The sequence below is a fragment of the Schistocerca gregaria genome, chromosome 2 (genome assembly GCF_023897955.1).
Source record: "Schistocerca gregaria isolate iqSchGreg1 chromosome 2, iqSchGreg1.2, whole genome shotgun sequence".
NCBI lineage: Eukaryota > Metazoa > Arthropoda > Insecta > Orthoptera > Acrididae > Schistocerca > Schistocerca gregaria.
In genome coordinates, this window is record NC_064921.1 from 182,183,719 (window position 1) to 182,305,614 (window position 121,896).

A 121,896-nucleotide genomic window follows, 5' to 3' on the forward strand; every position below is an offset into this window, starting at 1 on the left:
TCCTTTGACTGAACAACTTGCACCACTTACAGATTGCCACACGAGGTTCTAAGTATAAAGTGTCTTGTGAGACATGTAGAATAAATACTGTCATTATTATTCTTTGGAGGTATACCATTACATTTATCTCACCAGTAAGAAAATGTTGTATAATGATACCCACACATAACATACTACATTAGCTGAATGAATACCATCAGCTCCAAAAAGCTGAAGAAACATTACTAGCAACGATAATGCTTTGATAATTGTAATGTAACAAGCGATTCGCATTGTTATGTAACGTTACATATTTCAACAATAAGCTAAGAAGGAGCTACGTAATAATGAAAAGTCCATTATGCACATGTCTCAAGGCATAGAAATCGAGTTTTGCTATCAATAACTCTACATTTTTGAGGTTTTGAACACCTGGGTCATACAAACTCAAGGACCACAGCTGTAGAAACTTAGACAACAACAAGGGTGATACCCTATTTTCTATCTGTGCAGGTATTTTTGTAAAATGTACAGAAAAACCGTCACTAAGTTTTGAGCACTAGCATTTAAGTATAAAAATCATATAGGAAGACACATTCGTTTCTGGGTCATATTGATCCAAAGAATGCAGCAGGAATAAATAAATATCGCATACATTTTCTACATGGACATTAATCAGGGAATAAGTTAAACAAATGACTGTTAAGTTTTGGTACTGTAATAATATTTGGTTCTTCTACTGGTCTTTTAATGCAGCTTCATATAACAAAAAGCACTACTACAATTCAAAATAAACCGACACTGAACACATTCAAATATTATTTTACTATGAATGTGTTCAACAATAAAAATCCTTATTAATAAAAATAATACAAACAATCGTCCAAGCTTATATGGAACTGTTGCATAAAGACATGGAAAACATAATTGTGAATGAATGCGAACAAGTACTACAAAAGAAGTCACTGCTGTAAAATTACATAAGACTTCTAAAAGATCACTATTAATGAAACATAATATAATTAATAATGATGTTTTAGATAAACAGTGTAATAGAATCCTCAAATGTACAATAAGGGTAAAATGTACTTTCATTTTTTCAGTATCACCATTTAATTCTAAAGGATTATTTAACCTTGTCTGATGTATGGAAAACAAATTATTTGCAGTTTATAACTGTAGTTATAAATAATAATACATCATTTATGGGGAAAAAATCTGTTTGATGTATTGGCATCTACTCTCTCAAACTCAGTGAATGAAATGTGTTCCTAGAGAAGTTACTTGCTGATAACAGATTTGTAAGTACTGACAATTGCTCCAGTTATTTTGTTATGTATAGACACAAGACACTGAGAACCAAAACTGTCCTTTTCCATAACAGTTAACTTTTGGGTACTATATAAAATGTGCCACATTATAAGATGTAGGACGATATGATTTTGGTTCTACCACATGATTCAGTTAGGCTTGTTGTTAGTTTTCTTGCTGAAGACCATGCAAATGAGAGTTTTGTTAGTAAACAAAGAATCGTTCTTAATCTTTAAGTAACATATCTCTGCAATAATCATCCATAACAGCAGTTAACTCTAAATCACAATTATGTCGTTTAGATTCTTGTATAGATTTATAGCCGATATTTTTTGGAGATATCAACGATGCTTCTGTTATATTTTATCTCACCAATGTTTCTTCATTCCACCACACAATTTTTTTATCCATAGATTGTCTATATCAGTTAGCTTCTATGCTTGAGAAGCATCCTCTTTATCAACTCTGCCAGTTTAGTTGGAGAGTACATTTTTTGTTGCATCAGAACAGATTTAAGTACATCAGTGTCAGTGTTACAGTGAATTTTACCTTGAGGTAGGACTTCCATATTCTTGTTCTTGGTAAAAAATCAAATCTCTTGGCTTGAGAGAATTCGAAGTGCCAAAAAGATGGAGGCCTCACACTTTTTTACACAAAATATTTCCAATCAAAACAAGTCTTTCTTTCACATTGTCAAACTACTTGTAATGTTTGCTGTACCTATCAGTGGTAATGATAGGTAATGACCTACAACAGGATACATCAGCACAACTTTGCTAATGGTAAGAGGAGTAAATTAATTGCACCATTCTCTGACCACACTCATGAAAAATGTGTTTTTGTTTTGTGTTCTGAGCATCCACTTAAGCATAACAAGTTACCGTTTACTCCACCTAAACTGAAGGTGTTTAAGTATTCTTAGGGAGAAAATCAGATTTCGTTCCACCATTTCAAAAGCTCGTTTTCTAATGCTCATAAATAGTCTTATTTTCAGGAGTCTGATTCACTGTGGAATGTCTAATAGGAAATTCAAGTTGTATTGATTTCACTGTCAGCTCTAGTAGGCAGGCTGGTAATTTAATTAGACAACACCAAGTTTTGTTGACAGACAATAAATACTATTGTACCTTTATTCTATGTTTTTAATATGTCGTAAAATGTTTTGCACTCTACAATATTGTATAAGCAAAACTCTCTTTCGAACTGAGCCACTTTATGCTAATTTCATTTGAGATTTCAACTGAATACATGTGGAACGTGTATCAGCTGCAAGGGACTTAAAACTCACGTAACTTTAAAAATTTATTTTAGGGTTGAATACATACCGCATGACGTGACAATTGCTACTGCACATTTCCCACATTTACTTCATGTTCATGTGACAGTTTAGTGAAAGCCTTCCATTTTTTCTCACGAGTGTAGTGCGATTCAACCAGCTTTAGCTTCTTTATTAACTCAGTGACAGGTTTCCGTTTGTTTTCCTACAGTTCTGACCGTCTGTAATCTCATGTGCCTTCTTTAGAAGACATGTTTTCTGTGAAATTTGTGCACTCTCTATTGTAAGAAACTCAGTAGAGAAAACAAGATTTTTGCACGTACCTGAATCTGATGATGCGAGTTTTTCATAATAAATTAAGGGACCCGTCGTACATCTTGCATGGGGAGAGAAGAATTAGTGAAAGTCTGTGTGCTGGGATGACACATCGGGATTTCGCCTTGTACTTGAATCATACACAGCCAATTTTGTAAGGTAACAACATCTAATTCTTGTCTTAGCCTAACAACATGCAAAATACCTTGATGATTCTCGTAGACGTAAATGTAGGTGACATTCTTCTGTAAGCTGTACATAATGAATGGAAGATGCTTTCATTAAGGAAATAATAGTAAATTGTAGCATTAGTGAGGCAGGTTCTACTGTAATAGCCTACCATTTGAATTATTTCGGATATTTCGCAATAAGGGATAAAATAAATTAGCATTACTTGTTTCAGATTTTTCCTTTTTCCTTTCCGCTTCACTATCTTTTGCTTCCAGTTACAAACATCTCTCTTTCCCTTTCTGTGTCTTCGATTTTACACATCAACATTCTGCTGTGATTTCCCGAAATTATTTCCATAAAGCTACTTATTAAAAGGACAATACTCAAGGACCCTGAGAGCAGGCGTCTCTCAATTCCATGAAAGTATGGAGGTGATCTATCACATTTCTAGACCCTAACTTACCTTCCGGCGATATTTAAATGATCAACAATGCAGAGCTGTCAGATGATGTTACTGTAAGCTGTTTAATAGTCAAGGAAAGCTGCCAACATTTTATGTACCGTTGAAATTAAAATATAAACCGAAAAATGCAGAAATTTGTTAGGGACTGAAAGCGACAGTTCTGTGTCAAATTCTTAAATGTAAACATGCAATCAGCCTTGGAAAAGAATTATTTTGGGGAAATTCATCTGTATATAAAAAGGGGAGTTTTTTGCGTTAGTTACTTTTGAGAACTTGAATTTTGAATCAGACCTCCGTTTTTGAGCTTAGTTTTACAATGGAATTAAGAATTTCAGGATAAAAATACACTTTTCCCAACCGAACAATAACATGTGCCTAACGCCATTTATTTAAAATGTGGGAAAGAAGAGTTTCATTTGTAACCTCCTGATGTATAAGAGTCCTACATACAAATACGTGTTTTTACGCGCAGACAAACTACAAACTCGTTCACATGGAGAAGGACTCAATCAACACAGAGAATGAAGTCCACCAGCTGATAACAGGGCCATATTAAATTCCTAACATTAATGAATGTGTCGTGAACGATCTTATATAAAAAGCAGTTGCTTCCATGGGGATCCACAGGATCCAATTGCTTAATAAAGGAATACATTGTCTGTTGTAGGCTGTATTGTGCTTTATTAAAATCGCGCTATTAGCTAATTTTGGTCGAGAGCCATTATCAAGCACATCTGCCATCTCATGTACTGTTTATTGTGCTCATCACATTCTTTTATGGAGCATACAAAAAAACCAGAATTTGTATTCCATCGTATTGCAGCACTTAGAGTATTTTATGGTGGAGTAACTTCTGTCCACTACAAATCGGTTCCACATTAACACATTAGAATAGCTACTGAGTTTTACACACTGGACCTCAGTGAGTCACTGCACTTAAATTATTACTTGTGTAATATGTCACTGAGTCTTCTTTAGTGTGGGTTATTGTCTGAGTGCATCCATTCTTCACTTTTCTCCTTACAGGTAACTAAGTTCATATTCAATTGATACCCAGCAAAGTGGTGCAGTTGTAAGACCCTATAGTAGCATTCAGCAGGATCCCAGTTCAAACTTTCATCCAAATATGCTGATTTAAATTTTCTATGGTTTGACTAAATAACTTAAGGTGAAAACCAGGAGGTATTTTTTTTAATGGGACATGACCGATTTCCTTTGTTAAGTTCATTTATTGGTTCATCTCTAATGACCTCGTTGTCAACAGTCGACGATCACTAATCTTTCTGTAGTACCTTGGCTGGAGCAGAATTAATGGAAACCATTACTTTCCACAGCTGACGGAGAGGAGGAGCTGTCCCAACAATTGCGCCAGCTGTCACAGCAGGTGCGTCACTGCCCCATCTCATTCAGCACCTGCTACGTCCTCACTGTGGACAGCGGGCTGTTCACAGGTTATCTGACAGCAGTAGTGACATACGCTGTCATACTGTTTCAGTTTCGTGGCTAGCCTTCTTCTGATGGTGCCTTCTGAGAGACAGCTGCCCTGTATTCTTAAACACAGTTAATTAACTACATCATTAGTTAAAATTCGTTCTGTCAATATTGTAAATATCGCAAAGCAGTTTTTAGTCACCTGCCACTTTGTAGTTATGACATAAACAAACACAATAATTACCAACGCTGCACTTACTTAAACAGATCTGCTTTTATTACTCTGTTAGCATTTTCCCTGAAGGTATCAACATTTACAAAACAGTAATCATTAATTGTCAGTAGGTGTAAAATCTGTGTTCTAGTTCAAGTGTTTTTAGGTTTGCAGGACGAAATTTAGAGATTTTTGGTCAAAATTTTGGAATTATTTGAGAATAGATCTTTAACTGATCTTTTTGAAACGATCATTCTTTCCTCAACAAATTCTGATATACAGTTCGAATTAAATGTTTTATCCTTTTAGTGACCATGATAAAATGTTTTTTCATTATTAATGAATCAGATGGTGTAAACAGATAATACAAAATGAAGTTGAAGTCATACAAAATTTTGATTAGCTGTGAAACAATACTATGTATAGAATTTAATGGATTCACATATTATATGTTATTTTGTTTGTAGCCAAAGTATTAACTAATTCTCTCTAAACTTATATACAGTATCCTTGAGACAATCATTTTTAAAATTATTGTTTCAACAATATGATGGCAGTAAGCTCTTTAAATTGTTAGTATGTAACCTATAACGAAAATATGAAACAGAAATTCTGCAAGTTAATGACACATTATCTTTGTTTGATATCAGATTTTATTTTCATGATTACATAACACATTTCGAAAACAGCACTGCACCACTGTATTGTTTAGTGATTCCCTGATTCAGTCTTGTATTATTTACATTAATGTCAGTATATTATGACAATGAATAACATAATTTATAATACCATTAAATTTGTTGTTGTAAAATAGTTCTGTCTTACATGATATTAAAATAGTAGACACTATAATGTCCCAGTGGAGCACTGGGCCCAAGTAGGTGTTGAACACCATATGTGGGTAATATATCCATACAATGTAAATCAAACCAAATTAGAAAAAATTACTTCTAATCTTCCTACAATTAATTACAAACACTTTAAGAACCACAGCAACAAGTTTCAAACACGATCATACTCCATAAATGTGCATATTCCCCTAGTGTTTATTTTTCATTGAACTATATCTGTAATGCACTGTCACACTTACCCACATCGTAGTGTGAAAAACATTTGAAATCCAAAATGTTGCATATGGTAATTAAAATATATGTTTTCAAAGACAACAAGTGAGCTTTGTACTTGGGTATCACAATAATGGAAGAATATCATTTCATCATTCCACATCACAGAGGCAAAGAAACTTGTTGCAGTTCCTTGAGAATTAATCACTTATCACAAAGTTTCAACTCCTGTAATGAGGTACCATATTACAGCACAACAATAATTTTAGTAAAGAGTATGTGACAGAAGAATGATGAAAAAATTGTTTACAATATCTATGGTTCAAAGAAGAATTTGTGTCGCAAATACTTTAGCAAATCACCTCACTGATTTTCCAACTGCATGTTTAGTAATTTACAATTGCTTGGTATCAGTGAATGTTTTGGAACACTACTGACCAGAGCAGTGAGACTTACTAAGACAATGATCTTAATATTTACATTAATTTCCGCAGAAGACACACACACACATTTCAAAAGAAAGAAAACAGAAGAATGTCATTAAAAACCCAAGAGAGGTACAATGTCCTTTGCGTCCCATGAGTACTGTTGATCAAGAGGCAGCACAACTTGCCCTGCGACCTCAAAATCAGATACAGACATCTCCTATATAATAGATATAAACCTGTGCACGGTACAAGTAACTGCTAGGATTACGTGGTGAGGAAAAGACCTTTAAGTTCAACCAATAATAAAACCATGTATGATCTTTATCCCCTCAGTCATGGAACTGAACATAATACGTCTGTGAGTGCAATTACACATTGATATGCCAATAATGGGGCAGAAACTAAGGCCTCCAGTATTAATACACAGCAAAAAGGCAATTTGGGCATAATTATTATTATTATTGAACACACAGAAAAACCTCAACAATCAGATAAGAGGAATTACCTCCCAGCCACAGTTCAGTTTCAAAATAATGTCCAATGCTGTAATAATAGCAAGAGCCACCAAGTGGGTTGGGAAGCCAACAATACTGAAATGGATGCATACAGGTGGCAGACGAATTTCGATTACATTAGCAGACACTACCTTAAATACCCAAAAACTGCTACCAACTCTTTTCTCCCAAAATTAAGAAGTTAAAAAGTAAGCATTAGAGCCACTCACAGAAGTAAATGATGTAAGTTAAACTGAAGTCCACAAAGCTGTTGGATACGAGAAGGTAAAACCACAGTATGTCTTAATTACAAAAATAATCACAGATTTATGCTGGTATGACAAGCACTTGGTAAAAATACAAGCAGGTCTCTTGAACTCGCAAAACAGCGTACCCACGACCAGAGTGTAAGAAAGCAGGATGGCTGAGCAGGTGTATCTGTAGTGCTAACAGCCATGACAGCCAGTGAGGAGCATAAGCAGGCAGAGATGCTTCAGGAAAGTCAATAGAAAAGAAAACTTTGCGAACGTTAAGCTGTCCCCGAATTCACTCTGTAGAAGCAAAATACCTCACTTAACTATGGCATCGCAACCCTGCACGTCCATGGTAAGAATAACTATGGCCGCCTCGAGTCCTCCAGAGGTGCCAGGATGAAAACCTATATTGAGATGAACTATTGAAAGCGGAGTGGCAAATTCCAGTCAGACAGAGAAATTGCACATCTCAAATCACAACACGCCATGCCTGAAGAACCCTTCCTGCTGCGCTGTCTTTCACCATCCAGCTCAATCATCACACTATCAGTTACGTCAAAATGGCAAGCCCTCTGTTGGAGTGAAAGGTGACATGTACAGCGATCTATCGACCAGGTAAGGCTCAATCTTCCCCGCTCCCCGCCCCCGCCGAAACTGTAACCACGAGCGAAGGTCTACGAATTTCGACTATTACTGACCTCGTTTGACTTAGATGGACCAAGAGTTCGGTTCCACTCTTTTCCTGTTTGACCTTGAATGTGAGTGAGTGGGAACTTCCAACACCCTATATGTTCCCAGAAAATGGGGAGATAACTTACTCGGAACACTACTGCATGAAACGCTACCTCAACATTTTTGACAAAAGACTTTATCCCCGACTCGAATGTTTCCCAGACGATGCCCTTTATTGTACCCTGTAGCTTTCCTGCTGTGGGAACACTGAATATTAGCTTTGACTTTCACCATGCATCTGTGATATAGTCGACAGTGGGCTTGTTGGGCATCAGATCTTACATGCAGCAGATGTTGGCCAACGGAGTGTTAAGCGATAAGATAAAGTAAGCGAGGGGGAAGTAGTCTGAAGGGTTTCTTGCCTAGCTGTATTAAAGGCAATGTATGGTGCCAGCTAGTTTGAGTCTCAGAGTGGAAGGCATTATGTGAGAATTTCTAATTACGATTGACCCATTCAACGACTGATAGCTGGGGATAATAGGGCCCAATGGTAACATGATTAATATCGAAGTGGAAACAAATTAACGGAAAGAAGTAAGGATTTACGAAAAGAAGTAATAAGAGGAGCATTATCATTAACCAGAACACTTGAGTGGCGAAACCAAGCATAAATTCTACTCATACCTCTAATACTCTGAGCAGACATATGATTCCTATTACGCAACAACTAGATAAACCTAGTAAATCCATCAACGACGACTGAAATATATGCCCACCCTGGGTACAAGGCAGGGAATGAAAATAATTGATAAAGAAGCCTTCCATCGGACTCTCGGCACGACTATATATAAGTAACCCCCTTAGAACGCAAATAGGGAAACTTACAAATGTGGCGATACCTAACGTACCACCGCTGCCTCATCAAGAACACACTAGTACCTCAATGTAAACAGGCTTACAAGGTCTCATTTTTAATCTTACACACAAAAAAGGAAAAGGATTCGTAGTTTCAGCTTTCAGTGCTTTGCAGTGAGTAGATATGATAGAGAAAGTTCACCGTCATCTGCTCCTCTGGCGTCTACTGCTCAGAACATGTTTAACATCAGCCTGGCACTGTCCGGCAAGGTAACCAGGCTGGCCGCAATGTTAGCAATTTTCTTTAATAGTGGCTTTTTACTGAAAGAGGCACCCTCCAGATTGGTGTCCATGTGCATCGAAACCACTGCCCTGACCCCTCCTCTCATGTGATCTTCTTGCATAACTCCTTTCACAAGCATGGCTAGATCATCTAAGTCACAACAGCACAATACACATCACAGAGGCAAATAAATTTGTTGAACTTCCTTGAGAATTAATCACCTATTACTGTTTCAGTTCCTATAACTAGATACCCTATTAGGACAAAATAAATTATTACTACAAGCTTATGCTACAGAAGGATGATGAAAAAATTTAATACAGAACCTACGTCTCAAAGACGAATTTGTATCACAAATACTTTAGCGGTTCAGCTCATCGGTGTTTACTATTTTACAAGTTCAAATGGTTCAAATGGCTCTGAGAACTATGGGACTTAGCATCTGAGGCCATCAGTCCCCTAGAACTTAGAACTACTTAAACCTAACTAACCTAAGGATATCACACACATCCACGCCTGAGGCAGGATTCGAACCTGCGACCGTAACGGTCGCGTGGTTCCAGACTGAAGCACCTAAAACCGCTCGGCCACACCAAGTTTACAAGTGGTTGGTATCAACGAATGTTCCACAACACTCCTGTCCAAAGAAGCGAAACTTAGTAAGAGAATGATCTTAATATTTATATTTAGTTCCCCAAAAATTCCCACACACACATATTTGATAAAACACATTATTTTTTAAAAACCAAGACAGGTACGATGTTGGATCAAGACATGTTTTTTAGACAACATGAGTACTGTTGATCTAGAAGCAGCACCACCTATGACCTCAAAATCCAGTCGATTGCACCTATGTAGTTACTCAGCCAAATCAGATACAGACATCTCCTGGATAATCGAGACAATTCTGCACATGGCTCAAGTAACTGCTAGTATTACCTAGCAGGATAGAAGACCTTTAAGTTGAACAAACAACCAAATCTTTAATAATGACCAAATCTTTAATGATCTTTAACAGCTCAGTCATGGAACTGTACAGAACATGTCTATTAGTGTAATTACTCACCAACTTACAAATAAAGGGGCAGGAACCAAGCCCATCAAGTACGAATAGCACAAAAGGAGTTGTGACATTATTACTGAACACATACCACAGTCTCAACAAGAAGAGAAGAGTATTCGTCCGCCAGCATGAATTCAGTGTAAAAATCCATGTCCTATGGTATAACAGTAGTGAGGGTGCACACAGTTGGCAAACCAACTTCTATTACATAAGCAGACAAGCATCAATGCCACTCACAGGAATAAAGGAGGTTAAATTAAACGAAAGTCCACAAAGCTATCTATATAAGAAGGCAAAGCAACAGTGTGTCTCATCACAAATTTATACTGGTTTAATAAGCATTTGGAACAACCACATGCGGGCCTCTTGAACCCAGAATCAGCGAAACAACATCCAGGGTGTATACGCGGTAAGATTGTACTGATACTTCTATAGTACTAATAGCGATTAAGGTGAAAAAGGCGCTTAGGCAGACGGTGATGCCTTCGAAAAAACAATAGAAATGAACCTTTTGCGAACCTTACACTGTCCCCAAATTCACATAACAGAAGTAAGCTACCTCACGACAGTTGTAAGATGGCTCGTTTCCATGTTAACCATGGAACTGTAACCATAGACTGCCAGTTAAAAATAGATATGTCTGCCTTGTGTCCTCCAGGGCCCTCGGAGTGAAAACTTATTCTCAGACACATGACGTCAAGTGAAATACCGAAGTACAGTCGTATGACAGAAAAATCGTCTGACTCAAATCACAACACGTCATGCTTGAAGAGCCCTTCCTGCTCCACTGCCTGCCACTGTCCAGCGGATTCCTTACTCTGCTACTTCCTCTCATAAAAATGGCACGCCCCCCACTAGACTCAGACATGGAAAGCGAAAGATGTACCATAACCTATCGACGCAGTACTGCTCAGACACTTTGTCATCACGTGTAATCACGAACGGCTGCCAAAATGTATAACTTAGAAGTTCATATCCTCGTAGCAGTGAAACAACTTAAATCACCTAATAAAAGAAACTCTTCTGGCCCAGAGTGGACATCAGTTGCGTTCCTTTCACAGTATGCGGATGCAATAGCTGCATACTTGACAATCATATACAACGGCTCGCTCGACTAACGATGCGTATCCAAAGACTGGAAAGTAGCACAGGTCACGCCGATATTCAAGAAATGTAGTAGGAGTAATCCAGTAAATTGCAGGCCCACATAATTAACAGTGATATGCATCAGGATTTTGGAACACATTTCGAGTTCGAACACTATGAATTGGGTCGGAGGGAATGGTCTCTTGACACAAAGTGAACACAGATTTAGAAAACTTCATACTTCGAAACACAGCTAGCTCGTTAGACACAGGAAGTGTGTAAACTGATTTCGTATTTCTAGATTTCCGAAAGACTTTTGACACTGGACCGCCCTGCAAGTGGCCTCGATGTCTAAGACGCCATGTCACGGATTGCACGGCCCCTCCTGCTGGAGAATCGAGTCCTCTCTGCGGCGTCGACGTGTGTGTTGTTCTCATCATAAGTTAGTTTAAGTGTTGTGTAAGTCTATGGACCGATGATCTCGGTTGACGGTCCGTTAGGAATTTACACACACTCTGAGTACTGTACCACACAAGCGGCTTGTACAGTGATAACTTCGCACCAAGAAACGACAATAGATTTCAACAAAGAACCGGTTATGGATTTAGAATAGAATATGGGAATAACTATAAGCCACCCAGGAACGGTAACAATTATTACAGAGGGAATAACGACAACTGAAACGGGTACTGGAGAACCATTAGACCGACAAATTATCAACAAGGAAACCACTATCAACAAGCTGAATAAGAAAAGCGAATACAGATAGAAGAGGTGGAGGTAAGACCACCAAACCCCGATAAACGTTCGAATTGACAGCTAAGTGCTCATGCCAAAGGTAATGACGCACCGACCCAGGACAATTGCAGCACCTTGAACAGAGAAGTAAAAATCTTATCACGAGAAGAGAAGAAGGAAGAAACAAATCCGCAGGGACCAGATGAAAACGAAGACAAGAAAATAACAATATCATGTTGGGACCAAATTAATTGGAAGAATACTGACGAGGAAGATGAATTACGAGAGGCATGCACAATGAATGTAGGAGGAAAGGACGAAGTAATGAGTACTGAAGAGCTATTTGAGATGGAAACCAGGGAAAGCAAGTTCAATGAGGATAATACTCAGTCGACAGAAGTTGAAAATAAGTTACTGGTGGGCACACAACCCAACGTATATAATGAAGGAAGTTACGAAGCAATAGTTAGAGCAGTTAGATGCAATTATGTGGAGGTAGCGACGAAGACGGAGATGATAGACGAGGATGACGAAAAAGTAGAGGATTTAGAAGAAAGCATAAATGAAGGAAGAAATAGAGAAGAGGAAATAAAAGAGAGAGAAGTAGCAGTCGAAGCTTATCCTACAGAAAGTTCGAATTCACAAGGGAAATTCCTAAAAAGATTCATGTATGATTCAGTGGAGAATTCGTTGATGCAAGAAGAAGAAGAACAAAATCAACCCTTTCAAATTCAACCAATTGTGAAGGCTATGGTAAAGCATATCCCAGATTGATAGCGGAAGTGAACTGACTGCGATCTCAGAAAATTTATTCAAGCAGTGTAATGCCAATGAGGAATTACCAGTTCTGAAAACAGTTAAGATTAAAGTAAGAGGTCCTATTAGAAACAATGCTGTGGAAGTTACGAGACAAACAAGGTTAACTCTTTCGTGCCAAGGTCAAAAGATCGAAGCCAACTTCGTGATTATGCCTAAACTAACTGTAGATTTGATTATAGGTGCAGATTTTTTCTAAATGAGAGACAAGCGATAATATATGTGGGGAAAGGTAGCGTAACATTCGGGAATGTCACACTTCTCTTTGAGCAAAACCTAAAATTAGAAGAAATACCAGTTATGAACAAACAATTAAGAATTATGCAAGATAAACAGGATGAAGAATTAGAATGGTATGCAGAAAAGGGGGAATCGCCTCAAAAGAAGTCCATAAAGAAATCAATGAAAAATTGCAAGAAGTTCAAGGTATTTTGGAACACAGTAAAAAAGAATTGGAGGGTATTTTACGAGATAAAGCAGAGGTATTTTTACCTAAGGCTGGCATTGTGAAACACTTTCAGTACAAGTTTGAAGATTAATTTTATTACTGGTAAATAATCAGAATAATAATCCAAGATTATGTTACAGATAAGATCGTCAGGAGAAAGAAGAATGAAGAGAGCGGAAGGTGGGAAAAGGAAAGTAGTTTCAATAACAACACCAATAGTACCATAGATTAAGGTGAAGAGATAACTCGTAGATAGTCTAACAGCACGAAATACTTAAATGCTATACACCAGAACACTACACAAAAATAAAAAACGAATTTGACGATTCTTGAGTAGACGTTAAGACCCCAAATATCTTAGAAATGTAACATGGAAAGGGCTCCGAAATTTGTAAAGCTTTTTAAGAAGGCATAAGACAAGTAGGTACTAGACATATGTTAGATGATTATAAGTAAAACTTTCTGTAAGAGCCATTGTAAAAACTCCACCAAAGATCAGATGCAATGACCCGCAAGTTGCAACATGAGAAGTATGAAGAAAGAAAAGGACATAATTAGCAAGACACGATTCCTACAAGGCAGAAGCGTCGAGAGAAGGGAAAGGACAGTGAGACCAACAAAGAGCGCTTGTAAATCTACTACTGAAGGGACCAGTGCACGGACACACAAGCAAACACCCGACTTTCGCCACTCGTAAACCCCGGGCGCCCCCACTCAGCGGAGCGAGCAAAAAACGGCCCGACAAGAAGACCCCTTGGGCAAGCCACTACTGGCAAAAAATATGTGTAAATGTCACACTGCTGCTATTAAACAGCACACTGATGCACGAAACTGAAGAAAACTTCCACAAAGTAAAAATGACATGCCCAAACAATTTATCAAACTGTTACTAGGAGGAGAACTTCAAAGCAACTAGTTATCAATAAATATTTCCATATCCTGCCCAGAGAAGAACCAAGAAGCAAATAAGAAGCAGAGAAAATGTAGGAAGAACAGAAGTTCAAGATTCGCAAGATTGAGACCAAGAAAGAAGATGGGTGAAGAATAGACGACATACCTTCCCAAACCCCTATCCTATTGTAAACTAGTCGTCTGCAAAGTAATACAACGAAAAACGACCGCATTCAGCGACACACAACGATGACTTTCATGCATACAAAGCCAGTAAACCGCGAGATTCTGCACTCACAGCTCCATTCCATTATGGAACCTCCACAACAGCAACACATACTTGGAAAGCCAACAAGGAACAACGAACGAAGCTGTACGTCAAACACTTGCCCACATCCATCTCGCTCAAGTCCATCACCTTCGTGCACAAACATTCACCAACCTCATGCTTAAACGTTTATAGTATTGTGTGAATGTGTGAAATCAAATTATGTCATGTAGGAATTGTGCAAAAGAAACGTGTGAAAAACTAAATAAGTTAGGCACATGAGAAAGCTAATAAACTACAAAATAACAGTCACTGACTATGGACTTAAGTAAAAAATAGACTACCGATAAAAATAAGTCATTAGTTCTGAAATGGACAGTATATAAAGAACAAAAGTAAGGCATAATAGACACTAAAACAATATGCCACTTATTTACTCCTCATAAAAATAAAAGAATAACTATATTTTACTTATTTTCTCCTTATAAAACAAAGAATAAAAAAATTATCTTGTTGGATGTTTTCCCGTTTTTTTAACATTTCTACCATTTATTAGGATAATATCTCAATACTTGTGTATGTATATTTCTTTGTCAAAGTAGTTCTTGGAAATAATACTTATTTGTTAGTGTAACTATATTGAATAGAGTGTCTAGAAACAAAAACATTTTACTTGTACATCATATTTAAAAAAATTGTTAGGAATAGATTTTACTTAATTACTACATTTATAAAACAATATTTCTAAGAAAATCGATGTGAAAGACTCCTCACTTTCGATAATAAACTTCTTAAAAAACAAACTACATATTTAAATAAAGAAAGAAAATAATTAAAAATTAATAATAGCATAAAAATATTTCTCTCTTGTCATTTTTAATTATAATGTGAAAGAATATAAAAATAAATATTAGTAATACAAACTAGCATAGAACAGAATAATGTGACTGAATGGTACGCAACAAAATTTAGATAAATTAGAAAATTTTTGACTGCCTTAGGCAACGACTCAGTCATTGCCTAAATTCAGTGCAAAAATTAAGTTCGAAAGGTGGTGATATGTAAGGTGTCAGGCAAATCCAACACCTTCCATGAAAACCCTGACATGATCAGCAAATCCAGTAGTATGTCACATAGGTGTGAATAAATCGTGACATTAAATTAACCAAAGTAATATGAGTGACGAGTGAACAAATGGAATACCACAGACTAACACAAGAATGCCTAATTGCATGTTGTACCTTACCACTGTGACACAGACGCAGTTCTGAGGGGAGAAACGAGAACAGAAGACGATAGCAGAACCGTGTTAAGCTAGAAGGCCCTATGATAAGGGACAGACTAGACACCCACATCGCCAGCTAACCACTAGGTCAACGCCAGCTGCAAGTTTTAGCATGAGACTTTTTCGCGTCTCTGTTACATCAAGGACCACCCCCAGCCCATCTTAAAAGCTAGAGCCCTCCAGAAAAACAATATAGATCTAACGATAACACAAAAAGGGCCACACCACCCGCAAGTTTTAGCGTGAGACTTTTTCACGTCTCTGTTACGCTAGGACCACCCCCCAAGCCCATGTTAAAAGATGGAGCCCTCCAGAAGAACAGTATAGATCTTATGATAACGCTAAAACGACCACACCACCCATAAGTTTTAGCGTGAGACTTTTTCGCGTCTGTGTTATGTTGCTAACTTTAAAAACATTGCCCCATCACGAAAAGTATAACGCTTCTCATTGGATAGATAGAATTTTTGTAGGCGGAGCTTAAGGTTAACATTGAGAGCCTGATTGGTCAGATGAAAACACAGCTAGATAGTTTTTTTTAAACCAACTTCGGTAAAGGGTAGTAAGTAGAAGTTAGGCGAGGTTAGTTAGCTCCGAGACGGCGAACTGGATGGCTGCTGCGCCGGCCGCTGCCCCCTGAAGCTGCCTAACCAACGACAAGGTAATGAACGCATGCAATGCCCCATAACAGCGCATAAAGCTTCACTCATAACTGCAGAAGTCTCATCTGTTACACCCCATTTTTTGCGTAATACTAGTGTCGATCGTAAATTGAAGCTCAAGGTGTTCACATTTGCCACTTGAAGTAAAAATCTGAAACGCGATGATTCCTCTGTTATATAATTATTGAGAAGCCGGATCAGCCACTGTAATTAAAGATAATTGAGGGTCACTGTAGACCATTTTGATAGTTTTCTCTCTTGTGAAAATTTAAACCTAGATTATAGATGTGATATGGCATAGGTAATCCTTCGATCCTTTGTGGAACTTGGAAACCCAATCAGGGAATATTCATTCACATTTTTGTTGAACTCAGTTGGTTTTTACCATCCTGTATTGAAACATTTCCTATTATCAATAGTGCAATTTATAAACAATGTTTTGTGAGTAGAATAAAATTTCCAATGGTAAACGTAACAGCTTTTTCGACGTTATTTTACCAGCTAACTAAAAAATAGGAAAGCCTTGAACCCCTTCAGTAAATTTAGTTAGTACTAAGATTCTTTTATAGGGAGTGCATTGGAGCTGACGCTGAAATAATTAAGTATTTGGTTATATCTTCGCTAGTCTCACTGAACTCTTCTTAATTCTACATGTCATGTGTGGGTTGGCGTCTCCTTACCAGCAACAGGCCCCAGTTTCTAACTAGTCAATTCTCTGAAAAACACGCTCAGAGCATCGTAGCGCGAAAGAGGTAGAGAGACACGTTATAGAACAAACAGACACCACGCAGAATGTTAGACAACCACTCCCACCTCCCCTGCCATTCTCTCCCGAACTGGCTTCCATCCAGTCTCCCCATTCACGAGCGCTGTGATTGGCTAGAGCGGTCGCGCCATGTCTTCAATCCAACGTACACTCACAAACATATTTAAACACATATGAAATACTGGAGTTACATTTAAATAACTGAAGTTAAGTAAATATTCCAAAGGCTGGACCATAAACATGCTCTAACACACATTTTTATACATAAACAATTAAATAAACATATATCAAAAGGAAAGAAGCAAAATTTAGGCCAGTATCCTAATGTCTCTGTGCTTTCTAAAACACAGTAAATAATTGACCAATTTCTTCATGAATAGCATATATCGGATATTAATAAAGTCAAAGACGAATCAGTATTTATAAGCACGCTGCTACCTTTTTATCATGTAGCTGTGGAGTATTCATGGTCTGATGCGATCGACAGTAATCGGCCACTTTGACCTCCAATAACTCATGTACTATTTACGTTACATGCCTGTAATTCATTCCAATTTAGGTTTACACCAATGGCTTTCTAACGACACGGTGATCGACAAAATCGGATGAAGCGTTTATATTTTGGAAGCGCGTTGCTTGGTGTTACGTGTATAATTTACCAACAGATAGTAAACTTTAAACTAATAAAGATATTGAAAATCTGATTAATCCATCAGAATCTTGGTGCAAATAATGGTAATCTACATGTTTCTTTTTGAGGTATCATGATTTATCTGGCTACTATTAATTTCTGTACGAACTGTGAAATGTCTGGCATTAAGGTTTCACAAAGTCCGCCACTTTTGGCATTCCTGGCATAGACATCTCCTTCACCGGCACAAAGCACCGTCCTCGTCACAGCGGAATTCCCAGCCACGCGGCTGGACCATGTGCTGGGGCTACCCCTCTTGTCTGGGTAACGTTCGCCACCACATGTTTGCTGCCGGGCGCCAGCTTTGACGAGCGTCCTGTGCGGCCGTCTCAATTCTGAACATATAATATTTCGAGGGCTCCACAACTCGCCCCTTACCTCACACACAGATTCAATCGTGCTTGAAGTTGGTGGTAGACTTCGTTTTATTGGTACAATATTGGGGAAATGCATTGACTCTACAGCGGAGATTGCCTACAAGTCACTCATATGAGCCATTTTACGACATTGCTCAAGTGTGAGGGAGCCATAGCAAACAGTACTAATAGGGGATATTGAACGTATACACAGAATTGCAACACGACTGGTCACTGGTTTGTTTGACCAGTGGTACAGTGTTACAGAGAGCCAAAGAAACTGAACCTGCAGGCTCTTGAAGATAGACGTAAACTATTCCGAGCAAGCATACTTATAAAGTTTTAAGAGCGAATATTAAATGGTGACTCTATGAGTGTACTATAGCAGTCTAGGTAACGATCAAATAGGGATCGTGAGGAAAAGATTACATTAATTACAGTACCCACATAAGCATTTAAACAAGCACTCCTCCAGTGTTCCTAGGTGAATGGAATGGGAATCATATCTAGTATAATGAGTTGTGTGCCCTGCCATGCACTTCACAGTGATTTTAATGAGCTGTGTCCGCTGCCACGCACTTCATAGTGATTTTCATAGTATGGATGTAGATGTCGATTCGATGCCCAGATGGGTTAGAGCTATTTATTGTTGATGCCAGGTATACCAAGTCTCTGTATCAAATATCGTTCCCTATGTGACACCAAACAACTTACAGATGTAATCAAGAATTGTTCTTAAAATACTAAGTACCCATAATAAATTCGTTATTTGCTATCCTTACCACAGTTACATGAAACATGGACCTTGGCACTGACCGGGTGGCTTGTGTGCCTCAGTGATGCAGTAGCTGTACTACACGTGCAACCACAGCTGAGTGGTACCTGCTGAGAAGCCAGAAAAAAATGTGGTTCCTGAAAAGGGGCAGCAGCTTTGTCAATAGTTACAATGGCAATAGGCTGGATGAGTGACTGATCTGTACTTGTAACAACAAAGAAAACTACCTTTTGTGGTCATTCTATGAATGGCTCAAAGAAAAGGGAACTACAGCCGTAATATTTATCGACGGCATCCAGATCTGCTAAATACATGGAGAGCTGCATCAAACCAGTCTTTGGACTGAAGATGACCGCGACAACTGGACCTTAAATATAAATTTCAAGCCGTGTAGAATAGCAGATGGCAAGGACGTACCACACTGTTTGTCTCCTGTCTCCGTGATGGAATAATTTCATATTAATTTACTTATTTACCCCCAAATTGCATTCGTCATCTTAGTTACGAAGTAGATAAATCTAGAAGGATAAAATTTTGCTGTCGCTTAAATGAAGGGATTGTTATTGTGTCCATTAAAGATATTACAGCAGCGGAAAAACATCGTTGGAGCGTAGAATGAATTTTTTTATCAGCAGCGTGAACACTGAAGAGTATTCATTAATGAGACGACCTTCGAGGAGTATTTTGATTATCATCCAATATAGAAAGTGTGAAAGCATCGATCGAAATAAGGAGGATGTCACACCTGTACCATTAAGGATTTTTTTAAGATCTACTTGACATCTGTCCCACTACCGGATGACTTTGATGTTCATCACGCATGGCTAATATTGCTGCTATCAGCCAATAGGACAGGAACTACGTGACCTTCAGTTGTTTGTATAACAGAGCAGCTACAGAATCTTCGCCCTACTTCTGTCTGTCGACAGGCACAGAAATGGCCGCACCTGGACTGCGTACAGACCTGGTCAAGAGTATGCAACCACTGCTGCTGATGCTTTCCTTGGCGTTCAGAGTCCGTCCGCAACCCACTGAGGTTGTGTTTGCCGCATCTGCTACTTCGGTTACAACCTGCCTGTGTTGTTTGTATCTCTGTATCTCAGTTACAGCGTAGTGTGGGACATACAGCTGTTTATTGCTGACGGTTGGTTTTCCTGTTGGTGCATGTCAGGAATCTTCTGTATAGATACCACTGCTATGAACGCTACTTTCATTCTGCTGGGCAGTCGCGGGAAGAGACTCTCGGGGATAGTTGTGGATGTTCGACGTCTAGACACAACGTTGAAATGCTGTTCTCAGTAGTCTACTAATAACTTCAGGCATCTCTTGGTTATTAATCTTTCCGTTTTGTTGATTTTTGTCGTTACCTGCTCTTATTACTACACGTAAATTACATTCCTTGCTACATAGCGTCATTAGCCAGTAATTTCGAGTCACTTTTGGTCTTGCTCCATTTTATAACACTTTGCTCCAGTCTCGTCTAAAGATTCAGATTGAACAACAATACTTCCCAGTTGGAATTCAGCTACAGATCTCAAAAACTTGCAAAGCAAGATGTAGTAAAAGTTCTTGAGGGACCAGCCCTTCCTGTTAATGGCCCAGAGGGCCAGTCACACTTGATACAGAATGTCTTACGAACGTCTTGCAACCGAGTGATGGCACTGCGAATCTGGTTGCACTCTTGAGTGAAATGTGCTATGTGGACATAGCTATGGCTCTAGTGATGATTCTTTTGCCCACTACACAAGTTCTATTCTCCGGAAATATACGACGACATATAAGAACAGTGACGTGCCTATTTTATCATATTCCATTCCTCATCGCTAAGAATCTCCTGTCAGTCTACATTTGATCAAGCAAATCACATGAAAACAGTCGCTGAGGAACTTATACTGTGCACTAATACTAGAGAGTAGCCTCAGTAACTTTGTGACCTAACTGCTAATCCTTTTGGACTTTATGTAAAACCAGACATTCATATCAATTACTTTCATACCAGTAGAAGAGTGAGTAGCTTTTGGCACACACATGACTCATTATCTTCTTGACAGATGTACTGACCTGTTGAGCGGCTACCCATTCTCAGCAGAAATGCGAAGTAATGCGTTTCTCAGTCAGCCACTCTGCAATACACTAAAACCTCCAGCCTAAAAGTTTAGGCCAGAGTCCAGACACATCACAAAACGTAAAAACCCTAGACACACACGTCTCATCATTAGCTAAAACAGAAGGCAGAATCCCATCAAGTTGTGCTTCTGCCCGTGCATCACGGTATAAAATGCAGTCTGTTAAAATGTGCCGGGCAGAGATGTGCACACCACAAGGATCACGTATTCCTCCACTTTTATCCTTGCGGTCAGCCAGCCACTTCCATCTGCTACATTGTTTTAGCTCCCTCTTTCATTTCCTTCCTGTGTTGTCCATGTTTTACTGCTGACGCTCTGCTTCATCCCACACATTGGTGTGGGGGAGCACATGTTTTTCAACCATTGTAACCCATGTTTTCTGTTACGTTTTATATTCCTGTTCTGGGATTTTTCTTGACACCCGTCTCACTATGTTACTGAACGGGCACTGAAGACCTTGCTGTAGTGCTCCCAAAACCCCTCTACTACTACTACTACTACTTAGCACAAAAGAGCAGTACATCCTACTCTGTCCAGAAAGATTTCAGAATGCTTCTTCAGTAAAGAGCCAGAAGTACTATTTCCTAGCTTTTGCCGTTACTTGTAGTTTCCAATTAGATAGCCCGCCCTGGAAACCTATTTCATATTAATCTCAGTTAATAATAACGAAGCGAATACCCTTTGGAATTAATAACAAATGAAAGGATTAGCTGTACAAATATATAAACAGGACATCAAAATCACTCTATTTGTAAAAAAAGTATTTCTCATTTGTACCACACTAAATTGACTGCAGTTGCTAAGCACAAAAATTATCCTGACACAAATCATTTATAAATACAGACTATAGAAATCAATAGTTGCCCATTGAGTTAGTGATTATCTCACGTTCGCTTAACTAGATTGTGCTTATTTCACTGAGACAAACAGAAAATCGGCAGCAATTTTACTAGAGTTCTTTTTCTTTCTTTAACGCGCTCCTGTGTCCCGCAATGTGCACAGGATCGGCGTGGTTACAGCGGATTTGGCAAGGTTAATGTAAAGGGGTGGCTGGATGCCCTTCCTGCCGCCACCCCATACCTCCCAGGACGAAATCAGTGCACCCCAGCTGTCTGGATCTAGTGTAAACCATGAAGCAGTGCGGAAATGTTACAAATGCCTGCGTGTCGTGTAACTGAGGCGGGATGTGGGGACCAGTCCGGTATTCACCTAGCGGGATGTGGAAAACCGCCTAAAATCCACATCCAGGCTGGCCGACACATCAGCCCACGTCGTTAATCCACCGGGTGGATTCGATCTGGGGCCAGCGTGCCTACCCAAGTCGAGGAAGCAGAGCATTAGCGCTCTCGGCTAACCTGGCGGGTCACTAGAGTTCTTCACTGTTTGCCGTTAACAGCCTGCAATAAGTCTGCTGCTAGCATGACCATTATGTGGCGTCATGTTGCTTTCTTCGTAGAGAGACAACGATGGCCGATATTATGTGTAGTGTAGGGCCATGATCAGGCTAGGTAGGGCATCTACAGCTGTTAAGTTCTCATATGTTTTCTGCTCTTATACAGAATTCACCTTTACTGTAGAGGGACGAAGATGAATGGGCGCACTACATGAACAGTGTATGAGATCCCTAACGCAGTGTTCAATTTTATCCGTGTTTGACTTGCTAGTCAGTAAGTTGTGCAGCACTGGGACATTCTTACTGAAGGAATAGCAGCGAGCAGCTGAGTCTTTCGGAGAAAGAGATCTGTCATCTGTGTAACTGGGAGAAGCTATCTGGAATGCTTTATTATGGAGCTGGATTTATAATAATTTATTGTTTTTTTTATACTGCTGGAAACGATTTTAAGGGTACGTTTTTAGTTCCTTTGTAATGATATAATTTTGTAAATGTTAGAGTCTTCTTCTGCTGTAAAATCTTTTTCTTAATAATCAGGGTTTGATTTCTCAAAAATTATTTTCTTTAAAGTAAAACCCAACTTCATGATTCATAGTAAAATTTTAAATATTGTGTCGTCTGTGAATTGCACCTTACGTCACACAAAGCAACAGACTGTTTCTGACAAACAAAACATTTCAGAGTAGATTATCTTTCTTTAGCCGCTGCATCTGCTGCTTTGTATTTGCTGTCCAGACCGTCAGTACTCCAGCCACAAAAACACCACGCTGAGCAAGAGATAAGTCACTTTCATTTCGGAGCAGATCTCTCCTCACAGTCTTGAGGAAACAATGTGTAGTTGGGACTATCAGGAGTCGTGCTAGCAAGCAAATTAATCTTCAGTGAACAGTGTTGGTACTGCCAACAGCTATATTCTTCCGTGTACAGCAGTAATTAGCTTTCGTGAATGTTCCAAGTCCAACATTGACCTTGATATCACGCTACGTTCGTAATGTGCTTCGGTACTTAATTATAGTTTACTAGTTTTCGTTGAGCACACATTTAGTTTCTTTTGACATTTAATTAGTTTCATTTCGTTATTCCAAATTCTGCATTTCCTAAAGTTTAAGGTTCCATTCACGACACTGTCCTCAAGAACAACATAGGGTCAACCAACAGTCATCACTTTTGTTCAGCAATTGATCGTGATATCTAAAGAACATGTTACATGAGGTGAAGTTTGTGTAATCAATATATTTAGTTTTAAAATATAGAGACAATCCTTTGGTAGAAAACCTACAGCGAGAATGACTAATTTACTGTCATCGTTTCGAGGACAACAAGTCAAATCGCACTTTTCTCACGTGGCATTAATGCCAAGGCATTAATGAAGGTAATCAAATAGCCATAGTATTTCTCCACTTCAGAAAAACATTTGACTCAGTACCGCGAGTAAGTTTAGAGCCGAAAGTACAATCGTACAGGGTGTCAAACTAAATTTATCACTGGGTTGAGAATTTTGTGGTAGGGACGACGCAGTATGTGTCTTAGATGGAGAGACGTCGACAGATGTAGAGGTTAATTTAGGTGCGACCCAAGAAAGTTTGTGGGGATCCTCGCTGCCCGTCTTGTTTATCAACAGCCGTGCATACAATATTAGCAGCAACCTCAGACTTTTAAAAGATGGTGCAGTTGCCTATAATGAAGTACAATCTGAAGAATTCTGCATAGATTTTCAGTCAGCTCTTACTTGATATAAACCGCTCGAGGCAAATGCCGGGATGGTTCCTTTCAAAGGGCACGGCCGACTTCCTTCCCCGTCCTTCCCAAAGCCGATGAGACCGATGACCTCGCTGTCTGGTCTCCTTCCCGAAAACAACCAACCAATCTTACATGATATAATTTCATATCTGTGCAAACTTTGGCAACTTGTTTTAAATGTTCATATATCCAAAACTGCAGATCATGGTCTTGCGGTAGCGTTCTCGCTTCTCGCTTATGGGGTCCCTGGTTCGATTCCCGGCGGGGTCAGGGATTTTTCCTGCCTCGAGATGACTGGGTGTTGTTGTGTCGTCTTCATCATCATCATCATCATTCATCTCCATTAAGGTCGGAGGAAGGCAATGGCAAACCACCTCCGCTAGGACCTTGCCTAGTACAGTGGTGCCGGTCTGCCGCATCGTCCCCTACGCTCCTCGTAGTATGGGACCTCATCATCATCAAAATACGAAATAACGTAGCAGTCTCAGGATACAATATTAGAGAATCGCGACTGCAGACGACCAACTCAGTCGACTACTTGAGCATAACAATTTCTAGGAACATGTAATGCTACAATCACAAAGGTTCGCTCACTGGTATATTAGATGGCACACTTCGGTTCGGTGGTAGAACACGAGGGAGATGCAGTCATTTTACGAAGGAGACTGCTTACGAAACATTGTTGCGAACTGTCACGATCATTTTGCAAGTGGGTCATACACCAAATAGAAATAATAGGGTATATTAACAATATGCAAATGAGTACCGATTCAATTCCGTATCGCTCCTCTCGGGATCTCGAGAATAAGACTGATTAAATACGCCGCTCAAAGGCATTTCAACGGACACTCTTCTCGGATTCCATACGCACCTGGAAAGGGAGGAAACCGTGATACTGGTCCAAACGGAAGTACCAAGAGATGACAGGTGGCAGCACTAGCAGTGGGCGGTATTTAAAGTGTGGTGGGGAAATGCGCTACAAAGTGCAACCGCTGTAATGCGGAAATGGAGCGATTCTTTTCTCCGGTTTAGCAACAGTCCATGTTTCACTACGATGCAGTGCTGTTCTCCAAATGTACATTCTCACAAATTTCTTCCTCAGTTTAAGGCTTATGTTTGATACTAGTCGACTTCTCTTGGCCAGCAATGATCTTTTTACCAAGTGAGAGTCTGAATGTTATTTGCTCCTTCCTCCGTCCGTCATGGGTTATTTTCCTGCCTAGGTAGTAGAATTCCTTAACTTCATTTACTTCATGAACACCAGTCATGATGTTGAGTTTCTCGCTATCCTCATTGCTGCTACCTCTCATTACTTTCATCTTTCTACGGTTCACTCCCCGTCAAAATTCTGCACTCAGTAGACTGTCCGTTCCATTCAGTAGATCATGTAATTATTCTTCACTTTCACTGAGGACAGCAATGTCAGCATCGAATCGTATCAGTGATGTCCTTTCACCTTGAATTTTAATTCCATTTCTCAACCCTTCGTTTTTCTATCGTTGCTTCTTCTATGTGCAGATTGAACAGTAGGGGCGAAAGACAACATCTTTTTAATCCGAGCTCTTCGTTCTTGGCAGTCTACTCTTATTACCCCCTATTGGCACTTGCACATATTGTGTATTACCCATCTCTGCCTACAACGTACCCCAATTTTTTCAGAATTTCGAACACCTTGCACCATTTCACATTGTCGAATGTTTTTCCCCAGGTCGACAAATTCTATAAAATTACGAATGAAATGAACACACCTGGCTGCATACAGGCATTGATATAAGTCAACGGGGGCAGTTGAAAATGTGTGTCCCGACGAGGACTCGAACCCGGGATCTCCTGCCTACAGGGAAGGCGCTCTTTTCATCTGAGCCACCGTGGACAGAGGATAGTGCGGCTGCACGGATTCATCTCTGGCACACATCCCTTGATACCTACATTCGCAACTTATTGTCCCTCACTATATTCATAGTGCCTCTGCCCGTTATAATCATTACTCCCGGCTTTACTGCCGATTAGCCGGCCAGAATGGCCGAGCGGTTCTAGGCGCCTCAGTCTGGAACCGCGCGACCGCTGCGGTCGCAGGTTCGAATCCTGCCTCGGGCATGGATGTGTGTGGTATCCTTAGGTTAGTTAGGTTTAAGTAGTTCTAAGTTCTAGAGGACTGATGACCTCAAATGTTAAGTCCCATAGTGCTCAGAGCCATTTGAACCATTTGAACTGCCGATTCCCGTAAGAGTTCGGGCACTGTTTGTGCATCTACACAGAAGAAGAAGGTCAAATGGCCGGTGAAACTTTTCGGACATGTCCGAAAGAACAGATACCATCTTCATATATAAATCCTATGATCTTGTCTCGATTTTTCTCTAGTCTTTCTTCCATTATCAACTACAGCGTCAGAATTGCCTCTGTGGTACCTTTATCTTTCTTGATGCCAAAATGATGGTCATCTAACTCATCCTCAATTTTCTTTTCCATTCTTCCGTATATTGTTAGCAACTTGGATGCATTGGGCTGTTTATCTGATTGTGAGATAATTCTCGCACTTATCAGCTCTTGCAGTCTTCGAATTCTGTGGAGGAATCCAGACGGTTTATCGCCACACGTATACATTCTACACAAAAACTGGAATAGTTGTTTTGTTGTCTCTTCCCCAATGATTTTAAAAATTGTGATGGTATGCTATCTATCACTTCCTCCCTGTTTGATCTTAAGTCTTCCACAGCCCTTTTAAATTCTGATTCTAGTACTGGATTCCCTATAGGTTTTACATCTACTCATGTCTCTTGTCATACCACAATAGACAACTCTTTCCCCTCACAGAGGCCTTCAATATACTGCTTGCACCTCTCCGCACTCTCCTCTGCAGTCAACGGTGAATTTACAATTGCACTTTTAATGTTAGCATCCAAATCTTTTAATTTCACCGAGGGTTGCTTTGACTTATCTATATGCTGAGTAAGTCCATCCGATAGTCATTACTTTTTCGGATTCTTAGATTTTTTACCCAGCGATTTTGTCTTAGCTTCCTTGCACTTATTATTTATTTTATTCCTCGGCGAATTGTATTTCTATATTCCTGGATTTCTGTGAACATTTTTGTACTTCCGTCTTTCATCGATCAACTGAAGTATTTGTGCTGATACCCATGGTTTCTTCGTAGTTAACTTCTTTGTACCTATGTTTTTCTTTCCAGCTTCTGTGATTGCCTTTTCAGAGACGTCCATTCCTCTTCAACTCTACTGCCTACTGAGCTATTGCTTCAAGCAGTAACTATACCCTTAAAGACTTCAAGTGTATCTAGTTATTCTTTTGTATTTCCGTATCCACTTCTTTAAGTTTTGATTCTTCCTGAGTAATCTCTTAAACTGCATCCTACACTTAATCACTAGTCCGTTGTGATCCGAGTCTGTATCTGCTCCTGGGTACGCCTTACTATCCAGTACCTGATTTCGGAATCTCTGTTTGACCATGATGTAATGTAACTGAAATTTTCATTTATCATTTATCTTCTGCTCTTATGATTCTTGAGCGGTGTATTCGCTATTACTTCCTGAAATTTGTTAGTGAGCTCAATTAGTATTTCTCCTATTTCTCCTCTCTCATTCCTAGTACCAATCCCACATTATTTTGAAACGCTTTGGTCTACTCCTTCTCCTACAACCGTATTCCAGTCCACCATGACTACAATATTCTCATCTCGCTTTGTGTACAGCATTATACGTTCAGTATCCTCATATACTTTCTCCGTCTCTTCGTGTCCAGCTTGCGACGTCGGGACATATACCTAAATTATTGTTGTTGGTGCCGGTTTGCTCTCAGTTGTGATGAGAACAACCCTAGCACCGAACTCTTCACGGTAATCTTTTCTCTGACCTACTTTCCTATTCATAAGGAGTCCTACTCCCGGTATACCATTTTTTGGTGCTGTTGATATTATCTCGACCAGAAATGTATACATTAGTATACATTTTAATAAATGTGGCAGAATATTTCAGCAAATATAGAACTTCTGGATAATTAGATTCTCTCAATAAAATGGGTATCAATTACGTGATTCGTGGGCTGCGTTGTATTGAGATACACGAGGTAATTATTTATGTAGCTGGTTACGAACGTATGTCATGCATATCACATTCAAGTTAATATTCACCCATTTAGATTAATTTCACTGAAAAGAGTGACACACTTTTACGACCACAGCCCACCACGACGTTGGATGCCGCCTGGTGATGTTGCGAGCAAGTGACACGGTAACAAAAGTATGTAAGCGTAGTAGACACGGATGGGGGATCACCTTTCGAAGATATGGGCACGGGATGAGGAAATCCAGTGAGATAAGCGACTTTGACGTAGGGCAGATTATTCCTACGCACGACGTTTGAACAAGTATCTCGAAAACGGAGAAGGTGGCCGAATGTTCACATGCTGCTGTCGTGAGCATCAATGGAAAGAGTTAAGATAGTGAAACTACCATTAGGTGCTAAATGGTTAGACGCCCACGACTTTTTGCAGAACAAGAGGCTTTAAGACTTGTCTGCTCTTTAAAGTAGGATGAGTGGGTTATCTGCGGTATCTCTGTAGAAAGAGCACAATGATAGAAGTGTTTTGGAGCACACTCTTCATCGTACATTGTTGAGATATTCTACCCGTGCGTAGAAATCTTGTGCCACATACCTCCGGAAATCTACCAAGAATATAAGTATGTGTTTTTTAATACCATTTGGCAGGAGAGTAACAATATTCATACCTGTCACCACTCATCCTCACGCTCCCTTCTATGCGGAGGGAATCACATGATCAATAATGAAAATACTATGCGGGCAATGACACTTCGTCATGAAACTTCCTGGCATATTAAAACTTTGCCTTCCGCGGGCGAGTGCTCTACCAACTGAGCTACCCAAGCACGACTCACGCCCCTTCCTCACAGCATTACTTTCACCAGTACCTCGTCTCCTACCTTCCAAACTTCACAGAAGCTCTCCTGCGAACCTTGCAGAACTAGCACTCCTGAAAGAAAGGATATTGCGGAGACATGGCTTAGCCACAGCCTAGGGGTTGTTTCCAGAATGAGATTTTCACTCTACAGCAGAGTGTGCTCATTCTGGACACTTCGTTATATTGAATTAACATTACAGTCAGGCACCAAAATGATCTTCACTTTTCGGCCTTTCCTGTGCTTACGTCGAGTATTAGATCGCACTTAAGCTGGCTGTCGACTGCGGGCGGATGCCATATGCAAGGCAATGACTGCGGAAGCGACTTTTCTATCGGCCAGCAGTACTCGGCAGATCAACATGCAGTGACACTTTGCGTATCACAAGGTGAGAAGGCGTGTTTGTGCACATTTGGAAATGTAGCAAGTGTTTGTGCTCTACTTACAGCAAAAAAATTGGTTCAAATGGCTCTGAGCACTATGGGACTTAACATCTGTGGTCATCAGTCCCCTAGAACTTAGAACTACTTAAACCTAACTAACCTAAGGACATCACACACATCAATGCCCGAGGCAGGATTCGAACATGCGACCTTATCAGTCGCGCGGTTCCGGACTGCGCGCCTAGAACCGCTAGACCACCGCGGCCGGCCTACTTACAGCCCTGAAGCAGAAAAAGCAGCTGGCAAAATATTCAGTACATAGACTAAAATATGTAAGATATTTGGAAGGTCAATTTAGCAGGTCAAGGTTACACCTTTCGAAATTTTGGAGCTACACCAGAATGGCGTCCAAAATCTTTGTTACGTTAATTATGTTTACTAAATGTCATATTACATATCACAATGTCGTTCGAGTTAGCGTTTGAAGTACAGAAACGGTTTTAGTAACCGTAAGTTAAGTAGATACTCGAAAGAATTAGTTACTTTTTCAAGTCGGACGGTGTGGCCGAGCGGTTCTAGGCGCTTCAGTCTGGAACCTCGCGGCCGCTGCGGTTTCAGGTTCGAATCCTGCCTTAGGCAGGGTAGTTAGGTTTAACTAGTTCTAAGTTCTAGGCTACTGAAGACCTCAGATGTTAAGTCCCATAGTGATCAGAGCCATTTGAACCATTTACTTCTTCAAAGGAGAAATTTAATTTTGATGTGGTGGCGGTTGAATTGTTTGTTAAACTCCCAACAGCTCAACCGTCTCAATGATGCTACAGACGCTGTCCGTAGTGTCCTACAGAGATTGGAAGGTTACCGTAAGATCATGAAAATTTAAAAGAAACAATGTCGCAAACGGATAATGGCTTATTAAACGAAAATTACTGGGGGTGTCCGAATGAAGAAATAAAGTGTGGGATACACATTTCACACATACATATTAATGAAGGGTTCTATCAAACTAGGAAAGGAAACTAATGGTCACTATAATTGCCTGGTTTCTTGCCAAGAGTCATCAAAGACGTTTTACCCACTCGATAGAGAATACAAACATTTAACAAGTGGACAAGGGATTTCAAATACGAATTTTAGCCTTGGTGCAGGTGGGTGGATACATAAAAGAATGATGTAAAACTGTGTCCCGAATACAGGCAATATTTGCGAAAAACGATATTGGTTTAAAGAAACGTTCCCGAAAACCGTAAACGAATAGCAATACTCTCGCCCAAGTGCATTACGCGTGCCACTAGCTGGCTGCAAAAACTAGATCCATAAAATTAAACCCTGATGCAAGTGAACTTCCTTCACACTCGTCTCTTCTTGGTGGTTCTAGCAGCGGGGCATGCTTACCATTCTTAGGCTGTGGAAGGATGCAAGACGGCTGCAGTACTTGCTGAAAATTCTAAGTTCAGCAGCCTCTGCTCTGAGCTGGAGACATATCTCCCTGCAACGATCTGAATGGAATATCTTCTGCGGCTGCCTAAGGAGAAGCATGTTCTAGGTGGCGCCCCTGATTATTCTAACTTTATTCTGCTAACTTAGCTGGTTTTGCCAGCATCGAAATTTCGCCGTCAAACTGCAGCAGACCCTGTAACTTATGACCAATAATAATTTAATAAACAAGTTTAAAAGTGTCCTACTCTTGCAAATCTTGTCATGGTTACCTAATAATGTATGTTTCTCTCACGGCATACAGAAAAGAACAGAAAATCTTTCTCAGTAGATGACTGGTTATGGCCAACGTAAAGACGTGCACAACGCACATATTGGACCACGTCCCCACTACCAAGACAGTATGAGCCTGGTTATTAAAACCTAAACAAACATTCTAGCAATCCGCGTTTGGACTTAACGGGTGCTTTCACACATCATGACTCGGGTTTTCTCCTGCCTTTCAGAATCTTAGCTTAGCCAGAAAGGATTCCTTGCACATCTTGTACACTGCAGTTGTATGGCATGCTGCCCAGCTTTCTCGACACTCTTTCTGGGCTGGGATGGCAGACTGTTTTTCTCGATTCTCTACCTGAGCGGGAAACAGTTTCCAGCCGAAAATAACGACTATATAGTTCTCTCAGTAAACTTCCATTTTGCGAGCGAATTAACAAGACTCCCTCACCATACGGCAAGGTAAGGTGATATAGATAAAATTACAAGTATAATCATTCGCAATAACGAATACTACATGCAGGTCTCTTGCAGCTTTAGCGATTTGACTTGACTACCAATTGAAATCTGCATTTTACATAGTGAAACACTTTACTGGGCAGGTTGGGAATTAATTGCCACGTAAATGTCTGAATCTTTCAATTCCTGCCATGATACTCATCACCACAGGTTCAACAAAATACAATTCTATTGATGTGTGAACTGAAACTGATGACTTATATTCACCTTCAGGTTTCAGAATTAATTTCATTTCATAGTGGTTCTACTGTGTTTCTTCCTCAATGTAAGTTAAATTTTTTTATATGCTATTTTCTGGAATTATTTGGGGAGAGAGCTGTTCAAAGGAACAGGATGTCTTTTCTGAGTACCTCTTGGCTTCTTTTTCTCTTTAAAATTATGATTATAAAGTAACTTTTAGTATGTGGACCAGGAGCTTGCAATGGCAGGATGACGTGTGTCAAAAGTAGTTTGTATGCACACATAAATTAAACTAAACTGACAAACAACACATTGTAAATACTAGGCTATGTGATATACAGTACGTAAGAAAAGACTACGCTGGTTGGAGGCGAAGATGCAAAACGCTACTTCTGCGTCGTTGAATATTTTGTAGTTCCAGCCTCAGCGCTTAAAAGGCGTTATGGATGTCTTCTCTTCTCACCGTTATCACTTAACACTGTTCACACCTTCCACTTCTTTACTAGTGGAGCCAACGAATACCCGAGGTCATGTTTCCGTGGAGTTGTGTATATTTCTATCTCGTATTTGATCCGAGATATGTCAGCTATGATGGCTGCCTACTGCCCGATGCTTCATAATCAGCTGGCGCGATCTCCATTCGTCTTTCACATTTTCCATTGGCGCGTTCTTGCCTCGTTAGCACAAAGGTACTTCCCCTCCACCTTCCACCTTCTCATATCCTATCGTTACAAATCTGTCGACCGTATGCATGGACTGGTAACGACAGTATTTTCCCAGATTACCTGATATGAAAAAAAAAACAGCTCATTTACAGTGGTCAAAATGAATGATGCATATTGCTGAAACTGTAAAATTTAAAGCTGTGATGCAATAACACGTTATGATATCAGTGCACAGCTTTGTTTGTAATATACACTCCTGGAAATGGAAAAAGGAACACATTGACACCGATGTGTCAGACCCACCATACTTGCTCCGGACACTGCGAGAGGGCTGTACAAGCAATGATCACACGCACGGCACAGCGGACACACCAGGAACCGCGGTGTTGGCCGTCGAATGGCGCTAGCTGCGCAGCATTTGTGCACCGCCGCTGTCAGTGTCAGCCAGTTTGCCATGGCATATGGAGCTCCATCGCAGTCTTTAACACTGGTAGCACGCCGCGACAGCGTGGACGTGAATCGTATGTGCAGTTGACGGACTTTGAGCGAGGGCGCATAGTGGGCATGCGGGAAGCCGGGTGGACGTACCGCCGAATTGCTCAACACGTGGGGCGTGAGGTCTCCACAGTACATCGATGTTGTCGCCAGTGGTCGGCGGAAGGTGCACGTGCCCGTCGACCTGGGACCGGACCGCAGCGACGCACGGATGCACGCCAAGACCGTAGAATCCTACGCAGTGCCGTAGGGGTCCGCACCGCCACTTCCCAGCAAATTAGGGACACTGTTGCTCCTGGGGTATCGGCGAGGACCATTCGCAACCGTCTCCATGAAGCTGGGCTACGGTCCCGCACATCGTTAGGCCGTCTTCCGCTCACGCCCCAACATCGTGCAGCCCGCCTCCAGTGGTGTCCCGACAGGCGTGAATGGAGGGACGAATGGAGACGTGTCGTCTTCAGCGATGAGAGTCGCTTCTGCCTTGGTGCCAATGATGGTCGTATGCGTGTTTGGCGCCGTGCAGGTGAGCGCCACAATCAGGATTGCATACGACCCAGGCACACAGGGCCAACACCCCGCATCATGGTGTGGGGAGCGATCTCCTACACTGGCCGTACACCTCTGGTGATCGTCGAGGGGACACTGAATAGTGCATGGTACATCCAAACCGTCATCGAACCCGTCGTTCTACCATTCCTAGACCGGTAAGGGAACTTGCTGTTCCAACAGGACAATGCACGTCCGCATGTATCCCGTGCCACCCAACGTGCTCTAGAAGGTGTAAGTCAACTACCCTGGCCAGCAAGATCTCCGGATCTGTCCCCCATTGAGCATGTTTGGGACTGGATGAAGCGTCGTCTCACGCGGTCTGCACGTCCAGCACGAACGCTGGTCCAACTGAGGCGCCAGGTGGAAATGGCATGGCAAGCCGTTCCACAGGACTACATCGAGCATCTCTACGATTGTCTCCATGGGAGAATAGCAGCCTGCATTGCTGCGAAAGGTGGATATACACTGTACTAGTGCCGACATTGTGCATGCTCTGTTGGCTGTGTCTATGTGCCTGTGGTTCTATCAGTGTGATCATGTGATGTATCTGACCCCAGGAATGTGTCAATAAAGTTTCCCCTTCCTGGGACAATGAATTCACGGTGTTCTTATTTCAATTTCCAGGAGTGTAATTCTTGCGGAAACAGTCCATGTCTCCACCAAGAGGGGGCTGTACGTGCACTTAATGGCAACCGTGTCACCTGTAAACATTGCAGTATTTGTGTTGTATATCACCACGAGAGTTGTGTCGCTTTATAATGGTTTAGACCATATAAAGTTCCAAACGGCTACAGGAGTGCAGATGTTTAGATAAATGACACGTAATAGACTCAACGTGCAGGGTTTACGTGCCAGAGGAACTCTCAAGGCTCCTGCTGTAGGGTCCGAAGAGTGGCTCGTGTCGCCTGGGCACGAATCCACTTTTGGTGGACTGGGCAGCAGTGGGACACGACCATGTTTTCTGATGAGACCCGTATCAGTATCTACCTGACGATACTGATATTCGCGTGTGGAGGCAACGAGGACGACGTTTACACGCAGCGATTACGCCCCAGCTGTATCATAGACTAACACCAGTTGCGTCATGTTTTGGGGTGGAATCACGTGTGCCCGCAGGACATCCCTTGTGTCAGTACACGGGAGGACGACTAGTGTGAAGTATCGGGACGACATCCTTGGACGCATTGTGCCCCATTGGGTGAATATACTAGAGCGGGATTCGCGCTGATGGACGACAGTGTACGCCCACGTAGTGTAAGTAGGCTGTATAGGTTTTTATGTTGGTAACGCCACGTAGCGCTCTGTATGAAAGTCACTTACTGCGCTGTGTGCAGTGTGTGGCTGATTGGACTCATTGTTGCATTATTCGCTAGTTTAGTGTTGGGCAGTTGGATCTGAACAGCGTGTAGCGTTGGACACTTGGAGGGGAGCCGCCAGCAGTGGTGGATGTGGGGAGAGAGATGCCAGAGTTTTGAGAGGTTACTATGAGCGGACGATCTGGACGTTTCTAGGCGCTACAGGCTGGAACCACGCGACCGCCACGGTCGCAAGTTCGAATCCTGACTCGGGCATAGATGTGTGTGATGTCCTTAGGTTAGTTAGGTTTAATTAGTTCTAAGTTCTTGGGGACTGATGACCTTAGAAGCCATTTGAACCATTTGACGTCTCTCCGTCAGAGAAAGGAAATTTGTAAGACTGGATGTCATGAACTGATGACTTTTGAACACTATTAAGGTAAATACATTGTTTGTTCTCTATCAAAATCTTTCTATCTATGCCTATCAGTAGTTAGTGCCTTCAGTAGTTAGAATCTTTGATTTACAGGGGAGAATTGGCGCTCGCTGTATTGCAGTAGTTGGAGTAACGAAGATTTTTGTGAGGTAAGTCATTCATGAAAGGTATAGATTATTGTTAGTAATTGCCATTCCTTTGCAGAGACTATTGAAAGTGAGATTGCGTTGCGCTAAAAATATTGTGTGTTATTTTAGTGTTGATCAGAATAAGTAAAGAGAGAACTGTCTGAGTACGCTCAATTTTGCTCAGCTGTTTGAAAATCAAATAACGTAAGAGTTTCTCCCTCACAATCTTGTGAACACCTTCCGTGTGGATCACGAATGGAATAATCCCCGCGTTTTCTAGATCTCATCAGCATTGAAAATGGTAAATGCTGAAACGAACACCTTGCCGTCGTCCTGTCCCACCAGATACTACGAAGAGGCCTCTTTGGAGGAATGGAGCAACATCTTGACAATTTGGCAAGGAGAACTCCTAACCACATTCAGAAGTGTCTCGAGCTACAAGGAGGACCAACTGGTTACTTAAGAATGTGTTAATCAAGACGACAGTGAGAAGTAACTGTGTTGCTAGCAGTGGAATCTTTTCGAAGGTTTACTTGTATTTATCAAGTGGAAATATGAAACGTCCCCTTAGAAAAATTATACAAGACTGTGATTAAACTGACACACAATATTTTTAGCGCAACGCAATCTGACTTTCCAAAACCTCTACAAAAAAAATGGCCCTGACTAACATTAACCTATACGTTTCACAAATCGCTTACCCCACAAAAATCTTGGTTACTCGAACTACTGCAATACAGCGAGCGCCACTACTGCCAGCTAAATAAAAGATTCAAACTACTGAAGGCACTAACTACTGACAGGCATAGTTAGCAAATGAAAGATTTTGATAGAAAACAAACAATGTATTTACCTTAATAGTCATAATATATATATATATATATATCAGTTCATGACATCCAGTCTTACAAAATTACAAAACTCCACCATCTCTCCCCACGTCCACCACTGCCGGCAGCTTACCTCCAACTGCTCAACGCTACGCGCTGTTAGCATCTACCTGCCGCTGCCCAACTCTACAATGGCAGACAACAATGCAAACCAGCCACAGACTGCACACGGCATAGCCAATAAAAAAAACCTAAACAGCCTACTTACATAGCCCCCATGCTCCCCACAAAAAATTTACAAATTGTTTTGGGCAGTGGCCAATACAGATTTGAAAACTTTTTTCATAATTACAATAGCAAAGAAATGAAATGCACACACTTATCGATACAATGTTGGTCAAAAGCTAAAATTTTCTCACAGTCCATAAAGACAGTCCTGATCATTCATCAAAGTAAAATTGCAGTGTTTTTCTCAAAGTCTGAGTTGTAAAATAAAATGCACACGAAAGTAGTGGAGTTCCATGCAGTCTTGAAGAAGTAGTGTTGTCCTTCCAACGGAAAGACAGTGCTGACTCTTGACATGCAGACAGGTAATGGGCCACAACAGAGAAAATCCACAGCAGAGTCAGTCGAAGTTTTGAAGAATATTGGTACGTAGGTCATCACAGAGTAGACCCACTGCAGTCCTGGTAGAGATTGCGGTATTGGTAGGCCGCCAGAGGTGCAGACCCAGTGTAGTCCTTGTAGAAATAGTGATATTGGTGGATCATCAAAGATGCAGACCCACTGTAGTCCTTGTAGAGACGGCCAGCAGCCATCTGTTGCGACTGTGCAGGTGCACAATCACCATCGAAGAGTCTTGTGGACAATATTTTTTTTTTGGTCATCAGTCTACTGACTGGTTTGATGCGGCCCGCCACGAATTCCTTTCCTGTGATAACCTCTTCATCTCAGAGTAGCACTTGCCACCTACGTCCTCAATTATTTGCTTGACGTATACCCCCCCCCCCCCCCCCCCCATGAACCATGGACCTTGCCGTTGGTGGGGAGGCTTGCGTGCCTCAGCGATACAGATGGCCGTACCGTAGGTGCAACCACAACGGAGGGGTATCTGTTGAGAGGCCAGACAAACGTGTGGTTCCTGAAGAGGGGCAGCAGCCTTTTCAGTAGTTGCAGGGGCAACAGTCTGGATGATTGACTGATCTGGCCTTGCAACATTAACCAAAACGGCCTTGCTGTGCTGGTACTGCGAACGGCTGAAAGCAAGGGGAAACTACAGCCGTAATTTTTCCCGAGGACATGCAGCTTTACTGTATGATTAAATGATGATGGCATCCTCTTGGGTAAAATATTCCGGAGGTAAAATAGTCCCCCATTCGGATCTCCGGGCGGGGACTACTCAGGAGGATGTCGTTATCAGGAGAAAGAAAACTGGCGTTCTACGGATCGGAGCGTGGAATGTCAGATCCCTTAATCGGGCAGGTAGGTTAGAGAATTTAAAAAGGGAAATGGATAGGTTAAAGTTAGATATAGTGGGAATTAGTGAAGTTCGGTGGCAGGAGGAACAAGACTTCTGGTCAGGTGACTACAGGGTTATAAACACAAAATCAAATAGGGGTAATGCAGGAGTAGGTTTAATAATGAATAGGAAAATAGGAATGCGGGTAAGCTACTACAAACAGCATAGTGAACGCATTATTGTGGCCAAGATAGATACGAAGCCCACACCTACTACAGTAGTACAAGTTTATATGCCAACTAGCTCTGCAGATGATGAAGAAATTGAAGAAATGTACGATGAAATAAAAGAAATTATTCAGATAGTGAAGGGAGACGAAAATTTAATAGTAATGGGTGACTGGAATTCGAGTGTAGGAAAAGGGAGAGAAGGAAACATAGTAGGTGAATATGGATTGGGTCTAAGAAATGAAAGAGGAAGCCGCCTAGTAGAATTTTGCACAGAGCACAACTTAATCATAGCTAACACTTGGTTTAAGAATCATGAAAGAAGGTTGTATACGTGGAAGAACCCTGGAGATACTAAAAGGTATCAGATATATTATATAATGGTAAGACAGAGATTTAAGAAACCAGGTTTTAAGTTGTAAGACATTTCCAGGGGCAGATGTGGACTCTGACCACAATCTATTGGTTATGACCTGTAGATTAAAACTGAAGAAACTGCAGAAATGTGGGAAATTAAGGAGATGGGACCTGGATAAACTGAAAGAACCAGAGGTTGTACAGAGTTTCAGAGAGAGCATAAGGGAACAATTGACAGGAATAGGGGAAAGAAATACAGTAGAAGAAGAATGGGTAGCTCTGAGGGATGTAGTAGTGAAGGCAGCAGAAGATAAAGTAGGTACAAAGACGAGGGCTGCTAGAAATCCTTGGGTAACAGAAGAAATATTGAATTTAATTGATGAAAGGAGAAAATATAAAAATGCAGTAAAAGAAGCAGGCAAAAAGGAATACAAACGTCTCAAAAATGAGATCGAAAGGAAGTGCAAAATGGCTAAACAGGGATGGCTAGAGGACAAATGTAAGGATGTAGAAGCTTATCTCACTAGGGGTAAGATAGATACTGCCTACAGGAAAATTAAAGAGACCTTTGGAGAGAAGAGAACCACGTGTATGAATATCAAGAGCTCAGATGGCAGCCCAGTTCTAAGCAAAGAAGGGAAGGCAGAAAGGTGGAAGGAGTATATAGAAGGTTTATACAAGGGCGATGTACTTGAGGACAATATTATGGAAATAGAAGAGGATGTAGATGAAGACGAAATGGGAGATACGATACTGCGTGAAGAGTTTGACAGAGCACTGAAAGACCTGAGTCGAAACAAGGCCCCCGGAGTAGACAACATTCCATTAGAACTACTGACGGCCTTGGGAGAGCCAGTCATGACAAAACTCTACCAGCTGGTGAGCAAGATGTATGAGACAGGCGAAATACCCTCAGACTTCAAGAAGAATATAATAATTCCAATCCCAAAGAAAGCAGGTGCTGACAGATGTGAAAATTACCGAACTATCAGTTTAATAAGCCACGGCTGCAAAATACTAACGCGAATTCTTTACAGACGAATGGAAAAACTGGTAGATGCAGACCTCGGGGAGGATCAGTTTGGATTCCGTCGAAATGTTGGAACACGTGAGGCAATACTGACCTTACGACTTATCTTAGAAGAAAGATTAAGAAAAGGCAAACCTACGTTTCTAGCATTTGTAGACTTAGAGAAAGCTTTTGACAATGTTGACTGGAATACTCTTTTTCAAATTCTAAAGGTGGCAGGGGTAAAATACAGGGAGCGAAAGGCTATTTACAATTTGTACAGAAACCAGATGGCAGTAATAAGAGTCGAGGGGCATGAAAGGGAAGCAGTGGTTGGGAAAGGAGTGAGACAGGGTTGTAGCCTCTCCCCGATGTTATTCAATCTGTATATTGAGCAAGCAGTAAAGGAAACAAAAGAAAAATTTGGAGTAGGTATTAAAATTCATGGAGACGAAGTAAAAACTTTGAGGTTCGCCGATGACATTGTAATTCTGTCAGAGACGGCAAAGGACTTGGAAGAGCAGTTGAACGGAATGGACAGTGTCTTGAAAGGAGGATATAAGATGAACATTAACAAAAGCAAAACGAGGATAATGGAATGTAGTCAAATTAAATCGGGTGATGCTGAGGGAATTAGATTAGGAAATGAGACACTTAAAGTAGTAAAGGAGTTTTGCTATTTAGGAAGTAAAATAACTGATGATGGTCGAAGTAGAGAGGATATAAAATGTAGACTGGCAATGGCAAGGAAAGCATTTCTGAAGAAGAGAAATTTGTTAACATCGAATATAGATTTATGTATCAGGAAGTCGTTTCTGAAAGTATTTGTATGGAGTGTAGCCATGTATGGAAGTGAAACATGGACGATAACTAGTTTGGACAAGAAGAGAATAGAAGCTTTCGAAATGTGGTGCTACAGAAGAACACTGAAGATAAGGTGGATAGACCACGTAACTAATGAGGAGGTATTGAATAGGATTGGGGAGAAGAGAAGTTTGTGGCACAACTTGACTAGAAGAAGGGATCGGTTGGTAGGACATGTTTTGAGGCATCAAGGGATCACAAATTTAGCATTGGAGGGCAGCGTGGAGGGTAAAAATCGTAGAGGGAGACCGAGAGATGAGTACACTAAGCAGATTCAGAAGGATGTAGGTTGCAATAGGTACTGGGAGATGAAGCAGCTTGCACAGGATAGAGTAGCATGGAGAGCTGCATCAAACCAGTCTCAGGACTGAAGACAACAACAACAACATTCCAATCTCTGTCTTCCTCTACAGTTTTTGCCCTCTACAGCTCCCTCTAGTACCATGGAAGTCATTCCCTCATTTCTTAGCTGATGTCCTATCATCCTGTCCCTTCTCCTTATCAGTGTTTTCCACATATTCCTTTCCTCTCCGATTCTGCGTAGAACCTCCTCATTCCTTAACTTATCAGTCCACATAATTTTTAACATTCGTCCATAGCACCACATCTCAAATGCTTCGATTCTCTTCTGTTCCGGTTTTTCCACAGTCCATGTTTCACTACCATACAATGCTGTACTCCAGACTTACATCTTCAGAAATTTCTTCCTCAAATTAAGGCCGGTATTTGATATTAGTAGACTTCTCTTGACCAGAAATGCCTTTTTTGCCATAGCGAGTCTGCTTTCGATGTCCTCCTTGCTCCGACCGTCATTGGTTATTTTACTGCGTAGGTAGCAGAATTCCTTAACTTCATCGACTTCGTGACTATCAATCCTGATGTTAAGTTTCTCGCTGTTCTCATTTCTACTACTTCTCATTACCTTCGTCTTTCTCCGATTTACTCTCAAACCATACTGTGTACTCATTAGACTGTTCATTCCGTTCAGCAGATCATTTAATTCTTCTTCACTTTCACTCAGGATACCAATGTCATCAGCGAATCGTATCATTGATATCCTTTCACCTTGTATTTTAATTCCACTCCTGAACCTTTCTTTTATTTCCATAATTGCTTCCTCGATGTACAGATTGAAGAGTAGGGGCGAAAGGCTACAGCCTTGTCTTACTCCCTTCTTAAAACGAGCACTTCGTTCTTGATCGTCCACTCTTATTATTCCCTCTTGGTTGTTGTACATATTGTATATGACGCGTCTCTCCCTATAGCTTACCCCTATTTTTTTCAGAATCTTGAACAGCTTGCACCATTTTATATTGTCGAACGCTTTTTCCAGATCGACAAATCCTATGAACGTGTCTTGATTTTTCTTCAGCCTTGCTTCCATTATTAGCCGTAACGTCAGAATTGCCTCTCTCCGCTGCTCTGCGAGAGAAGGAAAATGTTGAGAGGAAAATGGGAAAGAAAAAAAAATGCCTTCTGCATTAGTGAGCATCTGAATAGTATCTTAAAATTCCGGAAAGAACTAAAGTCCCAGGAAGCAAATAGGATTCATACATACAGGCAACTGCCAACCTCTACTATCCAAATATTGTATTTGAAGCATTTAACCGTTAATTATGATTTTCAGCATATTTCCAAATATCCTCCTGTAGTCACAATGTTGGATTATTTTAAAGTGTTCAATTTCTATGTGAGAATAATAGTCTAGGAAAGTAGGATGCCTATTCTGCATAATAAACGATGCTGTGTGGCCCATGATCCACCTGTTAGCGTTGTTTTTTGCTCGTGGATACCTCAGATTTTGTGGCTGAATGATCTCTGAAAGGTCTACACCACTGGGCGTCATACGGTCTATCACTGACAATCGTTGACGAAGAAATGTAATTTCTTCTGCATGTCCGCACGTGAACCTATGAAGGAGCGTATCGACTCTTCCGCATGCGTCACAGTTGGGCGTTGGATGAAGGCCTATTTTATGTAGCTTTTCATTCGTTGCTACTTTATCGTTGACTGTGAGATACCAGTCGGCTATGACGCGTGATGGTAATATGTCGTTGTGCACATTCCGCCATATTATACTCCAATGTGTATGTGGATGTTTTTCTTCGAGACGATTCCTGTGGTTTGTTGTCATGAGAAGGTCATAAAGCTTCCTGTTCGTCAGGCTTCCGGTATCGACGATGTTGTGTCGAATGTAGCTCATTTCCATGTAGTACAGTCGCACATGTCGGTAAGAAAGTGGAATGCCGGCGATATTAACGGGTGGATCCAAGCTATGAGGCTTCCACCGCTGAATGAGGTTTCTGATGAGACTGGTCCTACGGGTACGAAACTCCAAGTCACGGTCGGAGTGAAGCATCAAAGCAGCACGTAATTTATTAAGCATGTGTGACCAGCTCTTCGTCAGGAATTTGTCTGGTTTGGCCTCAAAAGTAACACCGAGGGTTGTGTGAGAATCCTTTACCTTGCACCAGGTAACATGGGATATGTCTCCGATACCGCCACCGATCTGCAAAACTGTGGTTTTAGTGCTATTGAGTATTGCTCCTGAAAGAAACGTGACTGTTTGTAGAATAGTTGTTGCTGACAGAAGTTGTTGCGATGATGACACAGTTACGCATATATCGTCAGCATACGCAATGCATGGGATAGTGACAGACTCGACGCTAAGCCCGATCCCGCTATGCGCTAAGTTGTTCAGTAGCGGCTCTACTGCAATGGCATACAAAATCATTGACAGAGGACGTCCTTGGCGGATGGATTGCTCAATGGAAACTTCTTTTGTAAAATGGCCATTAATGAGAATCCATGAAGAGGCGTTTGTAGTAACTTTGCGAATTAATTCTGTGAGATGAGGTCCAAATCCTAGTTTCTTCATGCTTTGAAAGAGGAAATCATGACGTACACGGTCATAAGCCTTCTCAAAATCTAGAAAGATCAGAGCGCCCTGTCTTTTAGTTTCAGCATATGAACAGATGATGTCCCTCAAATCGCAGGCAGCTGAGATTGCACTTCGACCTTGCACTGCACTGTACTGGTAACTGCCTAAAACCTTGTACATAACGGTTTGCATCCTTAGCTTAATCGATCTGGTGACGATTTTGAAGTCGGCATTCAGGAGTGTGATGGGTCGCATGTTTTCGACCTTCCTGCTGTTCCCTTTTTTCGGTAAGGGCAGGATGATACCTTCCGTAAATGCCTTGGGTATGACTTCCAGGTGCCAGAGTTCATTCGCTATCTCGAGGAGTGTCGGGCCGAGGAGGTTCCAGCATCGCTGGTAAAACTCAGCGCTGAGACCATCAGGTCCTGGTGATTTCCCTTTCTTTGCACTGTGGACCGCCAGTCGGATTTCGTCCTCTGTGAAAACAGATTCCAGCTTTGCATTATCCTGTTGTGATAAGCGACAGCTCAAGGTGCTAAGAAAATCCTCGCACGAGTGTTCATTAACGAGTTGCTTCTTGTAAAGTTGACTATAATAGTCGTAGACGTGCGAGTTGATGTCACGTTGCTTCGTGATGGCATTCTCAGCGTCATCAACGACGGCTTCAATGAACATGGCTTTACGCCGTTTCGTCGTTCTCAGGATGTGGTACAGAGAGGCCCGTTCTTCGGCGGCAATGTCCTTGGGGTGGGCTCGCACGATGATGCCATGCATTCGTTGGCGTTGTATCGCCGTGATTTTCGCTTTATATCGTTTGATCTTTACGTCGATGTCGCGAGAAGGATTGTTAGTGCGACTGTACAGTTCTCTCAAACAGCGATAATAAAATTCAATAGTCTGTTTCTGCCAAAAGCTTTTTTGTCTGGCGTAGTTCATGAGGGTGAGGCGTAATTTAGGCTTAGCACACTGAATCCACCACTGTAGGCGCTAGCGTAACAACGCCGGTGCCGCTGGAGCTGTTGCCACGTTATGTTCACCTCCTCTTTAAGTTGGGCATCCTGCAGAAGGCTGACATTCAATTTCCAGTAGCCCTTCCCGCGGTAAATTGGCTGGCGTTGTAGGTTGAGGTAACACTGATATGCACAATGGTCGGAGATGTTGACAGGAGCTATGTCACAGTTCACAGTGTGTCGCTGGAGGGCATCGGACACATAGATCCTATCCAGCCGACTGGCAAAATGACTGGTTACGAAGGTGTACGCTACCCGTTCACCGTGTAGTTGTACCCATGTATCGTGAAGACGCATGCCATGAATTAAATGTTCAAGTTCGATACATCTGTTCGTGTTAGGAGTTTGGTCTCTGTCGTTGAGCACACAATTGAAGTCACCACCAAGGATGAGATGTTCCCGGTAAGCGCTAAGAAGAATGGGAACCTCGGTTTTATAAAATTTTGAACGATCTCTCTTATGAGTGCTACCTGAGGGGGCGTACACGTTAACAATCTGCACACCGTTCACTTGAAGAGAAATGCCACGACCACTGGGCAGCCGTTGCACATCCGTAAAGGATATACCGTCGCGCAGAAGGATGGCAGTGCCTACAGCATTGATAACATCAATAAGGACGTAACCGGGCACTTCTAAGGCTGTGACTACCTCCTGTAGGAGGGCAATGTCAACGCTGGTACCATACAAGAAATCAGTTAGCGAACGGAGTTTCACCGCACTTTGAATTCTATTGACGTTAAGTGTGGTAATGTTGTAGGTTTGGCTGTCACCCATGATGGTTCAGAGGACAATGAGCTTTGAGTTTCGGATCGTCCTACTCTCTGGCTTTGAACCAAACACGTTGGTAACGTTTGGAGTACGAAACGAAATGTCAAAACCAATAACGGGTCAGTGAAGGGAAGGTCGCAGCGCGATGGTCATGCGCGAGAGCAGCTACTGCTGCATCTCCTCGTTCTGCTGCCACCACGGCTCATTGCTGTCGGGGTGGTACGCGGTGAGTCTGTCAACGTGGTCGCATCCGCCTGGCCACCACGCGGGGCTGCGACTGACGTCAGCGAGTTCCTGCGGGAGCGCTGCTGCAGCTGCTCGCTGCTCTGCTCCCTCTTCCTCTTAGCCGTTACGGTGCTCTGATCCCCCTCAGCGCTCAGTAGTGCCTTCAGGTGTTTGGTTTGTTCACGAATGCGTTCTTGCCTCGCGGTGTCCTCGCAGCGCAAGGAGCAAGAAGATTGAGGTTCAGTCTCGCTGCCACTTTCTGACATGTGTACGGGTCTCAAATCATTCGACTTTTCCTCTTTGCTACTATTCCCTTTGCTTCTCCTTCGGCGGCCTTTCTTCGTGTCTGCTACAGTCTCTACCGATAGGGGTGGTTCAGGCAAACTGATTTGCACCTGCTCCTGTATCTCACACGGCTGAGTTTCAGAGGTGACTGGCGTATCGTTGGTATCCAGCGGTAACTGCCCGGTGAGAATGACGGTGCCGAATCGACGTCCGTCCTACCGCGAATGTCTTTGGCACTGCATTCCACCTGAACTGGCATCTACACCTCGCTAACATGTTCCGGCTGCCGGGGTGGTGGTACAGTCCCCGCGACCACCTCACTCAATAGTGGAACAAGCTTTTCACTACCGTCTGCAGGACGTCCCGTGGAAGTTGAAATGGACGTCGACGTGTACAGTTCATCCGCAGATGTTCAGTTGAATGGCAAATCGAACAGGCAGGGGGTTGGCCAATGTAAGTTACCTGTGCACGACAGCCGCCAAAGGCAACATACGAAGGTATATGTTTTTTCAAGTCTACTCGTACACTTTGCACCCCGCTGTTAACTTGGTAGCGATAGGCACTCGACCATTTTTCATTTGTAACTGACAAAACCGCCCCGTACAGTGACAGAGAACTTGCAAATAGGTCATTAGGGCACTCAGGTGGCACATTAAATACCCTGACGGTTCTTACTCCGTATCCCGAAGGCACGATTTGGACATTACTAATACTGCTATCATTATGACGGAATGGTCTCACACCAACATGCTCCTCAACGAATTTCTCATAAGTGTCACTCGAAATAAATTTGATAAATAACGAGTACTACACAAAGTCCAACTGGAACGTGTCGACTATATCTTCAGGCAATTTCAAATCCTCAAAGATCCACTCATGAATTTCAAACGCCGTCGGTCGCAAGGCAGCACGATCGAAAACACACTGAACGCTGTTCGCTCTGTTAATTGTCGACATCTTACTTACAACAGTTATACAGAAACAAACGTTAACAGCGCTCGCACACGCTGCTCAGCTCCCCACCTCAGCACTGCTCGCGACGTATACACTGGCCCGCGCTACCGCCCGTCACCGCGCGATGTGCAATGGCCGAGTGCCGGAACACGACTGTGACCTTAGGTGGACAATATAGAAAGTCCATAAACCACGACTTGTGCACTCACAATTTTGTTTTGGAAATGTCCTTAGAATGAGCAATGCTGTTAACCAGTCCCTTGCTGAGTTATTAACACACGTGCAACCACTATCAGTCCCTACTTCTCACATATTGTCCATATACTATGACAAACAGAAACGTGTGCAGTGAAATGTAACTTACAAGTTACTTAATTTGATGAACTGGTGTCAATTACAATTTTATAACATAAGAATACAATAACAAAGTTACAAAATATATCACTAAAGAACATAATAGTACAGATAACTTTTGTAGTGAAACAAGCTTTACAAAAGAATAGAAATAAACATGCACATCAGTGTTACAAAAATTATGACATAAGTACATACATAAAGATCAGAATAACTTTTGAAACATAAACTTCACACATGAGCATTAAAACAGAACAGAATTAATAATGTCTAACATCTTTACAAAGTAAATAACATATTATTAATGCAAATTATATTTGAGGATAACAGTATTCCTCATCATAGTTCACATAGCTGAGTATTAGAAAAATTCTACAACATACGTCTTATCAGATAAACATATAAAGACAGGAAGGAAATAAATACACAAGGGTACACAAACACATAGTGGGATAACACAAGGAAAGGACAAGGTTTGCTTTACTGCAGTATTTTGCAAACAAAACTTTCTTTACTTCTCGGAGATCTCCCTTCGTTCTTCATCTTCTCAGATGCATAAACTAAGGAACGAGGCAATGCAGCAGCACAAAACAATTAACACACACAGCAATGAGAAAAGAAATAGAAATTGGCAAAGCAAGCTACAGTAAATCTAAATTACCAAGCAATGCAACATTACAACTAATATGAGCCAATGTGCAGCAACAAGAAAAATAAATCAGTAGTAGAACTAGCTTAACAGAGTATTACAAAGTGAAATTTAATAGAACTATGCCTGGCAAACAGCAGCAGCAAATGCAATAACTTATATCTAAACATGACAAAGCTGAAGCAGAAAAAATATTACATTAAAAATGTTTAACACCTATGTAACATCTTAACACTAGAGTGATGCATCACGAAAACATGCGCTAGTAGATAAGTTACCAAATCGTAAAAAAATTATTTTTGCAATTTCTGTGAAGGGAAATGTCTATCTGTGCTCTCTTTTCTAAGAAAGTACATCATAAAATGATTCTTTACTGGGTCTGTAGACAGAAAATAGTGATATTAGTACATCTATTAAATTTTATTTTAACTAATGCTGCAGTGCAGATAGAAACTGTCTATTAAACAAAATGAGCAATCTCTCAGCTAGAAAGACAATAGATATAAAATGTTTCTCGTCATTTCATTTCAGTAAATATCATAAATTAAGAGCTTCACAATGTAATCAAATGTTTTCAAGTTTGGGCGTGTCGTATTTGCGATGCTTTCTACAAAGGAATGTCAATAGCGAGATTAACGCCCTCCTTTTTTCTCCACCTGTGTCTCTGAAAAGCACACACTAATGACTTTTTCTCAAGGCGGCTGGCACACCTGGACGCTCACAATGCATTATTTCACGGTCACTTACCTTTCTTACCGAAATATTTACGACAGCAGTTTCCGCTACAGTGACAATCTTATGTAAAAATATTTTCACAGGTTGACAATTTGCGTTACAAAGGTGTAGAAAATAAAATCCTATAAATATAACAGTGTCCAAAAACTTTTTGACAGCATTGCAATACAATCACGCATGTACACACATTTCATAATTCTTAAAGTACGATTCTTGGTTTCCAACATCCTTTTCCACAAATCAGAGTCCCTAACCACTACTCATTATTCCTTACCTTATTAGTCATATGCATATTCGTCGACACTTCTTCAATATTTCATCATAACAGATATGTAGCATAACTAAATAACTCATATAGCATCAGCTTATTGATCATTAACATACCACAACAGCGTAATACACATAGTCATCGTAATAATAACATCATAACACCTCAGTCAAATCTCAAAATCGTCGTAGCTTCCTCCAATAATTTCAAAACTTAAAAAAAATTCTCTGCTCATTTCAATCGTGTCATCTACATCAAACGTACTTTAAAAATCATGATCCCGTACCAAATACATCATTCAACGCTCTCGTAGTATCACAATGGTTACAAAAAAAAAAAAAAAAAAAAAAAAAAAAAAAAAAAAAAAAAAAACATGAACAGTTCACAAATTACAGACAAAATACAGTTTCATAAGTCTGAAGGTATCCAACTGTGTAATTGCGTAACCATGTGTCACTGACGCAGTAAAATAAATGTTTGTTTCTCTGTTAAATAATCAGATAGCTGTGTAGAGGAATATGGTACCGATGTGTAAAGTTGTATGAGCAAATACCGCATTAGCTAGGGCTCCTTGTGCTTGCCAAACACATGGTACACAAAGTAAGCGTGTACCCCCCTGAGGATTAATGTAATTATATCCTCAGGTGTTACAGATTACAGCAATGGAATGAAATGTATCGTGGAAAACCTTTGTATCATTGTACTTCAAATATCTTTAAAAATAAATGTTTTAAGTACAAAATTAATAACTCAAATACGTGTACTGTAGCGCTAAACTGTGCGTCTTGTTGTAAGATAATCTCTGTGGAAGTGTCGTAGTTATCGTCCTCCGAAAGCTAAGTTCTGCAGAAGTCCATGTACTTACCTCATGATAAACAAAAGTGAAATGCTTTGCGTATAGATATCGTAGTTACTACGCTTATTGCCGTGATGAAGTAAGTACTGTACTGTAACATATTGTTGTAAAATTGTGTCACACATTAGTAGCGTCGTGATATAATCGTGTAGCTATCAAAGAAACAGACTGCACACGGCACAGCCAGTGATTCTCATACAGAGCGTTACGTGGCAGCGGCGTTACCAATAAGAAAACCTAAACAGCCTACTTACACAGTGTCTCGGTACAAGTCGCCGAGTCATTAACTCCTGGGGCTAGTCTTTTCCGAACTGTCACCTTCTTTCCTAGTTTACTCTAGAGAGGTTCTGCGGGCACCACGACCTTTGCAACGTCCGGCTTTTCGTCGTACTGTAGATGTTTCCGCCAAAGCATACTGGTTCATGTTGGATGGTTAAAAATAAGAAGGATTTAGGAGAATTTTAACGTCATTTAGTTCTGTACTTAAATACCAATAAAATTCGAGGCAAACTGTCCAGTGCAGGAGTCACTAACCCACTGTACCAGTCTGTCGGTTTAAATGGTTTTTCTACACACGGGAAAAGATGTGCACTGAATTAAAATTAAAGATATAGAGAAATTAGCTCACTCCAGCACATAGCACGTTAATATGGGACAATAAGTTGGCATCAGACGAAGTAAAGTAACTAAAACAAAGAAAATAGTTCAAATATCAAAAGCATTCAGGGGAACACCACAAAGCAAGGGAGCGGCTCTTATTAACTAGCCATGAGAATTCGAGATTCGTTGGAAGGGACAACATACATCGTATATCTTACCAGTTTATCGAATGCATACAAATAAATGGAAAATCTATGCCTAAACCGGTGTACGAAATCCGTTGGCATTCAGAACAGCTCTTCTCGTCGAGGAGTGTATAATACAGGACGTGTATAATTTGAAAATGGACTTTGTGGCATTTTCCCTAAAACAGAGGTTCAAAAATGGCTCTGAGCACTATAGAACTTAACATCTATTGTCGTCAGTCCCCTATAACTTAGAACTACTTAAAGCTAACTCACCTAAGTACATCACACAACACCCAGCCATCACGAGGCAGAGAAAATCCCTGACCCCGCCGGAAATCGAACCCGGGATCCCGGGTGTGGGAAGCGAGAACGCTACCGCACGCCCACGAGATGCGGACTCCTTAAGGTAGTGGCAAGTTCAGGTAACAACGATCGAAGTGAATAGTGATCATACAACATTTTCTCCAAAATTACACGGAAAAGGCTCAACAATATTGGGATGTGGTGTCTGCGGTGCCAAGTGGAGATGAAGCAGTTCATGTTCGTGCTAATAAAACCAATCGCCCTTGGGACGTAAACCTGGCCAAAATTTAGAACTAATATGAAACAATCCTCATCTGACCAAATTACTGTCCTCGATTGCTTCGTAGCCTAAGTATTATTGCTGTTACGGTCATTGGCGTCACTGGTTCTGGAATTCTAACTCGCCCTCCAATACCCTGATTACGGAGCTCCCTTCACGTTGTTTACATTCTGACACATGTTTGAGAGTACAACAATGAGTCTTGCAGTCAGTTTGTAGTTTTCGACCTGTTATTTGTTCCTCAGAATATTCTTCAGTGACTGCCCGTAATGATAATTCAAAATACAATTTCCTCCGCGTTGTCACTAACAGATGACGTTACTGTACCGCTTGAATCCTCAAAGGTTTCGGCTACAGCGGTCACAGAAGAACCAACAATTTGCAAACTTTCGAATTGAGCTGATGTTTGTAAACATTCATGGTGGTGTCTGATTGTTCTATATCGTGTCTCCCTACCACTTTCGCGCAACGACGCTCTGAGCGTGTTTTCTATGGAATTAACTAGTTTGAACCTGGGACCTGTTGCTGGTAAGGAAACGCCAGACCACACATGACATGTAGAATTCAGAAGAGTTCAGTGAGACTAGCGATGATATAACCAAATACTTAATGATCTCAGCGTCAGCTCCACTGCACTCCCTGTAAAAGAATCTTAATACCAACTAAATATAGTGGAAAGGGTTCAAGGCTTTCCTATTTTTAGTTAGCTGGTAAAATAACGTCGAAAAAGCAGTTAAGTTTACCATTGGAAATTTTATTCTACTCACAAAACATCAATTATAAATTGCACTATTGATAAAAGGAAATGTTTTAATACAGGATCGTAAAAACCAACTGCGTTCAACAAAAATGTGAACGAATATTCCCTGAATGGGTTTCCAAGTTCTACAATAGATCGAAGGATGACCTATGCCATATCACATCTATAATCTGGGTTTAATTTAAGTTTCACAAAAGAGAAAACTATCAAAATGGTCTACAGTGACCCTCAATTATCTTTAATTACTTATGTAACTTGTCGTAAATTACAGTGGTTGATGTGGCTTCTCAATAACTATAAATCAGAAAAATCATCGCATTTCAGATCTTTACTTCAAGTGGCAAATGTCAACACCATGAGTTTTAATTAACGATCTTCGCTAGTATTAGGCAAAAAGGGGGTGTAACAGATGAGTCTTCTGCAGTTCTGAGTGAAGCCTTATGCGCTCAAAAATGCTGCATCGCGTGCGTTCATTACCTTGTCGGTGTTTAGTCAGCGTCAGGGCTACAGCGGCCGGCGCACCAGCCATCCAGCTCGCCGTCTCGGAACTAACTCTTTTCTAACTTCTCCTTACTACAATTTACCGAAGTTAGTTGAAAAAAACTATCTGGCTATGTTTTCATCTGACCTATCAGGGTCTCAATGTTAATCTTAAGCTCCACCTACAAAAATTCTGTCTATCCAATGAAAAACGTCATACTTTTCGTGGTGGGGCAATGTTTTTTAAAGTTTGCAACGTAACAGAGACGCTAAAAAGTCTCACGCTAAAACCTGGAGCTGGTGTGGTCCTTTTAGCGTTATCGTGAGATCTATACTGTTCTTCTGGAGGGCTCTCTCTTTTAACATGGGCTGGAGTATTGTCCTAATGTAATAGACACGCGAAAAAGTCTCACGCTAAAACTTGCGGGTGGCAGTGGCCCTTTTTGTGATATCGTAAGATCTATACTGCTTTTCTGGAGGGATCTAGCTTTGAACATGGGCTGGGGGTGGTCCTTGACGTACCTGAGACGCGAAAAAGTCTCACGCCAAAACGTGCGGGTGGTAGTGGCCCTTTTTGTGTCATCGTAAGATCTATACTGTTTTTCTGGAGGGCTCTAGCTTTTAGGCTTTTAACATGGGCTGGGGGTGGTCCTTGACGTAACAGGGACGCGAAAAAGCCTCACGCTAAAACGTACGGGTGGTGAGCCCTAGTGGTTAGCTGGAGACGTGGGTGTCCGTCCCTTATCGTAGGGCCTTCTAGCTTAAAACGGTTCTGCTCTCGGCTTCTGTCCTCGTTTCTCCCCTCGGAACTGCGTGTGCCTCATGGTGGGAAGGTACGACATGCATTTAGGCATTCTTGTGTTAGTCTGTAGTATTCCATTTGCTCACTCGTTACTCGTATTACTTTGGTTAATTTAATGTCACGATTTATTCGGAGCTATGTGACATACTAGTAGATTTGCTTATTATGTCAGGGTTTTCATGGAAGGTGTTGGATTTACCTGACATCTTACATGTTTACTCAGGTGATAAGCAAGCTAGGACCCACGTACACTACAATACATGCTAAGTGATGTTAGCATTGAGATACAGTTTACTACAATGTGAATAGTGTCCGTTCCCACCGACTATTATTCAAATACAAATTGATATTATTTTTTTTAACAAGGAAATCTCATGAATGTTTTATTCAAGATAGTTCATCACTATACCTTCACTTGAATACACACATTATGTGTGTCGGTGTTAAGACGTTATGTAGCATAACGACTGATATGCAATAACGTATACCGGAGTGTTGTGACTAAAAATGTATAGAACTGTGTTGGGAACTATTTTATTAATAACTATGTTAATGAAAGTGCTGAATCGTTTTAGGCAAACACATCTACAGAAAGAGACGCATGAATCATACTTCAACTGAAGCATACCACAACGAAATAAGTCTTATCTTCGAAAAATAATAGGTACGTGTCCTGAAAAATTATGTGCCATGTTATGCTGCTTGTGAAGTGAAGAAATTTGCTACATAATCTTTAAACGACTTAGTGGAAAATATTAGATGCAAACGCTCCCCTTGTTTGGATCAAACTTGTTTAAAAATATTCTAAGGATATGAAATAACCTGAGAGTTCACAAAAGCAGTTGTGATCTATACAGATTCTGACATTTTCTCTAGAGTCTATGGACAGCCCAGCAACCGATTACACTGAAGTTATAACACGTGAAATTCATATGAATTACTAAAAGAATATTCTTGTTAATGGTATTAGATGGGTTTGTTTCTTCGATCCACTTTGTATAGGACCTGCAGTGTTAAAACCTCTCGAGCAAACACACCTGTTGTGCGCAAGGATTTCAGCTTGCATACTATAACGCAAATCGATTTCTTTGAAATACATATCGAAGAGTTAATTAATACAGAATATCTTGAAAGTTATCTGGACCAAATGTATATAGTGTTGAGGGATTAATCGGTACAAGTAACTGCTACGAATCTCCAACGACTAGACGACGAATATAAGTAAAACAAATGCAGTTGGCATACACTAGGTACACTACCTTGAGTAAATGCCGCGGAATATATTTCACTCCGACGTAATGCCCTCCCAACTACACAGAACACTGCGCTGACCATGACTGACACTTGTGTAGCGTACTGTGGACGTTGCAGAGGTGACCTTAGTGATCAAACAGAACGGCGCAACCTGCAGCCGTGGCTGGAATCTGAATTTATGCACAAGCATTCATTTTCCGAAGTGTTTCCTGCACAACAACAAGCACTCGCTCTTATATCCCTTCCGCATTGAGATAAGACTGAAAGGCTTGCAGTTAAGGCCAACTAAAATTACAGTTAAAGATAAAATTCTGCATTTTTACTGGAGTGTTTCAATATAAAAAAGGAAACCAGAAGGAAGGTTGTGCTTCACATCCTGTCGACATCAAGGTTATTAGAGACGGATCACATGCCCGAATTCTGTTAAACTTTCAAAGGAACCATGCCGACATTAGCCTGGTGGGATTTAGGGAAATCACTGGAACCTAAATCTGGATGGCCGGATATGGGTTTGAACCGCCGGCGTCCTCCCGAGTATTAGTCCAGTGTGCTAACCTCTGCGCCACCTCACTCGGTAAAAAAAGGCGCAAATGTTGTATGAAGAAAAATTTTTGTACTTCTCACTCCTTTAAGTTCTAATTTCTTTGAACTATACAATCTGTAAGCTAGTTATTGTATAAGTTATCTTTCACCACAATTTATGTTTATACGAGGGCTATCCACAAAGTACATTACGTTTTGGAATTAAAAATTAATAAAGTATTGGAATTTTTTTTATTATATACAGATGAAAGCCACACTTGAATACAACTTTTCTACATAGTTGCCATTTAAATTAAGGTACTTATCGTAGCGATGGATGAGCTTGGAAATTCCTTCGTCGTAAAATTCGGCCGCTGCGCCTTCAACCACGTGGTTACCTCTTCTTTTGGGACAGAAAAGGTGTGATTTTTGTGGATTTCCTGGAAAGAGGCACTACAATAAACTCTCAAAGGTATTGCCAACCTCTGCACAATCTCAGAAGAGCAATACAAAACAAGCGCAGGGGAAAGTTGCGCTCAAAAATCTTGCCGATTCACGACAACGCCCGGACCCACACGGGAAATGCCACTCTTGAAGTTCTCGAATCTTTTAAGTGGGAGTTGCTTCCTCATCCGTCGTACAGTCCCGACCTGGCACCGAGCGACTTCCACTTATTTCCAGCAGTGAAGACGTGGTTGGCTATGCAGCGTTTTGATGACGACGCACAGCATCAACAAGAGGTAACCACGTGGTTGAAGGCGCAGGCAGCCGAATTTTACGACGAAGGAATTTCCAAGCTCGTCCATCGCTACGATACGTGCCTTAATTTAAATGGCAACTATGTAGAAAAGTAGTATTTAGTGTGGTTTTCATCAGTATATAATGAAAATATTTTACAATACTTTATTTATTTTTAATTCCAAAACGTAATGTACTTTGTGGATAGACCTCGTACTTATTGCAAATGTTCTTTCAATTTATTATTTTATGCTAAAACGTAACCCTCAATTCCACAGTTTTCATAGACTTTATATTCGTGACTACGGGCAACGGCCTTGCCGCAGTGGATTCACCGGTTCCCGTGAGATCACCGAAGTTAAGCGCTGTTGGGCGTGGTCGCCATGCGCTGTTGCCATTTTTCGGTTTGCACTCAGCCTCGTGATGCCAATTGAGGAGCTACTCGACCGAATAGTAGCGGCTTCGGTCAAGAATACAATCATAACGACCGGGAGAGCGATGTGCTGACCCACGCCCTTCCTACCCACATCCTCCACTGAGGATGACACGGCGGTCCGATGGTCCCGGTAGGCCAGTCGTGGCCTGAAGACGAAGTGTTTTTTTTTTTATATTCGTGACTATAGGCGATCCACTCCCATTTACGTCGCCACCTGCCAAAAGTCTGAACATCCACTTTTTGTAGCGGGGACATACATGCGGAGAGTCAATGAAGCTCTGCAAGGTACTGACAAGGTTGTGGAATCACGCTGACTGCGGTGCTGCGGCTAGCTGCGCTATGTTCCTCGATTAAGAATCCAATGCGTGAACAGTCCGTTCGAGATGGTCCCACGGACTGTGATTGGGTTTAAATACGGTGAGTTTAGTGAGTAGGGGGAGGGGGGGTTGGAGTACGGTAAACTCATCCTGGTGCTCTTCGAACCTTACGCGTACACTGCGAACTGTGCGGCACATTCCGTTTTCCCCCTGTAGACGCAATCGCTCCGATGAAAAAGGAAACTGCAAACAGAAGTGGGCTTAGCCCCAAGGGTAGATGCGTACCTATGTTGGTCCATTATGCATTAGAAACTAGTGTCACCCAGGGAATGTCACAAAAATATTCCCAGACCCTAATGCTGGCTCCTCCAAGCTCAACACTTTCGACTCTACCAACGACCATCTGTACGATGAAGCACAAAACGTGATTCATCTGAAAAGGCTACCTGCCGGCACTGAGTGGACGCTCAGTTGAGGTTTCAAATGGTTCAAATGACTCTGAGCACTATGGGACTTAACATCTGTGGTCATCAGTCAAGTAGAACTTAGAACTAATTTAATCCTAACTAACCTAAGGACATCACACACATCGAGGCCCGAGGCAGGATTCTAACCTTCGACCGTAGCAGTCGCGCGGTTCCGGACTGAGCGCCTAGAACCGCGAGACCACCGCGGCCGGCACTACTGAGGTCATCAGTACCCTAGAACTAGAACTACTTAAACCTAACTAATCTAAGGACATCACACAAATCCATGCCCGAGGCAGGATTCCAACCTGCGACCGTAGCGACCGTAGCGCCTAGAACCGCTTTGACACCCCGGCCGGAGTTGCGGTTTCGCCGTCGTGCAAATTCCAGCCCCCGTCCTCGATGAACAGCACTCAGCATGGCTGCATGAACCAGGCGCCTGCTGCGGAGGCCCATACGCAGCAGCAAAAGACACGTTGGTAAGTTTCTTGCAAATGTGAACATTAAAAACGGTGTGCACGTCATTTGAAAGTTGAAAATATAAAACGTAAGAACGAGTACCGGTAAGATAACAAGTATTGTTTTCGCTGTTCTAACTTCATCAGCGATCGTCGCCAATACGATCAAAGACGATATGAATGCATTACGAAAGCAGTCTTCTCATGTCATGGGCTTCTCTTCTTTGCTGTCACAAATGTAGAAACAAAGAGAAAATTATAGCTACGACGGAAAATAAAGTATGCATTTAAGCCCAGAAAAACGTTTGAAAATAGCTCCCTGACACGATGTTCGCAGCATAGGTATTATAGTATTTATTATTTAAAACAACTCGCACAAGTACGAGACAGAAATTACGAACAGAAAACAACGTTGCCTAAACCTACATTATAATGCCTACGTATGCAAAAACGGAAACGACAAGAAAGAAGAAGAAGATGATGATGAAGAAGAAGAAGACTACACAGAAATTAATTTTTAAAGCATCTGCTTGTAGTGTCCCGCGAGGAATTGTTAAGATTCATGGATATTGGGCATTACCTTTGTTTATGAGGTTAGATGAGGTGCACAAACGAAAAGTGAATACGTGAGATGAAGTGCTTGGTCGCACCATGGACGCTGTTGTTCTTATCAGGGAACGTGCAGAGGACACGGACAACCATCACAACATGTCGTCCAGAGAGTGCTCATATGCAATGTAGCTGACGGTGGGATATAAAAAAATTTACTGTCAACTACACAACGCCTTAATGTGAATCTATTAAAAATACGTATTTTTCAATTGATAGTCAGTAAAACTCGTGTTGTAATGTTTACTAACTGTTGTATATGTGTGTAGACCCGACAATGCATTGAATAATACAGAAGCTGAATAACACTTTACATGAATTTTTTTATCTCGGAATAGCGCTTACGTCCATGTGAATTTTTTGGACTCAAATGATAGTTGCTGCCGTATCCATGAAAAGTGACCATTCCTCCTGGGGTATCCTGTATATAAAGGGACTGCAGTTTAATTTGTTTCATGTTTATACATTTGGTACTTGGTAGTGTGGACCAATGCCTAAACCTGTTTCATGGCCGCCCGTGGTGGCCGAGCGGTTCTAGGCGCATCAGTCCGGAACCGCGCGACTGTTACGGGCGCAGGTTCGAACCCTGCCTGGGGCATGGAAGTGTGTGATGTCCTTAGGTTAGTTAGGTTTACGTAGTTCTAAGTTCTAGGTGACTGATGATCTCAGATGTTAATCCCCATAGTGCTCAGAGCCATTTGAACCATTTTTTTTGAACCTGTTTCAAATGAAACCATAATACGAGAGTGTCCAATATGTAAATGCAACATATTTTTTTCGGAAAGCAGGTTGTATTTATGCAGGATTCCAGTACATCATAACATTCCCCTCTCTTTTGGCTACCAAACTCTATTTTTTTATCATAATCTCCGTAAAATGCTAGGGCCTTACGGCGGGTTACTGAAAGAGCCTATACGCTGACATCGTACCGCATACTGGTCGACGTCGGAGCCAATATCTTTCTGCATCAGTAATCTTCCTCCTCACTCCCCCACCCCCGCCTCCCCCATCATCCACGTACAGCGAGTGCGAGATCCGAACTGGAACTGTAGTATAGAGGAGGAAGAGCAGCCCCATGAAGTTTCGTGAGTTTCTCTTGGGTGTGCAGACTTGTGTAAGGCCTTGCTTTCTCCTGGAGAACGAGAATTTAGTTTCCATTTCTTTGGTGAGGAACACGCTAAAGTCGTTCCTTCAGTTTCCGAGTGCGGGCGATCGGCACGCCGGGGATCAGGACGGTATCCTCCTTCTTGTTGTGACGATGACACACGCCTCGCCCAACAACTCACAGTCCATTTTTTCACTGCCAGGTCTCCGTAGATATTCTGCAAGCGTCTATGAATATCTGCGATGCTCTGGTTTTCCGCCAAAGGAAACTCAGTGCCTACTCTCTGCTTTGAAGACACTTCCGTTGCAGCTGACGTTTGAAGGATAAGTTTAACGCAGCCACATATCGGAACTTCATGAAACTTTATGAGCTGAAGCGGGAATATTCCAAGTAGTAATAAATTTCTCATTTCTTCAATCAATACTGAACGTGGGAAAAAATGTGTCGCGTTACTTCTTGAACGTCCTGAGTACAGCGATGTCTTTGTAAGTAGGCTGTTCAGGTTTCTGTGTTGGCTACGCCACTTAGCGCTCTGTACGAAAATCACTGACTGTGCTCTGTGCAGTTTGTGGCTGGTTTTCATTGTTGTTTGCTGTTGTAGTGTTGGAAAGTTGGCTGTTAACGGCACGTAGCGTTTCGCAGTTGGAGGTAAGCCGCCAGCAGTGGTAGATGTGGGGAGAGAGATGGCGGAGTTTTTAGAGCGGATGATCTGGACGTGTGTCCATCAGAGACAGTAAATTTGTAAGACTGGATGTCATGAAATGATATATATTACGACTCTTGAACACTATTCAGGTAAATACATTGTTTGTTCTCTATCAAAATCTTTCATTTGCTGACTATGCCTATGAGTAGTTACTGCCTTCAGTAGTTAGACTCTTTTATTTAGCTGGCAGTAGTGGCGCTCGCTGTATTGCAGTAGTTCGAGTAATGAAGATTTTTGTGAGGTAAGTGATTCATGAAGTGTATAGGTTATTGTTAGTGAGAGCCATTCTTTTGTAGGGATTATTGAAAGTCAGATTGCATTACGCTAAAAATATTGTGTGTCAGTTTAAGCATAGTCATTTATAATTTTTCCAATGGGACGTTTCACCTTGACTTCGGATGGAGTTTACTCCGTCAACGTTATGTGGCTTTACTACAGTAGTTAGTACAAAAAGCTTCTCAAATTCTTTGTAATAAATGATGACACGTATTTATTTATTTACATACAGTTGCAGTCAAGTGTAAGGTCCTTATGAATAAAGCAAAAACTTCTCCTCTACTTGGTCCAGGTTCTAGTAGCTCCTCGTCAAAGATGATACCTACAGAACACTAATGTGTCTCTACGCAGCGTTTCACTGAAGACGCCCATCGGATAATGGGTCCGATTTATGCGCCGACAGAGAGGAGTGTGGGCTGCGGCTGGGTGATAACGAGCTGCCCAGGCGGCCCTAGGCGGTCAGCCTGCCCTCTGCAGGCAAACATCCGTCGCGTCAGTGGCTGCGCCGCGCCACTTGCTGTCGGGATGGAGCGGTACGCAGGTCGCGTCGCCCTGGTGACGGGGGCCAGCTCCGGGATCGGAGCCGCCATCACACAGGCGCTGCTGAGGCGCGGGCTCAAGGTCGTCGGCCTTGCCAGGAGGGTCGACATGGTCAAGGTAATTAATTAACCAGCAGCCTCGGCACATCGTCTGGGACACAGTCACAATGACTGTGGCGTTGCTTCTGTTTGTAGTGTTGTTTATCTGACTGTAACAGAAGTAACACGGTTTTCAGTGCCATAGAGAAATGTATATACTATATTAAGAGTAAGCTATTATTCTTTCATTTTTGAATCAATCAGTTTTTATGATACAATGATAACCGGTTTCGGCCTTCAAAGGCCATATTCTAATGCTAAACCAGAAAACAGAGAAGCTTTAAATTATGACCTGTGCAGTTACTTTTAGATCTACCTGTGAATTTAGTAAATTGCTATTAGTCGCTCGGGATTAGCCGAACCGTCTTAGGCGCTGCAAAAAATGGCTCTGAACAGTATGGGGCTTAACTTCTGAGGTAATGTCCCCTAGAACTTAGAACTACTTAAACCTAACTAACCTAAGGACATCACACACATCCATGCCCGAGGCAGGATTCGAACCTGCTATCGTAGCAGTCGCGCGGTTCCAGACTGAAGCGCCTAGAACCGCTCGGCCACACCGGCTGGCTTAAGCCGCTGCAGTGATGGACTGTGTGTGTCTGGTCTCAGCAGAGGTTCGAGTCCTCCCTCGGGCATGGGTGTATTCGTTTGTCCTTCGGATAATTTAGGTTAAGTAGTGTGTAAGCTTAGGGACTGATGACTTTAGCAGTTAAGTCCCATATTTCACACACAGTTGAACATTTTTTGAACCGTTAGTATACGTCCGACCGGCGTGTCGCCACTATCAGTGATCGCAGACCGAGCGCCGCCACACGGCAGGTCTAGCCTAGAGACACTCCCTAGCACTCGCCACAATTATACAGCCGACTTTGCTAGCGATGGTTCGCTATCTACATACGCTCTCATTTGCAGAGATGACAGTTAAGCATAGCCTTTCGCTACGTCATTTGGTACGACCTAGCAAGGCGCCATATTCGGTTACTATACTTACTTCAAGAACGTATTCTGAACAGATAATATTGTGAATCATGTACCGTCAAGAGTGACGTTCATCATTAATGGATTAAAGTTAAGTATCAAACTAATTATTTCCGCTTTCTGAATTCTCATTCCTTGTCATGTTCCAGACCTCATGTCAGTATAATCCTTTCCTCTCCATGCCAGCCTGCGTGAGCTAAAACGCGTGCATTTCGGCCTCTACTAGTAACTCGGTGTTGGCTCTTCTGCCAACACAAAACAAATTGCTATTACAATTCGTGTGGCGCATATGTATGGGCGGCATTGGGTAAAGAAGTGTTCATCAAAATCTCTGCAAATGAAATGTCGTTTTTTCTTCCAAAATATTTTAACACTTCTTGCTGCCAACAACTGAGTCCAGCTGTAAGACTAAACACTAGAAAAAGTATTGTCTGAACTTATGCACATACGCGCAGAGATTCAAAACACGCGATCTCACGTCGACAAGCAAAGAAACGAGCAGATTCCTTAATGTTGCATGTGGCTTACACAGCTACTCTTTGAAGCACTGCCATAGTATTCGAGAAGAAACATTAGGATGTGTGAACAGGCTGTATTACTGACTGTAGTGTAGCTCGAGGTTTAGTTTTGATTGGTATGAGGTAGCTGGGTTCTGAGTTTGCGAAATCGCCAATCCGCCTCGGACCAAAGCTCTTTTCTAATGTGAAGTTCTATAACTGGACACATATTCCTCACGTCACCATACGGTGCACTGCAGATGGCATCTTACACTATCACCAATCGTCTCCTTTCATATTCCACTCGCAGATGGAACGAGTCAAGAACGATCGGCTATACACCTCCAAATGAGCCGTAATACCTCTTACCTTATCTTAGTGGCCCCTAGGTTCGCAGTAATGGAATCGTTCTCAGCTGTCTTGAACGAAAGGAACAACGTGTTCCCGCCAGGTATTCCCATTGACATTGAAGAATTATCTCTGCTTCACTTGCCTGTTGTTCGAATCTATAGTTAGAAACTGGGCAGCATGTCTCTCAATTGCTTTCTTTTCTCCCTTTGATCCGACTTGCTGGAGCAGCACTCAAAAATGGGCAGCACCAGTATTCTATACGTGGTCTCCGTAGATGAGCTACATTTTCATTAGAATTGTCCAAATAAATTGATGTCGGCCAATCACCTTCCCTATTGTCGACATTACATACTCATTTCATTTCATTTACACGAAAATATTTAATCGAAATGACTGTGTCAAGTAACACAGCACTAAAACTCTATTCGAACATCACGGGATTATTTTTTCTACTCACCGGCATTAACCGACATTTCTATAAATTTAGAGCAAGCTCTCATTCATCACACAAGATTGAAATTATCTCCAGTTCATCCTCATTCCTGAAACACACTCAACGAGAACACTTTCCCGTACACTAAACTGTCGTCAGCGAATAGTCGCCTATCCGTCACATGATTTAGTCATATCAAGAGAATGAGATTGCTCCTATCACTCGTCCGGGAAAACTTACTGGGCTCTATTACTTAAAATGTGTTATAGCCACATACGTATCTGAGAACCTATTCGGCATTATCGGACCGTCATTAAGTCTACATTAGTACACAGTGTGGAGTCCACACTGGAAATCTAGGAAAAGAGACCCTGCTTGTGGGGTTTCATCCATGGTTCGCAGGATATCGTGTGAGAAAAGAACAAGTTGATCTTCGCACGAGCGATGGTTTTTAAATCTGCACTGATTTGCGGACAGCAGCTTTTGTCCAAAGGAAGTTTTTTACTTAGAACTCAGAATATGTTCAACATTTCTGCAGTGAACCAATGTTAATATTACTGAGGCGTAATGCTGCGAATCCGTTCTTTTACCCTTCATATACCCAGGAATCCCCTGCCATTTTTCTCAAGTCACTTGGGACTTCACTGTGGGCGATAGATTATGCAGGTTAATTAAGGAGCCAGTGCCAAAGAGAGCTTCCTGTAAAATCGAATAGGAATTTAATCCGGTCATGACGACTTATTTGTTTCCAACTTTTTCAGTTCCTTCTCATTACAGATATACCTATTACTACGTCTTCCATAAGTCTGTGCGACTGTCAAACGACGATATCTGTACCATCTTAGTTCATGGATAATTTCTTAAACGCGAAATTTGAAACTACTGCTCGTAATACTGTCTTTTGTTGCTACATCAAACTGCCTGATGAGTGGTTGGAAATCTGTGATAAGGTCTTATGGGACCCAACTGCTTAGATCATCGGTCCGAAGCTCACACATTACGTAATCGAACTTAAAGTAATTCACGCTAAGGACAACATTCACACCATGCCCGAGGGAGGACTCGAACCTCCGACGGGGAAGCCACGCGAACCGTGACAAGACGCCTAAGATCGCGCGGCTACAACGTTCGGCGATGAGTGTCTGGATCGAAGACATCGACTCAATTACTGATTATACGTGCGACCCGAATCTTCTTCATATCTCGTCCTCATCTTAAGAATGGCGGTCGAAGTTCTACGCTTCTCGTGTCTTTTTGTACACTGGCGAATTTCTACTAATTTTTGCCTGACGACTGTTGTGCTTCCGTTTTAGAACCTAGCACAGAAATCTCTGCTTCCTCAGCATTTTCAGAATTTCGTTATTAAACCTCGTTGGGTCTTTTCGGTTCCTAATCCACTTACTCGGCGGGTAGCGCTGACAGACTGATCTGTAGCGTTCCCCCCCGAGGCCTTCGTTAGAATTTTAAGGTGACACGTTTACTGCCTAGTGAACTTTGACGTGTGACGCTACGCGTTGCGTAAATTGGTCTCTTCGACGTTTTTATTTGTAGGACTCAACTGTAGTTGTCGATCATGTGGTTAGTTGATAATGCTTCCCTTCGTTCTTGCGAATGAGGCTTCGATTGTATTGCTTCACCGACGATGCCATTCACATGGCATTGTTTGGAGTCTCACAACATAGCCAATGAACGTCGGAACGTCGTAGTTAATACGAAAAACACTTTTAAAAAAACTGAGAAAATGAACCATCACACTAATAAACAGCCATCTAATCCTTATTGCTCCTTCGTAGAGCAACATAAACATGAATACAGTATTGTGGCCGGACGGAGTGGCAGTGCGGTTCTAGGCGCTACAGTCTGGAACCGCGCGACCGCTACGGTCGCAGGTTCGAATCCTGCCTCGGGCATGGATGTGTGTGATGTCCTTAGGTTAGTTAGGTTTCAGTATTTCTAAGTTATAGGGGACTGATGACCTCAGATGTTGAGTCCCATAGCGCTCAGAACCATTTGAACCATTTTTTGTACAGTATTGTGTATGTTCTGCAGGAGAGTAGGGAAATAGTGACACCCGTACCACATGCGGCCGGCTACGAGTTTTTGTGTGTCCCACCAAGACAGTCATAAAAGTCAGCCTTGAACCGAGACTTCTTTCCTGGACGCGACACAGGATTTCCAGGGCTTTGGCCACATCAATGCGCATGCGCGGCGCAGTGTAGATACTAATGTGTGAAGAAATTTACTGCTAAGATATTCTCTTTAATTGGGTCTATAAATGTATGTGAGCAAAGTTTCGCTGTCTTGAAGAACACTAGTAAACGTTGGTCCCTAGATGCTCTTTGACAGACATCAACTTGAAGGCTACGATGAGGATCTCAACAAGCAATTTCACTGATGATTTTTTTTAAGTAGAAAATGGTAACATGGTACATTTGTCTCATCAAACTAACCCTAAAATTAAATTTCCTTGCAGCTTTAAATGATGTCAAATCAGCACAATAAATAACCTGACTGCGGCATATATATATATATATATATATATACGCACTGAAGAGCCAAAGAAACTGATATACGTTCATAATATCATGTAGTGCCCCGCCGCGTGAACGTAGAAGTGCCGCAACACGACGTACGCGGGTTCGACTAATGTCTGAAGTAATGCTGGAGAGAGATTACACCATGAATCCTATAGAACTGTCCACAAATCAGTAGGAGTACAAGGGGGCGGAGATCTCTTTTGAACATCACTTCGGACGGCATCTCAGATATGCACAATAATGTCCATGTCTGGCGAGTTTGGTGACCACCAGAAGTGTCAAAACTCTGAGGACCGTTCCTGGAGCCACTCTGTAGCAATTTTGGATGTATGGGGTGTCTCATTGTCGTTCTGGAATTGCCCAAGTCGGTCGGAATGCACAATGGACGTGAATGTATGAAGGTGATCAGAGAGGAGGCTTACGTACGTGTCACCTGTCACAGTGGTATCTAGACATTTCAAGTGTCCCACATCACTCTAACTGCACATTCCCACAACATGAAAGAGCCTCTAACAGCTTGAACGGTCCCCTGCTGACATCCAGGGTCCATAGATTCATGAGGTTGTCACCACACCTAGACACGTCCATTCGCTTGATACAATGTCAAACGAGACTCATCCGACCAGGCAACATGTTTCCACTCATCAACAGTCCATTGTCAGTTCTGACGGTTCCAAGCAAGGCGTAAAGCTTTGTGTCGTGCAGTCATCAAAGGTCCACGAGTGGGTCCCAAAGCCCATATAGATTATGTTTCGTTGAATGGTTCTCACGCTAAACTTTTTGATGGCCGAACATTGAAATCAGCACCAGTTTGCCGAAGAGTTGCACATCTGTGACGTTGAACGATTCTCTTCAGTCGTCGTTGGTACCATTCTTGCAGGATCTTTTTCCGGCTGCAGCGATGTCGATGATTTGATGTAGGTGCTGCCGACTGTAGCGGCGTATTCTGCATATTTACATACGTCTCTGTTTGAATACGAATTCCTACGCCAGTTTCTTTGGCGCTTCGAGTAGCGCCTCCTAACCTCCGCTTCCATAGTGTGCTTCCTAAGCTAAAACAGTAACCCAACCCCATTCTACAGGACTGATACATTTATTTAACTAGTTTTCGGGTACAAGTCCATCATCAGACTTTAAATGATTATCATCGTCAAAGAAGTTAGAATATTTGTAAATAACATAATTATAGATATTACTCATCTAGACTGAGGCAAAAAAAAGAAAGAAACCAAGCAAATGTTATCACTAACAACGGAGAGGTAATATAATTAAAAAGATAAATGGTTGAATAGTATATAAACGTAAGGGGAGCAAACCAGGAAAAACATTAACACTTAAATTGTAAACAGTACATCTGTAACAAAAAATGGTTCACGTGGCTCAGAGCACTATGGGACTTAACATTTGAGGTCATCAGTCCCCTAGAACATACAACTACTTAAATCTAACAAACCTAAGGACATCACACACATCCATGCCCGAGGCAGGACTCGAACCTGCGACCGTAGCAGTCGCGCGGTTCCAGACTGAAGCACCTAGAACCGCTCGGCCAGCATGGCCGGCCATCTGTAACAATTTACATTAACTTAACAATCCCAATAAAATTAGTACTTGAGAAGAGTAAGAAGAAACAGTTGATGAGGTATTACGTGGTGGAAGTGATGCAGAAGCAGAGTAAAGATAGATTTAACAACCGTAACAAGAGAAGTATGAAGTACGTAAGCAATGAGAATAAATTGAAAATAAAAACAGGAAACGGAAAGAATAGAAAGGACAGATATGAGATGGAATGGAAAACTGAGAGGATTAAGTGAAGTTTACGGACGGGGCAGTACTGAGCTCTGTTTGGTCATTCAACATGAAATGAGGACTGTTGGCCAGATGTTTGTTTATTTCCAGAGCTTCCAAGAGATTGAGTGTTTGGCCTTTTTCTGCTAAGTGACATGGGGCTATGACTTGTAACCCTGGTCTTCTCAGTAAATGCTCAGTGAGTGTCTCATCATCATTCTGTGTCCTTCTGCTGATTTAATATTCTGCCAGCAAGGTGCTACGCCTCTGCCTCATTGACCAGTATGAAACTTAGCACATTCACGACAAAAAATTCTATGTATCGGGCATTCAGCTAGTAATAGCGTCCTACTTCTCTTTTACACTGCACTGTGCTGTTCTTCACATGGAATAGTGGAGGGATTTCAGTAGATTCGCTACACTCTGTGATACCTGCCTAGGTGTGGTGCTGTACACCTTTCCTACAGTCGATGGAAAGAGCAGCGGAGGGAGCGTAGTGGATGGGTATAACTTTCGATGTTTGTTTCCTGTGAAAGACGTGGTCAATCAGGACAGGATGGTAGCTATTGGTTGTGGCAATAAACGTGTGTCTCACTCCAGATGAATAATATCTTTTCCAATGTTACGATAACCTAGTACCGGTGTTCTTAAGAAGAATGATAGACTGTTCCTTCGGACGTGCATACGTGTCCAAAGAAGAAGGCACTGTGGCGACTGTAACCGTTCTGGAATACATGAAATGTACTCGCAGATGCGAATATGAACAACCATCAGATGTTTAAGGGAATGATGATCGGGAAAATTTGTGCTGGACTGGGACTCGAACCCGGATTTCAAGTTTAAAGCGAGCGGCCGCAAGCGTGTCTGAAGGAAGATCGCATCGTTCTCCTCACTCAACATGTTTCCTTAGTTGTGTGGGAGGGACGACGTGTCTGTTGCTTCACAGTCGGCATATGATTCCTCACACGAGAGAGATACCGAAGCTCGTGATTAGGGAACGACAGCCGCTCATTCTGCCTTCCCAAGCAGCTACAATTTTCAATTTAAGGACTGGGGACCTATTTCGCAATGTCTCCCGATGTCCTGACTGAATTTAGTCTGCAGACGAATATGCACTGGTTTGAAACTCCCTCCCTATTAATACTGTGTGCCAGACTAGGACTCGAACCCAGAATCTTTCCCTTTGCTGGTAAGTGCTCTACTGACTGAGCTTAGAGGCACAAGTCGCGACTCACGACCCACCCTCAAATCTATACTTCAGCTAACACATCTTTCCTGCTTTCCACACCTCATAGATCTCCTGCATACCTTATACAGGGTGGTCCATTTATGGTGACCGCGCCAAATATCTCACAAAATAAACGTCAAGCGAAAAAACTACAAAGAACGAAACTGGATGATGTCATCCAGGATACCGAACAGCATACATAGCACACGCCCGTTGGGCATTTTGATCACAATAGCTATACATCAACACGATATCGACCTTTCCGCAATTTGTAAACGGTCCATTCTAACACGGGTAATGTATCACGAAGCAAATACCGTCCGCACTGGCGGAATGTTACGTGATATCACGTACTTATACGTTTGTGACTATTACAGTGCCATCTATCTCAAAGCGAAAAAGTGTTCCAACAAAAACATTCATATTTCTTTACGTACTACACGGATATAAAATAAGAAATGAGGGTTCATGTTTAAAAAAAACGCAGCTGATATCTGTTTGACCCGTGGTAGCGCCATCTAGCGGGCCAACCATAGCGCCATCTAGTTTCCCCCTTCAAGCTAGACGAGTTTCGTTCTTTGTAGTTTTATCGTTTGATGCTTATTCCGTGAGATATTTGGCCCGGTCACTATCAATGTACCACCCTGTATAACCAGCACACCTTTCAGAAAGAATACTGTGGAGAAATGGGTTAGCCACAGACTTAGTAACTGGTCTCGGAATGAATATAACACTCCAGTAGAGTGTGTGCCTATTTGAAAGATTACGCCATATTAAAATGTGTAGCGCACATTGGAATGGACCTCTAACCAAGGAACAAACAAATTTGACAACATCCTGCATAATATTTGGAGTCTTGTTTGAAGAGATTCCTCCCGCATGAGGCACAAGAGGCAAGTATAGTGTGGGTGAACAGTTCACATCATATTTTGCAGCTTGCTGTGCGTCATTCCCTGCCACTCTTCTTCTCTTTGCCACGTGAGTCTGTGGCAGCTAGGTGTTTTGTTGTAGAAGATTCGTGGAGTGTTGAAGTCACTAATTCGTTTTCCTGAATCACTGTAGTAATGATATACTGAGGAGTACCACCATCTACTGTTGGCTCTGCAGGCGTAGAGGGAGTCGAAAATATGAGAATATTCCATCGTAACTGTAGCATCGTGTAGCTACAAGGGCTATTGCAGATTATTGGCTTAGACACAACAAAGCACGCTATGGGATCACTTAGGTTCGTAACCACCGAAAAAGGCGGAGATTCATCGATAATAAGGCAAAGGGGTGCTGTGTGTTTCTTATACCGGACTGTCGTGAAATGTGCTGACAGATTTTACACTCTTAGGAGGCAAACAGTCATAGAAGGAGACTACTGAGATCTCCTCGCCATGGCTAAGCATCATAGGACGCTGTCAATAGTAGACATTTATTCACAATGACCACACACCGGTTAATTCTGCAAATGACAGAGCCACATATGCCGCACCCTGTCACCCCTGTTACCAAACTGAAAATAGAACAAAACTATTACTGTCACGTCTGCTGACAAAAATTATGAGGGAATTTAAAAACCATATAGCCACCTTCAGTTTATATTGTCAAATAAATACACAATTAATATTACAAGTTCTTCTAGGTACATCCTTAAAGTTTAATTATGAGTATAACATAAGTATTATCTTGCGTAAAACATACGCTACCAATTCTGTTTCCTGTGTATTAAGAGAAAATGTATGACGTATTTGAGCAGGACAGGTGTGGCCGAGCGGTTCTAGGTGCTACAGTCTGGAACCACGCGATCGCTACGGTCGCAGGTTCGAATCCTGCCTCGGGCATGGATGTGCGTGATATCCTTAGGTTAGATACGTTTAAGTAGTTCTAAGTTCTAGGTGACTGATGACCTCAGAAGTTAAGTCTTATAGTGCTCAGAGCCATCGGAACCATTTTTTTGAGCAGGACAAGTATTGAAACTTTCTAGCAGATTGTGTTGGAAGATGACTCGGTCCGAGAACCTTATTTTTTGCAGACAGTGTATTGAGCTATCCGGGAACGGCTGAAGACCCTCTCTCACAGCTTTACTTCGGCCATTACCTCCTTCCCGTGTTACAAACTTCACAGAAGTCATCCTACACACCTTCTGGGACTAGTACTTCTGGAAGAAACAGAGCTGGGAGATTAGGCCACCATCTGTGACTGGGTTCCTCAGTTAGTAATAAGAGCATTGCCTGCAGTGTAGGGAATAAGGATATTGTGTACCAAGTAATAGATACAAAACAAATCGTGAGAAGTCCTTCATTGGCTCACCTGATGCCACTCAGTTACCTTCTGCAGCCTCCACCCGGTGCCCACAACATGAACCTCTTCATGCTTCTGCGTCATCTCGTGCAATTTGCCATATACATCCTACGATAGCGTGGCTAACCGTCATACGAGGCTCTGTCAACCGCAGACTATATTGTCTCTACCTCATGCTGGCGGACATGGAAATTCTTCGCCAATTTACCCAACAGACACCCATATAGCTCCGCACCAGCAGATAGACAGCTCAGTGCAGGACCTGAAGTCAGCTCAGTACAACACACTGAAAGCTACCTTACGACTCAGCAGTCGCCACTTACGGAGAACTAGGACCAGTAACAGTATTATTCAGTCATAAGCATAAGAACCAATAAAATCAGTGAAGCATCATTATGTCAGGTTTAGAAGATCAAGTATCATACACCAAACTGTACCAAAATTGAGTACCGTTTGTAATAGGCTCTTAATAAATATTATTTTTTAGTACTTATTCAGTTGTGAGATTTCTGTCATGGTGCCATTCCATCAAACAAGTGATAATTAGCAAGTTTGCAATGAGAAACATTAAGGAAATGTAACGCGTAAAGGAAACACGGAAATATTTGTATGAAGTGCTGTGAGTGTTGCAGTGTTGCAACTGAATGCTACTGTTGAATTAGCCCAAAAGACTGTGGTAGCAGAAAAATGTTTCCTTACATTTTTCTGCCACCACAGGTTTTTGGGCTAATTTAACAGTAGCATTCAGTTGCTACACTCACAGCACTTCATACAAATATTCCTTCATTTCCGTGTTTCCTTTACCCGTTACATCAAATTCACTGTACTGTTGTGTTGGTTATGCATTCTTTATGTCTGATGGCCATAATAGATGTGTATGATCAAAGATTTAAAAAGTTTCGTTTGGTGATATATGAATGTGGCCCTTCCGCGTTTCGTGAATAGTCATCGGTATACACTGAAATTTGAGGTGTGTTTTGGTAGCAGATAATTTTTATATTCTTGTCACATGATTTATAGATATGACCTCATGCTGGCGGACACGGAAATTTGTCCCACGGACATCTTATCTGTCGGACATGCCTGACAGTACCGGCACCACTCATACCTACAATTTTATGGGGATGACTTCTGGTTGATGAAATTTTTCAGTTTGCATGCACAAAGAACGTCCGAACTCTTACGGGAATCACAAATCTGCGATTAGGGGGTTAATGAGGGACGGGATGGTCGCTATGATGCGAATTTGGGTGTGGTGGAAAGTGTCTCCGGATGGTCAAGGAGTTTAAGGTAACGACCTAGAGAAGCTGAAAATCTGGGTACGAGTTCCTACTGCCAAAAATACTCAGCTCTCGCACTTGTATCGCCGCAATGTGCTGTGCAGCTGTAAGTCATTATTTCTGTCCGATCGTTTTCCCATTCCATTTCGTTTACAGTCCTTTCACCACGATGAGTCTTGTCTACATGAGCCAGTTAAAGGTACATAGCATATATTCGCTGGGCATCATCAGTGTGCATGAAATGGCAAACTATCCGTTTTCTGTGTACCTTCCTGGGCAGCCTTGAGTAAGTATTGTCAAATTGGTTTGTGAGTTCTCAGTTCTAGACAAATGTAATAACATAAGGGAATGACCGTAATCACAACTGTCGGCATTTTCTTGACGACAAATGAATAGTGATATGATGTGGAATTAGCTCATAATGGCTGTTGTAGAGAAGGCTACTGATCGACTTCGGGTTATTGGGGAAATCTTCTAGCTTAGTACGTTTATAAAGGTGGGCACGTACAGAACACTTGTGTGAGTCGTTATTGAATACTGTCTCTGTGTTTGGGATCCCCACCGAGTCGGATTAATGGAAGACATCGAAGTAATTCACAGTATACAGACAGTCGTATTTCCCTCGTTACGTATGCGAGTGGAGCCTGAAAGGGAATGACTGTCAGTGGTATAGAGCACCTTCCACTATGCATCGTATGGTGGCTTATGGAGTGTATGCGTAGATATAATTTGAGCATATAGTTGGATGTTCTCAGTCAGCATACTCGCTCCGACACGTTCTTCGGATTCCAGCATATGGCGTATCGGTGGATGACACGGCGGTCGGATGGTCCCGGTGAGCCACTTGTGGCCTGTAGACGGAGTGGTGGATTACTGTTTAACCAAGATAGGCCATCACAGTCTTTTTATCACCTGCACAGCGATTTAATGGGGGTCGAAACGCTAGTCGCAACTCGTCTATCGTTCTCGAATTTGGAGTAGGCTAAGTGTTATGTTGAGTGTTTTACGTAGGACTGTCTATTGGTTCCATCATTTGCGAATAATCCACTTGCGTTGTTTACAAATATTTTCTCCTTGGTGACCATTATTGCTGACCGTGGTCACCAGTCACCGTCAGTTGACGGTCTCAAGATCATATTCCTTTGTTGTAGTCAGCAGCCTTAAAGTGTGTCTGTAATGTATTGGCTGTCAAATTAATTTTTCGGCGCAGTTATCTTATGATTTATTTAATATTACTTTACAAGATTGTCTCGGCTTACTGTCGATAATGTAAGCGAACATTTCCCAGTTTGTAGTAGCCGTATGAAAGTAGGCCCTTTTTCCTAACGTATGGTTGAGCTACATCCATGTAATTCAATATAGGCTATGATGAATGACTGTACGTCCGGCGAGCCTAGTTCTGGCATCTTGTGCAAGCGTGCAGTTATCAAACTAACCCCACCATCGTTAGTTACTTTCGTTTGTATGTACTGGTAATGGCTTTTAATTTGCACTTCGCGTGACCTAGTAATTTTGCTTGGCCAATCGCGAGGATAGTTTCTATCCCAAATTTGCGATAGAGATTCCCCTTAGTGGTGAACTGTGTTTTTAGTATTATGTGAGAGTTATTTGAAACTCGCACTACGGAAGTTAACAACAAACAGCTGAAGAGTCTCACGTCCCGAAATTGATATTACATCGCTTTCAATAATTGAGTTTTCAGATTACGAATTTTTGTCGGGAGATTTTGGGGAATTTATCTTAACACTCACGAAAGTGTGTTCCACATGTACTCTGTATTCCTGTAGCCGCTTCTGGCCTGTAGTGAAGACTTTGGCAGTCTTACTCGTCTTCACAGATGGTGCAGACGTCAGGTGCGCTCTGCGCCGTACAGGCGAGGCCTCTGCTCTAGACAGCCCACTTTGCTCCATTCCAAAGGAAGTGTTGGAAATCGGCTACTGTGGCTATGCACGAGTTACTAATATAGTATTCCAGTGCACGTTCGTGGAATATACACTGAAGGACAAAAACTGCGACAGCAACATATAGTTAATTTACAGTGATGAAATTTTAGGAATATATTTCTCTGGGTAACATCTTTCAGTGCAATATCACAGGTTAGTATAAGCTTGCAATTAGCCATTACAAATGTGAAATGCTGGTACATTACTAACTGGTCTGACCGCCAGAATGCTGAATACAAGCATGCAAATGTGCATGCAATGTGTTGTGCGAGTGCCGGACATTAGCTTGTGGGATGGAATTCCAAGCCTGTTGTACTTGGTCGGTCAATACAGGGACGGTTAATGCTGTTTGTGAATGACGCTAGAGTTGTTGTCCGTTGATGTCTCATATGTGATAGAATGGAGACAAATCTGGTGATCGAGCATTCTAAGGCAACATGTCGACATAGTTGGTAATAATTGACGGAAAGTCATCGAGTAAAACAGAAGTGATTTGTGGCGTTCCCCAAGGTAGTGTTATAGGCCCTTTGCTGTTCCTTATCTATATAAACGATTTGTTAGACAATCTGACCAGCCGTCTTAGGTTGTTATAAGATGACGCTGTCGTTTATCGACTAATAAAGTCATCAGAAGATCAAAACAAACTGCAAAAAGATTCAGAAAAAATATCTAAATGGTGTGAAATGTGGCAGTTGATCCTAAATTACGAAAAGTGTGAGGTCATCCATATGAGTGCTAAAAGGAACTCGTTAAACTTCGGTTGCACGATAAATCAGTGTAATCTAAAAGCCGTAATCATCTACATACCTAGGTATTACAGTTACGAACAACTTAAATTAGAAGGAACACATAGAAGACTGCGTTTTATTGGCAGGACACTTAGAAATGTAACAGACCTATAAGCAGACTGCCTACACTACGCTTGTCCGACCTCTTTTAGAATACTGCTGCGAGGTGCGTGATCCTTACCAGAGATACGACTCACGAAGTACATCGAAAAAGTTCAAAGAAAGGCAGCACGTTTTGCATTATCACGAGATATGGGAGAGAGTGTCACAGAAACGATGCAAGATTTAAACTGGATATCATTAAAATAAAGGCGTTTTTCGTTGCGACGGAATCTTCTCACGAAATACCAGTCACCAACTTTCTCATCCGAATGCAAAACTATTTTGTTGACACTGACCTACATAGGGAGGAACGATCACCACGATAAAATAATGGAAATCAGAGCTTGCACGGAAAGATATAGGTGTTGATTCTTTCCCCGTCCTATAATAATAATAGAGAACTGTGTAGGTGGTGCAATGAACCGTCTGCCAGGCAGTTAAATGTGATTTACAAAGTTTCCATGTAGATGTAGATGTAGATGTAGAGCATGTTCCGTTACAACAACAGTGCCACAGGTCGAATCAGCAGATGGACGTACAAATTTGCAGTCAGGGTGTGTGGGGTAATCAAGAGAGAGCTCATGCTGTCACACGAAATCGCACATCAGACTAAAACTCCAGGTGTAGTTCCAACGTCTATCTTCCTTCTAACCAACACACGGCCATCAGTGACATCGATTCAGAACCAGTTTTCAACAGAAAACACAACAGACCTTCAACCTGCCATCCAATGACCTTTTGTTTGACACCGCTGAAATTGCAAATGACAGTGGTTTGGGACCAATGAAGTGCACGCTACTTTACGTGTGGCTCAGAGCTGTCCTTGAAGGAACCGATTTGTAACAGTTCGTTGTGTCACCGTGGTGTCAACTGCTGGTCATATAGTTGCCGCAGATGCAGTACGATGCGTCAGAGCCATAAGCCGAAGGTATTCTCTACTTGGCTGTCTGGGGCCTGGCCTTCTCGCGACTGTACATTCACGTTACCACCGCAGCCAGCAATTATGTGCAGTTGCTGCGTTCCTGATAAGTCTTTCTGCATTATCGCGGAATGTACACCCAGATTTCCGTGGCCCTCAGTGTTGGCAATGGCGTCTTTGTTGTCTTAAATGCGTTCTTGACTAATATGAAATCAGCACGTCCAGTCTCAAATGTAACTAACGCTTGCGACTATTACAGCGTGTATTTCAACCAAACCTGTTTTGTATCGTCAGAGTGACGATAGCAGCACCAGTCTTACGCGATTGGAGCGAAGTTTTAATAGACGTCATCTTTCACAGGTAGAAACACGCTTAGCAACTGTCGTTTATGGCCGGCCGGTGTGGCCGTGCGGTTCTAGGCGATTCCGTCTGGAACCACGTGACCGCTACGGTCGCAGGTTCGAATCCTACCTCGGGCATGGATGTGTGTGATGTCCTTAGGTTAGTTAGGTTTCATTAGTTCTAAGTTCTAGGCGACTCATGACATCAGAAGTTAAGTCGCATAGTGCTCAGAACCATTTCAACCATTTGTCGTTTATGTCGCACTACGTCTCCTTCGTGATACGATTTTTTTTCTATCTGCGAATTTTGGCCCAATGTCAGTATTCTCTAAAGTGTGGAAAGGTACTATCAAGCAATTCGAATTCATTATTCCGCGCCAGGTAATGAAATTACAAAGCGGCAATATCATTAAGTGACTGGGAGACGCAACATAAAATACACTCCTGGAAATAGAAATAAGAACACCGTGAATTCATTGTCCCAGGAAGGGGAAACTTTATTGACACATTCCTGGGGTGAGATACATCACATGATCACACTGACAGAACCACAGGCACATACACACAGGCAACAGAGCATGCACAATGTCGGCAATAGTACAGTGTATATCCACCTTTCGCAGCAATGCAGGCTGCTATTCTCCCATGGAGACGATCGTAGAGATGCTGGATGTAGTCCTGTGGAACGGCTTGCCATGCCATTTCCACCTGGCGCCTCAGTTGGATCAGCGTTCGTGCTGGACGTGCAGACCGCGTAAGACGACGCTTCATCCAGTCCCAAACATGCTCAATGGGGGACAGATCCGTAGATCTTTTTGGCCAGGGTAGTTGACTTACACCTTCTAGAGCACGTTGGGTGGCACGGGATACATGCGGACGTGCATTGTCTTGTTGGAACAGCAAGTTCCATTGCCGGTCTAGGAATGGTAGAACGATGGGTTCGATGACGGTTTGGATGTACCGTGCACTATTCAGTGTCCCCTCGACGATCACCAGAGGTGTACGGCCAGTGTAGGAGATCGCTCCCCACACCATGATGCCGGGTGTTGGCCCTGTGTGCCTCGGTCGTATGCAGTCCTGATTGTGGCGCTCACCTGCACGGCGCCAAACACGCATACGACCATCATTGGCACCAAGGCAGAAGCGACTCTCATCGCTGAAGACGACACGTCTCCATTCGTCCCTCCATTCATGCCTGTCGCGACACCACTGGAGGCGGGCTGCACGATGTTGGGGCGTGAGTGGAAGACGGGCTAACGGTGTGCGGGACCGTAGCCCAGCTTCATGGTGACTGTTGCGAATGGTCCTCGCCGATACTCCAGGAGCAACAGTGTCCCTAATTTGCTGGGAAGTGGCGGTGCGGTCCCCTACGGCACTGCGTAGGATCCTACGGTCTTGGCGTGCATCCGTGCGTCGCTGCGGTCCGGTCCCAGGTCGACGGGCACGTGCACCTTCCGCCGACCACTGGCGACAACATCGATGTACTGTGGAGACCTCACGCCCCACGTGTTGAGCAATTCTGCGGTACGTCCACCCGGCCTCCCGCATGCCCAGTATACGCCCTCGCTCAAAGTCCGTCAACTGCACATACGGTTCACGTCCACGCTGTCGCGGCATGCTACCAGTGTTAAAGACTGCGATGGAGCTCCGTATGCCACGGCAAACTGGCTGACACTGACGGCGGAGGTGCACAAATGCTGCGCAGCTAGCGCCATTCGACGGCCAACACCGCGGTTCCTCGTGTGTCCGCTGTGCCGTGCGTGTGAACATTGCTTGTACAGCCCTCTCGCAGTGTCCGGAGCGAGTATGGTGGGTCTGACACACCGGTGTCAATGTGTTCTTTTTTCCATTTCCAGGAGTGTAAATGATACAGCTTTTGGAACTCACAGCAAGAAATTATTTAGAGGTAGCTCGAACACACCAGGCATTGTTGCAGAAGCTATAAGACAGATATCAGTAAATTCGATTTAGTCGAGATGGCCGCCTCTGTTCGCTGTTTATATAAAACTCCGTGCCAATAGCTAAATTACTTTCTGACATATCACACAGTATGAAACAAGTCGACGGACGCTTGATGTGTACCGAATCCATGATCACTCAGTTGCCTGTTGCGAGGTCTGCTTCGAGGAAAACAGCAAACTATCTAGCGCTGGACGTCCTAAGATATCTTGCTACATCGTAAGAACTCCATAAATCGATGCTTCTGTTAACAGCGGGAGATAGTAAAGTACATGTACCAGTAGTTCAGATTTAGGAAGTGCTCACATTAACCTGTGATCCCGCAGTGTTACACATTAAATATGTTACCAAGACATCTGTATTTCTGAAGTTTCTGTACTCTGCTTCAATCAATTGTTTTTAGTGTTGTGATTTTTTCCGTGAATGTAGTTTCTGGTGCACTACGTAAGGTATAACATCTACCAGAACACTAAGTGAAGTTCTCAAAATTGTTCAAAAATGGTTCAAATGGTTCTGAGCACTATGGGACTCAACATCTGAGGTCATCAGTCCCCTATAACTTAGAACTACGTAAGCCTGACTAACCTAACGACATCGCACACATCCATGCCCGATGCAGGATTCGAACCTGCGCCCGAGCGGTCGAGCGGTTCCGGACTGAAGCGTCAAGAACCACTCGGCCACACCGGCCGGCTCAAAACTGTTGACTTCTCATTTTGATTAGCTCTAAGTTCTTTGAGAATTCTGAAAATGTTAATTTATGATTCTTACCCTCTAATCAGCTTGCCAAAAAGGAGTAACAACTGGAGTGCGACATCAACTCAGAGAAATTGGGAATTGAGAAAACAAGCAGCACATATCACATCATCCCTGCTGACGCACAGTTCTATTCTGAAGCGGAAGATTTACACCATTAATAGATTAAGAACACCCATTTCCATTGAAATAAAATGCCACAATTGATATAGTTAATGCCGTATCCAAATTGCGGTTATTGATCAGGTGAAAAGGTGGTGTTACAGATTGATACAAATAAATCGCAACGCCGAGAAGAAGTTGTGACACGAAAGTTGATAGGCGTGTGTCTACACATCAAAGTTGATGTCGATTCAAATTTCGTATAAGAGTGTCGCCAACAGCACAACGGGGATGCAAACAGGTTTTCTTCAGATACACGCTTAACAGTCGTAATCGTTAGTTAACTTTTCGACTCGACGTATTGATGCCTTTAAAGCGACAAAGACGCCGTTATCAATATCTCACTGAGTTTGAACGAGGTCGTGTAATAGGGCTACGAGATTCTGGATGTTACTTCTGCAATACTGCAGGAAGATTAGCAGGAAGGTAGCCACTGTATATGATTGCTGGCAGCGGTAGTCCTAGAAATGTACTGTCTCAAGAAGATCGGCCTCCGGATGGCCACGTGGCACAGCCGAGAAGGAAGACCGGCTTTTTCAGCGTATGGCTCCTGCACGTCGTCCTGCATGCAACAGTAATGTGGGCAGCAGTTGGCACCACAGTCACACAACGATGTTACAAATCTGTTACATCAAGGACAGCTCCGAACCAGACACCCTGAACCGTGGTTTGCACGCACTCCAAACTACCGCCGTTTGGGACTTTAGTGGTGTCAAGCAGGAGCTCGTTGGAGGGCTGGGTGCTGGTCTGTTGTGTTTTATGATGAAAGCTGGTGCTGCTTCGGGGTGTTGGTTAGAAGGAAGCCAGTTGAGGGCCAGCAACCATCCTGTCTGTTTACTGGACACAAAGACTTACAACTAGAGTTGTGCTGCGGCGTGCGACTTCATATTAGAGCAGGAGCCCTCTCGTGGTTAACCCACGCACCCTGATTACAAATTTGTACGTCAGTCTGGGGAATCTACCCGTTGCTCCCATTCATGAATAGCATTACGAGGCATTTTTTCCAACAGGATAACGCTCGTCCACATATTTTTGTAATCCTGTTTGCTCTACAGAGTGTCGTCATGTTACCTTCGCCTGTTCGATCAGCAGATCTGCCTGCAATTGAGTACATATGGGACATCATCGGCCGACAATTCCAGCGTCATGCACAAACGGCATTAACCGTCCCTCCAATGACCGACCAAGTGCAACAGCCATGCATCTAAAGCCTACATGTTGACCTCCGGCACCTACACTATACAATTCATTCAGTTTTGAATGCTTACATTCAACATTATAGCGGTTACACGGGTTAAAAATGTACTAGAATTTCACATTTAGAATGGCTTATCTCGAGCTTACACTAACCTATGATCTCACAGTGTTACTCAGTTAAATATTATTGATTGGTGACTCCATAGAGTGCTGTGTGCACAACGACAATATGATAAATAACATTAGAAGGAAGGTCAGATTTGGCAGTAATTTTGATGATTTAGTAATAGCAAAATCTATTTTCGATAACATAATGGTCATCTTCAGTGCTGGAAGTTAAACATTTCACATAGCGATCAGTGAATAAGAAAGAAAAGAACACAAGTGCACCTAAATATAAACCAGCTGTTGGTAAGAACATACCTTTAGCGTAGAAATTAAAGCTCGTAGGCACTGGTGTCTAGTTATTAGCAGTAACAGAAGCTATGAAACGATCACGATATACAGCGGCTTCAGCAGGAGAGTATGCTAGCCCAGAGTGGTACATGCAAAGCAGGTTGATGTAGCCTTAAAAGACATCTGTAGGATTGTTAGAGGCTGCCTAAGGCAGACAAAGATAAATGCTTCGTTGGGTGCTCCATGTGACATCAGAAGAGAGGTCGCCGCTAACATCGAGACGCACAAATCAAATACAGTGACCTCAAATCAACATCAACCTGCCAAGCCAAAACTGAAGTCTGGGAAGAGTTTCCTAAGAACTTCACAGCCCTTAGAAGGATCAGCTGCGGCTACCCGACTCACCAATTGGAAAGAAGGATGCCACCACCTGTCAAACTGGATGACACCACAAGAATCCCTGCCGCCTGGACACATGGGGAAGTGGGTCATCTGGAAGTCCTTGAACAGATTACGGACCGAAATCGCAAGATCGAGGGATAGTCTCCTTAAATGGGACTTCAAACTGCCAACTGCCAACACAACACTGTGCGAATGCGGTGAATTGCAGACAACCCGGCATCTCTTAAAATGTAGCTCATGCCCAACCAGCGGTAGCATGAAGAACGTAGCGTCTGCAGCACCTAATGCCATCAAAGTTGCTCTATTGTGGGCGAATTCTGTGTAGTTTTCTTTGTGTGAATTGTATATGTGTTGATTTTAGTGTACCTCTGACTCCAATAAAGAAAGATAGGTTCTATTACTGCTAGTAGCTAGGCACCAGTGCCTACCAGCTTTAATTTCTACGCGAAAGTTATGTTCTTACCAACACCTGGTTTATACTCAGGTGTATTTGTGGTCTTTTGTTTCTTATTCACTGATCGCTATGTGAAATCTTTAACTTCCAGCACTGAAGATGATCATTATGTGATCGAAATTCGATTTTGCTGTTAATAAATCATCAAAATTGCGGCGAAATCTGACCTTCCTTCTAATTTTATTTTCAGTTAAATATGTTATCTAGACAAACGTATTTCCGTGGTTTCAGTCTCTACTTCTATCATTTTTTTGGTGTTGCGATTTTTTTTTTGTGAATGTAGTTTCTTGTGCACTACGTAAGGTATAACAGCTATCAGAACACTAAGTGAAGTTCTCAAAATTGTCGATATCTCATTTTGATTAGCTCAAAGTTTTTTGAAGAATTCTGAAAATGTAAGTTTTTGATTCTTACCTGCTTGGTGCTTTAATCCGATTAGTTAGTGGTAAAAGCTTAACAGTGAATGGCTATGTTCAGTTTCCTTATATACGTGATCAAATTAAGTGACAAGTGTTAATGAACTTCGCCGTTCTCGCTAAACATACATGTGTATTGTCACCCTTCGTGGAAACGGCTTCTTTGTTCCTGGACTGATGAAACTCACTTGTGTAGACTGGAAGTTAGTTAGATGACAATCGTGATCTTTCTCCTCATGGCCAACTTGATCTTCATCCTGCTACCCTGTGCAGATTCTACTAAACTTTCATTTATTTCTTGCAGGCTCTGGTACTGAAGGATGCTCCGGGTACGCTGTATCCATTGCAGGGTGACGTCAGCAGCGAGGAGAGTATTCTATGCACCTTCAATTGGGTCAAAGAGAATTTAGGAGGAGTCGATGTCCTTATCAACAAAGCCGGCGTTTGCAGAGAGAGTCTTCCGTCACGTAAGTGAGCCACAGTTCGTCTCCATTCAAGCAAGAACCACGACACGTCGTGTTACGACAAAGAACATGGAAAGAGGTTTGAGGTTTTGAAAGTCTCTTCGGGTTGGCTGCCGGATCCTAAAATCAACTTGACTCGATATTCCGGCGATCCAACTGTTCGCCATCTTCAGGAAAATGCTGCTTATGCTGATGAGTCCCGCTGAGAACTGACGCCAGGTTGCAAATCGACGTCCTATTTCCGGCGGTAGCAGAACACTGCCTAAATGAGGGACACAAAATGAAATTTCAGGAAACTATTGTGGTTGCCAACATTTCCGGTTTTTGGAACAGTGTGTATAAAGAGGCGTTTGAAATCAGGTTGACTGATAATTTAATCAACAGAGACAATGGGTTTCCTCTTAGCAAGACGTGGAATCCTGTATTATCTCGCATCAAAGCTGAACCTTCCTCAGTGCGGCCTTGATTGCAGCAGTGTCACACTAAGGGCGGCGCCACCTCCCTGTTTTGGAAGGCAAAAAATGTGATGGGCGGCGCATGCGCCGGGTACTGAATGGTGGCCTATATAGGACGTCGATTTGCAACCTGGCGTCAGTTCTCAGCGGGACTCATCAGCATAAGTAGCATTTTCCTGAAGATGGCGAACAGTTGGATCGCCGAAATATCGAGTCAAGTTGATTTTAGGATCCGGCAGCAAACCCGAAGTGACTTTCAAGACTTATTACTCCGGGAAAGCCTACGTATTCACAGACTTGAGGTTTATGTTGACAGGTAGTAAAGTACGGAAGAGATCGTGCTGAAAAGACTTCTTGTATGCTTTCTGCTCCTCTCTTGCCACGGCTGAATGTCTTACTCATCTCGTGGAATACAAACTGCATATAGCATAAGAAGGAAAGCTCCCACAAAATACTGACAATTTTTGATAAAAATTGTGCAGTGCACAGAATATAAAATGCTCAGTTAATGTCGAAAGAAGAAAAGAGGCAGCAGGTACAACAGTTAAAGGGATCGTAAGGTGCCTTGAGAAAACTTGTCTAACATGTCACCAGGCGGCAGATGAGACAGTGCAATGACGAAGTAGCTCAGACAGTAGATAGTGATGAGCCAGCTCGTGAGACCAGTTGTACATCACGTAACCAACCGAAGCAAATCAATAACCTTAGGTGTGCACAGGCTGGCAGATGAGGCAGTACCATTTTGAAACAGAAACACACTGCTGAGACAAGCGATAGGACACGTAGCTATTGTTCAGAGCTCGCGGAATTTGAATGAAAAATAAGCATGAGGAATTCCTCAGTTGGCACACACACACACACACACACACACACACACACACACACACACACACACACAAGCGACGCAATAATTGGACAAGGGACGGTGGTAAAGATCGAACCAAAGCCGAAGACAGAGCAGTCCTATAAGCTGTCATCTATGCTGTAACAAGTGACACTTATTGTATCTGGCGGACCGGTTGAATACGTGCGGTCAACGTCCTGCTCGGCTAACCTCAAAGCTTATTATTTTGGAGGATGCGCAGAGCATTGTATCCTTTTCATAACACCCTTAAAAGCTTTTCAGACTGTTTCTATTCCGTATCCCGTATTTATGATGCAGAATGAAATAAAAGTCTAGGTACCACTGACTTAGCCCCTGACGAATACTACTTAAGTCCAAACGGCAGCCAGCTCAAAAACTATTTCTGGAAGGAAAAGGATGTAGTTTTGATTTTCTGCTATGCCACTGTTTATAAATAGCTAGAATTACATTCACGTTTAAGAATCATAAAGACATAATAGAAGGAGGAGATTACACAAGAACAAGAAACGATCCAATTTCACAGTGGTAATGCCCAACTGCAAGAATCTTTGACAGGTAATCTGCCGCCTTCTTGGAAAGGATCAAAATTCGTTACCCATCGCACAGTCCACATGTGACATCCTGCAACTTTTACACGTTATAACCCATGAAAGACAGTTCCCAGCGTCCGCGATTTGATAATATTTTGAGGTGAAGAAGTAGATACAACAGTTTATCCGACTTCTTTCAACGAGGATTACGGAATAATCTTCAGAAATGATGCTTAGTCACTACAATTTAAATTATGACTGTGCTGCGTTGCTTCATTATATACAGGGACAGTAACTTTAATGGCACAAGCATTTCGAACTGTGTTTCAGTTAACACGGTTTTAATACAGTCCTCGTCCTTCGCTTTGTTGCTGACTGATGGTGGTGGCACACTCTGTTCCCAGCTGGACAGACAGCCGAGTGGAAGCGCATACTGGACGTCAACGTGCTGGGGCTGTCCATCTGCACCAGGGAGGCCGTCCAGGGAATGCTGGACAGGGGAGTCGATGACGGCTTCATCATCCACATATGCAGGTACACTTCAAAGCGTTAATAGCGATACTTTTCTTGTCTTCTTATGAGACTGTATAAAGGTGTTCTTCAGAATACAGCCGTTCAGCATGTGACAGTCAGCGAAGATGTTGTGTTAGGCTTCTGGGAATCCGGTAAACATCGATATCCGTTACTTCATTAGAATAATTATGTTTGGTGACCTGAAGACCACCCCACGCTTGAATTCTGCATTCAAACCTGCAGTAGCTCTGACATGCAGATCATTTCGTGAGATACTTTGCGGAGAATGTAATATGTTTCTTGATCCTTCTTGGATTACAGTACTCTTCTTCATCGTGTACTGAATACATATTGCAATGCACAACAATGAGTTTGGTTCAGAATTCTACTGCGCCTTGCCTACTAAATGCACTGATGGCCAAAAGAGACACTCGTTTTAACTTATAACGCTTTTTATTTATCGAAGAAGGTAGGGGTTGTACTAGATACACAAGCAAAACTCACAAGGGAACCTCCCCATCGCACCCCCCTCAGAGTTAGTTATAAGTTATCACAGTGGATAGGCCTTGAAAAACTGAACACCGTTCAAACGAGAGAAGGGGAAGAAGTCGTGTGGAACTATGAAAAAAAAGCAAAATATATAAACTGAGTAGTCCATGTAGATATGCAACATCAAGGAGAGTGTGAGGTCGGAACACCGTGGTTGCGTGGTTAGTGTGAGCAGCTGCGGAACGAGAGACCTTGGATCAAGTCTCCCCTCAAATTAAAAGTTTAATTTTTTATTTTCAGTTTATGTGTAAAGTAAAGCTGTGAGTACCGGACGTGAGTCGTGCTTCGGTAGCTCAGTTGGTAGAGCACTTGCCCGCGAAAGGCAAAGGTCCCGAGTTCGAGTCTCGGTCGGGCACACAGTTTTAATCTGCCAGGAAAGTTTCATATCAGCGCACACTCCGCTGCAGAGTGAAAATCTCATTCTGGAAACATCCCCCAGGCCGTGGCTAAGCCATGTCTCCTCAGTATCCTTTCTTTCAGGAGTGCTAGTTCTGCAAGGTTCGCAGAAGAGCTTCTGTAAAGTTTGGAAGGTAGGAGACGGATACTGGCAGAAGTAAAGCTGTGAGTACCGGACGTGAGTCGTGCTTCGATAGCTCAGTTGGTAGAGCACTTGCCCGCGAAAGGCAATGGTCCCGAGTTCGAGTCTCGGTCGGGCACACAGTTTTAATCTGCCAGGAAAGTTTCATATCAGCGCACACTCCGCTGCAGAGTGAAAATCTCATTCTGGAAACATTTTCATGTCATGTGACGCACATGCTGTCACCAATGTCGTACACAATATATCAGACGTGTTTTCCTGTGGAGGAATCGGTTGACATATGACCTTACGATCAAATGTTTGCGGTTCCCATTGGAGAGGCACGTCCTTTCGTCCACTAAACGCACGATTTTGCGTTGCGGTCGCAAAACAGACACTAGATTATTACAGTCAACAGAGATGTCAATTAACGAACAGACAGATCATGTTGTTGTTGTTGTTGTTGTCTTCAGTTCTGAGACTGGTTTGATGCAGCTCTCGATGCTTCTTCATCTCCCAGTACTTAACTGCAACCTACATCTTTCTGAATCTGCTTAGTGTATTCATTTCTTGGTTTCCCTCTACGATTTTTACCCTCCACGCTGCCCTCCAATGCTAAATTTGTGATCCCTTGATGCCTCAGAACATGTCCTACCAACCGCTCCCTTTTTCTTGTCAAGTTGTGCCACAAACTCCTCTTCTCCCCAATTCTATTCAATACCTCCTCATTAGTTATGTGATGTACCCATCTAATCTTCAGCATTCTTCTGTAGCACCACATTTCGAAAACTTCTATTCTCTTCTTGTCCAAGTTATTTATCGTCCATGTTTCACTTCCATTCATGTCAAGACACTGTCCATTCCGTTCAACTACTCTTCCAAGTCCTTTGCTGTCTCTGACAGAATTACAATGTCATCGGCAAACCTCAAAGTTTTTATTTCTTCTCCATGGACATTAATATCTACACCGAATTTTTCTTTTGTTTCCTTTAGTGCTTGCTCAATACACAGATTGAATAACATCGGGGAGAGGTTACAACCATGTGCTTGCTCAATACACAGATTGAATAACATCGGGGAGAGGTTACAACCATGTCTCACTCCCTTCCCAACCACTGCTTCCCTTTCATGTCCCTCGACTCCTATAACTGCCATCTGCTTTCTGTACAAATTGTAAATAGCCTTTCGCTCCCTGTATTTTACCCCTGCCACCTTCAGAATTTGAAAGAGAGTATTCCAGTCAACATTGTCAAAAGCTTTCTCTAAGTCCACAAATGCTAGAAATGTAGGTTTGCCTTTCCTTAATCTATTTTCTAAGATAAATCGTAAGGTCAGTATTGCCTCACGTGTTCCATTATTTCTGCGGAATCCAAACTGATCTTTGCCGAGGTCGGCTTCTACCAGTTTTTCCATTCGTCTGTAAAGAATTCGCCTTAGTACTTTGCAGCTGTGACTTATTAAACTAATAGATCATAACTTTCCGAAAATAAAAAAAGTAAAGTTTCCACTCGAGGGAATACTTGAACCAAGGACCTCCCGTTCAGCAGTTGCACACACTAACCACGGGACCACGGCGCTACTGAGCTCAGAAGCTCCATGATATTGTCCATCTCGCGCATGGACTACTCAGTTGGTATATTTTGCTTATTTTTTTCATAGTTCCACACAACGTCTTCCTGTTTTCTCGATTGATCTATGTTAATTTTTTCAAAGCCTATCCGCCTTGCCAACTTATAACTAAATCTGAGGGGGGTGCATTGGGGAGGTTCCCTTGTCAGGGACTGGTGGAGCTTTTTGTAAGTTATGGTTTTCGTGGCGGGTCCATTGAATTATGATTCCTCCAGTGAATTACAAACCAAAATGTATCTCTTCCGCAACTAGCTGCATGTGATAAGTTCACTTTAGATCGCTTGGGACACACAACCATGCATTGATCAGCCAAAACGTTACGACAATTGCCCACCGTGACGTTTGATGTCACCAGGTGGAGTTGCAAGCACGTGACACGGTAACAAATGTATGGTGGATGAACCTAGCGAAGATATGGGCTGCAAATGGGGAAATCCTTTGAGACAAGCGACTTTGGTAAAGGGCAGATTATTACTACGCAGAGATTGTGAACGAGTATCTCGAAAACGGTGAAGCTGTTGAAATGTTCACGCGCTGTTGTCGTGAGCATCCACAGAAAGTGGCGGAAGGACAGTGAGTCTACCACTAGGCACTAAATGGTGGGACGCCGACGACTCTTCACAGAACGGAGGGTTCGGAGGCTTGTCTGCTCTGCAAAGTAGAACAGATGGTGACCTGCAGCATGTCTGCGGAATGAGCAGGATTCGGGTGCACGCACATGTGTTTCGGAATACATCGTTCACCGTAATTTGTCGAACATGGAGCTCCGCAGCAGACCACCCATACATGTTCACATGTTGACCCAACGACATCGTCAATTACGATTGCTCTGGGTACGGAACCATCGGGATTTGAGCGTGGATCAATGGAAACGTGTTGGTTCTTCAGGTGAATCACATTTTTGCTACACTAGGTCGCTCTCATCTGCTCGAACACCACCTTCGATGTGAACGGCGGATCGAAACGTGGAGCGCGACACGGAGTCAGGATAGTAGGAATAACATTGTGCTATGGGAAACATTCTGCTGCGCTTGCTTGGTACATGAGCTAGTAACCGAAGACACGCTGACAGCAGCGAACCACTTGCCTCCCTTCATGGTTGATGTCTTCCCCAGTCAACTTCCAGCAGTAAAATAATCCGAGTCTGGGAGCCGGAACCGCGATGGTTTGAGGAGCACTCCACTCGGCTCACGACGATGTCTCGGCGACCAAATTCTCCTGATGTAGATCCTGTGCAGCCCATCTGGATCGCTATTGGCCGCTATCTTCGCGTACGCAAATCACCGACTCGTTGTTTACTCGAATCACAGGTCCCGTGCGTAGACAAGCTGTTAAGCAGGAGGTCATAACGTTTTGACTCCTGAGTGTATGTACCAAGTGACGAAGGCGTAATGGTGGTTGTTGTGGATGGCTGTATGGCGAAGTCGAAATGCTAGTCCGACTAATTATTCTTGAGCGCTTCTTCAGTGTTTGGGGTCAACAAGTAGGCATTAGAGAAAACACGGAATGTCTTCAGACGAGCGCTGTTACGATTTAACACGTATTCGAATCGATGAGTGCTGCAATTAGATCAATTGATCCCAATGACGATGTTACAGATAATAATAAGTTGAAACATTCTTGTTTTGCTTTGTTTCTTCATGATGTCACGTTATGTAGTTCCGTCATCCTTTAAGCGCAATGACCTCCTTTCACGACATTATTTTTGGGATTCTCAAGGAATAATCTTCATAGATTACTTGGAAAAAGGTAGGATAACAGCACCCTGCTATGCTTCATTATTGGATTGTTTCAAACTAGTGCTGGCTGCAAAAAGACCTAGGTTCGCACACAAGAGTGCAGACAGGAGTGTTACTTCAGCAAGTTTCGCAGGAGAGCTTCTGTGATTTGGAAGGTAGGAGACGAGGTACTGCTAGATGTAAAGCTGTGAAGACGGGGCGTGAGTCGTGCTAGCGTTGCTTAGTTGGTAGAGGACTTGCGCGCGAAAGGCAAATGACTCGAGTCTCGGTCCGGCACACAGTTTTAATCGGCAAGGAAGTTTCATAACAGGCCACACTCGGTTGCAGAGTGGAAATCTCATTCTGGACACAAAAATGTGCTCTTTCACCAGAATAATGTGCCATTCCACAAATCAGCCCTAACTGTGGCAACAGTGAGTGAACTTGAAGTGGTTCATCATTCACCCTATTCACCAGACTTAGCCCCAAGCTACTTCTTCTTATTCCCTAACTTGAAACTTTGGCTTGCTGGAAGAAATGCTCATCAAATGGGGAAATGATAGTTGCAGTCAATGAGTGTTTCACAGAGTTTGACAGAACTTATTTCTCTGGTGGGATGAAAAAGCTGAAAGATCGCTGGAGCAGGTGTGTATCCTCCAAAGTACACAATGTCGAAAAATAAGGTGAGTTGTTTACGAAGCAAAGTCTTTTCTTGTATTTTACGAGGATTATTAGAACACCCCCGTATTACAAAACAGCTTAAAATCTGTTGTTGCACAACGCGTAATCTGACTCTAACATAATGGTTACTGGATTAAGGTTACAATTGAAAGTTTTTAATTGATTTTTCTTTGTAGAGTTTGCATCTGTCGTTTTCACTTAATGATTGACACCAGTTGTATCCATTGCCGGTAATTTGCTGCTGTTATTGTTATTGTTGGAGGTGGTGGTGCGGCGGCGGTTGCGGCTCCGGTGGTTCGTGTGTGTGTGTGTGTGTGTGTGTGTGTGTGTGTGTGTGTGTGCGTCGAGTGAACCTTAGCTTTATTTTCAAAAAATGGTTCAAATGGCTCTAAGCACTATGGAACTTAATATCTGAGGTCATCAGTCCCCTAGACTTAGAACTACTAAACCTGACCAACCCAAGGACATCACACACATCCATGCCCGAGGCAGGACTCGAACCTGCGACCGTAGCAGCAGCAGGGTTCCAGGCTGAAGCGCCTAGAACCACTTCGCCACAACGGCTGGCTACTTGCAGTTAATGGAAAGTGTAGCAACTGCGCAGTTTAGAAAAGATCCATTGCGACAGTATTTTGTTATTACTGGGCGTTTTCGTTACTTGATTTCCATTCAACGTGTCGTGTTTGGAAAACTTCTAGAAGTTCTCGTATTTGTGCGTGTATTACGGAACACTGTTTCATTTAACCAAAAGTTAGCTTTCGGTTAGTTTTATTAACGAACATGAAAACTGAACCTTGGCTCGACAGTCTACTTAAGACAATTTACAGCAAGAAAAAAAATGTATGCATTACATGCGGTTTTCCCTGATAAAGGAATCGTTACAACGGATTCACATCCGCTTCCTTTTAAAAGACAGCGTCTGTGAAAGAAACTTTTTGTCACCACATAAAATTCTTGTACATGTACAGAAACAGTAAAATCTGTATTGCCCGAGACGGCATTGTGGATAAAGATGGCGGAGGTGTGGGTTTCAGACCGCCGACCAGCGATCGCCACGAAAATTTCCTGTGGTTTGTTGGTTTGTTTTAAGACCCAAGCCATAATGATTTTTTCAAGCTCACTACTGATTTCCTAACACAGTCCTTGTTAAATTAAACTAGTGTTCTGTCCCTTATAACACCATGTTGATGGGACATTAAAACTTCTTTCTTTTAGAAAGATGTCATCTGACGCATGACTGATGGTTTCATGTGCATTACATAGAAAATACTATCATCCCAGACACCTTCGCTGTTCTACGTAGGAACATTTGCCTTAAAAATCAAGGAATTCAGTTTCGTAGAGTTTACTCGAAGTATAGAAACGAAGGTGCAAAATTATTGTAACCTACAGATCTTCATTACCTTCTCTCTGTACAGCGCCAAGCACTTTGTCATATCTGTATACTAACATGATGTTTGCCAATACCATCGCTCAGTAGTGCTAAAAACTTGCTCACTGTTGTGAATAACAACATGCTGAAGGGCTGAAACTAACTTTTGTAAGATTTGGCAACAAAATATTCCACTAAGGCACTCAATCTACAGCACATCTGGTATAACAACTCCTGCATGAGAATCTACAGGGTGAAGCGAAATTCGCACACTCGTGCTTCGCAGCGCGACTCCTTACATGCCGGCGATAGAAAACTGCCTCTCACAAAATTTCGTCCGTTTAGTACATCCAGCAGAGAAAGGACGTTAAAGAGTGGCAATCTGGCAACAGTGTAACCACTTGTATGGTAACTACTTCTGTCAGCACGTGTTACTTCTGCTGTACAGTGGGTGCGGTGGATATAGTTTTGGGTTAGCGTGCAGGAAGTCAACGGTTCGATACTGGTTTAAGGCATACGTTTTTAATTTGGTAAATGTAGACGAGGTGGCACGTTACCTGGCATCTTAATACTTAACAACGCCTGTAGCGGGTCCTTTGCAATCGCAGAAATGGAAGATTGATCAGCTTTCAAATCAGCCCTTTCCACTTCGTGGGGGTGAATTTATTCGCACCACTTCATTTAATAGATTCGAAAACCTGATTTTCTTTGTATCCTTCTTCAATGGTACCATTAATTAGTACCAAGTATTATTCTTGCCTCGTTCAGGTCCATTACATTTCGTTAGGGCCTTACGTTACCAGTAGAACTAGCAACGTGCTTTGCGAATACTGTGAATGGGTCCAACAAGAACACGAATCTAACGACGACTTCGTAAACACCGTAATATGGTCGGATGGGGCAGCATTTACTCTTGAGGGTGTCTTCAATACGCACGATGCCTACCATTGGTGTGAAGTTACCCTCTACGTCACCTGCGACCGTGGATATCAAGTTCACTTTGTTGCCAACGTCTGGGCCGGAATTTTTTGGCGACAAGTGTTTGGGCCCATATATACTTCCTGACCAGTTCATTGCGCGAAGGTATCAAGCATTCCTCTCAAATTATATGCCTCATGCGCTGGAAAATGTTTCACTACATGTTTGGCAGAGGATATGGTACCAACATGGTGATACACCTCCACACTCTGGAATTAATGTGATACTGTATTTGGACAGAACATTTCCAGGGAAATGGGTCGGATGTGGAGGTCTAGTTGTATGGCCACCGCGTTCATCTGACCTAAATCCCACGGATTTCTTCCTGTTGGGTCACCTGAAGGAGAACGTGTACTTTACTCCGCCGACGAATATGGAAGAACTTGTACTGCGTGTTCGTGTTCATGCTGCTCTTTTTACTGTGGATGCAGATTTTCTGCGAAGGGTCCAGAGCTGTATGATACGGCGGGTTGCGCAACGTTTGAACGTACAGGGATGTCGCTTGGAGCACCTGTTGTTCTGAGGACAAAGTATTCTGTTGTGAAGGTCTTGCGGTCATTAATTTGGACATTATTACTGTCACTGGGTGCTAATGTGCGACATCTGAGGGCTCATATTACATGTGGTATAAATGATAAGTAGCTGTTGTGTTCTTATATTGTGCTATCATCTTTAGCATTTTGTAGTTATTCTGTCTCATGACGGATCAGTTGTTTCAACTGTCTATTTCTTATTTGTTTAACCACAGATTTGTTACGTTAAGCGTTACAAAATGTTGTAAGTTTAGAATACATGTGACCTAAGAAACGGTATATATTGCAGTATGAAATGTCAAAATGAAATCGGCAAATTAAAATTTGGCTCCAACCCTGGTTCAAACCCTCGACCTCCATGCTAACCCAAAACTCTATCCATTGCACCAACTGTGCAGCACGATTAATATATGCTGTTAGAGGTTATTACCATACATGTGGTTACAGTGTTGCCAGATAGCCGCTCTTTAACGACCGTTTTCTGCCGGAAGTAATCGCCGGAGGAAATTTGGTGACAGACATTTTTTTTTATCTCTGGAATGCAAGGAGTCGCGCTGTGAAGCCCAAGTGCGTGAATATCGCTTCACTCTGTATAAAACACATCCTTCACACTTAATACTCTGCTTCGTTCCCGTGATTGCTAGGGAAGAATTCTACAACATGTTGAGTATCACACTGAAGTTTTTGTATGTCAGGAATAGAAAGTAATGATTTTTACAGACCTGTACTCATAAACGTGCTGTCGGCCGGTGTGGCCGAGCGGTTCTTGGCGCTGCAGTCTGGAACCGCGCGTCCACTACGGTCGCAGGTTTGAATCCTGCCTCGTGCATAGATGCGTGTGATGTCCTTAGGTTAGTTAGGTTTAAGTAGTTTTAAGTCATAGGGGTCTGATGACCTCAGATGTTTAGTCCCGTAGTGCTCAGAGCCATTTGAACCATAAAGGTGCTGTCATTTCGTTTCCGACACTACCCCCTCTAACTGCGCTCGTTTACTTATGATGACTGTCAATGTCGTGATGGCAACGGTTTGGTCACACATAAAAGGTGATTTAAATTAGCCCTACCATTGACAATCTGCAACGGCGAGTAACGTGAAGGTTATCTCCCCAGATTGTGACAATACTCCACTCTAACTTAATCAAGGTCTGTATTTGGAGTCTACTTCCAAGAAGATTAGTACAACTGGATGCTGATGACAAGTCTGTTATTAAAACATCTCTCAAACAAACAGTGCAAAGTGAACGCGTATAGACATAGAACGGAAACTCCTACTCATTAATCTAAATTTGAGACTGGCAAAACGCGTATGAGTGACTCGAAATCGCGCCCCCGTTTATAAGACGCAAAGAGTTAAGTGGTTGATATTAATTAACATCGAATTTAAGAAAGCCTCTACCCTTACTGTCACTAAGAGTAAAGGCTCTGCGATGAAACAAATGGTACTTAAAATATTTACTGTTAAAGAGTGCCTATCTGCCTAGCCGTGGCGCTTATGGCACCGAATTCAATGTTGTGAAGAGCAGCTCTCCAGCGGTGATATGGGCGCTGCTGTCAGTGGTGGTGCTTTGCGTAGCTAAAGATTCTGAGTACACAAGGGACGTCAAATGGCGTCTGCATACTCTTTAGGCAGAAGGCCACTTCCGTACAGTGCCTGACACGAATCAGGATTCTTGCTTGCTCATAGGCCAAGAGCAGAGCCGTAAGTGTGCGATAGTAAAGAAGTACTTCGTACTGCCTCCATCTCCACAAAGAAGCACAGGGTCGAGTCTCTGCTCACAGAAAGACGAATGATGCCACTTTCGAATCTAATGCTGAGACTGTTCTCCGTCACCTTGCCGGCAGTGTCTCGAAACGCTGTCCAGTGAATCCGTGTCCTACTGACACTTTGCCAGCAATGTCTCTAAATGCTATACAGTGAAGGGCGTCCTACTGACACCGGCCAGAGATCTCTCAAAACCGCTATACAGCCAAATGTGTCCTATCGACATCCGCCAGAGTTTCCCCTCTCCACGAGGAGACCAATTGTAGAGCAAACCTCGCGTCATTAGCATGAACACTTGTGAGGTGACAGGCTGTGGGGGGGGCGGATGTGAAGACTGCAGTTTCTGTAGTAAAAATCGCGGCAAAGTGGCAGTCGAGAATCTGGCGTGTTTACATCTAAGATGGATGTCTGTCAGCCGTCATGACACGAGCAGAATCTTCCTAGTTTCGGCACTGACCGACAGATGGTGGTACTTTAAAGTGAGTACTGTCAGTTTGGCGTCCAGCCACGTGATGGGGAAACTCGACGGCCTGCACGATGGCTCATGGCGGGCTTACTCCGGGCCGCTTTTAGCATAGAGCTAAAGTGAATGAAGTAGAAATAAATAAAAACTGATCCTAACGTGGCACAAAGGAGCTTGTAGGCTCATTTTAAAGCAGAAAATTAGCCAGATGTGCTCATATAAACGCGCCTCTAGTCGCCTAGGTAGTTTTTGAATAAAATAAATTGAATATTTTAATAACTAAGTAAGATTGTAAATTGGACATCTTGGAGACGCTGTGACAAAATTTTACGAACGAGATGTCAAATAAAAGGTGGTATTAAGATATCTATACAACTTTTTTTACATGTTTCAAAAATTCAGATGAGGAAATGGACTGCTGTTTTCGAGATGAAAAATGCAGAATTTTTATAAATAAAAAAAGGAACTATAAAGATAGCGGCAGTACGGAAAAGTAGACATAAGGAAATAGATAATACAATAATAATATCAGTTATTTTTGCATTTAAAGTGTTTTAAATAATGAAAAGTTCTGTAAGAAGAAGACATGAATTTTAGTAACATGAGAATAAGATCTCGTACAGAAATTCTGGTGATGAATCTGAATGCAGCGGAAAATTTCCGTCTGAATAGAAGTGTTACATGCATTTTATTGTATCTACGTTAAGTGCAAGAGTAAATTTCATATGCAAACAAATTGAATTTGACTTCAGAGTATTGAAACCGAGGGCTTTGAAGGGCTTCCATTTTCTGTCGTAAGAGGCAGTGATTGAGTTGATTTAGAAAGGTAGCACATGTGACTGGCAAAAGTCCGTTCGCCAATTGGACTTGGAATATTTTCGGACCGCAAAGTCGCGTGGAACTTGTAATTTTCAGCAGTTGGGTGCTGCTGCACTTTGAAGAATTCTCTGTGGTGCGTCTGTGAGACTTTTGAAAATTTCCCGCTAGAGTGGAACTTACAATATTTTCGTACCGCGAAGTCGTATCGAACTTTAACTCTGAACAACCGCTGTGGGACATAGTGATCTCAGCTTGCGGTTGGTCTTCGGATTGTGTGTGGTTTATTATTACTTTTCGAGAAGTATTCTCCGCTCGGAACTTTGTTCATCTTCGGGTTTTAGCTGTTTTAAAAGAAACATTAAAGGAATAATTGCTTAATGATTGTGATAAATATTTGAGCGGCGCTGTTGAACTAACTCGATAAATATCTGAGGTCAAATTAAGAACACTTAGCAGTATTTCAGTGAAGTCTGTCCTGAACGAGTTAAAATAAACTTCAGTTAGTTAAAACTGTGTTGTGTTCACAAAAAATTATTCCTGCCTGCTAAAATTTGTTTTTTATAAACTTGACATTAAAATTACTGGGGAAAGTGCCGCGGATGTGGTTGGCGCCCCTAACGTAGCCAATTTAGTCAATATGTCCAACCACATGTTACCGAACCCCAAGGGGAGGCATGGTATGTAGGTGTTAGGGTGATAACTGTTTTTGTTTTTCGTGCAGAAGCACGTGGGGGCTCGAGCCATCTACTTTTAGTAGGCTTTCAACTAAAATTATTATGATCACCCGGTGCAACCAGTGTGTTTCTCCCGATCTCGCACATAGAGAGAAACCGTAGCACGTCGCAGATGGTTTTCTCGACCCAGCGAAGTTCGAAAATGGGTATTTCTCGTCCATAGTAGCTCGCACTCTCCATACAGCCAATCACCATCCCCATTACAAATGGAACACCTACCACTCTACAGATCAAGAAGCTATCAGACAACCTCGTGCAGCTCATACTCAGTTCAGTAGAAACATCTAAAACAAACTGTGATCCCTCCTCCATTTATAATTCAGCCGACCAGATACGCTTCTCCGTCTTTTGTCAGGAATATACCCAGATACATGGCTTGAGAACTTTCTGCGACCATTAGCCTGCATTTGAGGCACGCATTCAATATGCAATCCTCGTGTTAAGAAAGGCGGGTCGCAGTACTTGTAACATCCTATCTCCACGAATTTACCGTTTCACCATCATCTCATCCTCAGCTCTTTAGCGATCACAGGTCCATTACAAGGAGCCCCTTTCTACCAGCCTCACGACGGGGCGGCAGTATTAGGCCGTAAACACTCGGCATCCTCTTTTCAGAGCTGTAAAACTTACCTCTGTGCAGCATGTGTTCTATGTTGATCATGGAGACCGTGAAGTCCTACGTTCGCCCTGCTGTCAAAGCTCAAAGCATGCACGTCTACAGAAATGTTAGTACAAAGCTACTCAGTATCAACCAATAAATGCTTAATAATTCGATAAACTGCCATAAAAACTACAATCCCTTTCTAAGTAAATGAAGCGTACAGAATTATTCTCGTATGATGTCTAAATTTTGCCAACTTACACAGTATAAAATCAGTATCTATATAGTGCAGACAGTAGAAATTTGCTTCTTTCTCTTGTTTCCAGCATATTTGGTCACATTATGCCACTTGATCCATTGTACTCTATGTACCATGCCAGTAAGCATGCTGTGAAGACTCTGCTTGAAGGGCTGAGGAAAGACTTGGTTGCTAGGAACAGCAAGATACGATGTGGGGTAAGTTTCAGATGCATTATGTTATTACATTTGAAAGACTCTGAGCATAAATGGAGCTGTTGATTATGTGGTTAAGTAAATATACTTATTAATTATGCAGATTTTTCTAAGCAAGTAAATGTGTATGGAATTTTAGTGCTGTTAAATAATGGAAGTACTCATGGAAACTCCAAAAATCTGATTTATATCCAGACGACATATTACTCTGTAGATAACACAGCGTTAAAAAAGACGTTATAGGAATTCAGGCTTCAATACAGAAGTAAGAGGTTAATTAATAGAATCATTACTAACATAATCTCACAGACGACCATTCCACTTTGTAGCACACTGTATGCCCAACTAAGACTTTCTGTCTGTCTGATGCAATGCTTAGAGTTTCGTCTCGAACCTGACACCTTGACTTCGGCAACAGAAGTCATACTGGCTGAGTTAACCACACAAAGTCCGTCTTCTTATTTCCATCCTACCACTAACTCCCTCCTGTGTTCCAACTCCCTCTTGCCTTCCAAAATTCTTAACAGGTCCCCAGAGGTACCTCCCTGAAATAATGAATATTCCCAAGAAATGTAATGAAATAACTTCCAGTAGGGAGACAATATTTAGTAAATAAAATTATCAAACAGTAAATACGTGTATCAGTAATTCTTTATTCCCTGTTAGTATTCCACACATAATAGAAATTCTCAAGTCTGGTATGACGTATACATTGTTTAGCAATTACACTTGTAGCAGGGAACTGACCATTTTATCTCCCATGATGAAATCACTCAGAACAGCTTAACCTGCGTTCTGACGCTGGTACCTCCATAATCTTTCTGCAGGTAAGACCGTAACTTGACAGCTACCCCAGATCTGTTGTTTCATCCACATTGACCATCTGCTGTCACCCATGGCTCATGTGGTGTCTTTTACCCACAGTGACATAACTGCAAAGGGGGAATCTATGTTATATTTTCAAGTGTAGGTCAGGTAGCAGGAACACAATTGGATAATTGGGCTGAAAGAGAAACCATCGGACATGTAATGGAATCTGATGCTGTCAGAAAATGACAGTAGACCTTGGGATGAATACAAGGCTCAACTGAACGGAAGACAGACTGAAATGCCTGAAGAATGCCAAATCAGGATGCCCACCTCAAAACAGAATCACCTCATCACTTATAATGCCCTCATATCAACCAAACCCAACCTCTGGAAGGCCCGTGTTCAGGAGTTTCATTATCCTTCCCTCCAATCCTGTTCTAGATGGCGTTGAGTTTCCCATAGTATCATCTTGTATTGGTGTGCTCAGTTTCCAATGTAACCCAACGAACAGTCGAAATTACGTATCCCCACTATGTCAATCGAGGTTGCAGGCTTCGACCCCTTTTGGAGAATCCCCCTGCAGCGACCAGTATATAGATAAGAATCCTAACTGTGCTCCGGAGGCAGTACCACACAAGGAACCTCTCACTGTCTGCACCCACCATAATTTCCCTACCAAAAGCTCACAAGGATAATATCCCATTAAGATCCATCATTAACTTCCGTAATGCTCCATCCTACCACCTAGCCCAGAAAACATACACACTACTGAAAAAACTGTACACAATTGATAACAACAGGAATCTGGAAAACGCAAAGGAGTTAATCGACAGAATCTAGAACATACACATACCGGACTCAGCAACCCTCATATCATTCGACGTCACATCAATGTACACATGATTTCCAATAAATGAAACAATTAACATCATCACACAAAGATTAAAACAACAAGGGAACACACCAGGCACACACATCAATGAAGTAACTACCATACTCATGACAATAGCATCACAAAATTATTTTGTATTCAACAAAGAATTTTATTCTCAACATAACGGACTGCCAATGGGATCACGAATCAGTGGCATCCTAGCTACCATATTGATGAACAATCTGGAAAACCTGATCATCAGACACTTAATAAAGCCAAAAAACTACAAAGTAATATACTCTTACCGCTAAGTTGATGACATAATATGCCTGATTGATGAATCACGTACACACATAGAAGAGCTACAGAATGAAATATAAAAAATACGCCCAAAAATCAACTTCACACTAGAAACAGATACTAACAGCACACTACACTTTCTAGATCTCACAGTACATAAAACAAACAACACACACAACTTCACAATATTCAGGAAACCGACAACCACAAGCACCATCATTCAGAACCTATCAAACCACCCACTGAAACATATGCATGCAAACTTCAGATTCATACTCCACAGATTAAACAGAACACCCAAGAACAAACAGAACTACACACAAGTAGCAGTAGAAAATGGTTATACTACGCATATGGTACACAAGTTAAATAAAAGAAGTATGCAAACAATACACAAATGAACATACCACACACACAAATCCTCACCCAGCACAGAACAACACAAATCACAAACAATGACGACACACAAGACACAACGGAGCAACAACAAACACTCAAAACGAAATGCCACATACTCACCTACAGTTAAATGGTTGTTCACAGAATAGGCAACATATTGAGGAAACAGGGACTCCAAATAGGATACAGGACAGAGCACATAACACAGAAAAATATCAGAACACAAGAAACACCCATTGATAAATTTGACACATCAGGAATATATGAACTCACATGCAATACTTGCCAGTCAGTGTACATACCAGGCCGGTGTGGCCGAGCAGTTCTAGGCGCTACAGTCTGGAACCACGCATTCGCTACGGTCGCAGGTTTGAATCCTGCCTCGGGCACGGATGTGTGTGGCGTCCTTAGGTTAGTTAGGTTTAACTAGTTCTAAGTTCTAGGGGACTGATGACCTCAGCTGTTATGTCCCTTGTGCTCAGAGCCATTTGAACCAGTGTACATAGGACAAACATGCAAAAACCTCAAAACCAGACATTCAGAACATCTCAGAGCTTTAAAAAGCAGCAGCTCCCATAGCACATTTGATGACCACCTTGTAGCCAACAATCACCAACCAACCACAATAGAAACAGACTTAAGAATACCAAAACCCAGCCACAGCCCATACAGCAAACTGACCATTGAGGTAAATTTCCATATATAGGAGGCAACAGGTCTTAAACGAATACAATACATCTACATCTACATCTACATGACTACTCTGCAATTCACATTTAAGTGCTTGGCAGAGGGTTCATCGAACCACAATCATACTATCTCTCTACTATTCCACTCCCGAACAGCGAGCGGGAAAAACGAACACCTAAACCTTTCTGTTCGAGCTCTGATTTCTCTTATTTTATTTTGATGATCATTCCTACCTATGTAGGTTGGGCTCAACAAAATATTTTCGCATTCGGAAGAGAAAGTTGGTGACTGAAATTTCGTAAAAAGCTCTCGCCGCGACGAAAAACGTCTATGCTGTAATGACTTCCATCCCAACTCGTGTATCATATCTGCCACACTCTCTCCCCTATAACGCGATAATACAAAACGAGCTGCCCTTCTTTGCACCCTCTCGATGTCCTCCGTCAATCCCACCTGGTAAGGATCCCACACCGCGCAGCAATATTCTAACAGAGGACGAACGAGTGTAGTGTAAGCTGTCTCTTTAGTGGACTTGTTGCATCTTCTAAGTGTCCTGCCAATGAAAACGCAACCTTTGGCTCGCCTTTCCGACAATATCATCTATGTGGTCCTTCCAACTGAAGTTGTTCGTAATTTTAACACCCAGGTACTTAGTTGAATTGACAGCCTTGAGAATTGTACTATTTATCGAGTAATCAAATTCCAACGGATTTCTTTTCGAACTCATGTGGATCATCTCACACTTTTCGTTATTTAGCGTCAACTGCCACCTGACACACCATACAGCAATCTTTTCTAAATCGCTTTGCAGCTGATACTGGTCTTCGGATGACCTTACTAGACGGTAAATTACAGCATCATCTGCGAACAACCTAAGAGAACTGTTCAGATTGTCACCCAGGTCATTTATATAGATCAGGAACAGTAGAGGTCCCAGGACGCTTCCCTGGGGAACACCTGATATCACTTCAGTTTTACTCGATGATTTTCCGTCTATTACAACGAACTGCGACCTTCCTGACAGGAAATCACGAATCCAGTCGCACAACTGAGACGATACCCCATAGCTCCGCAGCTTGATTAGAAGTCGCTTGTGAGGAACGGTGTCAAAAGCTTTCCGGAAATCTAGAAATACGGAATCAACTTGAGATCCCCTGTCGATAGCGGCCATTACTTCGTGCGAATAAAGAGCTAGCTGCGTTGCACAAGAGCGATGTTTTCTGAAGCCATGCTGATTACGTGTCAATAGATCGTTCCCTTCGAGGTGATTCATAATGTTTGAATACAGTATATGCTCCAAAACCCTACTGCAAACCGACGTCAATGATATAGGTCTGTAGTTAAATGGATTACTCCTACTACCCTTCTTGAACACTGGTGCGACCTGCGCAATTTTCCAATCTGTAGGTACAGATCTATCGGTGAGCGAGCGGTTGTATATGAGTGCTAAGTAGGGAGCTATAGTATCAGCGTAATCTGAAAGGAACCTAATCGGTATACAATCTGGACCTGAAGACTTGCCCGTATCAAGCGATTTGAGTTGCTTCGCAACCCCTAAGGTATCTACTTCTAAGAAACTCATGCTAGCAGATGTTCGTGTTTCAAATTCTGGAATATTCCATTCGTCTTCCCTGGTGAAGGAATTTCGGAAAACTGCGTTCAATAACTCCGCTTTAGCGGCACAGTCGTCGATAACAGTACCATCGGCACTGCGCAGCGAAGGTATTGACTGCGTCTTGCCGCTTGTGTACTTTACATACGACCAGAATTTCTTCGGATTTTCTACCAAATACGCTTTGCAAGGGAATACTATTTAACACATGAAAGGAATTTTACAAATAAAAACAGCGCAAACAGATAAAGTCTACACAAACACACACACACACACACACACACACACACACACACACACACACACACACACACACATAGATAAAATGCAAACAAAATTCAAATTTGGCGCCGAACCCTCTTGTGAACAAATGAACACTGACTGGGCTGGAACTCACAACAAACCACAATCACACTGTATTTTGGTAAAGTGAAAAGTGTTTTACTACGTTATTTGTCGATAATACTTGTTACAGTTACGTGTGCATAACACCTCAGCATGACGCGGAGAATGGAAGTTCTTGCCACACGAAAACCTAAGTAAAAACGATAATGGACGCCAAAACATTGCGACAAACTAAATTACATTCTAGAAGATAGGTAAACTCCTAGCAAAAAACTTTCTCGTCAACATCATTTGGTTGCAGATGACAAGCTACCTGTGGTAATTAACACTCAAGGGATCCTGAAAATTCACGCACACCAAATGTAAATGTATTTACAAAAATAAACGATCTGTTGGTGGAACTAAAGATGCACATAGTTTTATAATTATTTAACAAAAATGTTCACATTGCAGAATAAATAAAAATGAAAACCCACTGATGATGGCACAGTCGTGCCGTAACATGTTTGGGTACTGAGAAAAAACGGTGTTTCGTATAACTGACGAACATCATATTCAACAATTTATGTTTATGACTTTGGCATATGAGTGTTGATTAAATATTGTTATGTCTTTGGTCTTAAGCTCTATAAATAGTTGTTCTACTGCTAGATGCACAACAACCAGTCCTGGACAGCCTTAGATACCATGTAACCATCCTTTTTAAGCAGATCCAGGTAGAATGGAGCTTTATAAACATGTTTTTCGTGTGTACTTTAAGGTAGTAAAGTGCTACAAATCATCATTTTCGGCCAGGACTCCAACATATGGCCACATTTACAGTGCTATTAACAGTAAATGCAGATGTTATACTTTACCCAGTGGTAGCCAGATCTCGCCACACATTGTCTTTAAAGCTATGTGTCAGCCTTCTTGCACAATCACAGTTTCTGGTCAGACGAGTATAGGGTAATAGCAACAGCAACAGAAAATGGTGTAACAGGAGAAGAATTCTTTATGAAAGGTAGGACAGAGAGTGCATTACTGTGAACAGGTTAGTGATAGGGTTGTTCATATCAGACTCGACAGCAAACCAACACCGACAACGACAGTTCACATATACGTATGTGACGACGTCGCAAGCTGAAGATGAGATAGAGAAAGCATATGAGGGTATTCAAAGGTAATACAGTATGTAAAGGGAGATGAAAATCTAATCATTGTGGGGGACGAATGCTGGTGTAGGAGAAGAAGCAGAATAAATAGTTACAGGGGAATATGGGCTTGGGACAAGGAACGAGAGAGGAGAATATCTAATTGAGTTCTGCAGTAAATTTCAGCTAATAATAGCGGATACTCTGTTCAAGAATCACAAGAGAAAGAGGTATACTTGGATTACATCATTATCAGACAGTAATTCCAAAATCAGATTCTGCATTGTAAGTCATACCTGGAGCAGATATAGACTCAGATCACAATGTAGTAGTGATGCAAAGTAGGCTCATTTTTAAGAGATTAGTTAGAAAGAATCAATACGCAAGGAATTGTGATATAGAATTACTAACGAAGGACGAGATACGCTTGAAGTTTTCTAAGGCTTTAGAAATAGCTCAGTACGTTGTATAGTTGAAAGGGCAATTTCAGAAAATGGATAGAAAAAACATAGGAACTAAGATGGTAACTGCAAAGAAAACATGGGTAATAGAAGAAGTACTTCAGATAATCGATGAAAGAAGGAATTGCAAAAATGTTCATGCAAATTCAGAAATACAGAAATACGAGTTACTTGGGAATGAAATAAACAGGAAGTGTAGGGAAGCTAAGACGTGAAAAATGTTAAGAAATCGAAAACAAATGATTGTCGGACGTACAGACTCAACATATAGGAAAGTTGATACAACATTCGGTGAAATTAAAAGCAATGGTGATAAAATTAAGAGAGCAACGCCACTTCCAGTGCCAAGTGCAGAGGAGAGAGGGGATAGGTGGAGAGAGTACTTCGAAGGCCTCTCTGAGGGGGGATGAGTTGTCTGATGTGATAGAAGAAGAAACAGGAGTCGATTTAGAAGAGAGAGGGAATCCAGTATTAGAATATCAAAGATCTGAGAACACAAGATCAAATAAGGGAGAACACATAGATAAAACTCGATCAGAATTCCTAAAATTGCTGGGGGAAGTGCAAAGAAAACGACTATTCACATTGGTCTGTAAAAATGCATGGGTCTGGCGACGTGCCCATTGACTTTCAGAAAAATGTCATCCACACAATTCCGAAGATTGCAAGAGCTGACAGGAGCGATAATAATCACTAAAAAAGCTTAACAGCGCATGCGTCAAAGTTATTGAAAAAATAATATATGGAAGAATGGAAAAGAAAATTGAGGATGAATAAGAGGGCGATCAGTTTGAGTTTAGGAAAGGTAAAAGAACCGGAGAGGCAGTTCTGACATTGTGGTCGATAATGGAAGCTAGACTAAAGACGTAGTAGCCCTTAATTTAAGGAATAAATGTCTGAGAGTGTACGTTTGGAGCACAGCAATCTATGGTAGTGAAAAATGGTGTGTGGGAAAACCAAAACAGAAGAGACTCGAAGATTTTCAGATATGGTGCTACTGACAAACATTTAAAATTAGGTGGGGTGATAAGGTAAGGAATGAGGAAGTTCTGTACAGAATTGGAGAGGAAAGGAGTATGTGGAAAACATTGACAAGGGAGAGGGACAGTATGATAGAACATCTGTTAAAAGTTCAGGGAATGACTTCCATAGTCTTACAGGCAGCTGTAGAGGGCAAAAACTGTAGAGGAAGACAGAGGAATTTACCCAGCAATTAATTGCGGACGTAGGTTGCAAGTGCTTCTGTGTGATGAAGAGGTTGGCAAAGACGGTCCACATCAAACCTGTCAGAAGACTGGTGGCTCAGAAAATTAAAGTGGTGGGCTCTGATAATTTTATTCACAATAGGGGTTGTGATTTAACATTTAAATATACCCTACCACTGGAAGTCATCCACGTAAAACAGTCTATTACAACTGCCTTAGACACAATCACACCGATTTTTCCGTATAGTATTCTTCCATGCTATAGCTCTGGATTGACATTAGGGAGTGACTCATCTTCATTTTATTAAAGCTTCCGGCAAAATCTTACGTTATGTCGTAAACCAAAAGGTAATAGTATTCAACACGTAGCTGCTGAAATTTTCAAGCAGCCCTCCCATTCGAACAACCATTTTTATGTCAGCTAATTCCACTTTACATAATATAGCTATAGGATTTTTATAGTTCTTCGAAAGGTTTTACAGTGTTTTTCTACAGGTTTTATCCAATATTCCTCTTTCGTTTGTACTGTCATTCTCGAGCAGGAGCAATGGTGGCTTCCCCTTGAACCGTCTTGGAATGACGAACGTGGAGAATTTACGACGTAGATAATAGACACACGCCCCTTTCTTTAACATGTTATGTTCCTTTAACATGGTATCTAATAAAAGAAATAGCCTCCGCCCAAACCGGCCATGGAGGCCCAACGGTATCGACCGACCACTGTGTCATCCTCAGCCCACTGGATGCGGATAGGGAGGTTCATATGGTCAGCACACCGCTCTCCCGTCCGTAAGTTAGTTTACGATACCGGAGCCGCCGTTTCTCAGTCAAGTAATTCCTCAGTTTCCTTCACAAGGGCTGAATGCACCCCACTTGCCAACAATGCTCCGCAGACCGGATGGTCACCCATCAAAGTGCTAGCCCAGCCCGACAGCGCTTAACTTCGTTCACATGAAGGGAACCGGTGCTACCATTGCCTCAAGGCCGTTGGCTCTGAAGGGAGTAAGGACATTTAATTTCTTCTTGCTAACTAGCGTACCATTTCGGTGTAATTTATCTTTCCAGTGTCAGAAACATGACTGTCGAGGTTCACGATTAATAATCATAGGCCGAAGCGTCCGTCCGTTCGTCTAGTCCTCTTCATCGATAGCTGAGGCATATTGAGCGCATTGAGGAATCCATGTTGACGCTTCGACTACCACAGAAGAATGATTGGTTATGGTTGTCAAGGCTCCTCTTACACTCGTTACAATCAAAAATGGCGTATTTCTGGTCACGTAATCTGTCGGTCATTCATTCTTAGTTTGGTTGTACTTGGCAATCCAACTGTAAACGGCTAGTGAAATTGCTCTATTTTGTGGCAAGGTGTCCGTAGAAGGGAGGGAGACTCCCTCCAGCGAATGGACAGAACAGTGTAATGCTGCATCCGAGCGTGATGTTTTGGCTGTGCAGCGCGGGGTAGGATGATCCTCATTTATTTACAGCAGGATAACGTCAACAAAATGCCTGAAATAGGGATCTGTGTGTGTGTGTGTGTGTTTCATTCTTGGTTTTGGCAATTAACATTTCCACTTGGATGAATAAGTGGATACCCTACTTAGAGACTCTGTATTAGTGTTGGATGGTACAGAAAGAAATAGCAAACTACAGTTGGTTATGTAAGCAATATGAGCGTATCTATAATTGAATATTTACATATGAACTGGATAAATATTGAAAAATGATATGCTTTATCTAAAGCAGCCCCACCTCTTTACTCGTCAATCAAACCCCAAACCGCATGGGTATCGTGGTAATAAAATATGTCACAGATAGAGCCTTACAAACTACAGGCCATGTCATCTTTAAATCGACATTACTGAGGTGGCTCTGCCTCCCTGGAGTGACAAGGATGCCTTCCCTCTCTACCTGTTTTACACCTATGTCGCTCCACGGTTGGTTATAACGTATTGTACCTGCAAGCCGGAATTAGGAGTTTCCTTGCTGTCTACTATTAACAGAACGTAGATTCGAACCTAACGCCTGACGCGTGACACCTCACACCTGATTCCTGATGCATCAAAACCAATGCCTAACACCAGACAGCCCTACAAGAAACTGACACACGTGTACACACGATAATACAATTCAGCTAGGAGTTTACAATTGGACTGCAAGTACGAGCAAATTTGGAATGAATGAGTGGAAAATAATGTGATCAGAAGTACAGCCCTCTTTGATCTTTAGAGCGTAAAATGAGGATTGTGTGGTGGAGGAAAGTCTTTTTCTAATGTTCTCAATATCCCTCACCTATTAGTGAGGGTAAGAGACCAAGTGATGAAAGCTTTGGTTTGTGGTTATTACTGGAAAACATGGACAATTTTATTACTGATATCGGCAGTATAAACTACACATTCATGAATAAATATTTTTTGTGTACACTACAATTATTTATTTGGTTGTTTCCTATTTTCCACTTTCTCATTCACAGAAGTCAAGTAAGTATTGAACACATGTCACATCATCTGTCGTTCTCTTGAAGAATTGGAGAAATAATTCTGGAGACTTCGTCAGTACGACGATCAGAGCACAAGTGGTCGATAGGTACCGGCATCCACTGTTCCTTCACAGCCTCTGTGTATATGGTAGAATCCCAATCGTCCAACGCGTAAATTAATGTGTGCGCAGGGTCCAGGTTCCGGAAAATGAACTCGCTTCCTGGTATTCATGCCTCCAGTAAGCACGGCAGAACTGTTGCTGTCAAGTAGTATATCTGCCTGTTCTCTTGTTACACCAGCAGGTCGCAGCAGCCACGGTGCCTAGCCATGGGTTGTTTGTTTCTCAACCTTTGTTGATACCGAGAAAAGTCTTTTGGACTTGACCTGTCTCTCAGGTTGCATCAGCAGGTCGCAGCGTGCATGACATTGGTGTGTTCAGTCATCAGTTCTCCAGTTCCTCTAAAGCCGCACGTGGTGCAGCAGTTGGCATTGTGATTACAGTTCACGGTAGCTGCAGATCGATAATGGTCATTAAACCATAAGGGAATTTATACGCGTGTAGGAGGTAATATGTGCAGAATGGAAGTACGTCCAAATTCCTTTGCAGAACCATTGTCTCAATACAGTTCTGCTGAAATAATGTAGGGAACATACTTGCTTAAATACAGCACATAGGACGCTAAATTAGCAACATACGATGAGTTGCCTCTTGCTGCTAAATAGCAAGTGGATGAGCTAAGTGAAGACGGACACATTTACACTGGTTTTGGCGATGAAATAGTGTGTTTTCATAGTGGCAGTGTTTGGAATCATTGGCATGAAAACGATCCTCCTTGGACAACAGACACTGTGTGGTTCTCCAAATGTATGTTTCTAATTCGTTTAAAGGACACTGACTCCGTGGCTGCTAACTGTCGAACGAAAAATGAGACAACTACTGCAAACGAAGTGTTAAATATTAAACTTCAGGCAGATATCCTGAACAAAGCAATGAGGATACTCGTCTGTGTAATATTTTCTTCCAGGACGAGGTGGGCGCGTTGTTCCACTCACGTGAACATATAACAACCTGTGTTAAACGTGCAGTCTCCATTTTCTCATGTGTCGCATGTTACGTGCCTATACTATCTATAGTTCTTCATTTAGTATTCAATTCATTCAACGTCAACAAGACAGAACAAGCACAAAGTGTTTTTTTCTCACCATATTAATATGTAACTGTTGTGAAGCACAATAAACGTCTTTTTTTTTTGTAAAGAAGTTGACGTATGCTATCATAACCATATCCACGAATTAAATGACGTATTTACATACGTATATTAAAATGTGCTACACAGAGTGTCTCGATTATATGAAACAACGCTAAGACAATGAGAAATTTTCGTGGCGCTTTTGTTTGTATTTCTATATATATGCACATTAAAGAACATTTAGCTGCGCAATATATAATTTGTGCTTGCAAAGTGTGAGACGTCTCGCAGTAAACTATGGTCCACAGCTGTTTCTCGAGATATCAACTCTGATGTTGTCCTTGGAGATGTCACATATGCCAGTGCCACATTCTATCATTGTGTGTGTACAAGCTGTACATGTTCTTCTATTCTCTTAAGTAATATTTTTGGTAATAAAAACACCTTATTCTATCCTTCCTTTCTTAGTAAGACAGATGTGTTATCCGCATGTTTTGTGGTGTTGTGGTTAGCTACTGGTTCCTATTTTCGCAAGACATGTTTTGCAGAGTGCAACTGCACGGATAGAATATTCACAGTAAGTATTCAACAATCTGAACAACACTGCTGGTGTAATTTTTAACAAAGCTTTTAGAGATCCTTATAACTGCAAACTTCAGTTATTTACATAAAATTTAGCAGGCCAGGCCTAATTGTAATAACAGCAATAACGGCCAGTGGAAAGCATGGTTTATATTTTTTTCTATTGAATAACAGGATGCATTATCGCTGTCCCCTATTAAAGCTATACTTGAAAACTGTTTACAAATCATAAAATATATACTTTGAGGCTGTGTTGTGAGTAGTTAGATTCAGTCTGTCTATTTGAATGCTTAGCTAACACAAATTTTTCTACAGTTATAAACCTAGTCAGGGTAATTTTACGATGCTGAATATTTAGGCCTAAGCCTGCTCAGGATAGTTTTACGACATCAGATTTAAGGCCCAATTTCTATGAATATCAATTGGTGAACTCTACCACGTGCCCACATACTTCAGAAATTTGGCCACTAATTTAAAGACTGTCTGTACCTAGCTTTCTTCTACCCTACAGATCTTTTCTTTTCTTTTCTTTTTTTTTTGCTTTATTGTGACAGCGTTTCTCAGATAGTAATATTAACATTGTGCTTCTTGAACTTTCTCAGAAATATTTCGTTAGACTGTATGTTGTGGGTAGTTACAGTCAGTCTGCCTGCTCAGTTGCTTACAGATACCTCAGAATGTGTGCCAAACCTTAAATGCAAAAATAATTAATTTCCAATTAGTTGGAGCTTCAGATTGATATTTGAGCCATCTGTTGTGTAGTACAGTGATCGAACAATGGGCTTGATTTTACAGTGCAGTCATCTGCGAGTGACACGGGCAAGTAGGATGTCAAAGTGGACTTGCTTATATTTACATTTTCAGAGTTTATGATAAAAAAATGTCTGTTCAGTGAATAATAATTCCAATTTTGTTACTTATATTTTAGAGCAAATGTTGGTCTTTAATCGTTTATAGAGAAATATGCAATTTACCCGTTCCCATATTCAACGGCGGATAATATATACCTCCAAATGAAAGTTACCTCTCTGAGGACTGGTGAAACAGTCCTTAAAAGAAATTTTGGAAGGAAGTCACGCAAAAATAGCAGCAGAGTGGAAGCACGAGGTGCGCTGGGGCATGGGGCTGTGGCTGGGGTGGGGTGTGCTTAATGCAAAATTTGCAGAGCTGTTGAGGGGTGGGTGAATGTTCTGTTGTCTGCGAAATATGGCATGCGTGCGAACTGCAGTCGCTTCTCCCTCCCACGAATTCATTGACAGTGGTTGTGACGAGTCCCTCCAATCCTTGACCTTGGCACATGTTAGAATAACATAAATCCTCAAATGAGTAGAGATAAGGAAATGCTGATGATGACATCAGCAAAATAAGATATGCACAACTGCCAACTGCATGAGATTTTCCTGAAAGATCTCTACGTTGGAATCATAGGTCTCTCTTAGTGCCCTACTATTTCCAGAAAAGACCAACTTAGTGTTGTAACATTTTTGCACTTGGATTTAGGAACCCAAATAAAAATTAATTTGAAATGAAGAAATGGTTTCTTAGGATTTCGTGAGGTAAGGGGCTATGATTGTTTTAAAAAGTAAATAATAAAGTTAGTTACAGGAGATGAAAATACAGCTGGATAGTTGCAGTTGTCAATGATACGACCACGCTATATCTGTATGAGGCAAACACTAAGGTTTTCAGTCAACAAATAAACCATGGATCCCAAATATGTAATTATACATTGATTATTACACAAAAAAATTGCTACTAAATGATTCCATAGTCAATATATTGGAACTGCAACAGTTTTACACAAAAACCATGCATTTAAGCGTTCATCAGTGATGCTGTGGTTCAGTGGAAACAAATAAAAGGAAATATTGAACTGAAAGTCGTGTTAGACTCTAAAGAAACTGTGTCCAATTAGGTGGTCTTCCAGATTTGATTCACTGTCAGCAAGCAGAATTTCATACAAATTTTGACGTGCCTATCCCGAATAATTTTGAAGAGTAAAGGAAACAGAGAGAGATGAACCTTGGAATTTAATAATATATGGAAAATTCTGATTTTTTCATGACTCTTGTATTCCTCATTAATATTTTGAAAAGTACTGACTTACTTTCTATTCAACTTTATTCTACCACCTTTGATGTTTCAGGACACAGGTTCCTATGCTAGAGGTGTTCCTCAACACACATTCTGCAACCCCCTGAAGTTGGTCGCATTATTCGTGGGACACTGTGTTTGTGCTTGTGTGTGTGTGTGTGTGTGTGTGTGTGTGTGTGTGTGTGTGTGTGTGTGAGTGTGTGTGTGTGTGTGTGTGCACACGGGTATATGAAGCTCTGGTCCTTCGTGTCCATCTCACGTTTTTGCCAGATCAACTATCCCAAAGACGCACGTACAAATTTTCTCTATGTTTCAGGGGGAAATAAATCAAATTGTTACCTTCAGTTTAACACAACGTAATGGAAAACTGATCGTGAAATTGAACTGCCAAAAAGTAGCAAAATGAGGCTTTATGTAGTTTTACTTACATAACACAACTGCTGGATACGGATTTCTGAAGACTTGACTGAGTAATGTATGTATAAGTTCTTCCACTAACTAGGACCACACGCCATTCTATGGATACATTACACAGTTACTGGGAAGCATCTGTCTCATAACACTGACGTACGATTAGACAAATAGTAGGCTCGTTAATATGGCTGAGTGAGACTAGGCTTCAACTGTAGAGTTCATATGACAAACATACGTGACTCTTAGGACGGTAAAAGAAGTATTCACACGATATGCCAATCAAATTCATCCAATGAATTCTCTAGACTGACACCATCACCCACATGAAGACATTTACTGAAGTCAACAGCATACATTCGATGGCGTCTAATGTAAGACGTTTGAGGAACACTAATTGAATTACATCACAGGAATTGTTCTTGATTTATGAGTTTTAAATTATTTGAACAGTGAAAGTTATTAAAAACTTTACGCTATATCTTCTAAACTGTACAAGTCATGTAGCTTAGCTGTAAAACCTGTACTGCTCATTGTATGAGGACTATTAAGAAAGAAAAGAACAATTGGTCGCAAAATGGAAACCGCAGTGAGAATCCGATAAAACGTGGCTCAGATGTGGTGCGCAGTTTATCTTGTCCGCCCGCAGATAGTGTCACGTCGCTCCTTTCAGTTCTGAGCGTGCACAGAGGGTGCAAAATGCCTAGAAAATAGTGTCTCTCGCATTATGTGAGTGCCTGTCTGGAGCTTTCGTCTGATTTAATGCAATTCCACATAAAGTAACTGCCACGCATTTCCTTCTTCATGACAATTCTCGGTCCACATTGTAGGGGCGGCGAAGACGCTTCTGCAGCGTTTTCGATGGGAAGTGTTTGATCACCCACCATATGTCTTGGTCTTTGCTCCCTCTGTTTTTCATCTATGCGCAAATGAACCGCCGTTATGAAGACAAAATTTTAGCACAGACAACGGGCTGCAGTTCAGCATGAAAAATACGGAAATCTTAGGAGGCGGCCTTCCTTGAAGAGGGTACTGCAGAGTTGTTACAACATTACGACAGATTCTGGCGTCCGCTGAAGACCTCGATCTCGCCGGTCCATCAGACGCCATGGAAAGCACTATCACAGGTGCTAAATCGGAGGCAGCAGGTGACCCAGAGGCGTAATCTCCCTTCCCAGTCCCGTCAAGCCTTTCTCAGCCATGGACAACACCATCCTCCAGTGAAACTGCAGCAGTTTCTTCCACCATCTAGCTGAGCTCCGCCAACTTATCAGCCTTCACCCTTTCCTCTGCATTGCTCTGCAGGAAACTTGGTTTCCGACAATGCGAACCCCCGCCCTCCGTGGCTATCGGGGTTATTATAAGAACCGGGCAGCTTATGAAAGGGTGTCTGGTGGCGTCTGCATCTATGTCCTGAACTCTCTTCACAGCGAGTCTACCTCTCCACACACCTTTAGAGGCTGTCGCTGTTCGGGTGTGGACTACACAGGCTGTTACCGTCTGCAGTCTTTACCTTCCACCGGATGGTGATGTCGCGCAGCATGTCCTGGCTGCTCTGATAGCTCAATTGCCTCCACCTTTCCTGTTACTGGGCGACTTTAACGCCCATAACCATCTGTGGGGTGGGTCAGTGGGAACAGGTCGAGGCGCCATCGTTGAGCATTTATTGGCGCAGCTCGATCTCTCGATCTTAAATGATGGTGCCTTCACACACTTCAGTGTGGCGTATGGCACGTACTCTGCCATTGACCTTTCCATCTGTAGCCCTAGCCTCTTACCGTCTGTCCAATGGAGAACTGTGCTATGTAGTAAAGTAGCTGGAATATGTAGCTAACTGTTACAAATGTAACACTTTTTGTTTTCACAGTTGTCTCCGTTTAGTGATCGATTGTTCCTCACTTGCCAAATAACCTTCTTATATGTAATATACTTGAACTAGTGTAATAAGTTCAAGAATCACACAAATATCCATAGATAAGTAGTTAATATGAAAGGGCAAATAAAACAGATTGGAAAATCTAACACAATTTTCTGTATTCTTAACGTTTGATCTTTGTTTTAGGAAATATCGCCAGGACTTGTGAAAACAGAATTATTCCATGCCTTAAAAAAGAATTCGCTTGAAGTACTCGAGAATATGCGTATGCCTATCAAGGAATCTGAGGACATAGCGGATGCAGTTATCTATATGTTATCGCAACCTCCACGTGTTCAAGTACGTGCTCATAATGGTCATTTAACTAGACATTTCCTCTTCTTAGAATAATTACGGACATGTATTCTATGACAGGTAATCCTGTATCTTGCACAGTTTACATTAAAACGATAGGTATTAAAATTCTAAATTGTTTCACTATTTTTAATGTTAATAAATAAAACATTGGTGGTTACAAACGTACACAGCCCATCTTAGAGAACCATTAAATCTGTATTAAGGACTAATCATAATAATAATAGTGATAACTGAATAACAACTTTGAGATACGATAGTAAGATTTATAATATTGGCAGTTTAGCAGTGGGCATGAAGAATTTATGCGACAGAGACGAATCTGAGGTTATCGGAAACAAGGGATTGGATAAGAAATAAAACTAGCAAATTTAGTTCAGTTAATTCAAAAGATATAAAGGAGGTTATAGCAAGTATGCGAACAGAAAGATATCAGAATTATCTTCTGTTTAGCTGTGAAAAAATACTTAAGGCATTATTTTGACAATAGAACATTCTATTTCCCTTTTTCTCAATCTCTCTTTGTACCTAGGTGATTATACCCATTATCCCATTCTCACTGTTACTGTCGTATATGTATTTCTCTTTCCCAATATCTACTTCGTATCCCACTGGAATTTCTCCTATCTGTCTCTCACACTGTTATTGTCTTCATGCCTTTGTCTTGCTCTTCCTTATTGCTGTCTCCTTCTGTCACTTTTACTGTCTCTCTTTGTCCCACTTCCACTGACTTCGTCCCATTCTTTTTCTCTCCCATGTCCATATCTCTTTCTTTCGAGCTTACAATATGCTATCCTTTTCTTCAGCCATCATTCCTCCTCTCCACACTTCTCCTTTTGGATGGTTGCCTTGGGGCTTTGACGCCTAGGCTAGGAAACTTTAGCACGTGCGTGGGTTCATGTCTAACGCTGGGGGGGAGGGCGTAGGTGGGGGGGGGGGGGAGAGAAAGAGAGTGGCTTCCAGACCTCAAGCCTATGTGCAGTTCCGCTCATCTCTTTCTTTCCTTTGCACTGCCTCTTGTCTCTTTGGTTCCAACTGTTATTACCTTCATCCATCACTTTCTCTTTCAGTGCCATTACTCCCCTCTCTCCCACTCTCTTCCAATCTCTCTCTCCCTCCCTCCCTCGCCCCTCCCTCTCTCTCTCTCTCTCTCTCTCTCTCTCTCTCTCTCTCTCTCTCTCTAACTCTCTCCCTCTCTCTCTTTCCCTCACTCCCTCTGTGTCTCTCTTCTACCGTCACTGTCTCTCAGCTACTCTATTACAGCACGAATAGGCTATAGTATGGTCACATACCAAAAATTTATGGTGAGGGATGTTGAATTGGTATTCAGGCAGCTGCTTACCCACTTTTCTCTGGATTTTTTACAGAGTAGCGTAATCGTCTTTTATAGTGCTGTGACAGGAGCATTTCTAAGCTGGTTCCCTTCTTGCCCCTGTTACAGTAGGGTATGGCGCTAATACAAAACGAATTCTGTAGGTCAGTAAAGTACAAATAGTGCAGCTAGATTTGTTACCCGTAGCTTCGATCAGCACGCAATTGTTACGGAACTAAAACTGGAATCCCTGGAGGGAAGACGATGCTCTTTCCGCCGACTGCAGATCGATTCTACTGTCGCCAAACTACATTTTGCGTCAGGACCACGAAGATAAAATGAGAGAAGTTAGAGGTCGCAAAGAGGCTGATAGGCTGTCGTTGTTCCCTAGCTTTGTATGCGACTAGAACAGGAAAGGAAATGATTGGTAGCGGTACTTCGAACCCCTCTCCATGCACGGTACGAGGGCTTCCGGAGTTAGGACGTGGATGCAGAAAGTGGTTGAAGAACGGCGGGTTCACGTGGGTCACAACGTTGTGGACCTCCACCCCTCGTCACAGAACGTGAAATCAGAGAGGCTTGCCCAAACTGTGAAGCAGGCTAGGCGGTGATTTGTGGCAGTTGTGAAGACAGAGTACAATGCTGGTGCTGGCACAACTATTCCAGAATGCAACAGCACGAGCCTCAACAGCAGACTACTCCAACGTGTTCCCACGCCGACCAAATAATTACGGTTGCTGTGGGTACTGGATAATCGAGATTGGACGGCAGATCAGTGGAAAAGTGTGACCTGGTCTGATGAACCACATTTTTTGCGTCACCAGGTTATTGATCGTGACGAGCTGTTTTCTATGGATTGAGGCCGGCTGGTTGAGTATTGTGGTTTGACGGACATTTATCTAAGCTTACATGGAAACTGTGGAAGCAACCACAGCCACCTTCACTGCTGTGAAGTACGTGAACATTATTGTATCATTATGGATCTTGGATCATAAAAAAGATTGTATACATGGAAGAACCCTGGAGATAGTGAAAGGTATGAGATAGATTATATAATGGTAAGACAGAGATTTAGAAGCCAGGTTTTAAATTGTAAAACGTTTCCAGGGGCAGATGTGGACTCTGACTACAATCTATTGGTTCTGAAGGTGGCAGGGGTAAAATACAGGTAGCGAAAGGCTATTTACAATTTGTACAGAAACCAGATGGCAGTCATAAGAGTCGAGGGACATCAAAGGGAAGCAGTGGTTGGGAAGGGTTGTAGCCTCTCCCCGATGTTATTCAATCTGTACATTGAGCAAGCAGTGAAGGAAACAAAAGAAAAATTCGGAGCAGGTATTAAAATCCATGGAGAAGAAATAAAAACTTCGAGGTTTGCCGATGACATTGTAATTCTGTCAGAGACAGCAAAGGACTTGCAAGAGTAGTTGAACGGAATGGACAGTGTCTTGAAAAGGGGGTATAAGACGAATATCAACAAAAGCAAAACAAGGATAATGGAATGTAGTCGAACTAAGTCGGGTGATGCTGAGGGAATGAGACACTTAAAGTAGTAAAGGAGTTGTGCTATTTCGGGAACAAAATAACTGATGATGGTCGAAGTAGAGAGGATATAAAATATAGACTGGCAATGGCAAGGAAAGCATTTCTGAGGAAGAGAAATTTGTTAACATCGAGTATAGATTTAAGTGTCAGCAACACGTTTCTGAAAGTATATGTATTGAGTGCAGCCATGTATGGAAGTGAAACATGGACGATAAATAGTTTGGACAAGAAGAGAATAGAAGTTTTCGAAATGTGGTGCTACAGAAGAATGCTGAAGATTAGATCGGTAGATCACATAACTAATGAGGAAGTATTGAATAGGATTGGGGAGAAGAGAAGTTTGTAGCACAATTTGACTAGAAGAAGGGATCGGTTGGTAGGACATATTCTGAGGCATCAAGGGATCACCAATTTGGTACTGGAGGGCAGCGTGGAGGGTGAAAATCATAGAGGGAGACCAAGGGATGACTACACTAAACAGATTCAGAAGGATGTAAGTTGCAGTAGGTACTGGGAGATGAAGGAGCTTGCACAGGATAGGGTAGCACGAAGAGCTGCATCAAACCAGTCTCAGGGCTGAAGACCACAACAACAACATGGACCACCTACATCTCTTCTTGCTTGATGTCTTGCCCCGACAGCTCTGAGACCTTCCAGTAGGATAACGGTCCGTGTCACTAGTCGGGAAGTTGTCTGGCGGGAGTTACAATACATTCAAATGACTGTCTTGATCACTAGTTTCGTCTGGGATGAACCAGATAGAATATATCTGGAATGCTATCGGGTGCCAACTCCGTTCTCAGAAAGTGCAAGTTCGTGATTTGTGGTATCTGTTCGTACTGGTCTGACGCCAAATAGCTCAGTAAACCTACCAAGAACTTCACCATTCCATACCACGCAGAATGACTGCTGTATTTTGCTTCAAAGGTTGACCAATACACAGTTAAGCAGCTTGTTCTGATGTTATGTCTCTTCAGTGCAGGTATTTCTGTGTACTCTCTTGGGGTTTTACGGGAATTATCTTTGGCTTCCTCTGAGTCCATGCTTGAGTATTCTCGTGCTCTCTTCCACAAGCCTGTAAGTCCTAGAAAGTGCTGCGTGAAGAGAACAGATAGAGATGCATTTTATTCTCATTATTAAAAAAAGGAGAGGGCTGCGTCATTTAGGTGGATTACTAGCTGCAGCTTTACTGCAGTTGTTGTACTTCTCTGTTAGAAGGTATTAAAATAAAGTTATTGAGATTTGGATTTTGTGTATTGAAGTGACTCTGAATAGGGCAGGGGTGTAGTGGCGAGCGATCTGTACTTCTATCACATCAGAACCACGGCACATATTCTCAGCAGCTGTCTGGCTGGAGGCCAGAAGGTGCACGAGGATGGTCGTTCGCGAACGGCTGGAACACACAACGGTGCTCTATGGATGGCTAGCAGCGAGTGTGCGCCAAATACTGGCCCAGCAAATAGACACAGGTACTTAATCATACAGCAACATTTTAAAGATGGCGAGAAATGATAGCTTGAAATAGAGGTTCACTGGAAAAAGAAAAGAGGATTTTAACACTAGCATATGCTGAAAGATAATATCAAAAGTACACTGCATAAGCGGATGGCTGTATAACAAATCTTTTGATACACATACTGGTGAATTCTTATTCATAATTAATGAATCATTAGGGAACGTGATAGTGTTGTTGTTGTGGTCTTCAGTCCTGAGACTGGTTTGATGCAGCTCTTCGTGCTACCCTATCCTGTGCAAGCTTCTTCGTCTCCAAGTAACTACTGCACCTTATATCCTTCTGAATCTGCTTGGTGTATTCCTCTCTTGGTCTCCCACTACTATTTTTAGCCTCCACGCTGACCTCCAGTAGTAAATTGGTGATCCCTCGATGTCTCAGAACATGTCCTACCAACCGATCCCTTCTTCTAGTCAAGTTGTGCCACAAATTCCTTTTCTCCCAAACTCTATTCAGTACCTCCTCATTAGTTACGTGATCTATCTTCAGCAACGTGATAGTAACAAAGTTAAATGGTATTCCCACTTGTGGACTGAGAGGTAATGGTTACTATTATTATTTCAGTTGCAGTTATAATATCTGTCCTATTCTGAAAGCTGTTTCTTCAAAGCCGCACACTGTTCACAATCTATTATGGTAATACACAGGAACCACTTTCACGGCAAAACCATACATGTCTATCGATCGCTTTTTCGTAAGAATCATCAGTTTCTTCCTTATTTCATAGTCAGTTACACTGCTTGACAAAATATGTGAAGCACCCAGAAGATACTGTCGGATTTCAAGTTAATTACGTACATGTACACTTCATCGTTGGGTATGTATATGCTCAGACTTGCAAATTCCTTTAAGTGGTAGAATGGGCATCGGAGTGCATTAGTGTCGGTCATGTCCAGTGTCATAACGAGTCCTCACAGGGTATACGAGGAGCACGTGCTGTGTCAGGTGTTGACTGACGATTCAGCACTTGACAAAAATACGTTTTCATCTACCCGCTAGGTCGAATCGTGCAATATCCAGATTCGCGACGTGGCCTTGTTCTGGAGTGCATGGGAATGTGTGGGCAAGCATACTTTTAATCAAGGTTCCGGTTCTCTACATCTGACCTCGAAGAGGGAGAATCACTCAATTGTGCACCAATGTGCGTATTACCTCTTCATACCAGCGCCTCTCATCCTAGAAAATTTATTCAACAATCTGTCTAATACCGCGCCATTGTCCAGAGACTACCAGCAGGTAGACTAGGGAATTACCGCCCTCTGCGTAGCATGACGTCACCAACACGACAGAGATAGTGGCGTTTTGACTGGCGCTGTAACTAGAGAGCGCGGCCTGCTGATGAATGGTGTTACACTGCGCTGAGCAGTGAAACGTAGTTCTGCACGACCCCGGATGACCGTCATCAGCGAATATGGCGGAGACCTGCGGAGAGGTCCCAGTCTTTCAGCGATTCAGAGAGCAATAGTGGTTTTACATCTGACCTCTTGGTGTGAGGAGCCATCAGATTTGATTTCAGGTCAAGTCACTGAGGAAACTATGACCGCAGAGCGATACGTAAGAGATGTCGCTCGCCTGGAGGGGTTTCCTCTCATGCACCAGGATCTTTATGCCATTTTTCAACGCGGCTCTGTCACACATGACACGTGTGCTTGAAGTGTCTGGGGATACAGAGTTAGTCTTGTCGCGTGCAAGATCGCTAGATCTGTCCCGGACAGAACATGTGTTGGACCAGCTCAGTCGTAAACTCTGTCTCAATGCGAGTTTCAATGGTATCGCGGATGCGTTACAACAGTTGTTGGCCTGCTTGCATCAGGAGTGGATACATCTTCATGACACACTTTCTATGTGAAACTGTGAACACATCCATGTCAGGGGAAGTGAGGCTGTTATTAAGGCCGTAGGAAGCGTTACTCGGTATAGGAGAGACTCATCATGTCTTCTGCGGGAGGCAGTGTATTTTGACTGAACTGTCGCTTGAGCAATAAACCGATGTTTCGGCCAAGGCTGCAGTGACCATCCGCTGGGTACACTGCAGCAGTGGTGGAAACATAGGGTTTACCATCTAGTGACAGTTTACAACAATAAGTGCTATTCTACATTGAAAACGTATATGTCAACTGACAACATATACCGTCTTAAAGCAGAAATGCTGTTCACAAAATTTAAAATGTATTTTGGTACCTGTGTTCGTACTATACCATATACTTACTGCCAACACAGCATTTTAAATCATTGTTTCTTGATTGTTTACTGCTTGTGACAGATGTATTTGATAGTTACAGTATTTACTATATCTACGTATTTATTAACTTGCTTAAACTGATGTATACTCCACAAATGTAAACAAAATTAAAATTTATAAATGACAGTAAACCTTCCAATACTGTCTACAGATTTTTCGTGCAGTGTACAATTGTACCAACCAGTGCAATGAATGTATTTTATTTCTGTCATGCACTAAAGAAATTACTACATACTATACTGCTACCTCGATATTAACTTATTGATGTAGGATATGACATGACATTACCGGCCATGCTGACTCAGGTCATTACCTAGTTAGAAGTAATCTTATACTAAGATTTTCCAGACACACAATATACAAGACTATAACTGGCAGACAACAGGGTAGAATGATAAAATATAGAACCAGGCGCTAAAGTAGAAGCAACAGGAGGCTACTGATGGTGGACTCACAATATCCTAAATACACTGGGAGTTAATGAAATACCTGTCGTGAAATTAGACAATACGTTTTTAGTTTGGTGCACTTTGATTTCTCAGTGGGCTACGTATGTTTGTTCTCGTGTGTCTGCTTGTATAATTGCGAATAACCATTTTCTGTTGCAGGTCTGCGATATTATCCTCCATCCAACCGGAGATTTGTTGATCTGACAAAAAATTAAAGTGCTTCATAAAATTTGCGGAGGAAACTACGATTCTATTACAAGAGCCATACTTGCATATACGACGCTAAACGTAATAGAAAATCCAAATTCAAGCGTAAACAGCCATGAAAATAATTTCTCGATGTGGTATTTGGTAATGGAATTTTATAGATTTTAGCTTGTTGTTAAACGTTGAGCTTTCATCAGTATGAATGGTGAAATTGAAAAAGCTAAGAGAGCCTAAGAGCGGAAAGCTACATCTATTGTATTATCAGTAACACAATACAAGAATAAACAATGAGAAATAAACTTGGCACTCGGAAACAGGATCAGTCTATTCGTGTGAACCATTCCAATGAAATTCCTAAAGTTCATGGTCTAATTACTCAGGTGCACATCAACAAACTTTATTAACACTAGTATTCTGTTATGGAGTGGATCATCGCTATTTTCCTGTGTCACAGTGAAAGATTCAAAATTTACATGTGAGTGAATGACAACTTATGAAACAATGAAGCCATAGATCGTTTCTGACAAGCAAAAACAAATTTTGTAGTGAGTAGCTTCTTTGTTCTTTAGCTGCTCCATCTGCTGATTTTATTTTGATTTCCAAAATGTCAGTACATTAGACATAAAATAGTATGCTGAGCAAGAGAGAAGTTACTTTCCTTTCAGGGCAGATCTCATTTCACATTCTCATAAGGAA

At 42.1% G+C, this 121,896-nt stretch overlaps 1 protein-coding gene and 1 non-coding gene across 3 annotated transcripts; both read left to right on the forward strand.

Moving 5' to 3' along the window:
• Positions 1 to 59,877: 59,877 nt before the first annotated feature.
• On the forward strand, positions 59,878 to 121,597 carry LOC126335618 (dehydrogenase/reductase SDR family member 11-like). 2 transcript variants are annotated; one of them, XM_049999071.1, is made up of 6 exons: positions 59,879 to 60,290; positions 81,789 to 81,951; positions 84,203 to 84,332; positions 96,993 to 97,122; positions 113,765 to 113,917; positions 121,153 to 121,596. In XM_049999071.1, the coding sequence occupies exons 1-6, from the start codon at positions 60,012 to 60,014 to the stop codon at positions 121,195 to 121,197; spliced, it is 900 nt and encodes a 299-aa protein (XP_049855028.1). In that variant the 5' UTR covers positions 59,879 to 60,011; the 3' UTR covers positions 121,198 to 121,596. The 2 variants fall into 2 exon arrangements, with proteins under 2 accessions (XP_049855029.1, XP_049855028.1); XM_049999072.1 differs by lacking the exon at positions 113,765 to 113,917 and having other exon boundaries at positions 59,878 to 60,290; positions 121,153 to 121,597.
• Positions 85,443 to 85,517, forward strand: Trnas-cga (transfer RNA serine (anticodon CGA)). Its single transcript has one exon. It is a non-coding gene; the product is annotated as a tRNA-Ser (tRNA).
• Positions 121,598 to 121,896: the final 299 nt, after the last annotated feature.

Excerpts from the sequence above, each read along its gene's own strand:
- LOC126335618 (XM_049999071.1), top strand. The coding sequence starts at position 60,012 with ATGGGTCCGATTTATGCGCCGACAGAGAGGAGTGTGGGCTGCGGCTGG. Across the intron at positions 60,291-81,788 it reads GGAGGGTCGACATGGTCAAG|GCTCTGGTACTGAAGGATGC; the intron begins GTAATTAATTAA and ends TATTTCTTGCAG. Across the intron at positions 113,918-121,152 it reads CGCAACCTCCACGTGTTCAA|GTCTGCGATATTATCCTCCA; the intron begins GTACGTGCTCAT and ends TTTCTGTTGCAG.